We start from the raw sequence: 144,179 nt of genomic DNA, 5'->3' as shown, positions 1-144,179 counted from the left end.
CTATAGCCCATGTTTAAAAATGATGAAAAACGAGGTTTAAAAAAGATTCAAAATTTTAAAAAAACAATGGGCTATAACCCATGTTTTCTGAAATTTTGATTTTTTTTTAAATCCTCAAAAATTATGAAAAACGGCATGTTATAGTATGCCGTACGGTAGGGGCTATAGCCCATGTTTAAAAATGATGAAAAACGAGGTTTAAAAAAAAATCAAAATTTCAAAAAAACGATGGGCTATAACCCATGTTTTTTGAAATTTAGATTTTTTTTTCAAATCCTCAAAAATGATGAAAAACAGCGTGTTATCGTATGCCGTACGGTAGGGGCTATAGCCCATGTTTAAAAATGATGAAAAACGAGGTTTAATTTTTTTTCAAAATTTCAAAAGAAACGATGGGCTATAACCCATGTTTTTTTAATTTTTTAATTTTTTTCAAATCCTCAAAAATGATGAAAAACGGCGTGTTATAGTATGCCGTACGGTAGGGGCTATAGCCCATGTTTAAAAATGATGAAAAACGAGGTTTAAAAAAACATTTAAAAAAAACGATGGGCTATAACCCATGTTTTTTGAAAATTTGAATTTTTTTCAAATCCTCAAAAATGATGAAAAACGGCATGTTATAGTATGCCGTACGGTAGGGGCTAAAGCCCATGTTTAAAAATCATGAAAAACGAAGTTTAATTTTTTTTCAAAATTTCAAAAAAACGATGGGCTATAACCCATGTTTTTTGAAATTTTGAATTTTTTTCAAATCCTCAAAAATGATGAAAAACGGCGTGTAATAGTATGCCGTACGGTAGGGGCTATAGCCCATGTTTAAAAATGATGAAAAACGAGGTTTAAAAAAAATTCAAAATTTCTAAAAAACGATGGGCTATAACCCATGTTTTTTGAAAATTTGAAAATTTTTTAAATCCTCAAAAATGATGAAAAACAGCGTGTTATAGTAGGCCGTACGGTAGGGGCTATAGCCCATGTTTAAAAATGATGAAAAACGAGGTTTAAAAAAAAATCTAAATTTATAAAAAACGATGGGCTATAACCCATGTTTTTTGAAATTTAGATTTTTTTTTTAAATCCTCAAAAATGATGAAAAACAGCATGTTATAGTATGCCGTACGGTAGGGGCTATAGCCCATGTTTAAAAATGATGAAAAACGAGGTTTAATTTTTTTTCAAAATTTAAAAAAAACGATGGGCTATAACCCATGTTTTTTTAAATTTTGATTTTTTTTTAAATCCTCGAAAATGATGAAAAACGGCGTGTAATAGTATGCCGTACGGTAGGGGCTATAGCCCATGTTTAAAAATGATGAAAAACAAGGTTTAAAAAAAAATCTAAATTAAAAAAAAACAATGGGCTATAACCCATGTTTTTTGAAATTTTGAATTTTTTTCAAATCCTCAAAAATGATGAAAAACGGCGTGTTATAGTATGCCGTACGGTAGGGGCTATAGCCCATGTTTAAAAATGATGAAAAACGAGGTTTGATTTTTTTTTCTAAATTAAAAAAAAACGATGGGCTATAACCCATGTTTTTTTAAATTTTGAATTTTTTTAAAATCCTCAAAAATGATGAAAAACAGCGTGTTATAGTATGCCGTACGGTAGGGGCTATAGCCCATGTTTAAAAATGATGAAAAACGAGGTTTAAAAAGAATTTCAAATTTTCAAAAAAACGATGGGCTATAACCCATGTTTTTTGAAATTTTGAATTTTTTTTAAATCCTCAAAAATGATGAAAAACAGCATGTTATAGTATGCAGTACGGTAGGGGCTATAGCCCATGTTTAAAAATGATGAAAAACAAGGTTTTAAAAAAAATTAAATTTCAAAAAAACGATGGGCTATAACCCATGTTTTTTGAAATTTTGAATTGTTTTTCAAATCCTCAAAAATGATGAAAAACGGCGTGTAATAGTATGCCGTACGGTAGGGGCTATAGCCCATGTTTAAAAATGATGAAAAACGAGGTTTAAAAAAAAATCAAAATTTCAAAAAAACTATGGGCTATAACCCATGTTTTTTGAAATTTAGATTTTTTTTTAAATCCTCAAAAATGATGAAAAACAGCGTGTTATAGTATGCCGTACGGTAGGGGCTATAGCCCATGTTTAAAAATGATGAAAAACGAGGTTTAATTTTTTTTCAAAAAAAAAAAAAAACGATGGGCTATAACCCATGTTTTTTGATTTTTTTTTTTTTTTTTTTAATCCTCAAAAATGATGAAAAACAGCGTGTTATAGTATGCCGTACGGTAGGGGCTATAGCCCATGTTTAAAAATGATGAAAAACGAGGTTTAAAAAAAATCAACATTTTTAAATTTTTAAATTTAGATTTTTTTTTAAATCCTCAAAAATGATGAAAAACAGCGTGTTATAGTATGCCGTACGGTAGGGGCTATAGCCCATGTTTAAAAATGATGAAAAACGAGGTTTAATTTTTTTTCAAAATTAAAAAAAAACGATGGGCTATAACCCATGTTTTTTGAAATTTTGATTTTTTTTAAAATCCTCGAAAATGATGAAAAACGGCGTGTAATAGTATGCCGTACGGTAGGGGCTATAGCCCATGTTTAAAAATGATGAAAAACGAGGTTTAAAAAAAAATCTAAATTAAAAAAAAACAATGGGCTATAACCCATGTTTTTTGAAATTTTGAATTTTTTTCAAATCCTCAAAAATGATGAAAAACGGCGTGTTATAGTATGCCATACGGTAGGGGCTATAGCCCATGTTTAAAAATGATGAAAAACGAGGTTTGATTTTTTTTTCTAAATTAAAAAAAAACGATGGGCTATAACCCATGTTTTTTGAAATTTTGAATTTTTTTAAAATCCTCAAAAATGATGAAAAACAGCGTGTTATAGTATGCCGTACGGTAGGGGCTATAGCCCATGTTTAAAAATGATGAAAAACGAGGTTTAAAAAGAATTTCAAATTTTCAAAAAAACGATGGGCTATAACCCATGTTTTTTTTAATTTTGAATTTTTTTTAAATCCTCAAAAATGATGAAAAACAGCATGTTATAGTATGCAGTACGGTAGGGGCTATAGCCCATGTTTAAAAATGATGAAAAACGAGGTTTTAAAAAAATTCAAATTTCAAAAAAACGATGGGCTATAACCCATGTTTTTTGAAATTTTGAATTGTTTTTCAAATCCTCAAAAATGATGAAAAACGGCGTGTTATAGTATGCCGTACGGTAGGGGCTATAGCCCATGTTTAAAAATGATGAAAAACGAGGTTTAAAAAGAATTTCAAAATTTCAAAAAAATGATGGGCTATAACCCATGTTTTTTGAAATTTTGAATTTTTTTTAAATCCTCAAAAATGATGAAAAACAGCATGTTATAGTATGCAGTACGGTAGGGGCTAAAGCCCATGTTTAAAAATCATGAAAAACGAGGTTTAATTTTTTTTCAAAATTAAAAAAAACGATGGGTTATAACCCATGTTTTTTTAAATTTTGAAATTTTTTTAAATCCTCAAAAATGATGAAAAACAGCATGTTATAGTATGCAGTACGGTAGGGGCTATAGCCCATGTTTAAAAATGATGAAAACGAGGTTAACATTTTTTTCAAAATTAAAAAAAAACGATGGGCTATAACCCATGTTTTAGATTTTTTTTTTTTTTTTTTATCCTCAAAAATGATGAAAAACAGCGTGTTATAGTATGCCGTACGGTAGGGGCTATAGCCCATGTTTAAAAATGATGAAAAACGAGGTTTAAAAAAAAATCAAATTTCAAAAAAACGATGGGCTATAACCCATGTTTTTTGAAATTTTGAATTGTTTTTCAAATCCTCAAAAATGATGAAAAACGGCGTGTAATAGTATGCCGTACGGTAGGGGCTATAGCCCATGTTTAAAAATGATGAAAAACGAGGTTTAAAATTTTTTCAAAATTTCTAAAAAACGATGGGCTATAACCCATGTTTTTTGAAAATTTGAATTTTTTTAAATCCTCAAAAATGATGAAAAACAGCGTGTTATAGTAGGCCGTACGGTAGGGGCTATAGCCCATGTTTAAAAATTATGAAAAACGAGGTTTAAAAAAAATTCAAAATTTCTAAAAAACGATGGGTTATAACCCATGTTTTTTGAAATTTTGAATTTTTTTCAAATCCTCAAAAATGATGAAAAACAGCATGTTATAGTATGCCGTACGGTAGGGGCTATAACCCATGTTTAAAAATGATGAAAAACGAGGTTTAAAATCTTTTCAAAATTTCAAAAAAACGATGGGCTATAACCCATGTTTTTTGAATTTTTGAAAATCCTCAAAAATGATGAAAAACAGCGTGTTACAGTATGCCGTACGGTAGGGGCTATAGCCCATGTTTAAAAATGATGAAAAACGAGGTTTAAAAAAAATCTAATTAAAAAAAAAAACGATGGGCTATAACCCATGTTTTTGAAATTTTGAATTTTTTTAAAATCCTCAAAAATGATGAAAAACAGCGTGTTATAGTATGCCGTACGGTAGGGGCTATAGCCCATGTTTAAAAATGATGAAAAACGAGGTTTAAAAATAATTTAAAAATTTAAAAAAAACGATGGGCTATAACCCATGTTTTTTGAAATTTTGAATTTTTTTCAAATCCTCAAAAATGATGAAAAACAGCATGTTATAGTATGCCGTACGGTAGGGGCTATAGCCCATGTTTAAAAATGATGAAAAACGAGGTTTAAAAAAATTTCAAAATAAAAAAAAACGATGGGCTATAACCCATGTTTTAGATTTTTTTTTTTTTTTTTAATCCTCAAAAATGATGAAAAACAGCGTGTTATAGTATGCCGTACGGTAGGGGCTATAGCCCATGTTTAAAAATGATGAAAAACGAGGTTTAATTTTTTTTCTAAATTTCTAAAAAACGATGGGCTATAACCCATGTTTTTTGAAATTTTGAAATTTTTCTAAATCCTCAAAAATGATGAAAAACAGCATGTTATAGTATGCCGTACGGTAGGGGCTATAGCCCATGTTTAAAAATGATGAAAAACGAGGTTTAACATTTTTTCAAAATTACAAAAAAACGATGGGCTATAACCCATGTTTTTTGAAATTTTGAATTTTTTTCAAATCCTCAAAAATGATGAAAAACAGCATGTTATAGTATGCCTTACGGTAGGGGCTATAACCCATGTTTAAAAATGATGAAAAACGAGGTTAACATTTTTTTCAATATTTCAAAAAAACGATGGGCTATAACCCATGTTTTTTGAAATTTGATTTTTTTTTTAAATCCTCAAAAATGATGAAAAACAGCTTGTTATAGTATGCCGTACGGTAGGGGCTATAGCCCATGTTTAAAAATGATGAAAAACAAGGTTTAAAAAAAATTAAAAATTTCAAAAAAACGATGGGCTATAACCCATGTTTTTTTAAATTTTGATATTTTTTTTTAATCCTCAAAAATGATGAAAAACAGCGTGTTATAGTATGCCGTACGGTAGGGGCTATAGCCCATGTTTAAAAATGATGAAAAACGAGGTTTAAAACATTTTCAAAATTTCAAAAAAACGATGGGCTATAACCCATGTTTTTTGAAATTTAGATTTTTTTTTAAATCCTCAAAAATGATGAAAAACGGCATGTTATAGTATGCCGTACGGTAGGGGCTATAGCCCATGTTTAAAAATGATGAAAAAAGAGGTTTAAAAAAAATTCAAAATTTCTAAAAAATGATGGGCTATAACCCATGTTTTTTGAAAATTTGAATTTTTTTAAATCCTCAAAAATGATGAAAAACAGCGTGTTATAGTAGGCCGTACGGTAGGGGCTATAGCCCATGTTTAAAAATTATGAAAAACGAGGTTTAAAAAAAATTCAAAATTTCTAAAAAAACGATGGGTTATAACCCATGTTTTTTGAAATTTTGAATTTTTTTAAAATCCTCAAAAATGATGAAAAACAGCATGTTATAGTATGCCGTACGGTAGGGGCTATAACCCATGTTTAAAAATGATGAAAAACGAGGTTTAAAATCTTTTCAAAATTTCAAAAAAACGATGGGCTATAACCCATGTTTTTTGAATTTTTGAAAATCCTCAAAAATGATGAAAAACAGCGTGTTACAGTATGCCGTACGGTAGGGGCTATAGCCCATGTTTAAAAATGATGAAAAACGAGGTTTAATTTTTTTTCTAAATTTCTAAAAAACGATGGGCTATAACCCATGTTTTTTGAAATTTTGAAATTTTTCTAAATCCTCAAAAATGATGAAAAACAGCATGTTATAGTATGCCGTACGGTAGGGGCTATAGCCCATGTTTAAAAATGATGAAAAACGAGGTTTAACATTTTTTCAAAAAAAAAAAAAAACGATGGGCTATAACCCATGTTTTTTGAAATTTTGAATTTTTTTCAAATCCTCAAAAATGATGAAAAACAGCATGTTATAGTATGCCTTACGGTAGGGGCTATAACCCATGTTTAAAAATGATGAAAAACGAGGTTAACATTTTTTTCAAAATTTCAAAAAAACGATGGGCTATAACCCATGTTTTTTGAAATTTGATTTTTTTTTTAAATCCTCAAAAATGATGAAAAACAGCTTGTTATAGTATGCCGTACGGTAGGGGCTATAGCCCATGTTTAAAAATGATGAAAAACGAGGTTTAAAAAAAATTCAAAATTTCAAAAAAACGATGGGCTATAACCCATGTTTTTTTAAATTTTGATATTTTTTTTAATCCTCAAAAATGATGAAAAACAGCGTGTTATAGTATGCCGTACGGTAGGGGCTATAGCCCATGTTTAAAAATGATGAAAAACGAGGTTTAAAACATTTTCAAAATTTCAAAAAAACGATGGGCTATAACCCATGTTTTTTGAAATTTAGATTTTTTTTTAAATCCTCAAAAATGATGAAAAACGGCATGTTATAGTATGCCGTACGGTAGGGGCTATAGCCCATGTTTAAAAATGATGAAAAAAGAGGTTTAAAAAAAAATCTAAATTAAAAAAAACAATGGGCTATAACCCATGTTTTTTGAAATTTTGAATTTTTTTCAAATCCTCAAAAATGATGAAAAACAGCGTGTTATCGTATGCCGTACGGTAGGGGCTATAGCCCATGTTTAAAAATGATGAAAAACGAGGTTTAAAAAAATTTCAAATTTCAAAAAAACGATGGGCTATAACCCATGTTTTTTGAAATTTAGATTTTTTTTAAAAATCCTCAAAAATGATGAAAAACGGCGTGTTATAGTATGCCGTACGGTAGGGGATATAGCCCATGTTTAAAAATGATGAAAAACGAGGTTTACAAATTTTTCAAAATTTCAAAAAAACAATGTTTTTTGAAATTTTGAATTTTTTTAAAATCCTCAAAAATGATGAAAAACGGCATGTTATAGTATGCCGTACGGTAGGGGCTATAGCCCATGTTTAAAAATGATGAAAAACGAGGTTAACATTTTTTTCAAAATTTAAAAAAAACGATGGGCTATAACCCATGTTTTTTGAAATTTGATTTTTTTTTAAATCCTCAAAAATGATGAAAAACAGCGTGTTATAGTATGCCGTACGGTAGGGGCTATAGCCCATGTTTAAAAATGATGAAAAACGAGGTTTAAAAAAAATTCAAAATTTAAAAAAAACAATGGGCTATAACCCATGTTTTTTGAAATTTTGAATTTTTTTTAAATCCTCAAAAATGATGAAAAACAGCGTGTTATAGTATGCCGTACGGTAGGGGCTATAGCCCATGTTTAAAAATGATAAAAAACGAGGTTTACATTTTTTTCAAAATTTAAAAAAAACGATGGGCTATAACCCATGTTTTTGAAATTTTGACATTTTTTCAAATCCTCAAAAATGTAGAAAAACAGCGTGTTATCGTATGCCGTACGGTAGGGGCTATAGCCCATGTTTAAAAATGATGAAAAACGAGGTTTAAAAAAAATTCAAAATTTCAAAAAAACGATGGGCTATAACCCATGTTTTTTGAAATTTGAATTTTTTTTCAAATCCTCGAAAATGATGAAAAACGGCGTGTAATAGTATGCCGTACGGTAGGGGCTATAGCCCATGTTTAAAAATGATGAAAAACGAGGTTAACATTTTTTTCAAAATTTCAAAAAAACGATGGGCTATAACCCATGTTTTTTTAAATTTTGATTTTTTTTTTAATCCTCAAAAATGATGAAAAACAGCGTGTTATAGTATGCCGTACGGTAGGGGCTATAGCCCATGTTTAAAAATGATGAAAAACGAGGTTTAAAATTTTTTCAAAATTTCAAAAAAACGATGGGCTATAACCCATGTTTTTTTTTATTTTTATTTATTTTTTAATCCTCAAAAATGATGAAAAACAGCGTGTTATAGTATGCCGTACGGTAGGGGCTATAGCCCATGTTTAAAAATGATGAAAAACGAGGTTAACATTTTTTTCAAAATTTCAAAAAAACGATGGGCTATAACCCATGTTTTTTGAAATTTGATTTATTTTTTTTAATCCTCAAAAATGATGAAAAACAGCGTGTTATAGTATGCCGTACGGTAGGGGCTATAGCCCATGTTTAAAAATGATGAAAAACGAGGTTTAAAAAAAAATCAAAATTCAAAAAAACGATGGGCTATAACCCATGTTTTTTGAAATTTTGATTTTTTTTTTAAATCCTCAAAAATGATGAAAAACGGCGTGTTATAGTATGCCGTACGGTAGGGGATATAGCCCATGTTTAAAAATGATGAAAAACGAGGTTTAAAAAAAATTCAAAATTTCAAAAAAACAATGGGCTATAACCCATGTTTTTTGAAATTTTGAATTTTTTAAAAATCCTCAAAAATGATGAAAAACAGCGTGTTATAGTATGCCGTACGGTAGGGGCTATAGCCCATGTTTAAAAATGATGAAAAACGAGGTTTAAATTTTTTTCAAAAAAAAAAAAAAACAATGGGCTATAACCCATGTTTTTTGAAATTTTGATTTTTTTTTTAATCCTCAAAAATGATGAAAAACAGCGTGTTATAGTAGGCCGTACGATAGGGGCTATAGCCCATGTTTAAAAATGATGAAAAACGAGGTTTAAAAAAAATTCAAAATTTCTAAAAAACGATGGGCTATAACCCATGTTTTTTGAAATTTTGTATTTTTTTCAAATCCTCAAAAATGATGAAAAACAGCATGTTATAGTATGCCGTACGGTAGGGGCTATAACCCATGTTTAAAAATGATGAAAAACGAGGTTAACATTTTTTTCAAAATTTCTAAAAAACGATGGGCTATAACCCATGTTTTTTGAAATTTGAAAAAAAAAATTAATCCTCAAAAATGATGAAAAACAGCGTGTTATAGTATGCCGTACGGTAGGGGCTATAGCCCATGTTTAAAAATGATGAAAAACGAGGTTAACATTTTTTTCAAAATTTCTAAAAAACGATGGGCTATAACCCATGTTTTTTGAAATTTGAAAAAAAAAATTAATCCTCAAAAATGATGAAAAACAGCGTGTTATAGTATGCCGTACGGTAGGGGCTATAGCCCATGTTTAAAAATGATGAAAAACGAGGTTTAAAAAAAATTCAAAATTTAAAAAAAACAATGGGCTATAACCCATGTTTTTTGAAATTTTGAATTTTTTTAAAATCCTCAAAAATGATGAAAAACAGCGTGTTATAGTATGCCGTACGGTAGGGGCTATAGCCCATGTTTAAAAATGATGAAAAACGAGGTTTAAAAAAAATTCAAATTTTCTAAAAAACGATGGGCTATAACCCATGTTTTTTGAAATTTTGAAATTTTTTTAAATCCTCAAAAATGATGAAAAACAGCATGTTATAGTATGCCGTACGGTAGGGGCTATAGCCCATGTTTAAAAATGATGAAAAACGAGGTTTAACATTTTTTCAAAATTTCAAAAAAACGATGGGCTATAACCCATGTTTTTTGAAATTTTGTATTTTTTTCAAATCCTCAAAAATGATGAAAAACAGCATGTTATAGTATGCCGTACGGTAGGGGCTATAACCCATGTTTAAAAATGATGAAAAACGAGGTTAACATTTTTTTCAAAATTTAAAAAAAACGATGGGCTATAACCCATGTTTTTTTAAATTTGATTTATTTTTTTTAATCCTCAAAAATGATGAAAAACAGCGTGTTATAGTATGCCGTACGGTAGGGGCTATAGCCCATGTTTAAAAATGATGAAAAACGAGGTTAAAATAAAAATCAAAATTCAAAAAAACGATGGGCTATAACCCATGTTTTTTGAAATTTTGATTTTTTTTTTAAATCCTCAAAAATGATGAAAAACGGCGTGTTATAGTATGCCGTACGGTAGGGGATATAGCCCATGTTTAAAAATGATGAAAAACGAGGTTTAAAAAAAATTCAAAAATTAAAAAAAACAATGGGCTATAACCCATGTTTTTTGAAATTTTGAATTTTTTTAAAATCCTCAAAAATGATGAAAAACAGCGTGTTATAGTATGCCGTACGGTAGGGGCTATAGCCCATGTTTAAAAATGATGAAAAACGAGGTTTAAATTTTTTTCAAAAAAAAAAAAAAACGATGGGCTATAACCCATGTTTTTTGAAATTTTGAATTTTTTTCAAATCCTCAAAAATGATGAAAAACAGCATGTTATAGTATGCCGTACGGTAGGGGCTATAGCCCATGTTTAAAAATGATGAAAAACGAGGTTAACATTTTTTTCAAAATTTCAAAAAAACGATGGGCTATAACCCATGTTTTTTGATTTTTTTTTTTTTTTTTTAATCCTCAAAAATGATGAAAAACAGCGTGTTATAGTATGCCGTACGGTAGGGGCTATAGCCCATGTTTAAAAATGATGAAAAACGAGGTTTAAAGAAAATTCAAATTTCAAAAAAACGATGGGCTATAACCCATGTTTTTTGAAATTTTGATTTTTTTAAAAATCCTCAAAAATGATGAAAAACGGCATGTTATAGTATGCCTTACGGTAGGGGCTATAGCCCATGTTTAAAAATGATGAAAAACGAGGTTAACATTTTTTTCAAAATTTCTAAAAAACGATGGGCTATAACCCACGTTTTTTGATTTTTTTTTTTTTTTTTAATCCTCAAAAATGATGAAAAACAGCGTGTTATAGTAGGCCGTACGATAGGGGCTATAGCCCATGTTTAAAAATGATGAAAAACGAGGTTTAAAAAAAATTCAAAATTTCTAAAAAACGATGGGCTATAACCCATGTTTTTTGAAATTTTGTATTTTTTTCAAATCCTCAAAAATGATGAAAAACAGCATGTTATAGTATGCCGTACGGTAGGGGCTATAACCCATGTTTAAAAATGATGAAAAACGAGGTTTAACATTTTTTCAAAATTTCAAAAAAACGATGGGCTATAACCCATGTTTTTTGAAATTTTGTACTTTTTTCAAATCCTCAAAAATGATGAAAAACAGCATGTTATAGTATGCCGTACGGTAGGGGCTATAACCCATGTTTAAAAATGATGAAAAACGAGGTTAACATTTTTTTCAAAATTTCAAAAAAACGATGGGCTATAACCCATGTTTTTTGAAATTTGAAAAAAAAAATTAATCCTCAAAAATGATGAAAAACAGCGTGTTATAGTATGCCGTACGGTAGGGGCTATAGCCCATGTTTAAAAATGATGAAAAACGAGGTTTAAAAAAAATTCAAAATTAAAAAAAAACAATGGGCTATAACCCATGTTTTTTGAAATTTTGAATTTTTTTAAAATCCTCAAAAATGATGAAAAACAGCGTGTTATAGTATGCCGTACGGTAGGGGCTATAGCCCATGTTTAAAAATGATAAAAAACGAGGTTTACAAAAATTTCAAAATTTCAAAAAAACGATGGGCTATAACCCATGTTTTTTGAAATTTGAATTTTTTTTCAAATCCTCGAAAATGATGAAAAACGGCGTGTAATAGTATGCCGTACGGTAGGGGCTATAGCCCATGTTTAAAAATGATGAAAAACGAGGTTTAAAAAAAATTCAAATTTTCTAAAAAACGATGGGCTATAACCCATGTTTTTTGAAATTTTGAAATTTTTTTAAATCCTCAAAAATGATGAAAAACAGCATGTTATAGTATGCCGTACGGTAGGGGCTATAGCCCATGTTTAAAAATGATGAAAAACGAGGTTTAACATTTTTTCAAAATTTAAAAAAAACGATGGGCTATAACCCATGTTTTTTGAAATTTTGTATTTTTTTCAAATCCTCAAAAATGATGAAAAACAGCATGTTATAGTATGCCGTACGGTAGGGGCTATAACCCATGTTTAAAAATGATGAAAAACGAGGTTAACATTTTTTTCAAAATTTCAAAAAAACGATGGGCTATAACCCATGTTTTTTTAAATTTGATTTATTTTTTTTAATCCTCAAAAATGATGAAAAACAGCGTGTTATAGTATGCCGTACGGTAGGGGCTATAGCCCATGTTTAAAAATGATGAAAAACGAGGTTTAAAAAAAAATCAAAATTCAAAAAAACGATGGGCTATAACCCATGTTTTTTGAAATTTTGATTTTTTTTTTAATCCTCAAAAATGATGAAAAACGGCGTGTTATAGTATGCCGTACGGTAGGGGATATAGCCCATGTTTAAAAATGATGAAAAACGAGGTTTAAAAAAAATTCTAAATTTCAAAAAAACAATGGGCTATAACCCATGTTTTTTGAAATTTTGAATTTTTTACAAATCCTCAAAAATGATGAAAAACAGCGTGTTATAGTATGCCGTACGGTAGGGGCTATAGCCCATGTTTAAAAATTATGAAAAACGAGGTTTAAATTTTTTTCAAAAAAAAAAAAAAACGATGGGCTATAACCCATGTTTTTTGAAATTTTGAATTTTTTTCAAATCCTCAAAAATGATGAAAAACAGCATGTTATAGTATGCCGTACGGTAGGGGCTATAGCCCATGTTTAAAAATGATGAAAAACGAGGTTAACATTTTTTTCAAAATTTCAAAAAAACGATGGGCTATAACCCATGTTTTTTGATTTTTTTTTTTTTTTTTTAATCCTCAAAAATTTTGAAAAACAGCGTGTTATAGTATGCCGTACGGTAGGGGCTATAGCCCATGTTTAAAAATGATGAAAAACGAGGTTTAAAAAAAATTCAAATTTCAAAAAAACGATGGGCTATAACCCATGTTTTTTGAAATTTTGATTTTTTTTTTAATCCTCAAAAATGATGAAAAACGGCGTGTTATAGTATGCCGTACGGTAGGGGATATAGCCCATGTTTAAAAATTATGACAAACGAGGTTTAAAAAATTTTCAAAATTTCAAAAAAACGATGGGCTATAACCCATGTTTTTTGAAAATTTGAATTTTTTTTAAATCCTCAAAAATGATGAAAAACGGCATGTTATAGTATGCCGTACGGTAGGGGCTATAGCCCATGTTTAAAAATGATGAAAAACGAGGTTTAAATTTTTTTCAAAAAAAAAAAAAAACGATGGGCTATAACCCATGTTTTTGGAATTTTTTTAAAATCCTCAAAAATGATGAAAAACGGCGTGTTATAGTATGCCGTACGGTAGGGGCTATAGCCCATGTTTAAAAATGATGAAAAACGAGGTTTACATTTTTTTCAAAATTTCAAAAAAACAATGGGCTATAACCCATGTTTTTTTTTATTTTGAATTTTTTTCAAATCCTCAAAAATGATGAAAAACGGCATGTTATAGTATGCCGTACGGTAGGGGCTATAGCCCATGTTTAAAAATGATGAAAAACGAGGTTAACATTTTTTTCAAAATTTCAAAAAAACGATGGGCTATAACCCATGTTTTTTGAAAATTTAAAAAAAAATTAAATCCTCAAAAATGATGAAAAACAGCGTGTTATAGTATGCCGTACGGTAGGGGCTATAGCCCATGTTTAAAAATGATGAAAAACGAGGTTTAAAAAAAAATCTAATTTCAAAAAACCGATGGGCTATAACCCATGTTTTTTGAAATTTTGAATTTTTTTAAAATCCTCAAAAATGATGAAAAACGGCGTGTTATAGTATGCCGTACGGTAGGGGATATAGCCCATGTTTAAAAATGATGACAAACGAGGTTTAAAAAAAAATCAAAATTTCAAAAAAACAATGGGCTATAACCCATGTTTTTTTGAAATTTTGATTTTTTTTTAAATCCTCAAAAATGATGAAAAACGGCATGTTATAGTATGCCTTACGGTAGGGGCTATAGCCCATGTTTAAAAATGATGAAAAACGAGGTTAACATTTTTTTCAAAATTTCAAAAAAATGATGGGCTATAACCCATGTTTTTTGATTTTTTGTTTTTTGTTTTAATCCTCAAAAATGATGAAAAACAGCGTGTTATAGTATGCCGTACGGTAGGGGCTATAGCCCATGTTTAAAAATGATGAAAAACGAGGTTTAAAAAAAATTCAAATTTCAAAAAAACGATGGGCTATAACCCATGTTTTTTGAAATTTTGATTTTTTTTTTAATCCTCAAAAATGATGAAAAACGGCGTGTTATAGTATGCCGTACGGTAGGGGATATAGCCCATGTTTAAAAATTATGACAAACGAGGTTTAAAAAAATTTCAAAATTTCAAAAAAACGATGGGCTATAACCCATGTTTTTTGAAAATTTGAATTTTTTTTAAATCCTCAAAAATGATGAAAAACGGCATGTTATAGTATGCCGTACGGTAGGGGCTATAGCCCATGTTTAAAAATGATGAAAAACGAGGTTTAAATTTTTTTCAAAATAAAAAAAAAACGATGGGCTATAACCCATGTTTTTGGAATTTTTTTTAAATCCTCAAAAATGATGAAAAACGGCGTGTTATAGTATGCCGTACGGTAGGGGCTATAGCCCATGTTTAAAAATGATGAAAAACGAGGTTTACATTTTTTTCAAAATTTCAAAAAAACAATGGGCTATAACCCATGTTTTTTTTTATTTTGAATTTTTTTCAAATCCTCAAAAATGATGAAAAACGGCATGTTATAGTATGCCGTACGGTAGGGGCTATAGCCCATGTTTAAAAATGATGAAAAACGAGGTTAACATTTTTTTCAAAATTTCAAAAAAACGATGGGCTATAACCCATGTTTTTTGAAAATTAAAAAAAAAATTAAATCCTCAAAAATGATGAAAAACAGCGTGTTATAGTATGCCGTACGGTAGGGGCTATAGCCCATGTTTAAAAATGATGAAAAACGAGGTTTAAAAAAAAATCTAATTTCAAAAAACCGATGGGCTATAACCCATGTTTTTTGAATTTTTGATTTTTTTTTAAATCCTCAAAAATGATGAAAAACGGCGTGTTATAGTATGCCGTACGGTAGGGGATATAGCCCATGTTTAAAAATGATGACAAACGAGGTTTAAAAAAAATTCAAAATTTCAAAAAAACAATGGGCTATAACCCATGTTTTTTGAATTTTTTTTTTTTTTTTAAATCCTCAAAAATGATGAAAAACGGCGTGTTATAGTATGCCGTACGGTAGGGGATATAGCCCATGTTTAAAAATTATGACAAACGAGGTTTAAAAAAATTTCAAAATTTCAAAAAAACGATGGGCTATAACCCATGTTTTTTGGAATTTTTTTAAAATCCTCAAAAATGATGAAAAACGGCGTGTTATAGTATGCCGTACGGTAGGGGCTATAGCCCATGTTTAAAAATGATGAAAAACGAGGTTTACATTTTTTTCAAAATTTCAAAAAAACAATGGGCTATAACCCATGTTTTTTTTTATTTTGAATTTTTTTGAAAAAAAAAAAATCCTCAAAAATGATGAAAAACAGCGTGTTATAGTATGCCGTACGGTAGGGGCTATAGCCCATGTTTAAAAATGATGAAAAACGAGGTTTAAAAAAAAATCTAATTTCAAAAAACCGATGGGCTATAACCCATGTTTTTTGAATTTTTGAATTTTTTTAAAATCCTCAAAAATGATGAAAAACGGCGTGTTATAGTATGCCGTACGGTAGGGGATATAGCCCATGTTTAAAAATGATGACAAACGAGGTTTAAAAAAAATTCAAAATTTCAAAAAAAACAATGGGCTATAACCCATGTTTTTTGAAATTTTGAATTTTTTTTAAATCCTCAAAAATGATGAAAAACGGCATGTTATAGTATGCCGTACGGTAGGGGCTATAGCCCATGTTTAAAAATGATGAAAAACGAGGTTTAAATTTTTTTCAAAATTAAAAAAAAAACGATGGGTTATAACCCATGTTTTTTGGAATTTTTTTAAAATCCTCAAAAATGATGAAAAACGGCGTGTTATAGTATGCCGTACGGTAGGGGCTATAGCCCATGTTTAAAAATGATGAAAAACGAGGTTTACATTTTTTTCAAAATTAAAAAAAAACAATGGGCTATAACCCATGTTTTTTTGTTTTTTTTTTTTTTTTTCAAATCCTCAAAAATGATGAAAAACGGCATGTTATAGTATGCCGTACGGTAGGGGCTATAGCCCATGTTTAAAAATGATGAAAAACGAGGTTAACATTTTTTTCAAAATTTCAAAAAAACGATGGGCTATAACCCATGTTTTTTGAAAATTTAAAAAAAAATTAAATCCTCAAAAATGATGAAAAACAGCGTGTTATAGTATGCCGTACGGTAGGGGCTATAGCCCATGTTTAAAAATGATGAAAAACGAGGTTTAAAAAAAAATCTAATTTAAAAAAACCGATGGGCTATAACCCATGTTTTTTGAAATTTTGAATTTTTTAAAAATCCTCAAAAATGATGAAAAACGGCGTGTTATAGTATGCCGTACGGTAGGGGATATAGCCCATGTTTAAAAATGATGACAAACGAGGTTTAAAAAAATTTCAAAATTTCAAAAAAACAATGGGCTATAACCCATGTTTTTTGAAATTTTGAAAAAAAATTTAATCCTCAAAAATGATGAAAAACGGCATGTTATAGTATGCCTTACGGTAGGGGCTATAGCCCATGTTTAAAAATGATGAAAAACGAGGTTAACATTTTTTTCAAGATTTCAAAAAAATGATGGGCTATAACCCATGTTTTTTGATTTTTTTTTTTTTTTTTTAATCCTCAAAAATGATGAAAAACAGCGTGTTATAGTATGCCGTACGGTAGGGGCTATAGCCCATGTTTAAAAATGATGAAAAACGAGGTTTAAAAAAAATTCAAATTTCAAAAAAACGATGGGCTATAACCCATGTTTTTTGAAATTTTGAATTTTTTTTAAATCCTCAAAAATGATGAAAAACGGCGTGTTATAGTATGCCGTACGGTAGGGGATATAGCCCATGTTTAAAAATTATGACAAACGAGGTTTAAAAAAAATTCAAAATTTAAAAAAAAACAATGGGCTATAACCCATGTTTTTTGAAAATTTGAATTTTTTTTAAATCCTCAAAAATGATGAAAAACGGCATGTTATAGTATGCCGTACGGTAGGGCCTATAGCCCATGTTTAAAAATGATGAAAAACGAGGTTTAAATTTTTTTCAAAATAAAAAAAAAACGATGGGCTATAACCCATGTTTTTTGGATTATTTTTTAAATCCTCAAAAATGATGAAAAACGGCGTGTTATAGTATGCCGTACGGTAGGGGCTATAGCCCATGTTTAAAAATGATGAAAAACGAGGTTTACATTTTTTTCAAAATTTCAAAAAAACAATGGGCTATAACCCATGTTTTTTTTTATTTTGAATTTTTTTCAAATCCTCAAAAATGATGAAAAACGGCATGTTATAGTATGCCGTACGGTAGGGGCTATAGCCCATGTTTAAAAATGATGAAAAACGAGGTTTAAATTTTTTTCAAATTTTCAAAAAAACGATGGGCTATAACCCATGTTTTTTGAAATTTTGATTTTTTTTTTAAATCCTCAAAAATGATGAAAAACGGCGTGTTATAGTATGCCGTACGGTAGGGGCTATAGCCCATGTTTAAAAATGATGAAAAACGAGGTTTAAAAAAAATTCAAAATTAAAAAAAAACAATGGGCTATAACCCATGTTTTCTGAAATTTAGATTTTTTTTTAAATCCTCAAAAATTATGAAAAACGGCATGTTATAGTATGCCGTACGGTAGGGGCTATAGCCCATGTTTAAAAATGATGAAAAACGAGGTTTAAAAAAATTTCAAAAATTTCAAAAAAACGATGGGCTATAACCCATGTTTTTTGAATTTTTGAATTTTTTTCAAATCCTCAAAAATGATGAAAAACAGCGTGTTATCGTATGCCGTACGGTAGGGGCTATAGCCCATGTTTAAAAATGATGAAAAAGGAGGTTTAAAAAAAAATCAAAATTTCAAAAAAACGATGGGCTATAACCCATGTTTTTTGAAATTTTGAATTTTTTTCAAATCCTCAAAAATGATGAAAAACGGTGTGTAATAGTATGCCGTACGGTAGGGGCTATAGCCCATGTTTAAAAATGATGAAAAACGAGGTTTAAAAAAAATTCTAAATTTCTAAGAAAAGATGGGCTATAACCCATGTTTTTTGAATTTTTTTTTTTTTTTTTAATCCTCAAAAATTATGAAAAACAGTGTGTTATAGTATGCCGTACGGTAGGGGCTATAGCCCATGTTTAAAAATGATGAAAAACGAGGTTTACATTTTTTTCAACATTTCAAAAAACAATGGGCTATAACCCATGTTTTAATTTTTTTTTTTTTTTTTTTAATCCTCAAAAATGATGAAAAACGGCATGTTATAGTATGCCGTACGGTAGGGGCTATACCCCATGTTTAAAAATGATGAAAAACGAGGTTTAATTTTTTTTCTAAATTTCAAAAAAACGATGGGCTATAACCCATGTTTTTTGAAATTTTAAATTTTTTTCTAATCCTCAAAAATGATGAAAAACGGCGTGTTATAGTATGCCGTACGGTAGGGGCTATAGCCCATGTTTAAAAATGATGAAAATCGAGGTTTAATTTTTTTTCAAAATTTCAAAAAAACGATGGGCTATAACCCATGTTTTTTGAAATTTTTAATTTTTTTCTAATCCTCAAAAATGATGAAAAACGGCGTGTTATAGTATGCCGTACGGTAGGGGCTATAGCCAATGTTCAAAAATGATGAAAAACGAGGTTTAATTTTTTTTCAAAATTTCAAAAAAATGATGGGCTATAACCCATGTTTTTTGAAAATTTTAATTTTTTTCTAATCCTCAAACATGATGAAAAACGGCGTGTTATAGTATGCCGTACGGTAGGGGCTATAGCCCATGTTCAAAAATTCAAAATTTCAAATTTCAAAATTTCAAAAAAATGATGGGCCTATAACCCATGTTTTTTGATATTTTGATTTTTTTTTCAAATCCTCAAAAATGTAGAAAAACGGTGTGCTATAGTATGCTGTAGGGTAGGGGCTATAGCCCTTGTTCAAAAATGATGAAAAACAAGTTGTTTTTTCTTTTTTCTTTTTAATTCAAAAAACGATGGGCTATAACCCATGTTTTTTGAATTTTTGATTTTTTTTCAAATCCTCAAAAATGTAGAAAAACGGTGTGCTACGACATACTATAGTATGCCCTCCGACACCATGGACTAAAGCCTTTCGCTTTTCCTTGATTTTCACCTTTTTTTCAAATTCTAGAAAATGATGAAGAATCGTGCACTATAGCGCACCGCTCAATGACCTCTGAGACCATGGACCAATGAACCATGTAAATACAACACATTGAGCAGGGCACTGCAGGGAGTTGAACCCCGTTCCGGTAAACCAGAAGTACGACACCAGTGCCTTTGTTTTTGTGTTGTCATTTACAGGTCCTTTCGTTTAAGTAAAGTAAAGTAAAGTTTTAGACGTCTATTTTTAGAGGTTTTTTATCCCATTTTTGACCATGGGCTATAGCCCATACTGTACGGAATACTATAGCAAGCCGTTTTTCATCATTTTTCAAAATCAAAAAACGATGGGCTATAACCCATCGTTTTTTTTTTTTTTCATTTTCTTTCAAATCCTCAAAAATGATGAAAAACGGCGTACTATAGTATGCCGTACAGTATGGGCTATTAGACGAGCGTCTAAAAATGGGATAAAAACGTCTAAAAATAGTCGTCTAAAAATAGACGTGTTTTAGACATCTATTTTTAGACGTTTTTTATCCCATTTTTGACCATGGGCTATAGCCCATACTGTACGGAATACTATAGCAAGCCGTTTTTCATTATTTAAGGATTTGAAAAAAATCTAAAAACGATGGGCTATAACCCATGTTTTTTTTTTTTTTTTTTTTTTTTTTTTAAATCCTCAAAAATGATGAAAAACGGCGTGCTATAGTATGCCGTACAGTATGGGCTATTAGACGAGCGTCTAAAAATGGGATAAAAACGTCAAAATACACGTCTAAAACACGTCTAAAAATAGACGTGTTTTAGACGTCTATTTTTAGACGTTTTTTATCCCATTTTTGACCATGGGCTATAGCCCATACTATACGGAATACTATAGCAAGCCGTTTTTCATTATTTAAGGATTTGAAAAAAATCTAAAAACGATGGGCTATAACCCATGGTTTTTTTTTTTTTTCAAATCCTCAAAAATTATGAAAAACGGCGTGCTATAGTATGCCGTACAGTATGGGCTATTAGACGAGCGTCTAAAAATGGGATAAAAACGTCAAAAATACACGTCTAAAACACGTCTAAAAATAGACGTGTTTTAGACGTCTATTTTTAGACGTTTTTTATCCCATTTTTTAGACGAAAAAGCGAGACGAAAAAGCGAGACGAAAAAGCGAGACGAAAAAGCGTGATGAAAAAGCGAGACGAAAAAGCGAGACGAAAAAGCGTGATGAAAAAGCGAGACGAAAAAGCGAGACGAAAAAGCGTGATGAAAAAGCGAGATGAAAAAGCGAGACGAAAAAGCAAGATGAAAAAGCAAGATGAAAAAGCAAGATGAAAAAGCGAGACGAAAAAGCGAGACGAAAAAGCGAGACGAAAAAGCGTGACGAAAAAGCGTGACGAAAAAGCGAGACGAAAAAGCGAGACGAAAAAGCGAGACGAAAAAGCGAGACGAAAAAGCGAGACGAAAAAGCGAGACGAAAAAGCGAAGCGAGATGAAAAAGCGAGACGAAAAAGCGAGACGAAAAAGCGAGACGAAAAATCATTTTTGAGGATTTGAAAAAAATGAAAAAAAAAAAAAAAACGATGGGTTATAGCACACCGTTTTTTGAATTTTAGATATTTTTTCAAATCCTCAAAAATGATGAAAAACGGCGTGCTATAGTATGCCGTACGGTATGGGCTATTTATTGCCCATGGTCAAAAATAGGATAAAAAACGTCTAAAAATAGATGTCTAAAACACGTCTAAAAATAGACGTGTTTTAGACGTCTATTTTTAGACGTTTTATCCCATTTTTAGACGCTCGTCTAATAGCCCATACTGTACGGCATACTATAGCACGCCGTTTTTCATCATTTTTGAGGATTTGAAAAAAAAATAATAATAATAATAAAACGATGGGTTATAGCCCATAGTTTTTAGATTTTTTTTATTTTTTTCAAATCCTCAAAAATGATGAAAAACGGCTTGCTATAGTATGCCCATGGTCAAAAATGGGATAAAAAACGTCTAAAAATAGACGTCTAAAACACGTCTATTTTTAGACGTGTTTTAGACGTCTATTTTTAGACGTTTTTATCCCATTTTTAGACGCTCGTCTAATAGCCCATACTGTACGGCATACTATAGCACGCCGTTTTTCATCATTTTTGAGGATTTGAAAAAAATGAAGAAAAAAAAATACGATGGGTTATAGCCCATCGTTTTTTGAATTTTTAAACATGGTCAAAAATGATGAAAAACGAGGATAAAAAAAAATCAAAATTAAAAAAACTATGGGCTATAACCCATGTTTTTTTTTTGTTTTTTTTTTCAAATCCTCAAAAATGATGAAAAACGGCGTGCTATAGTATGCCCTACGATATGGGCTATTAGACGAGCGTCTAAAAATGGGATAAAAAACGTCTAAAAATAGACGTCTAAATCACGTGTTTTAGACGTCTATTTTTAGACGTTTTTTATCCCATTTTTAGACGCACGTCCAATAGCCGGCTATTGCTCAGTGGGATGGTCAAAAATGATGAAAAACGAGGATAAAAAAAAAATGGTGAAAAACGGCGTGCTATAGTATGCCGTACCGTATGGGCTATAGCCCATGTTCAAAAATGATGAAAAACGAGGTTTAAAAAAAAAAAATAATAATCAAAATTCAAAAAACGATGGGCTATAACCCATGTTTTTTTTTTCAAAACCTCAAAAATAATGAAAAACGGCGTGCTATAGTATGCCGTACGATATGGGCTATTAGACGAGCGTCTAAAAATGGGATAAAAAACCATCCCTGTAGCCCATGTTCAAAAATGATGAAAAACGAGTTAATTATTTTTTTAAAAATTTCAAAAAACGATGGGCTATAACCCATGTTTTGTTTTTTTTTTCATTTTTTTCAAATCCTCAAAAATGATGAAAAACGGCGTGCTATAGTATGCCGTACGGTATGGGCTATAGCCCATGTTCAAAAATGAAGAAAAACAAGGTTATTTTTTTTCTTCAAAACCTCAAAAATTATGAAAAACGGCGTGTTATAGTATGCCGTACGGTATGGGCTATAGCCCATGTTCAAAAATGATGAAAAACGGCGTGCTATAGTATGCCGTACGGTATGGGCTATAGCCCATGGTCAAAAATGATGAAAAACGAGGTTAATTCTTTTTTCAAAATTTTCAAAAAAGATGGGCTGTAACCCATGTTTGTTTTTTTTTTCCTTTTTTTCAAAACTTAAAAAATGATGAAAAACGGCGTGTTATAGTATGCCGTACGGTATGGGCTATAGCCCATGTTCAAAAATGAAGAAAAACAAGGTTATTTTTTTTCTTCAAAACCTCAAAAATTATGAAAAACGGCGTGTTATAGTATGCCGTACGGTATGGGCTATAGCCCATGTTCAAAAATGATGAAAAACGGCGTGCTATAGTATGCCGTACGGTATGGGCTATAGCCCATGGTCAAAAATGATGAAAAACGAGGTTAATTATTTTTTCAAAATTTTCAAAAAACGATGGGCTATAACCCATGTTTTTGTTTTTTTTTCATTTTTTTCAAATCCTCAAAAATGATGAAAAACGGCGTGCTATAGTATGCTGTACGGTATGGGCTATAGCCCATGTTCAAAAATGATGAAAAACGAGGTAATTCTTTTTCAAATTAAAAAAAAACGATGGGCTATAACCCATGTTTTGTTTATTTTTCATTTTTTTTCAAAACCTCAAAAATGATGAAAAACGGCGTGCTATAGTATGCCGTACGGTATGGGCTATAGCCCATGTTCAAAAATGATGAAAGAAAAAAAAATCTAAAATTCTCTTTATCCTCGTTTTTCATCATTTTAGACCATGGGCTGTAGCCCATATTGTACGGCATATAGCACGCTGTTTTTCATCATTTTTGAGGATTCGAAAAAAATGAAAAAAACGATGGTTTATTGCCCATCGTTTTTACCATGCCCCATATCGTACGGCCATTTTTCATCATTTTTGAGGATTTGGAAAAAATCCTCAACAATCCTCAACAATCCTCAACAATGAGTGGCACACTATAGTGCGCCACTCAATGACCTTGACCAATATCAATGACCTTGATGCGGTCTGTGACCATGGCCTTTCGCTTTTATGAGATTTTCACCTTTTTCTCAAATCCTCCGAAATCGTAAAAACGATGGACTATAGCCTTTCGCTTTTCCGTGATTTTCACCTTTTTTTCAAATCCTCATTAATCGTGAAAAACGACATGGACTATAGCCTTTACCTTTTCCTTGATTTTCACCTTTTTTCAAATCCTCAACAATGATGAAGAATCGCGCACTATAGCGTGCCGCTCAAAGACCTTGACCAATATCAATGACCTTGAGCAGTATGCAGTCTGTGACCATGGACTATAGCCTTTCGCTTTTCTGCGACTTTCACCTTTTTTTTAAATCGTCCGAAATCGTAAAAAACAACATACTCTAGTCTGCCCTCCGACACCAAATTCAAATCCTCAACAATGAGAATCGTGCACTATAGCGTGCCGCTCAATGACCTTGACCAATATTAATGACCTTGAGCAGTATAAATGACCTACATAAGACTAGCAAATGACCTTGACCAGTATAAATTACCTTGACAAGTATAAATTAACTTGACCAGTATAAATGACCTTCACCAGTATAAATAACCTTGACCGGTATAAATGACCTTGACCAGTATGCGATCCGTGACCATGGACTATAGCCTTTCGCTTTTCCGCGATTTTCACCTTTTTTCAAATCGTCCGAAATCGTAAAAAACAACATACTGTAACTATAGTATGCCCTCCGACACCATGGACTATAGCCTTTTGCTTTTCCTTGAGTTTCCACTTATTTAAAATCCTCAACAATGATGAAGAATCGCACACTATAGCGTGCCGCTCAATGACCTCTGAGACCATGGACCAATGAACCATGTAAATACAACACATTGAGCAGGGCACTGCAGGGAGTTGAACCCCGTTCCGGTAAACCAGAAGTACGACACCAGTGCCTTAGTTTTTGTGTTGTCATTTACAGGTCCTTTCGTTGAAATGTAAATTTTACATTTCAACAGTAAAGTAATATATAAAGAAGAGAAACACAAAAGCACAAAAATAACATTTTCGAATTACCGGTATTTGCTTTGATTTTTTAAACTTTCTCTTGCCGACCTCCCACATTTCATTCGATGATTAACAAAAAACAGTGTTGGATCTGTAAGGATCCATTTGGTGTGTGTGTGTGTGTGTGTGTGTGTGTGTGTGTGTGTGTGTGTGTGTGTGTGTGTGTGTGTGTGTGTGTGTGTGTGTGTGTGTGTGTGTGTGCACGCTTCGCTAACCAGTGTTGGACCTGTAAGGGTCCATTTGGTTACATGTGTTACACTCTCAGACTTACAGACATTGACCAAATGGTCCATTTGGTTACACTAGACCTGTACGTGCCCGTCGGCCACTATATACTCTCAGAATTACAGACCTGTAAGGGTCCATTTGGTTACATGTGTGTTACACTCTCAGAGTTACAGACCTGTAAGTGTCCATTTGGTTACATGTGTTACACTCTCAGAGTTTCATTTCGTTAGTGTGTGCATGCGCATGTGTGCCTGTGCGTGTGTAGGTGCATGTGTGCGTGTGTGTGTGCACGCTTCAATGGCCACTGTTGGACCCCATGGGGATCAGGGACCTCAGGGAGCCACCCATAATTCACAACGGTCACAGCAAACTCTGTTGCATCACAACTGGTGGCCAACAGTCGTAAACCAACACCGCCGCCGCTGACAGAGCTCAACCTCACCCAACACATTGAGGATGGGTTTGAGGGAAAACAAATAACTGGAGCAGCATTCAGAGATCTCTCTGCTGCTCAAATGTTGCACACAAACATCATTAGCATTACAAAGTTATTGTCAGTGTTGGGTAAATTACTTTATATTTGGAATATATTACTTATTACTTATTACCTTCATTTTAAAGTAATATATTGTATTACATATTACTGTCTGAGCAAGAGTAATATATTAATATTACTATTACATATTACTTTTTTTTAAATGCTCAAATCGAACAATTAAATATTTAGTATAATTTTAAATTATATATTGCGTAGACCAGTGGCATATCTACAGTAAGGCGAGGCCAAACAGCCAACTAGCCAAATCCATTTGAAAACACGACCCTCAATCACCCATTGGAATGAGAATGCATGCCTTTCAGCCTTTGTAGAGTACTCATCTGGCAGGCGGGACGACACATCTTGCCTGCCCAAAATGTAATTCCTGAAAACGCTACTGGCGTAGACCTACCCCATCCTACTCAGCTATGGACAATTAACACAGGAGCTAAATGTATTCCTTGAATTCATGGAAGCCAATAAATAATTTGATGACAAATTATAGAAAATACTTAATTCTTTAACTTCTGCAGTTGTCACATGTCACAAGACAGAGCCACGGACAACGAGACAGACAGACAGAAAGTAATACAGAAAATAATGCAGTAGGAGATTTGTAATAATACTAGAATTTCGCGGCCTCTCATCCCAGAGTTACTTTGCCACGCACTATGGGAAGAAGGAAATTGCGGGAGTTGACTCCACATGTAGTAACGGATGGGTTATTAGTTATTATTATGTGTCCTTATTAGTGTAGTGTAGTGTAGTCAACACGTTATGGCTCATACACACTGCCCGGTATTTGCTCCGATTATGCTGTCGGGGAGCATTTTTGGTGCTGGCCGAGATCGTGATCTACCGCTTAACTCCACCTTTTTTGTCCCAGGGCACACTTTTCATAGCCTAAAAATCTGGGGGCACACCTAGATATACGGTTTGTGTACACTGTATATATACCGGTGTGTATATATAGTAAATATATATAGTAAATATATATATTATATATAATATATATAATATATATATATATATATATATATATATATATATATATATATATATAGAATATTAGTGGTCCATGACATGAAAATGTTTGAGAACCACTGCTCTAAAACAACATTGGACAATGATGTTTGACAGTTTATGACTTGATCTGGCCTGTTAACATTTTCATAGACCTGGTTGCTTGTTTCCCTCTCAGTCAATGTGGCAACCCTGGTCAGAGCCGTGTTGACTGTTGTGGTTCTGTATGATGTGATTTAGCTTAGCACACAACAGCTAGGAGGATGCAGCAGGCTGATGCCGTCATGTTTAACAGTATTTTGCGCAATTTATGTCCCCAAATTTATGGATATGGACTTATGGCTCCATCGCTGCCTCTTTCTTTAGTAGAAGTAGAAATTTAACGTGTTGCTGACTGTTTATCGTCCCTCTCACACGCGCGCGCGCGCACACACACACACACACACACAGCTGACGTCTTCTCCCACCGACGTCAGCTGTTCATACACGCTTTGAGCTGAGAGAAGCTATAAAGCGCCTTTTAAATATGACAATGCTGTATGGTTTGACAGCTTAAATCTGCGCGGCAGTGTTGTGTGTATGTGGGACACGGGGTAGTGTGTTTGTGTGTGTGTGTGTGTGTGCGTGCAATCAGAAGTACTGGCAGTAGCGAAATAACAAACGCGATCTGTCTAATCGTAGTAGTTAGGAACAAACCAAGTAGTTTATAAGCACAATGTTAATGTTACTAAGACATTCGCTGAGCGACCTATATTTTAAATGCAGAGATTTAGAAGGAATAAGCGAAATGGTGAGGCGACTATCCGTGAGGTAAGGTTTCTCTGCGGAGACGGAGGGAGATCCATAGGGGAGATCATATTACAGCAGCCAAAGAGGAGGGGGGTGGGGAGTTGCGAACAGTTTTCATGCGCACATCTTTTCATTGGCTAGTTCGCAAAGCGCACATCTTTTGCCACGTGACAACTTCTCTCTTGTTAATATAGATAATATATATAAATAACAGATGTTTGAACAACAAAAGCAGCGTTAAGTATTCAATAACATTAATTGTTTACCTTGCAGACGACGAGCTCGAGGTATGACGTGGCATTCCAAACAAACTGTGAGCAAACCCGCCTCAACGCGCTTGCGCCGTATTTGAGGGGAGCGTAACTTCCTTCCGGTGTGTCCCACATTTTCAGGATTTTTCAAAAATAGCAGACCTACAAGTTCTAACTGTGCCGCGCTATGAGTTTGTAGATCTGCTATTTTTCAATAGCTAAAGTAATAACACAATGCTTTAAAACACCAAAAAGGGTTCCCGCCCAAAATGGGTTTAACACAGACTCAACTCCATTGGATCCGTTGGAACACATTTCCATTTCCTGAAAAGTAAAGGTTTTGGACATACAAGATAACCACCGTGACAATATATCAGATGACCATCATTTGTGTTTAACTTTAAATCTAGACGCTCACTGCAAGACATTTGATGACCAGCCCAGAGGTCATGTGATGTCATCGCTTGCTGTCAACCAATCAGAAGAAGCAGTGGACTGAGGGTCGGGAGACACAGCTTGACAACACATTGTGCTTAGATAATTAACCCATTAAGACCCGAGGCCCGTACTACAAATGACCTTTTCACAAAATAGCAGATATACAAGCCCATAGGGCGGCACTCTGTGTTGTGCTATATGAGCTTGTAGATCTGCTATTGAAAAATAGCAGATCTTTGCAAATACAATAAATACATGTAATTTAACCAAGTGAACCCAACGTTACGATTCTGGGCAAACATTTGGTGACAATAGTGAACATTCAAGCCTTGTGAGCTTGTAGGCCAGCTATGTTTCTTGGTGGTGGTGTAGAGGGAAAATGGAGGGGGCCTAGTACAGACCTTGTGGAACATAGTCCACAAAGTAGAGTTTAAATGGTTATTAAAACACATTATATGCCGGGGACGTTTTCAGACTAAAGGCGCAAGAAGTACCAATCAGATGAGGGAGATTTTACTCTGAAAAGCCAGCAAAATTTCCCCCCAAAACTATTTTCGGGCCTGTTGAGAACTGTAGTTTTTGCCACCTGCCCGCCGCGGTAGCACTAATAACTAACTTTGGGGCCCATCTAGAGGTTGAATGGACAGGTATCAGTCAAAAGGGAGACATAGTTAAAGTGGTGAAGTGGTCTTTTGAGTTTCTACAAGCTCAGTTGAGTGCTATAGCGCCACCCTTGTTGGTTGTGGGCTCCGCGTCCTCACCGTTTGGCATTGCCCTCTAGAGGTTGTCCCATCAGATGGGGTCAAATCAGGGCCAATAGTCATCTTCAAATAATTGGAATCGGGAGCCAAAAAAAAGCCAAGTTTCGCGAAGGAAAAAAAAAATCGTTGCACTATGAAACAGCGTTCACGTATGAAACAGCGTTCACGTGTCATCATGCACGTGAGCAATGATAGTCAACGGACCAGCTTTGGCCCCAAAGCTGCAATAACAAATTCCAACAAATGTCCATTTCACCTCAGGGTTTCCTCTGGTTGCCGTCTCTATTAATATATACTATACAGTACAATCAGTAAAGAACCTGGGGGTTATCATCTATGAAAAAGCAAAACACAATGAGCAGAAAATGAACCATGTAACAACAAATTGAGCAGGGCACCGCAGAGAGTTGAACCCAGTTCTGGTAAACCAGAAGTAGGCCTACCACAACCAGTGCCTTAGTTTTTGTTTTATAATTTACAGGTCCAAATCACAGTTGCCTGTGTGTCTTGCCGACGTCCCACGGCAAGATCATTTGATGATAAATTAAAAAAAAAGAAAAGTCCTTAATAGCCTACACATTCAATTTGAATCATGACTATAAATTATAGCCATGATTATGTCTTTATTCAATTGAAAACCGGAAGATTCACTCCACAAATACCTTAATGAAAACTCCTCAGACATAAACTAAGAAAATTGCTTTCGTGCTGTTAAAGTGCTGGAAAGTGCTAAGTGAACTGGGAAGCGATGCAGTTGTGGGAGATGTTCCTTTCTTTCGGTGTATAAAAATGAACACAAGAAATATCCTATACTGTCATACTATAATAGTATGTATAGGATATTCTTTGTGTTCATTTTTATATCTGCCTGTCAATGTCTGTGACCTTAAACGGTCAGAACATCACTTTCAGACAAAAGCAGGTGTTACAAAAAGGTCAATAGCTCCAGAATGGAAGATGGTAAAATACCTTTTTAAAATTGGAGTAGGATAAGATAAGCTTTCTTTTGAGGTATGCGGTGTGATTCTCACTATAAGAGAACATTTGGTGTGGACCTCGGAAAAGGTCCTTCCTTCAATGCTATCCTCCTCCTCCTGTTCGATGCTGTGAGACATGAACTGGGAGCGATACAGTGGTGGGAGATGTTCCATGCTGTGAGACAGGGGTGGGCAACGTTGACGATAGAGAGGGCCACTATATTTCCACACTCACTCCAGAGGGCCACTATATTTCCACACTCACTCCAGAGGGCCACTATAGTTCCACACTCACTCCAGAGGGCCACTATATTTCCACACTCACACCAGAGGTCCACTATATTCAGGGCTGCACATAAGCGGTGCGCCAGTGCGCATGCGTCGTCAAAATTCAAAATGCGCTGTCAATCAAGCGCCGGGAAGCGCTTCTGCGTACCAACAGCTGGGCAGCTGGGGCCGCCCAGAATTATAATTATGGCCAGAATACCCACTAGTAAATTCTGTGGCGAGAGCATTTGCCACCGACTGCCACTCAAAGTGGCTACTGGCCAATCACAGTGGCTACTGGCCAATCACAGCACGTCTTGCGAGAGTGCACTGGCCATTGTGGCCAATCACAGCACGTCCTTACTCAAACGAGGGAGGGTTCCAAATCCATGCATGCTGTGCTTGCTACTGGGAGGAGGACAGGAGTTTACTACGGACTCGGAGAAAAAGTTACCCGACACATTATTCTTAGGCCCTTTCCCAATTACCCCCTTCGCCTTGGCCCTTAGCCCTTCCCCTTGGTGATGCGCGTTCACGTGAGGAGGAAGTGTTATCTCATTTCTCTTTGGAGCGAGGGTTAGGGCCGAGGGTTAGGGCTAGAATCCCCTTCAGACGAAGTGACATCGCGATGGGACTTAAAACGTATTATAATAACCAATATTATTTGAATGTATTAACAATCTGCATCGCCAAAATATCGCAATCTCTAGCAAAGGTTAACGTTACCTCACGTGAACTAACGATATGATACGGCGTTGCATTCATACAATGTTACCCATTCATTTGGCGCCGCTTCGGCGCTTTATTCTTTTTGAGTGGTGCAACCACTCCTATAACCAGGAATGTCCACATGTATCATGTATCTTGTATCTTGTATCTTGTATCAGTCATCATGAGCATGAGTGGTGTGCGCATGCGTGAAACCAGCAATGGCCAGCAATATCCGTGCGTGTGTGTACAATGCGCGCCTCACATCTTGTGCTAAATAAATAGCGTCAATGCTAGCGAGCTAAAATATAGCCATCCTTGCTCTAGAAAGCACCAATGTTTCCATCTAGACCACCGGATAATCAGCAAAGACCTCAGAACATCGCGCTAATTGACCAAACCATGGAGAGATCCGTAGATTAGGAGTTATTGAAGCTTTTAGTCTGCCTGTATAATGGGAGGTGGACGGCAGCTCGCATGCGCGATCCGGTCTAGGAGGTATGCTAAAGAAGGAAAGGCCGACCCCCGTGGACGGCAGCTCGCATGCGCGATCCGGTCTAGGAGGTATGTTAAAGAAGGAAAGGCCGACCCAAAATAATAATGAAAAAATAGTTGTCAGCGACGCGGATTGATATCCATAATAGAGAGAGAGAGAGAGAGAGAGAGAGAGAGAAGGGGGAGAGAGGGGAGTTGCACCACTCGGTTCACACAGGTGTGATTTTTATTTATCGCCGGTGCCCCGGTGATACAACTCGGATGCAAGCTAGCTTATTAGCAGGCATCAGTCCGACCCCCCAGACCACGATATGTCAACATTCTGCAGTTTTGGAGCTCTTAAAAGCCGTGAAATAGCCTACTGTACCTACATAACGCTGACGCTGCATAACGTTGGCTACTCGCTGCAGTGATAGCTATGGTTTTATCATGACCAATGTTAAGCTAATCCCCACAAATTGCAAAACTTACATAACTAATTAGCAATGGTGTTGTTTTTTTCCCCAGACAAACCAGCTATGGAACAGATTGCAAGCTGCTGTACAGACTGTACATTGGATGGAGATGAATCACGATGGCATTTTCATTGATAGAAAATTACTCTGTTCTTAATGATATTAAAAACAATGAACACAGTGACCACAGCCCCTTCTTTCTATACTGTAAATTGTTTTTCATTTTTCTAACCCTGTATATATATATCTGTACCCATGCTATACAAACTGTTAATACAATAATCAATGAATCAGGTACAACTGTTGAGCAGGTGTCAGAATGAGCTATATCTAGCTGAATTACATTCTGCATGGTGGGCTACCAACATGAGACAAAATTACAACATATTTATTTCATCATAACCACAGCAATGTTATATTTACGTTCCATCTCTACAGTTTATGGGAAGTAGTTTCTAAAGTGGGTTATGGGCTAAATGATGGTTTGTAGACTCTCAGAGTTAATTAACATTGATTTTACAATATAAATTGGGGGTCCCAGAGACAAATGCCATCAAATGGGGGTCTGCGGGCTAATTAGTGTCAATTTGGGGTCCTTGACATAAAAGGTTTGGGGACCACTGGCCTATAGTGAGCTTGCAGATCAGCTATTTTCTGAGAACAGGTTGTATATCAATATATTATATCACATATCGATATCTACAAGGGACGTTCAATATTTAGGGACGTTCCAATTCCTAGGGGGATGATTTATGTAGGGCTAGGGGTAGGGTTAAAAAAGGAATTGGGAAAGGGCCTTACAGTATTACAGCCAAACTCTCGTCAAAATGTCCAAGAAGCAAGCGCCATTAAGTAACTATTTTGGTGTTCCAGCACCATCACCTCGGAAGAGACGCCAAACGGAACCACCACCTAAATCGCACAGAAAACGTGTGTTTGCGGAAAAGTGGTTGGATGATGTCGGCTGGCTCCAAACTAATGCTGAGCGTAGCGAGATCATCCGAGATGTGGTGCAAAATATGTCGTGAGCATCCCAATCTGGCCGATAAAAACTGCACCTTTTATACAGGGACAAAGAATTTCAGTCACCCAGCTTTTATCGTAAAGTCGGGTAGTGTACATTATTTATTTTGCACCAGCCATGTGTGTCTGACTGTCTGACTGTGTTGACTGTGTACATCGCCAAGGCTAAAAACAAAAGGGAAGCCTGACGTATGCTTCGCCGTACGACGTGTCGTATGTTATCGTATTAATAGCTGATCTGCAAGCTCACAACGTGTCGCCTCCGCAACACGTTGTGAGCTAGTAGATTGGCTATTTAAATAAAAAAATTAAAGAATATCTAAATATTGCTTTGATGCTCATATTATCCTTAGGAAGTATTAAGAAGTTTGTATTAGAATATGCATATAGGGCTGGAAGGAATACACATGGACCTATAGCTGTAATTTGCAACTCTAGATGTTTTTTATAATGGGATGAATCTAGAGTTGCAATACTCTCCATTGACTCCCCAGTCCCCACTTATCCAATAAATATTGTTTTGCTATAAGTTATTCATGCATCCCTCTTTTATCCATCCGGCGAGACGGGTCACCGCATTTTAGGAGCACAAAGTAACTCCTCCAGGTGCTCCTCTGAGTACTAGACCAAAAAAGTTGTGTGCAGCCCTGACTATATTATATTTCCACACTCACTCCAGAGGGCCACTATATTTCCACACTCACACCAGAGGTCCACTATATTATATTTTCACACTCACTCCAGAGGGCCACTATATTATATTTCCACACTCACTCCAGAGGGCCACTATATTTCCACACTCACTCCAGAGGGCCACTATATTATATTTCCACACTCACTCCAGAGGGCCACTATATTATATTTCCACACTCACTCCAGAGGGCCATATTGCATGTATTACTGTCATAGCAAAAAAGACGATCTTGTAGATCAGCTATTTTTGCTATATTTGAATTGAAATCTTGAAACAAATTGGCAATGTTTTCTTTATTGGAATCCTGAAAAATATCATCTATGAAAAGGCAACACAATGAGCAGAAAATGAACCATGTAACAACAAATTGAGCAGGGCACCGCAGAGAGTTGAACCCCGTTCTGGTAAACCAGAAGTACCACAACCAGTGCCTTAGTTTTTGTTTTATAATTTACAGGTCCAAATCACAGTGTGTCTTGCCTACAATTTCCAGATTGAAAATACTTGAGACAAAATATTCTATTGTCCATGAACCCATTTTGGGCGGGAACCCTTTTGGTGATTTAAGCATTATGTTATGAAAAATAGCAGATCTACAAGCTCATAGCGCGGCACCGAGTGCCGTGCTACGAGCTTGTGGGTCTGCTATTTTTGAAAAATCTTGAAAATGTGGCGCAAATCTTTGAATATAATATTCCAGGATGAACGTTTTTAACTCAAATCTTCCCTGGAACAACATCTTTTTAGGGTCGGCGGGCAATTGCATATCTTTTTGGGGGTCCTTGACATGAAAATGTTTGAGAATGACTGACATAGAAACATAGGCCCTCATTTATCAACCGTGCGTACGCCAAAATATGGCCGCACGCCGGAATTACCGACATTTTCGGCATTTAACATTTCCGGCAAAGCTTGAAATTGAACTTGAGTAGGCTAGGACAAATAGTCACGTCTGGTCGGGAGCTGCCGTACGCTTTTTTTCTGTCTTACACAAGCGGAGCAGCCTTGTCTGAACTGCTGAGAGGCTGTCACAGGCATCTAAACATATATGTATTCACTCCTAAAATGTTTATATAAAATGTATGTATAATGTATATGGGCTACATGTAAAAAATAAATAAATAAAAATGTTAAGGAATACATGTGTCATGAAATTAGTAGGAGATAAAATCGCGCAATTAAAAACAATGTTGCAAGACATGCTTAAGCCATTTAAACAGTGTTTTGCATGAGCGCATACATGCGAGGATTTGGGCTGTCTGTGCTGAAATATTTCCATGACGGGACGTTGGAGAGTATAGTGCAGCAGTGCTGCAGCTCAGCTGCGGAGAGTCCCAACGTGCAGGTATAGCCTACTGTAGCCTAATCTACAGCATGAAGGCCGATGTCTTTCTTACGGTATGTGCAATATAATAAACCCGACGCGTCGCTCGAATGCCAAATGTACCGTGCCAGGCTCCCAGCGCAAGTGGGAACTGCATCGGAGATATAGGTATATTACCCAGCCAGCCCACGCTGCCCACCACCAGCCACATGAGGCTATATATAGGCTACTGTTTTGGCTGCACATTCATATAATGACAGTTGACAGCCCGGCCACTGCAGTGACTAACGACTGCGAGGCAATCTAAATAGACTGTCGAACGTCGGAACGTGCATGGTCAGTTGGTCACGGACGGACCACTGTGATAGAGAGAGACAGACAGACAGGACAGGAGGAGCACCTGCAAAACAGCAGCGTGTGTGTGCCTATTTGTTATTTATTTATGGTTCACAGGTTCAGGTTTTCGTTCACGAATATATCTTGTTGTATATTAAATTAAAAATACTTTAATAATTTAATATACAACTAACAACACACAGTGAAAGTTGCAAATAGCGATATGTGCGTGCGTGCGTGCGGGGGGTGAGGCGGGCAGCAAGGGAAGCGAAGCGAGAGGAGAAACAGACAGCTTTATTTTAATGTGTCATGTAGGTGCGTGTGTGCGTGCATGACAGCAAGGCAAGCGAGGTGAGAGTGAAACAGACAGGGTAGACCTACAACTTTATTTAATTAATGCAGGTGTTCGTTCTTTATTTGTTTAACAACACACCAGTTAGTTGGGCTTGCAAGTTGCGTGTGCGTGCTGTGCGTGTGTATGAGAGAGGGGGGTGAGGCGGGCACGGGAGAAACCTATTTTTTCATGTAACCATGGTTTCAGGAAACGTATTGCCGTTGTTCATGTCGCAAAAACGAGGGCGAGGCTTGATTTCTTAGGGCGTGCCAGATCAAATTCAGCCGTGACATTTATTAACGTGAGAACAAAATTAAGGAAGGATCAGCTGTTTGGGTTGTTTAGGGTTTTTCAGAAAACGGTCAGGATTTAGAAGACATTTATAGAATCGTCCTCAGGTCTAAATGGGTTAAAAAACTATTTTGTTTAATACTCCCATTGGTGAAGAGAGAAGCTTTTCTATAAATGCTTGTCTTCAGTTATGTTCCTCTATTTTTGGCCAGCATGCTATTTTCAACGGACCCCAACTAGCCTAATTAGACCCGACCGATTCTAAAAAGACCCCCATCTGAAAATGTTGTTCCAGGGACACCCCACCAGAAGCAAAGATTTGAGTTAAAAACATTCTGAAAGAATATATACCTGTATATTACCAAATAGTAACGCGGGCTGTTATTTATTTTTGCGCCAGCACAGGGCCATTATTTGGTTACAGTTACTGTCGAGCATGTTTTTAAGTGCAAATTTAAAAGGTATATGATAAACATACATAGCAGGCAAAGTCTGTCTTTTTGATTTAATATTGAGAATAGGTGAGCTTATAGGCAGCTCCTGAGCTTAATTGATTTGACCCGGATTCCAATATACATTTTAATAGGCTGTCATATAGCCTACTCTTTATATATTTTTTCAAAGGTTCTTTCAAGGTTTGGCCTTATAGATTAAAAATAAAAAAATACATGTGCTGTGACAGGGCTTGGGCTTTCCCCCAACCATCTCTCTATATGTTTGATTATAACAATGGGTTGAGGATTGCCTGAGTATGGAACGAGTTAAATCTCAACGTTTTGCTTTGCGCTGAGGACTTTGTGGTGGCGGTGTGTTACATGGTGAGGACTTTGTGGTGGCGGTGTGTTACATGGTGAGGTCTTTGTGGTGGCGGTGTGTTACATGGTGAGGACTTTGTGGTGGCGGTGTGTTACATGGTGAGGACTTTGTGGTGGCGGTGTGTTACATGGTGAGGACTTTGTGGTGGCGGTGTGTTACATGGTGAGGACTTTGTGGTGGCGGTGTGTTACATGGTGAGGACTTTGTGGTGGCGGTGTGTTACATGGTGAGGACTTTGTGGTGGCGGTGTGTTACATGGTGAGGACTTTGTGGTGGCGGTGTGTTACATGGTGAGGACTTTGTGGTGGCGGTGTGTTACATGGTGAGGACTTTGTGGTGGCGGTGTGTTACATGGTGAGGACTTTGTGGTGGCGGTGTGTTACATGGTGAGGACTTTGTGGTGGCGGTGTGTTACATGGTGAGTACTTTGTGGTGGCGGTGTGTTACATGGTGAGGACGTTGTGGTGGCAGTGTGTTACATGGTGAGGACTTTGTGGTGGCGGTGTGTTACATGGTGAGGACTTTGTGGTGGTGGTGTGTTACATGGTGAGGACTTTGTGGTGGCGGTGTGTTACATGGTGAGGACTTTGTGGTGGCGGTGTGTTACATGGTGAGGACTTTGTGGTGGCGGTGTGTTACATGGTGAGGACTTTGTCGTGGCGGTGTGTTACATGGTGAGGACTTTGTGGTGGCGGCGTGTTACATGGTGAGGACTTTGTGGTGGCGGTGTGTTACATGGTGAGGACTTTGTGGTGGCGGCGTGTTACATGGTGAGGACTTTGTGGTGGCGGTGTGTTACATGGTGAGGACGTTGTGGTGGCGGTGTGTTACATGGTGAGGACTTTGTGGTGGCAGTGTGTTACATGGTGAGGACTTTGTGGTGGCGGTGTGTTACATGGTGAGGACTTTGTGGTGGCGGTGTGTTACATGGTGAGGACTTTGTGGTGGCGGTGTGTTACATGGTGAGGACTTTGTGGTGGCGGTGTGTTACATGGTGAGGACTTTGTGGTGGCGGTGTGTTACATGGTGAGGACCACGCACCAAACATGGAAGATCTGCAAGCTCATAACACACTTGGAGCTTGTACACGCATGACAAACATTTCACAGAATATACACCACTTTGAATGAAAACAAATGGTTGTGCATAGGCTGAGTATATATGGCACTTATGAATCTATAGCCCATTTATTTTGGGGATGTGGAGGATGAGGACTTTGTTGTTGCGCTATTGTGAGGCCACGAGGAGATCTGCAAACTCAGCACGCTGTATACACATACATACATTCACATTTACATATATATGTATAAATGAGGCTGACTAAGTTTGCAAATATGGGCCCATGGGCGGTTATATGGACAAGGGCAGTTATTTGGACGAGGCGGTTATTATGCAAAATGGTGTCAGAACCTGGGCTGTTATTTGGAAATATACGGTATTCAAAGATTTGCGCCACACAAATTTCATAAAAATCCAATCCCTCAGTAAAATTTGGCCATATTTATTCATTCAGTAAATGAGTTAATGGGTAAAAATGGCCTGTCTTGGTTTAAAGCCCACTCACCACGACAAGGTGCAGGCCGAGAGTGGGGACAGACACCCCACCCCCCACCCAAACAGGGGGAGGGGAGGGGTTGGGGGGGTAGCAGAACACATCACAGAACAGCACTGATCGACAGTAAGTTTCATGAAACACAGGAAATGATGTTGTAATCCAAAGTGCAGTGGACTCTGCATAGCAGGGGCGTCCTCCTCCCTGAGCCAAGCTTGCGCCTGAACGCATACCTGTTGTGTAGGATTGATGTTGGTAATCGAAGCACCGATGAGAGACACTGTGGGTTTTCAGATGAGCGGTGACATCGTTTGGGTCATCAGGTGGGCAGGCCCTCCTTCTTGGGTGTTTCGCTGACTGGCCCACGACACCTCCAGAGGGTTCAGCAGTGAATCCCAGCGTCCCAGGTTCACTCCCTACTAGATGTCACAGCCTCATCTGAAGGCCCATGTGGGGTCCTTTTTCTTCATCCACAGCCACTGACTCCGCTTTTCAGCAGCCCTGGAGAGGTCCTTGACCGCCTGCCGGTGGGCCTTCCCTCGTACTCCCATCTCCCTGAGTAGCCTAGATGTTGAGGTAGCTACGAACCCTCTGCAACCTACTTCCACTGGGCAGACCTTCGCTTTCCAGCCTTGTTGTTGAGCATCTGCTGCAAGATCGGCGTACCTCAGCATCTTCCGCTCGTAGGCCTCCTCCACTGCACCCTCCCAGGGCACAGTGAGTTCGATGATGAAGACGAGCTTGAGCGAGGCTGACCACAGAACCAGGTCTGGTCGCAGGTTGGTGGATGCGATCTCAGCTGGGAAGCAGAGTTTTGTGTCCAGGTCTGCCAGCATCTTCCAGTCCCGTGCTCTGCCAAGCTGCCCGGTGTCTGGTTTTGCGGTGGTGCTGCTTGCTTTACCCTTGCCCTCCCGAACAAATGGTGTTGGCTGCCAACGGGATGACGGGGGAGGAAGGGAGTTCACGCTTGTCCGGCGACTTTCCAGCACTGCTGCAAGACACTTTAGCACCTGGTTGTGCCGCCAGGTGTAACGACCTTGGGTGAGGCTGGTCTTGCATCCCACTAAGATGTGCTTCAGTGTTGCTAGACTTGGACATAGAGGGCACGTGGGGTCTTCACCATACCACTGGCTTAGGTTGGCAGGAGAAGGTAAGACGTCGTAGGCAGCCCTGATGGTGAAGCTCGCCCTGAATGCCTCCATCTCCCACAGATCTTTCCAGGAGATCTTCCTCTTCTCCACTCCTTCCCATGCCATCCACTGCCCTTGCTTTACCTGCGCAACAGCCTTTGCGCGCCTTCCTGCTTCCTCTTCCTGACGTACCTCCTGGACCACCAGCTTACGTCTCTGAGATGGGTTGGCCTTGCTCCAGGCCGGTGTACTGGCCCCAAGGCCGAGACCACTCCTCCCCTCTTGTACTCGGCCCACAATGTCCCTGTGTCTGAGTGCTGCCTTTGCCTGCTCAGTTGCGACCAATGGGGTCCACTTCCTCCCAGTGGCCAGGGTGGGGGCAGCTTGGGCTACAAATGGATCATTTGAATCCAGGAGCATCATCTCCAGTCTTACTTTCGCGCACTTGTACTCCTCTGCCAGACTGGAAATGGGTAGGTGTAACATCCCTTTTCCATAGAGCCCAATGCTGCTGAGGCACCTGGGAAGGCCGAGCCACTTCCTTACATATGAGTTGACCAGTCTCTCCAGCTTTACCACCTTTGAGAGCGGGACTTCATAGAGTGTTAGTGGCCACAGGAGACGAGGAAGTAGACCGTACTGCATGCACCAGAGTTTCAGCTTGCCAGGAAGCAGGGTTTTATCTATGTTTTCCAGGCCAATGACTACCTCCTTCCTGAGCTGCTCTACTTGCTCTTTGTCTTTGAGGGAGGCGTCATACCAGCGACCTAGGCTTTTCACAGGCTTCTCGGTGACCGTTGGAATGGGTTCCTCGCCAATGTGGAAGCGGTGGTCTACCAGCTTCCCCTTGACTATGGAGATGCTTCTGGACTTGGACGGCTTGATCTTCATGCGGGCCAGCTCAATGTTTTCCTGGAGCTTTCCCAGTAGCCGTACAGTGCAAGCCTTGGTCATGGTGAGTGTTGTGAGGTTGTCCATGTAGGCTCTAATCGGCGGCAGCCTCAGGCCAGGTTTTATTCGCTGTCCTCCAACCACCCATCGAGAGGCCCTGATGATGACCTCCATGGCCAGGGTGAAGGCTAGTGGGGAGATGGTGCAGCCGGCCATGATTCCCACTTCCAGATGGTGCCATGTGTAGTAAACTCTGTTGTTGTCACACAGAGCTGGACATCCTGGAAGTAGGCCTTGACAAGTGATGTGAGAGCTGGTGGGACCCTGAAGTACTTGAAGGCTGTCCACAGGAGGTTGTGAGGAACTGAGCCAAAAGCATTGGCTTGGTCCAGAAACACCACGTGGAGGTCTGTTTTCTCCCTCTTGGCGACCTGGATCTGATGCCAGATCACACTGGCGTGTTCCACACACCCTGAGAAGCCCGAGATACCTGCTTTCTGGAATGACGTGTCAATCAGGTTGTTTCTCTGTAGGTATCCTGCCAGTCTGTGCGCGACCACACTGAAGAAGATTTTTCCCTCGACATTTAGAAGGCTGATCTGGCGGAACTGGCCGATTTCTGAGGAGTACTTTTCCTTGGGGATCAGGATCCCTCCGGCTCTCCGCCAGGATGTTGGTATCTCCTTCTGCCACACGACTTTCATCAGCTTCCAGAGGAATCGCAGGACATCCGGTGCATTTTTGTAGAGCCTGTATGGAACTCCGTTGGGACCTGGAGCTGATGCGGCCCTTGCTCTGTGCACGGTTTTGTCTACTTCGCTCCATCTGGGTGGACTAACATCTAGCTTATGCTCTGGTGGATTAACTGGTGGCATGTCAGATGGGAGTGAAACCTCTTCCTGGTGTCGGTCATCTGTGCAGGACTTTTTCAGATGTTCTTCCAGAGTGGCCTTTGACACAGAGACTTCCGCTCTTCTCCTTTGTGAAGAGACTCTTCACAAATTTGAAAGGATCTTTGTAGAAGCGTGTTCTTGTGTGCTCCTTCCTTCTGCGCTTCTTCAGGAAATTTTCAGCCCTCCTCAGTGTTGCAATCCTGCTCTGAATCTCTTCCTGCAGCACGTTTATTCCTTCCTTCTCCTCCTCTGTGGCCTTCCTCCATTGCTTCTTCAGCTGCCTTCTCTCCTTGACAAGTCGGTCTATTTCTGTCTGCCTTCTGGACTTGGTGGGAATTGACGGAGTAGATTGTTTGCTTTCGTTCACTCCGAACCGCTCCGCTCCATAGTCATAGATTAGGTTGCCCCTTCTCTCCAACTTCTTCATGGTGGACCCTTTGATCCCTTCTAGGATGTTGCAGAGATCAGTGTTAACCTCCTTCCACAGCGTCTTGTCGCAGGACTTTGGCCACTTTACTAATGGCCTTCGCCCCTGGATCTTCTCCTCTGCCGGTGGTCGTGATGTGTTGGATTCAGGTTGTTCTCCTGTGCCTTCCTCCTCCTCCTCTGGGGCAGGGGTGTTGATGTCCTGCAGACTGTGGTGTGTATCCTGCTGCTGAACTTCAGTCGACTGACTCGACCTGCTTCTCAAAAAGTAGCTGTCGATGCGATTTCCCTGTTGACCCTTCTTTAGGCACCCTTTCTTGCCCTGGTGTATCTTCAGGCCATGGGTGGAGGTAACCCTTGTCCAGCCACATAGTTCTGGAGCGTGTGTCCTGCTTTAGCTGTTGGAGCCTCGGGTATACTGGTCATCAATCTCGTAGTATTTTCCGTTCCTGTGTTCGTTACCGGGTTGTCTGCCGATGAGCCATCTTCCGCCCCCGCTCTCGCAGGCTCAAGGGGCTCAGTAAAAGGAGACGGGTGGTGATCATGTGATCGACAGGAACAGTAAAAGGAGACAGGTGGTGATAATGTGATCGACAGTAAAAGGAGACAGGTGGTGATAATGTGATTGACAGCAAAATGAGACAGGTGGTGATTATGTGATCAACAGTAAAAGGAGACAGGTGGTGATCATGTGATCGACAGTAACAGTAAAAGGAGACAGGTGGTGATTATGTGATTAACAGTAAAAGGAGACAGGTGGTGATTATGTGCTCGACAGTAACTGTAGAAAAGAGTCATCCTAGCTATCAAGAGCAACCCTCCCCCTGGCCTACTCATGGATTGGATCCACCCACTTCCTGCTGTCACTCCCTCTCAATCAGCAATCTCACCTGCTCCCCCTCACACTTCAATCAGTGGCCAGCTATATATACTGCCTGAGTTCCTGCCCATGTAGTCAGTGTTTGTCAGCAGCAGCAGCAGCAACAACTCCACCACCTGAGAGCCCTGTCCTGGAGCCTCAGGCCTTTGTTATGCGTCATTGAAGTGAGTTCAGTTTGTTGTTTGCTCATTTGTATATTGCATTTTATCTTTATCTGTTTTCCTGAAACTCTAGAGAGTGTGTGCACTGCGCATTACACACACTCTCTATAGAGTTTCAGGAAAACAGATAAAGATAAAAACTCTAGAGAGTGTGTGCACTGCGCATTACACACACACTCTAGAGTTTCAACTCTCTAGAGTTTTTATCTTTATCCGTTTTCCTGAAACTCTAGAGAGTGTGTGCACTGCGCATTACACACACTCTCTAGAGTTTCAGGAAAACAGATAAAGATAAAATGCAATATACAAATGAGCACAAACTGAACTCACTTCAATGACGCATAACAAAGGCCTGAGGCTCCAGGACAGAGGGCTCTCAGGTGGTGGAGTTGTTGCTGCTGCTGCTGACAAACACTGACTACATGGACAGGCACTCAGGCAGTATATATAGCTGGCCACTGATTGAAGTGTGAGGGGGAGCAGGTGAGATTGCTGATTGAGAGGGCGTGACAGCAGGAAGTGGGTGGATCCAATCCATGAGTAGGCCAGGGGGAGGGTTGCTGTTGATAGCTAGGATGACTCTTTTCTACAGTAACAGTAAAAGGAGACAGGTGGTGAACATGTGATTAACAGTAAAAGGAGGCAGGTGGTGATTATGTGATCGACAGTAACAGTAATAGAAGACAGGTGGTGATTATGTGATCGACAGTAATAGTAAAAGGAGACAGGTGGTGATCATGTGATCGACAGTAAAAGGAGACAGGTGGTGATTGTGTGATCGACAGTAAAAGGAGACAGGTGGTGATTGTGTGATTGACAGTAAAAGGAGACAGGTGGTGATCATGTGATCGACAGTAAAAGGAGACAGGTGGTGATCATGTGATCGACAGTAAAAGGAGACAGGTGGTGATTGTGTGATCGACAGTAAAAGGAGAAAGTTAAGGACCGTCCATGAAGTGCCTTCCAACATTAGGTCTAGCTTAGGTCTTCTTTGGCCTCCCTCTCTTCCTCTTTCCACCTTCTGGCATCCAGTCCATTGCCACACTTGCTGGTCTCTCTCTTTGCAGTCTCTTGTGCCCGGCCATTCTCCTTCTCCTTTCAGCGACGATGTCAGACAGTGGTGCTACACCTGCCTTCTCATCACCTCCTCTTTGGGGATGTGGTCTCTCCATGAGATCCTCAGGATAGATCCGAGGCAACGTCGGTGGAAGGCATCCAACTTGTTGGTGATGCTGGCTGTCTTCATCCACGTCTCACAGGCGTAGGTCGCTGTTGGGATGACAACTGACCTACAGTATAGCTTGGTAGCAGTGAAGGCTTTAGACAACCAAATGTTGCAGAGCCGTTGGAACACTCCTGCAGCTTTGCCGATTCTGATGTTGACGTCTTTCTCCACGTCTCCTGTACTTGAGATGTTACTTCCAAGATAGGTGAAGTTGTCAATGTACACTATGTCGTGTTGGCCTAGGGTGAGTGTCCGTAAAGCAACCTTTTTTCCATGCTCATGTAGATTGTTGGTCATCTCTTGGAGTGCATGCTGGAAATGACTTCTTTCACGTAACGTCAGAGGTCCAACTCTGTCGTGGAGCCATGCCCGCATCTCTGGTCCCAGGTCAGAGGCTGGCTTCCGAGGGTGGTCTGTATAAGGGGCAGGTGTTGATATGGTCGCCGGTCTGCTCAGGGACACCGCACTGGCATGCCGCACTGTCCGCCAATCCCCACTTCTGCATTGATGTGCCCAACCTCAGTTCGTAAGCGGTTCAGTGTAGTCATTGCTGGCGAGATAGGTCATCTCCTCCTACAGCGCCATCTCCTGGTTCCCAGATGTAGACTTCCACACTGGAGATGTCCTCAGAGGTGGAGTTGAGCATCTCTTGCGCTGCCTTGTAATAGAGGTGGTGGGACTTGAGTCTGCTTGGAGGCACTGGAGGAGTTGTGGTGTTGTGCAGGATGTGCCAGTCGTGCTTTTGAGCTTTCCTGGCCAGGACGAGGGTGGCAGCCTCCCGTCGGAGGCCGGTCGGTGATATTCCCTCAAGGACTGGCAAGAGGAACACAAGAGGGGGGGGGCCTCAGGCATCCCGTTACGATTTGGAGCGCGTTGTTTATTTGCTACGTCGACCTTTCTCGCATGAGGGCTTCTGCTCCAGACTGGGGTGCAGTATTCCACTGCAGAGAAGACCAGGGCTTGGGTGGAAACACGCACCATCTTAGCGGAGTATGACTTATCAGAGGCTGGGTCAAGTCTGGGTGGCCATCGGGGGAATGCCATTCAGCCCAGCATTTTTGCCCTCTCTTACTGTGGATTCCGTCCTGGCCAAGCTCACTGGCTAGTTGATGTGCAGGTTCTGGAGGGATGCTGGTATATTTTCCTCATATATCAATCTTCTTTTATGAGCAGTCCAAGTAGCATGACTGTACGGTTCTTCATTAGCAATAGTGGTTAGGAGTCAAGATATGTAGTATGTGTTCTGGCACTTAATATATAGCTTCAACCCTATAGGCTCTGTAACCTTGACAGAAAGAAAGAGAAAGATGCTCATTATTAGCTAGTTGTTCTCGCTTACTGTAAATCTTTCTGGATTAAGGGCATCTGCTAAATGTCTAAATTGTACATTGTTGATAAAATAAAATAAATATATACACACACCTTGCTGTGTGTGTATATATTTAATATTATTTAATCAACAATGTACAATTTAGACATTTAGCAGATGCCCTTAATCCAAATAGTATAGGTAATATAGTTACCTTGCCATGATGGGACTCCAAGGAATGATGGGAAATTAAATGAAATTCGTAGATTGTCTTGAAGAAATTAAATTTGTCAATCGTTTCATTGAATGAAACCCATGCACACACGCACGCATACACGCACGCACGCATGCATTAACATCCACACCACCACAACGTCCTAATAGCTATGTAGGGTTATACGGTACGGAGCTGCACTAATTAATATTTGTTCATTTATGTCACTAGAAGAGTGACACAAATTCTACATTTGCCACCTGAAAAGTACTACGAAAAGAGGTTAATCAAACAGAAAATACAACATTTGGCCAACCTGGCGGGAAGGAAACAACAAGTTAGGGAAAACTCACACAGCTTCAACACACACACGGCACACACATGTGCGCTCGCTCACACACACGGGGGGGCACTGAAGTCCTTCAGCGCCCCCCTGCGCTCGCTCACATACACACATACACACACACCCTTAGGCCCATCACAATTACTACATAAGTATTTGCGATAATCGCAATACTTTTGGGATAATAGTCATAATCATTCCCATGTTAGAAAGTAGTGGAAGAAGCAGATCTAGGAGCTCAAAACTGTTTTGATCGTAGATCTGATACTATTTTATATTGTAATTTGAATAATTTATTAATACTTGTGACGGGCCTAATGTACCTCAATGTACCAGCTTGAGCGGTACATTTGCATGGGGATTCCAGACAACATAGCGCGCCCACTATCGTTGACCGGGCGGGGAGACCCCCCAGGCATCTCGACCCTATCCCCGGTGTTCGGAGGTGACTCCCCTGGCGTTCCCAAGGAGCATTCCAGACATCAAGGGCAGCCGGCATAATTTTCCTTAATAAATAATGCCTATAAAAAAAACAAAGAAAAGTGTTAGAAATGACTACACCTGTACGTGAACATCGGCCACCGGCCTACTTGAGAACGATGCAACTAGGGAACCTAATAATACACGTTGTCAACTTGTCATAGCACCCGTTTTAACGGGTCCCTTTTGTGCCCATACTGTATATGGAGGTCTGTATCTGTCTGTCTGTGCCTGAAGAGTGCAAACTGACTGTGACAAGTGGACTGGTTAAGTAATCAATTAACAGGTGTGGGGTTGCCGTGGCAATCAATTGGCTGAGGCAGAGACTGGAAATTGCACAGGAGAGGGATTTGGGCTCATTAGGTCCACTGGCAGAGCCTGACCTGAGGGTTTTGTGGTGTTTCTGGACAATGGTGTTTGCCACCGGCCCAGGCCGTAGCGTAACGGTCTGGGCACCGGACTGGTGATCCAGTCGCGGTGTGCCGCGGGTTCGACTCCCGGACCCGACACGGCCTTTACCGCATGTCATCCCCCCATCTCTCTCCCGTTTCCTGTCAGCCTACTTTCTATCCCTTAAAAAATCAATAAAAGGCGTAAGCCGCAAAAAAAAAAAAAAAAAGGTGTTTGCCACCGACTCAAGGCTGGCCACTGCACTCCCTGTGGGGGTGTGGAACGCTTGTCAAGTTTGAAGTCGGTGGGGTTCTTGAGTTACATGCAAAGAATACAATATTTCTAACAGCAATGATGAATCCTATGAAAAAGTATAAGCAGTGTTGGAATTATCTCATTTCTGACAACTTTAGTTTTTTTCAACCAAGGTTCATGTTTTAGGTTGTTATTAGAGAAAGCAAAAGATGTGTTTATTGGTTTATTTTCATTTGCTGCTTTAATTCGAACATGGGGCTAAATACATATATATATATATATATATATATATATATTTACCGTTATGGCAATTTCTTTAATATTATTTACTATAGTCCTACTAGACCCCAGGAAATTACATCTGGCCACAGAAGATCACGGGATCAACTGAATGTGAAGGACGATACTGGGGGGGATGTCAGTTTGTCACCTCACCGTTCACATTCAACAGAACCCGTGATCTTTTGTGGCCAGATGTAATTACCTGGGGTCTAGTAGGACTATAGTAAAAAATTAAAATAAATAAATCGCTATAACATTTTGTAAATGTTGGAATGCCCCCGCCCCCTGTCAAAAACGCTAAAACAAAAGAAAGCAGCAAATTAAAGAAAATGTGCTCATCTTTTACTTTCTCTAATAACCTGAAACATGAACCTTGGTCAAAAGACATCTAACGTTTAAGTAAAAGTATCAATAGTGCTGTATAGAAATACTGTTTCTGTAAAAGCCCAGAATTTAAAATGTACTTCCGCAAAAGTACAAAAGTATTGGTTTAAAAAAATGTACATAAAGTACCAAAAGTAGAAAGTAGTCATTCTGCTAAATGTCCCTTAACAAGTTTTCAAATGCGAGCTTGTAGATCTGCTATTTTTGAAAAATCCTGAAAATGTGGCGCAAACTGTCAGGATTGGGCTCAGGTAAGTTTTGTAACAAATATTAAAAAAGATCTGCAAAGTAACTAGTAACTAATGTTTTCAAATAAATGCAGTGGAGGTAAAAGTATAATATCTGGATCCGAGATAGTGGTATAGTATAAGTGTAAGTATAAATATTGGGGAAAAACTAGTCCAAAGGCCCAGGCCGTAGAGTAACGGTCTGGGCACCGGACTGGTAATCCAGTCGCAGTGTGCCGCGGGTTCGACTCCCGGACCCGACACGGCCTTTACTGCATGTCATCCCCCCCATCTCTCTCCTGTTTCCTGTCAGCCTACTGTCTGTCCCTTCAAAAATCAATAAAAGGCGTAAGCCGCAAAAAAATATCTTAAAAAAAAAAAAAAAAAAACTAGTCCAAATGCCTTAACATTTTAACGAATGACCAACCTACTCAAATTCCCTCGAAAACGTTTTTTAACATTGTAACATTGTAACATTTTAACAACATTGTAGTAACCTTGCGATAACAGTGTAACGCTAATGACATTGTAATATTGTACTATCATTGTAACACTAATAAATTACAACTCACCGGTCTGCCGGATCCACAGGCCGGGGAGAGGCAGGGAGCCAAATCTGTACCTCTCCCCCACGCCGTTCTGAGGAGGGTCTGGGAGAGGCAGGGAGCCAAATCTGTACCTCTCCCCCACGCCGTTCTGAGGAGGGTCTGGGAGAGGCAGGGAGCCAAATCTGTACCTCTCCCCCACGCCGTTCTGAGGAGGGTCTGGGAGAGGCAGGGAGCCAAATCTGTACCTCTCCCCCACGCCGTTCTGAGGAGGGTCTGGGAGAGGCAGGGAGCCAAATCTGTACCTCTCCCCCACGCCGTTCTGAGGAGGGTCTGGGAGAGGCAGGGAGCCAAATCTGTACCTCTCCCCCACGCCGTTCTGAGGAGGGTCTGGGAGAAGCAGGGAGCCAAATCTGTACCTCTCCCCCACGCCGTTCTGAGGAGGGTCTGGGAGAGGCAGGGAGCCAAATCTGTACCTCACCCCACGCCGTTCTGAGGAGGGTCTGGGAGAAGCAGGGAGCCAAATCTGTACCTCTCCCCCACGCCGTTCTGAGGAGGGTCTGGGAGAGGCAGGGAGCCAAATCTGTACCTCTCCCCCACGCCGTTCTGAGGAGGGTCTGGGAGAGGCAGGGAGCCAAATCTGTACCTCTCCCCCACGCCGTTCTGAGGAGAGTCTGGGAGAGGCAGGGAGCCAAATCTGTACCTCTCCCCCACGCTGTTCTGAGGAAGGTTCCAGACAAGAGCACCAGGCATCATTCTCCTTAAAAAATAAACAAACAAAAAAACATCAGAACCGTCTGAAGTGAGTGGTGCTGTACTGTACTGTACTGTACTGTACTGTACCTAAGTTCTCCTTTCATTGTCAATATATTGCAAATATTGAGACGTGTGGGGACAAAAGCTGTATGAATAAAAATCATACTCGTGTGAAGTGAGCGGTGCTCTTGTCTTGTCATCGTACATAATCATGACGTAACGTATGTCGATTTGCTCAGACACACATGACGTAAATTCTCCATTCATTGTCAATTGGAACTGGAAAAATAATCCAAACAAGAACTTTTTTTTTATAAATAATTTCGTACCAAAATTGGGCATAGCTTCCACGTTCCAGCAAAAAGTGACATTACTCCTTCTGGCACGATAGTTACACAAACGGTTGGACGTGGTTTATAGGAAAAAACACAACAGTACAACAGTAAAAAAAAAAGAAATTGTATTTTACTTTGAGTATTTCAATTTCCACTACCACTACATCTCAGAGGCAAATAGTCTACTTTTACTCCACTATATTAATTTGAAAAATGTCGTTACTGTATGTTAGTTTGTACATTTAGATCAGTGGTTTTCAACCCTCTTCATATCAAGGCCCATTATCTATTGGGCATTTGACCCAAGGAACCACCATATGATGACATTTCGCCTCTCAGACCCATTTGAGCCACGGAACCACCATTTGATGACATTGAGCCTCTCAGACCCATTTGAGCAACGGAACCACCGTTTGAAGACATTTAGCCTCATTGACAATTATTTTACATCTAATTGTGATACATTATTAAACAATACTTTTACTGTTGACGGGTCCATTTGGTTTCATTCTATCTCAAGAGTTAAAGATCTAATAAGGGTCCATATGGTTAAACTCATATCTGCATGCGGACCACCTGGAACCACCCAAGAACCACTGGTGGACTGGCTTATTTTAGCTGCTTAATTAACATTAAAGGAGTTGATGGAATTAGTTAGTTAGTTAGATCACTGGTTCCCAAAACGTTGTCATGTCACGGACCCCCAAATTGACACTAATTAGCCCGCGGACCCCCATTTGAAAAGATATGCCAGGGACCCCCATAAAAGAAGATTTTTACTGCTCAAGCAGTGATTCTCAACCCGTTTATAATTTCAAGGACCCCCAGTTTGACATGCATTAGTCTACGTACGGACCCCCATTTAATGGCATTTCTATCTCTGAGACCCCCAATTTATATTGTAAAATCAATGTTTATTTAATTCTGAGAGTATAAATGGATCCATTAGGGTCCATTTGGTTCCAAACGTTAATTTGCGTTTGTGATCTACTTGTATTAAACAACGTTAAACTCACCAACATTGCAACTCTAGGCCAAGCTTTAATTATCCTCTTTCAATCTGCCGAGCTTTTGTTTCATAAAAATCCACCGTAGACATGTTATGAGCTACTTTCTGTCAAGACATTCTGTGCAGGTGATTCTTTTTCTAAGTGCTGGAGTTTGGAAGCACTCGTCAAAGTCACTGAAAGGCCCTGCGTACCACCCGTTTCGAATTTGCACATAATGCAGGAGGCAGCAGCGCGACCAGTTAATAAAAAGGAGTGCTTCCAAACTCCAACACTCCACCAAAAAGAATCACCTGCACAGAATTTCATGACAGAAAGTAGCTCATAACAACATGTCTACGGTGGATTTTTATGAAACAAAAGCCTGACAGATTGAAAGATGATAATTCAACCTTGGCCTAGAGCTGCTATGTTGGTGAGTTTAACGTTGTTTAATACAAGCGGATCACAAATGCAAATTGGATGAATGGGGAGTCAATGGAGGGTATTGAAACTCTAGATTCATCCCATTATAAAATAATCTAGAGTTGCAAATTGCGGCTAGATTCACCCCATTATGAAAAAATAAATCTAGAGTTGCAAATTGCGGCTAGTTTGTCACCTCCCCCTTCACATTCAGTAGATCATGTGATCATTTGTGGCCAGATGTAATTGTATGGGGTCTAGTAGGACTATAGTAAATAAATTAACTAAATAGCTATGACATTTTGTTAAAAGAAAAATCATATTTAGCCCCATGTTCCAATGCCCCACCCACCTGTAAAAGAAATAGCTAAAAAAGCTAAAACGAAAGAAACAAAAACCATTCATCTTTTACCATCTAATAACCTAATTCTGAAAAAAACTAAAGTTGTCCTTTAATACAAGCAGATCATAAATGTAATTTGGATCAATGGGATGTCAATGGAGGGTAGATTGCAACTCTAGATTCATCACATTATGCAGCTACTGTAAATGACTCTTAATCATAAATTCATTTCCAAAGTGATTCCACTATATTTCAAAAGGCCCAATAATACATTCAGAAATTAATTATAAAAATCACACCCTACTGTACTGTACTGGCTCTCCTCCCTGGCCTCTCTATGTTAGGCTGCACAACAGTGACACTGTGGTGACAATATGCTATTTACACACACACACACACACACACACACAGGAGTGGTTGCACCACTCAAAAAGACCAAACGCCATACAGATATGAAGTATGAACATGAACACGCCCTCCTCTACAGTGCTTTGGCACCTTCTCAACCCATTCTGACCTGAGATCAGATTCTAAAAATGTCAGTCGTTCTTCGATTTTTCAAAAATAGCAGACCTAAAAGCTCGTAGTGCGCCACTCGGTGGCGCGCTATGAGCTTGTAGATCTGCTATTTTTCAATAGCTAAAGCATAACATGATGCTAACACCAAAATGGGTTCCTGTTCAGAATGGGCTAATGAACAGGATTACCAACAACACTGCAGATCAGACAGGCCGGTGACCCACACATCATCTAGCTTCAACACTGCAGATCCGACAGGCCAGTGACCCACACATCATCTAGCTTCAACACTGCAGATCAGACAGGCCAGTGACCCACACATCATTTAGCTTCACTGCAGATCAGACAGGCCGGTGACCCACACATCATCTAGCTTCACTGCAGATCAGACAGGCCAGTGACCCACACATCTAGCTTCACTGCAGATCAGACAGGCCAGTGACCCACAAATCATCTAGCTTCACTGCAGATCAGACAGGCCAGTGACCCACACATCATTTAGCTTCACTGCAGATCAGACAGGCCAGTGACCCACACATCATTTAGCTTCACTGCAGATCAGACAGGCCAGTGACCCACACATCATTTAGCTTCACTGCAGATCAGACAGGCCAGTGACACACACATCATTTAGCTTCACTGCAGATCAGACAGGCCAGTGACCCACACATCATTTAGCTTCACTGCAGATCAGACAGGCCAGTGACCCACACATCATTTAGCTTCACTGCAGATCAGACAGGCCAGTGACCCACACATCATTTAGCTTCACTGCAGATCAGACAGGCCAGTGACCCACACATCATTTAGCTTCACTGCAGATCAGACAGGCCAGTGACCCACACATCATTTAGCTTCACTGCAGATCAGACAGGCCAGTGACCCACACATCATTTAGCTTCACTGCAGATCAGACAGGCCGGTGACCCACACATCATTTAGCTTCACTGCAGATCAGACAGGCCGGTGACCCACACATCATCTAGCTTCCGCACATAGTGTCAATAAATTAACACATTTAAAACCCTTTTAGTTCTCAGGTGTGTTGTTTGTTATACTTAAACATGGTCTATATGTTGTACACCAGGAAATATATGCAACACCACACACGTTAACAGTCACTTCCAATCCAGCTGGTGATGTCAATTAGTCATTTGACTCAGGTGTGTGTGTGTGTGTGTGTGTGTGTGTGTGTGTGTGTGTGTGTGTGTGGTAGTAATCCAAATCACAATGTTGCACAATAAGCAATACCAACTGTGGACCCAGGGTGAAGTTTTGTATGAAATGTATGTATACAAATATCAGATCTACAAGTTCACGTGTCCAAATAGCCAGCCCACCCCCCAAACACACACACACAGTCACACACACACACACACACAGTAGGCTATGTCAAATTGGAAATAGTCCAGCAAATAAAAGCTTCATATCGCATCACACAAAACAACAATGCTTCCAACTAACTAGTTGCTGCTTTATCAATGCTTCTAAGTTATAGAAGCACTTCCATCAATCCCTTTAATGACAAGTAAGACGCGCAAACGCGGGAAGCGAACGCAGCTCGTGTGTGTGTGGTTTTGTGTGTGTGTGTGTGTGTGTGTGTGTGTGTGTGTGTGTGTGTGTGTGTGTGTGTGTGTGTGTGTGTGTGTGTGTGTGTGTGTGTGCGCTACAGCTGCGCCCTGTGTGTGTGTGTGTGTGTGTTACAGCTGCGCCCTCTGGTGGCGGGCGGGTGGTGTAACAGCGGGACAGACAGACAGACAGACACACAGACATTCAGCCCTCGCTGTCATAGTAAGTGGCTCACTGCGTTCGCAATCACTGCGTTCGCAATAAGCAGTTGATTAGCTAAGCTAGTGCACCATTGGTCCTTCCAGGTGGTCCCCATAACCAAATGGACCCTTATTAGATCTTTAACTCTTGAGATAGTAGAATTAAACCAAATGGACACGTCAGAGTAACATTATTGTTGAATATCTGCATTAGGCTTAATAAATAATTGTCATTTTGAACAACGTTTGCCTGTTATCTCTCCTAATGGTACCAACATCAATACAGCATGGAATTGTGGACAAAATCTTGTGTATTTGTTGTCTTTAAATGTTCTGATGAATTGAACAGGGTGGACCCTGATGTAAAGAAGTGTAATGCTTTATATCATGGTGTCGTGTCCACAGTAACAGTCTTTGTATCGAGTTGTGCTTTCATGTGAAATATTATGTAGCCATTCTGCAAACTGTTGATAAATACTTCAATCAATCTTATCCAAGGAAAACAAAATATTCTAATAGTTCTTGGGTCTGAGAGACTATAATTCTCCGTGGCTCAAATGCCGAATAAATAGGCTGATGGATGTGAAAAGGGTTGAAAACCACTGAGCTAAATAAGCGAACACCTGGCTGCAAAGTGCAAACGCTCACCTGAGATTGATAGGCTGCAGAGTGAAGACTTCTGTTTCCACAGCTTCTTATTGTAGAAATTTGTTTTGTTTTACCAGCCTGGTAAAAACACTGACGACTCTACTCGAAGTCCATGTCAATTAAATGTTACATTACGAGTTATTTATGAAAACAAACGGCCGGGCCTGTAACAAACACTAAAGCAGCGTGTTGGGTGTTTGTTGGCGTGTTGCCCAAAGCTGGCGCCGGGCGTCCTGATGACTTAAATACATGCACATGCGCGTATTGATCCTAGCCTGGTAAAACACCTCCCCCTGCTGGACAACATTGGGGGTACCCAGGCTATATGGATCCCACCTCCTATGATCCCACCACAGCTCAAGGAAACCACAGCCACAGCCCCCCGCTGCTCAGAACACCAGACAGCTCCCAGTACGCACTATACACCCCCCCCCCCCCCCACACACACACACACACACACACACACTTTATTTATTTATTCATTCATTTCATGACAGTAAGATTGACTGACGTAACAGTATCTGGCTGCATTGAAGTGTATGATTCAACTTTGCATGGTTTATATTAAATTGTTTTGAAATATTAGATATCATTTAAATTTAAGTAACTTGGTGGCAAAATCGCAATATTTCTTCTTCCTGTGAAGCACTTTACAATTTACAATTTAGGCATTTAGACACTCTTAATGAATCGATTAATCGAGCGATTTACAGTAAGCAAGAACAAAAAACATGGTACATCATATACATAAAGAGTCATCATGAATTATACATATTAAAGCTATAAGAAGAATATCTATAATGAAACATATACTATATAGTGCTATATGTCTACATACAATGTTATCTAAATTAGATACTACTTTGAACTATAATTGTCTGAATTGTGCTATATATAAAAATCACACCTGTGTGAACTGAGCGTTGCTCAGATTGCTCAGATGAATCTGTGTGTGAATGGGTGAATGTATTATGCACAATCTCTGTAAAGCGCTTTTGATAAAAAAGCGTTACATAAATGCACCATTTAGGCAAACCTATGAGCTAAAAAAAAGCTGGATTGTTCATGATGTACAGCCACTAGATCAGACATTTTGTATTTTGGAGATGAAAAGCAAAGCTTTTAACCGTGTCATTACTTGCGCTTCCACTCACATCATTTACATGCTGCGCTGTCCTTGTGGTCTAGCCTATGTGGGCAAAACCACTAGGAAACTGAAGATAAGGATAAGCGAGCACAAAAGCTCTATTAGAAGAAATGATAGAGACTACCCAGTGGCAGTACATTTCAATGATCACAAGCATGACTTCTTTACGTTTCTGCGGCATTGAACAAGTTGATCCGCCACACAGAGGTGGCGATCATGATTTGCTGTTAAAAAGAGGTGAAGCATTCTGGATCTTCACACTCCAAACATTGGCACCTAGAGGCCTTAATGATGAACTTTTATTAATTGTCATGCTGTGATCTTTGTTTTTATCCTTCAGTTTGCTCCATATAGTTTATTGTATTGTTGATGATTTGATTTTGTACCTGGTTTTAACCTCTTGTAAACTGTTCCCGTTTCTCTTTCACAGGGAAAGTTTCAACCTGCAATATGTTTCTTGATCATGATTTTTGTATACTTTATTTAATAATATTACCATTTGTATACTGTCATGATTAATATGGATTATTATGATTTGTTCTTATTACTTTGCACGGGTGTATTGAGTTGTTTATATGACTTTTTCTTTGGTCATGTTTGTCATTTAACCACATATGAGTACCTGTCACCTTAAGTTGAGTGATGTCATGTCATTTCGTTTGTTCTGATAGGCTTACCTTTAGGCCAGACAGCCTACAAAAAGGATGCTTTCTCATTTGTGTTCATAAAGATAGCATGATGAAGGCTGCATAGGCCGAAACGTTGCTATTTCCCTGTAAATAAAAGTTGGTCACTGCATTTGAAGACAGTGTGCGGTTGTTTTCCAATTGTTCGTATTTTGGAGATAACATAATAAAAGTGTGAGTGTCCAGGAATTATGAAATAGCATAATATTACATTAGTTGCCCTAATAAGCCAAGTCATTTTACAGCATGATCATTCACAGCGCTTCTTGAGAATGCCTCCCTCATCATAGATGAGTTGTGACTAGAATAATAATTAAAATACTTCAACTAATTAGTGCTATGATTGTTATATAAAGCATTAGGAGTAGCCTCTCCTTACCGTTTATGAACCCTTATAGCATCACTATTCTGAGCATGCCATGTCAAAAAGCAGGGAGCCGACATCTGGGGTAGCCCAATTTATGGAAGCATAGGGTTTAACCCATTCTGACCTGAGATCAGATTCATACGAGGTTTCCACTGGACACACACTGGTCTGATTAACCCATTCTGACCTGAGATCAGATTCTAAAAATGTCAGTCGTTCTTCGATTTTTCAAAAATAGCAGACCTACAAGCTCGTAGCGCCACTCGGTGGCGCGCTATGAGCTTGTAGATCTGCTATTTTTGTTCAGAATAAAACAAAATGTGTAATGTTGTATGAATGGAAGTGTTGAACTCTGCTGTCAGATGACAAGTCAACATTGGACTTTACATCATTTATAGACCAATAACAACTTTCACTTCAACTTCTAAAAAAACACCAATAACAATAGTCAACATAATGCAGTTACATATAGTATACCTTTTCTTAACATCGGGCACAGGGACCACCGGGGCCCGGGCGTGTATAAATGGAACCAAATGGACCCTTGGGCCCTGCATCAGGTGATTCAGTTCTCCATCTTGTCTCTTTCTGTCATAGTGACATGGGTCTCCATCTTGTCTCTCTCTGTCATAGTGACATGGGTCTCCATCTTGTCTCTCTCTGTCATAGTGACATTTTCTGTTTTTACCCTTACGGGTCCATTTTGTTCCATTCTTGCACTCTCAGTTAAATGAACACAGTGCAAACTGTGGTCCTTGAAATAAAATAAAAAGGTTGAGACATAGTATATATATTTATTGTTACATTTTGGATGATTTTTGATGTCTAATAGTATTTTCTTATTACCATGTTTTATGTACTATCATAAATACATCTATTCTATACTATGCATACTATAAGGTTCACTTCTCATAACAAGCTTGTTTAAAGACAAAAAAAAACTATATCACACTGATGCAGCTTTTAAATATAGACTGTAATGGCCAAAAACATATCTGGTCTTATCTGTCTGTTTCTCGTCATCATCATGATGATGATGACACATGAAGAGTAACTAGGGGACCTGATGTGACCCTCGCATAGAGACTATCTCTGCTCACACAGAAACACTGAGGAGCCACTCCCCCACAAACCCAGCACATAGCGATTCAGTGGACGTGATCTGGAAGGTGTACAGGTGGGTCAGAGTGTCCTCTGAGGACACGTCATAGAAGGACAAAGTCCCAGCGGGACGGTCCACGTACACTGCTACTCTGTAGACCCCGTTGGAGCGTCTAGAGGGACGGACAGGGAGGTCAGTCCTCTTCCCATTGTGTATGACAGAGTAACAGTTACCAACACACTCCAGAATCCAATACATGACATTGTCTCCAAGCCCACAATCAAGACCATCTCCTTTCCTGCTGATTGTTCTGTCAGTCCCTGCTATATAGACCGTTCCACTGCACTCTACCTCAGAGTAGCAGTGTTCGCTCACACTCTCTGCACTCAGAACCTGAGGCCACAGTCCATCAAACCTCTCAGGATGATCAGGATACTGATGATCCTGTCCCTCCTCCACCCGTGTGACCTTCCTGTTGTCCTCAGACAGAGTGAGGACACAGCATGCTGTGTTTGTGTCCAGTGTGAGACGCTGGAAATCTGATGAGAAAACAACACAGTAAACATTAAAAACATTATTCACTGACTAAAACACACACACACACACACGAAGATGTGCACGGGCACACGTACGCGCACGCACACACACACACAAACACACACACACACACACACACACACACACGCACGCCTTAACCCTTCATCGACCGGTGTCTCTCAGGGCTCTGTACCACTGGTTCTCAACCTGTGGATTGGGACCCCAATATTATTGTGGGGAGTCCCTAGTTCAGTTATGATTATTGTGGGGGGTCCCTAGTTCTGATATGATTATTGTGGGGGGTCCCTAGTTCAGTTATGATTATTGTGGGGGGTCCCCAGTTCAGATTTGATTATTGTGGGGGGTCCCTAGTTCAGATTTGATTATTGTGGGGGGTCCCTAGTTCAGATTTGATTATTGTGGGGGGTCCCTAGTTCTGATATGATTATTGTGGGGGGTCCCCAGTTCAGAGACTCGTAGCGCAGAGACTCCTCAGACTCCTCACTAATAATCATGAAAAAATGGCGCAATTCTTTTTCTACTCGGTCTGTGTCTCATAGGAGGGCTGTGGGCAGTTCAGATTCAGAAACCGTCTTCCAGTGACATCATCGATGGGGAATACAAGCTAATAGAAACTGCAGGCTTTCTAAGTCCTGAAAAGTTGCAATGCGAAAATGGAAGCCATCATTCTCATGATAATGAAAATCTAAACATTTTTGTAAAAAAAAAGCTTGTTTAAAATAAATCTGCCTAATGATGTCACTGGAAGACGGTTTCTAAACTGCCCACAGCCCTCTTATGAGACACAGACTGAGTAGAAACAAATCGTGCCATTTTATCATGATTATTAGTGAGGACCTATTATATGAGGTTGAAAAGTGAAGTGGTCCTTTAATGATATCTGAGGTGGGCGGGTCTTTCATTACCTTAATGATGTCTGAGGTGGGCTTACTTACGTTCTGGACTACATGTTGTCTCAGGCCCAATCCCAATTGCCTCCCTCAAGCCCTGAGCCCTGGACCCTCATTGACTTTAGTGACGTCAGCTGTAAGTGCTTGAGGGTGAGAGGCTGCAAGGGCTCCAAACTGTTGTGAAAGAAATGGGACAGCACTTTGAAGATGAGTCCGCCATTCATGACACTTTGCATCACTTTAAAAAAGCTGTCCTTATTCACAGCCAGTGCCTACATGCCTATATGTCTATCATGTCTATTTTAGTATTTAAGCTGATTTATTATTAGTTTCGTAAATACACTTTCCTGTGTGATAGGGGTTGTAATATTCATATATAATAATATTCATTATACATTTCATTTCCATATTATTTTACTTTGCTCATTAGTCATTTCTCATCATGTTTCCCTTCCATTCCGTCTCCCTTTGAGAACAGTGAGAAAGCACTATTGTGTTTGTTGACATTCTAACCGCGATACATAACGAATTTGCATACTTAAATGATTGACGTTCAGATGGATCCCCCTCATTCCCCTGGTAACGCTATGAACTATGGGTAATTTCTTTGCCGAAGTCAGCATCGATGCTGACTTTGGCAAAGGGCACATAAAGGGGAGGGACTGAGCCCTCACTGACTTACCGATTTCAAATGGGACATCCCTCAAGCCCTCGCAGACTTCACATGAACGCGCAGCTAAATCAGTGAGGGCTCATTGAGTCAGCAAGGGAGCGGATTGGGATTGGACCTCAGTAAGACAGCACTCCCCCTATCCACAAGGAGGAGCAGTGCACCAAAACATTATGGGAATTGTAGTCCAGGAAGGAAGTAAGCCCAGTATTCATGACATCAGAGACACTGGGCTCACTGCTAAAATTTAAAATATCTAGTAAAAACACATAAAGACCCCCAGGAAAGTGTTCTAAATCTTCTAAATGTCATTAACATTATATATTTTAGCAAAAAGGGTGAAGTGTCCCTTTAATGGGACAAACTGGAAGTGAATGGTGGTTGGATTCGGTTGAAACCTTGCCCAAATATGGAGTCATACTGTACATCATAGATATCTGATGTCATAGACAAGTCACATGAAGTCCGAAATCTATATGGAAGACAATTTAGTTCAGGCTTCAAGGAAGCATTTCTTGCATTGCAGCCAAGTTCCTTGTTGCTAGCGGGGCGATGAAGGTTTTCTGTGGACGAGCAAACCCAATCTCGGGTGCTTTGGATTGGGTGGAGGAGAGTGAGGAGTACGACTATCACCAAGAGATTGCCAGGTCCTGCTATGCGGACATGTTGCACGATCGTGATAGGAATGTGAAGTATTACCAGGGAATACGTGCTGCGGTCGCCAGGGTCAAGGCTCGTGGCGAGAGAGTCATTGTTCTAGACATTGGGACAGGAACAGGTCTCCTGTCCATGATGGCTCTCACGGCCGGGGCTGACTTCTGCTACGCCGTGGAAGTGTTCAAACCCATGGCCGACGCAGCCCAGCGCATCGTGGAGAGGAATGGATTCTCCGACAAGATCAAGATTATCAACAAACACTCCACCAGAGTCACCGTGGGGCCAGACGGAGACATGCAAACGAGGGCCAATGTCCTGGTCACAGAACTGTTTGATACAGAGCTGATAGGGGAAGGAGCGCTGCCCACGTATGAACACGCTCACCGGAATCTGGTTCAAGAGGGCTGTGAGGCCGTGCCCCACCGGGCTACCGTCTACGCCCAGCTGGTGGAGTCGGAGCTGCTGTGGAGCTGGGCTCAACTGCAGCCCATGGAGGTGGAGAGCCGAAGGTTGGTGCCCCCGTCCAGTATGGGCCGCTGCGCTGGAGCCCATTCTGTGTGCGAAATCCAGCTGAGTCGGGTGACCCCAGACAGCTTCACCCCCCTGGGTCCTCTCTGCACCATGTTCACGGTGGACTTCAGTAAGCCAGTGAGCAGCGCTCCTCGGTCCTACTCCTCCCGGTTCTCGGCTCCGTCCAACGGACGGGGCCAGATGGTCCTATCCTGGTGGGACATTCACATGGACCCTGGCGGAACCATCGTCTGCTCCATGGCTCCCAGCTGGACCTACCCAGAAGCTCAGACCGCTCCGTGGCGGGACCACTGGATGCAGAGTGTTTACTTCCTGCCGATAGAGAAGAGGGTAACAGAGGGGGAAGAGGTGGCTCTGACTGTCTGCCATGATGACTACAGCCTGTGGTACAGCCTCCAGTCAAGCAGCCAACAGAACACAAACACAGAGGCACCTCCATGTCGACCCCGTTGTACCTGCCAGGCCCACTTGGTTTGGACACGGCCGCGGTTCGGGGAGCTGAACGACCACCATCGCACGGAGAGCTATATCAGTGCACTACGCAGCGTGTTAAAGACAGACAGCGTATGTCTAGGAGTCAGTGATGGGAGCCTCCTCCCCGTCTTTGCCCACATCCTCGGAGCTAAGAAGGTTTTCAGTTTGGAGCATTCTAAAATGTCCAAACAGGTGATTCAACAGGTGCTAGAAGCCAGCTCCATGACAGGAGGCGTTCAGCTGCTGGAGATCAGACCAGAGCAGCTGACCAGCAAGGACTTGGGAGGAGAACAGATCTCGGTGCTGCTTGGTGAACCCTACTTCAGCACCTGCCTCTTGCCATGGCACTCCTTGTTCTTCTGGTACTGCCGGACCGCCCTTGTGGGCATTCTACGGCCCGACGCCACCATCCTGCCCCGCGCCGCTACCCTCCACATGGTGGTGGTGGAGTTCCGGGATCTGTGGAAGATCAGAGCGCCGTGTGGGACGTGCGAGGGCTTCGACGTCAAGCCCATGGACGAGATGGTCCAGCGATCCCTGGACTTCCGCGAGTCCCACGAGTCAGAGCCCCACCACCTGTGGGAGTACCCCTGTCACGCACTGACCCAGACCAGAGCCGCCATGACCTTCGACTTCACGCGGTGTGTCCCTCGACAACCAATCAGCAGCCAGGGGTCGCTCCCGCTCATAAGGAGCGGACGCTGTCACGGGGTTGCGCTGTGGATGGAGTACCAGCTGACCGTTGACATCGCTGTCAGTGCGGGGCTGACGGGACCAGTCGGTGAACAGGGTGTCTGTGAGTGGAGCCGGCACAGGAAACAGGGCGTGTACTTCTTCAGGTCACCGTGGGACAGCTTAGAGGAAGGCAGGGCTGCGGTGTCTTACAGCTTGACATTTGAACCCAGTTTAGGAGATATCAAAATGGAGTTCACTGTAGAGCAGTGATTCTCAACCGTTCAAAGTTTGATCATTTGTTTCTCGTTGTCGGGCAGAAACTGTGTATGTCCCAAACTGTTAACTGCTCAGGGAATGGAAGAAGAAAAGATAACCTGTGTTCCAATTGATCGCTTTTTTGTGCGACCCTTTTGTATGATAAACTACAGGGCATTAATTTATGAAAGAAACATAAAACATTTAAACATGGGCTCAATAGACTCAGTATTGTCAGATTGGGAAATGGAAATGTGCCTGATAAGACTTTTAAAAAATGCCCTTTTATAACATACATGGTGCGATTCCATAGAGTGGTGTGTTGATACAGTATGTAACATCAGTCTACAGTAGCCTATGTATAGCCTCTATTATACTTCATGCGTGTTTTCAGACCCTACTGTCTATTTAGGGTGCTGTCACACTGAGTGATTGAACTATGATTTTGCCTATGCTTTTCAATGCGAGTGGTTTGTTGCCATTCGAGTCTTTGCAAAAAATAATTATAATGATAATAATAAATCTCAATTCTCATTGAAAAGCAATGGCAGAATCTGGACACAGATGCTTGTTGCACACTAGGCCATAAATGGCCTACTAGTGCGCAAGCAGAGCGCGCAAGTAGGCTACTTTTCGACTGCTACAAACGGTCAAATCTCAGTTTCTCTGTGAAGGAACCTTTGAAATGTTGAATTATTAGGTTTAACTATTTGCTACCTACCTACTTTATGCATGTAACGTAATGACTACTTGTGCCTGATACGGCAGTGGTGCCAGATTACATACATGTATGCATACGCATCAAAATTGGCGGGACGGTGCATATGCATTGAACGGCTGGGACGGTGCATACGAGTCCCGGGCGAAACTAGTACTTGCGCGCTCTGCTTGCGCAAGTAATAAGGCCTAAGAATATGGCATAAGGCAGCAGAAATGTACATGGCCTATGATGACACACACACACACACACACACACACACACACACACACACACACACACACACACACACACACACACACACACACACTGTGTTCTCAAGCAGTGTATGGGACTGTCAATTAACACCAAGCTAAACCACAGCCAATGAAGACAGAATCAAGGTTGGAATTGACCGTTTACTTGCATACTTCTTTGATGACTTGATGGTAAAAACTGTAAAATAATAAAATACAAACATTCAGTGTTTGTTCTAAATTGACAGCATTGCACACCCAGGCAATTAGCAAAATCACACTGTGGCTAAACCACATACACGCTGCAGTGTAATTAGCAAGATGACATACACCTGCACTGCTCTGCAGACAGCAGCAAACACTGTTTAGAATTACAAACTTCCAAATAAACATTCACAAAACATATCACAGAAAGATACAATTACTGGATTCACCAGCATAACTTACGACATTGCCTTAAAGGCAAGACACACACCATTTTGCCTCTTACTCCCTGTATATATATAAGGCTTTCATATTCTACATCAAAAGCTTATTTTTTGCAACATTGTTGTCATTGTCTCATAAGAGCTCATTTGGTTCAAGGCTGCTGTTCCCCATTGTTGTTTGCTGCCCTCTGCTGGTCGAAAGGAAATGGCACTATTGCACGCACACAAACACACACACACACACACACACACACACACACACACACACACACACACTACACGCACACCCCCCCCCCCCCCCCCCAACTGGGCACATATGTGGGCACCAGGAAGACAGGGCATTGGGACATGTGGCCACCTGTATGTGTGGGCACTTTGACAACTGGTCACCCGGACGAGTGACCACCTGTGTGTGTGTGTGTGTGTGTGTGTGTGTGTGTGTGTGTGTGTGTGTGTGTGTGTGTGTGTGTGTGTGTGTGTGTGTGTGTGAGAACGTTCTTGGTCACAAGAGCGGGAAGTGCTGACCAGCTGGAACTCCTTGGCGAAGTTAGGTCTTGGCGATATCTTCATCTTTATGGACAAGTTAAGAAAGCTTAAGTTGTCAGGCTTAGGTTTAGATTCTCATACAGACTTGATTGAAGATTTGAAGATTTATGATCAGACAGAGAACAATTCTGGCAAGATGCCTTATATAAGGAGGGGATGACGTCACAACTAGGTAGGCGTGACGTCAACCCTGACAGTACCCCCCCCCCCCCCCCCCCCTCGAGGAACGCGTCCACGCGTAACCAAAGTGCTCGTCGTGCGCCTGGCGTTGTCGAACTCGTCGAGTAAGGAGCGTGGGACCTCACGACGGGGCAGCCAGAGCTCAACTGGAGGAACGCCATCAGGCTTAAGCAAAAGATGCACAAGACAATCCAGTGATCTGCGTTTACGGCACAAAGCCAGCAACTTACGGATTAGACAGAGTGGACTTTGAGCGGGGGGTGCAGCGGGAGTGGTGGAGGTAGGCTGAGGCGCTGCGGTGGAGGAGGAGGTAGGCTGTTGGTAGAGGGGGATGGCTGGAGTAGCCTGGGGGGGTTGAAGGCTGAAGTAGCCTGGGGGGTTGAAGGCTGAAGTAGCCTGGGGGGGTTGGAGGCTGAAGTAGCCTGGGGGGGTTGATGGCTGGAGTTGCCCGGGCAGGCTGGGCGGCGGAGAGCCGGGCAGGCTGGGCAGCGGAGAGCTGGGCAGGCTGGGCAGCGGAAGTAGCCCAGGAAGGCTGAAGTAGCCCAGGGTGGGTAGAAGGATTCGGGGCCAGGGTCGTTAGGCGGTTTTCGTACATTGCAGCAGCCTACCTGGGGGCACGATATCCTTCAGCGTGCGGTTCAATTTTAACCTTGCCCAGGGGAGGGCGGGGCAAGTCATCTTTGGCCCTTCCCGGAGGCAAAGTGCCACCGGTTTGGGAAAATCCAACTTTGGGCGAATCTGAAGTCATGGTCATCCGCTGCGACCAAATCTTGGTCGGATACTGTAAGGGTGAGAACGTTCTTTGTCACAAGAGCGGGAAGTTCTGACCAGCTGGAACTCCTTGGCGAAGTTAGGTCTTGGTGATATCTTCATCTTTATGGACAAGTTAAGAAAGCTTAAGTTGTCAGGCTTAGGTTTAGATTCTCATACAGACTTGATTGAAGATTTGAAGATTTATGATCCGACAGAGAACACAACTAGGTAGGCGTGACGTCAACCCTGACAGTGTGTGTGTGTGTGTGTGTGTGTGTGTGTGTGTGTGTGTGTGTGTGTGTGTGTGTGTGTGTGCGTGCGTGCGTGCATTTTAAACCCTACACTTAGTTGACTGGATTCCCAAGGGCTCTGTGGGCCCCAACCTGTTTTCGCTCGACACTGAATATCTTTGACGAAAATAGCTGAAAGTAAAAGTATCAAGAGTTACCACTCTCTATTATACTTGTATAATGGGATTTAATTAAAATAATAAAGGATTTTGAATCGTGAATGCTGGTGTTACAAATAATATAGATTTTACAGGTCATGTCAATAATACAAACCAATTGGTTAAACAGCCTGCGCTTGCTTTTTAGATCCCCCTCCACACAGTAAACTGCTCAGTGTTAATTCATCTATGTGTAACTCTCTCAGAGTTAAATCAGCACTGAGGATTTCACGGTGTGCTCTCTCTCTCTCCATTTAGCCAGATGGCTCTGTGTTGCAATCCCCTCTCACAATCAAGATTAAGATTACACTGCGTGCACACAGTCGCACACACACACACACATACACAGGCAACAAATCGCACACCCACGCACTCTTGCACATATACGTCTTGGTGCACAACATTCAACACACAAGTGCCCCACACACGTGGTGGTAACACACTGTGTGGTAACACTGCGTTTATCCTGAGTTGACTTTTAATTCCGCGTACTGTGCTGATCCACACAGAGAAACTGCACAGTATAACCCTTACTGATCACTTTATCTCTTTGGTACAAGATGACAAGCTTGTGAGCTTGTGGATCAGAAACGAGATTTGGGGTGAGGGCGCTCACTGGCCTAGCGGTCCAGGGGCATACCACGAGGCACCAATGCAGCCTGACAACACACCGCAGGTTCGGATCCCCCTGTCTACTATATTGATAAAGGCAGAAAAGGCAGATCTAAAAGAGAGATTTGGGGGTATAAAAGAAACCCTATATTTGATCAAGGGTATCAAGTATCAACAGTTAGTTCTTCCATTTGTATACTCGTCAGAGTTACAGACGTGTCCAGAGGAAATAAGGCAAATAACTCAGAAGACACATGAGGGTCCATTTTGTTTCATTTGTATAATGATGATATAACACTGACACTTAATAGTCCGTAGAGTAGCAGCAAGGCTTTGCAAAGGGACAGATCTCTCACCACCGCAGACCCCCACCCCCCAGGCTTAAGTTATTAAACGGAGCCATAGATTGCGGAAATTCAAGGTTGGAAGAAGGAGCAGTGTGCTGGATTAAAGTATTTTTACCACAAAGCCATGTATCCACGCTCGCTTATCTGAGTGCTGAGGGAGAGAGAGAGAGAGAGAGAGAGAGAGAGAGAGAGAGAGAGAGAGAGAGTGACAGATTGAAGAGGATAGACGTAGAGCCCTGCTGTCGCTCGACTGTCCAGTCTGGCGTTTCTCTGTCTCTCCACTCAATCTCTCTATCTCTCAATCACTCAATGTTTCTGTTTCGCAATCTCTCTACCTCTTCATCTCTGTACTTTATCTCTATCTAACTTCTGGCCTCCTCCCGCCTCTCGTTCTCCCCTCAAGGACCCCCGGAGGGTGGGCCTCGACGCAGCATGAGGCAGGCGCCATGGGCTTTCTGGCGAACTTCCAGGTAAGCATGGGACGACAATCGTTTATTTAAAAAGAAATGTAATTTAGTTATTATTATTTATAAAGAAGATTAAAAAGTGGAGATTAAATTTTTTATCGTGACATTGTCCTCCAATATAATATAATGGAGGACAATGTTATATGTAGGATCAATTCGCTTTTGCCGAGCTGCATATCCGGTACCCTCTTAAACCCTCTATACTTAGTAAAAACAACTCTGCACCAAATCTCTTCGCCAAAAATAGCCGCTGTTGTAGGTTGGCCATTTTTGGGGCGAACGTTCCTCTCAGAATATGGATGCTGGGGAGTCAAGTGCTTGGTTAACAAAAAGTGCTATTTGAACAGTTTTAAGCATATTTTTGATCATCGCGGTAATATCGTTAATCGCAAGTGTTTTTGGGGGCCACAATAACCCGTCCCCTTAACCTACCAGGAGATCGACCCGGTCACGTTGAACCTGTGCATCCTCATCGCCAGCTACGTCATCCTGCTCCTGGTCTTCCTCATATCGTGCATCATGTATGACTGCCGGGGCAAGGACCCCACCAAGGAGTACGCCCCGGACCCCCAGCCCGACGACGCGCCGCCCGGCGCCCAGCAGTCCCCCATCCGGCTGGTGGTCATGCAGAGCGCCCCCGCCCCGGCGCGCTGGGACGCCACCGCCAACATGATCACCACCTACCACGAGCCGGCCCGCGCCGACTTCAACGAGAAGAAGAGCACGATGGTCTGAGCGCGGGACAGGCACAAACCAAAAGGGGTCAGGACTCTTGATAAGGACTCTCTCTGGCTGTTGGATAAAGCATAAACTTGATAAGGACTCTCTCTGGCTGTTGGATAAAGCATAAACTTGATAAGGACTCTCTCTGGCTGTTGGATAAAGCATAAACTTTGTATATATTGGACTTTTTTTGTATATCTTTATGAATATCTTTTTTTATTTTGGACCTTTTTTACGTTTTTTGCTCCCTTGCTTTCGGGACAATGCTTGGGTTTGATCTACACAGGACCAGATTTGGACGGTAAGGGGAGTGTGTGTGTGTGATATTTAAATGCTGTGCATCCCCTCTGGGTCTAGAACTGTCATATAGCAGAGAAATGGCAACACTATAGAAATGTCTTACTCTTGAGAGTGTACAGTTAGATTTGTACACTCTCTGAGTTAGACGTGACTCAGGGAAATAATGGTTGCATTTGTCAGAGTTACAAATGTATAAATGAACACCTAGGATTTCACTGGGAAAGAATAAGAGGGGTTTTATAGTTTTATTCTTATTGTTGGCAACCGTTACTCTTTTCTTTTCTTTTTTTGTAAAGCTGGATTATTGCCTTTTGACATCTGAGAAAATATATTTGTCCCACATTGAGGTCACTGAACTTTGCACCTGAATCAAAGTGTACACTTTGTACTGCATGAGGTTGAACTACTCCTTTAAGTAGGCTACAGTACTTAAGTACAAGCCTGTTGTACTATAGAGACATATATTTCCTATTTATCCACATATATGCACATATATGAACCTGGATATGGCATATATATATGCAGCATAGGCTATATTCTGCATATACTTGCCATATATTGGCATAACATGTTAATATATTTAAAATAAAATCATAGCACCACCATTAGCCTTATCATGTCGCGCACCCCCTAGAAGGTGCCCGCGCACCACAGTTTCGGAATCACTGGGCTACATGGACTATATACACAACCAGAGGTTGGTGGTGATTTGTTATGTACTTATGTTTACACAGTTACTTCAGTAGTGCTGTCGCCTCAAAGCTAGAAGGTCCTGGGTTCGATTCCCGCTCGGGACGCTGTGGGCGGCGTGTTTCCTCCTCCGCGTCATCAGTGCCCATACCCGAAGGTGGGGCTGGCGAAAGGGCCTTTCTGTGTGGAGTTTGCATGTTCTCCCCGTGTCCCCTAGGGTAGGTACCCTCACAAAAAACATGGTCACTAAACTGCCTCCCCCTGGCCAGCCGGGGCGCCTGATGGAGGGGAAAGGAACTGGTTGGAATAATGTGTTCCTTCCACGCGCTACGTCCAACCAGGGAAACTCCCCCCTGTCAGGTGTAAAGGAGCAACTTGGACACTCAAGCATGAAGGAAGCATGAGTTCAAGTCTGTTGCTCTCCCCTTGTCCCCCGTATATGGGGACTAGGTTGGTGGAGGGTGTGTAGAGCCCAGGATCACATTAGATGATTGACACAGGGGTGAAAAATGGGTTACAAAATCGTGGGATAAAAAAATATATATAAAAAAAAACAGTTACTTCAGTAACGTTTTGAATAAACTGTACAGCGCATCTTTTCCAGGACTTATCAATTCAATCCAAAGGAGCTTTATTGGCATGAGAGAACAAATGTTTACATTGCCTCTGATTGGCCGGTAACGTCCCCTTCTGACACACGCGGAAGGCGGAAGCTTGGCAAGAATCACAAGGACTTACTACAAAATAAAATAGAGCAAGAAATAAATAAATGTGCAAAACAGAGAAACACAGTGACACATTCTGATGATTCAAAGAATAAATAAGCTTTTGTGAAGTTACTACTGTACATACTTGAGTAGTCTTTTCACCAGATTATTTGACTCTTATTTGTAATACCACTTTTACTTCTACTTGAGTCATTATTTTAAAGTAACAATAATTCTACTTGAGTATAGCCTAGTAGTTGTTTGGGTATACTCCACCCACCTGTGCATATAGACACCCTGGGGGTGGCCATAACTGTGGTGTACCATTAAGCACAGCTTTACACCGCAGCACTGAGTAGCTACAACTGGACTACAGGGCACTGCTCCATGGATTTGTCTATAGACACAAGAAAGCAAATACTCGAGTCCCAAGGTACAAAAGGTAAATATGATCTGTTAAGGATGTGATAACATGATACAGGCTTATGTTAACAAAATGGGGCCAGGCCAAAGTCAAGTGTAGTTATCATACACACACCAGCCACATGCAGATAATGAAGTATGCAAACAAAGTGTGGAGAGACCTAAACTGTAATCTATGACAATAAATACATGATAGCTCTGTTTGTTGTGTTGAGCATTATAGCATTCTCAAGGATACAGCAGGTTGGAATATAGTATCTATCTATAAACGCACCACATATGTCTGTCTGTACTCATGCGTGTACTGCTGTAACGCACGTAACTCGAGAACCGTTCGCCCCACGACTTCAAATTCGACACACGCGTTCCACACCCCCACAAGAAGTGCAGTGCCCGGTGTGGAGTCGGTCGGACCCACGGTTGTCCAGAACCGCCACAAAAAGGCCTCTGGACAGGCCCTCTGGAGCTGGCCTGTTCTGACATCACAACACTCATAACTCACAACATATTTGGGCTTGCCTGACACAGAACTCCATAGGAATAAAGGGACACAGTAGATACAGAAATCTCCATATATGGGCATAAAAGGGACACAGACAGATGGTTGGAACGGGTACTCTGACACGGGTACTGCATACCCAGGTGGGGCATGGGGTACTCTGACACGGGTACTGCATACCCAGGTGGGGCATGGGGTACTCTGACACGGGTACTGCATACCCAGGTGGGGCATGGATCTCCAACTTCCATCGTTACAGACTCAGTGCTCTACAGCTGGGCACCGGTCTAGTAGATTGATACATTGACTTTGCTTTTAAAGGGAGTCATTGGGGAAGTGTGTGTGTATTCAAAAGTGAGTGCGTGCGTGTGTGCATGCTCTCCTACTTGGTGTAACTGAAATGTATTTAGTGGTTGCCAGACCAGAACCCCCTGTGATCTGTGCAGGTCCGCTGTCACTGCAAAACCCTCCAGCCCTGCGATTTGAACGTTAGATTATTTTTTAGCAATGTGAAAATGACCAATCTTCAAGTTAGACAGTTTAATATCTAATGGATAGATTTATGCTACTAGCAAAGCATAACCATGCCATGAGATAAACAGGGCAGAGATGGGTGGGGAAGACACACAGTAAAGTTTGTCAGGATCGGGACACACTGTCATGCTGGATTACCAGCCAAGGTGCCGGCACAAGGCCACAAGAGACATCTTTAAATTAGTTATTCTTTTCAGAATCAGAAAGGCTTTATTGTCACACCTTAAAAATAATTAACAGTACAAGAAGGGTGAAATTAATTTGCCAGGGCTCCTCAGACTTTAAGTTCATTAATAAAATAAATAAACAGAATATGGCTCTATGACATCACTATATAAAAAACATCAACACAATAAAAAACTATGGTGCTAAAAAGAAAGTATGCTTTTCTAAACAATAAATACAAATATAATTAAACACGAGTGATGGACTTTGCAGCAGCAGCCAATCTCTGGTCTAGATATAAGCTCGGAGTGTGCCAGTTTTTCTGGTCCGCGGCCCGCTTGCTGATGATGTCAAATCTCAAGTCCACCAAACTTCCGTGTTGTTTCCTATGGAACATGAACTTGAATAGTTCACATCCGGCTGTGATGATGTCCTCCTTGTTGGCTTGGACGTCCATAAACTTGTCCATAGCCCTCTCCACTTTGTCAAAATCCAAATACATAATTCAATTGGATTTATCCTAACACATGCTAAAAAAAACCCCATCCTACTCCAAAGTACTTGGCACATTCCCAATTCTCAGTAGGATTGCCTTGCCAGCACTGCAGATTAGAGACAGTGCTGTTACCTAATAATGTTGGCAGATGTACACATGCAAAGAAAACGTGCAACAAAACACGACTTATATCACTCTCACTCACACACACACACACACACACACACACACACACACACACACACACACACACACACGCACACACATCCCAGCCGGCTTGATGGTGATTGACCAAAGGCCTGCGGGAAGTACTTTACACTAGGGGGGGGGGGGGGGGGATGAGCGTTTAGTAGGGGTGCGCGTGGTTTAAGAATACTATTTATTTTATCCTCCAACCAGTCCACTTTTTATTTATATAAATAATAACGTGACATTTCTATTTTATTTTTTTCCCTCCTGTCCGAGGGGGGGCTGTGCCTGGGGGGAGGGGGTGCTTCAGCCCCTCCAGGACCCCTACTTCCCTCAGCCATTTGACCACCAGGAGCAGCTGTGGGTGCAGCCAAATATTCCTCATTACTGAATGGAGCTGCCCTGGACAGGTCCAATTAGATTTCCCGCTCAAATTCAGGTGGGACATGACTGCAGATCACAACAGCAGATCAAACCATGCCAGTGTATACCAGAGTGACAGTACACATACATATAACATAGTGTATATACCCCCAATAATAGTGTATCCCATGTGGCAATTATATCTTACTATACTGTTCTGGATAACCTGTCCGTACACTGGGCGTCACCAAGTCAATTGGTTGGACAGTTCTCAAGACGGACTCACAGACCCATGTATTGTAGTAGGCCTATGTACAACCATTTGAGCAATGCACACACGCACACACACACACACACACACACACACACACACACACACACACACACACACACACACACACACACACACACACACACACACACACACACACACACACACACACACAGGTCTCCACTAGGCCAGGTCAGGTTGTGGCCTCCTGGTGGCGCTATAATAGGCCAATGTGAAAAGGGTGCCATTTGTTCTTACGCCTTTGATGGCAAGGCGATGATTTGAGGCATTTTGTTCAAAAAAGTCCACCTGTTGGTGGCGTTATAGCAGGCCAATGTTAAAAGGGTGGGATATATTCCTCAGCCTAGTAGGAAAGTGCGTAAAAGATTTCACGTAAATTGCACGCTGCGTGATTTCAGGCTTTTTGTTTAAAATGGGGCAATCCTGTAAAGCTGTGCAAAACAGCCTTCGGCCTGGTGGAGACAAAAAGGAAAGGAAGGAAAAACAGCTATACTGTATCACTGTTATTACTCTATTATAACACTTCTTCTAATTGAACGTGTACAAAGGGAACCAAATGGGCCAGTGAGGGTTTCACATTGTAGCAACCTGCGTGGCTGCCATGCACACTAATCCCGCACCAAAAGTAGCAATGTGCTTTGTACAGAAACACGTTATGTACAGCATGCTAGCAAGGAGAGAAGTTAACCCCTTCTGTGAGACTGAGAGAGCAGCGCACTTCACTGCTTGCAGTTTGAGAGCAGCTATAGGCCATACCTGTAAGCTTTTTGTTAAGTCATAGTGCATGCAAATATAGAAAGATTGAATAGGTTTGAGTGTGGGGATGTTCATTCTATCTCTCTCTCTCTCTCTCTCTTCCACACAGGCGGGCGGGCGGGCGGGCAGGCAGGCAGGCAGGCAGGCAATACGGTTACTGCTCTTGTTTAGTGTATAGCGATTACCACCACTATTCCATTTCGGGTTCATGAACCGGTCGGGAGCGGATGATATCGCTACGTCATGTTGTAGTATTGTTTTGTAGTCAGCAGTCTTCCAGAACTTCCTTTTCCCTCAAACCGATTTGTCTCAATAAAAGCTACAGGCTACGAGAGCTTTTATTGTTACTCTTCCGGTTTGAAGGAAAAGGAAGTTCCGTTTGATTGTTTCTGCCTGATGACTACAAAACAATACATGACGTAACGATATCATCCGCTCCCGACCGGATCATACGGCACTTTTGGAACAGAGACCAGGCTTTCCCCCGAGGTGGAAAGCCTGGTGAGGCGAGGTTACTCAATGTGTAGTTACCAGAAGGCTATAAAACAAAATATCAAGCTGACTTAGGTGGATATGTGCTTTTCCTTCTCAGACAGTAGTCGTAGCAATAACATTTTACCATGTGCTGAATAGAATGCATGGCCATGCATGGTATCACAGTGTACTGTACTGTGCTGTACTTTGTCTTGTCTCTGTTTCTGTCTCTCTGTCTCTCTCTCTCTCTGTCTCTCTGTCTCTGTTTCTGTCTCTGTCTCTGTCTCTGTCTCTGTCTCTGTCTCTCTCTCTCTCTCTCTGTCTCTGTCTCTGTCTCTGTCTCCTGTCTCTGTTAGTCTCTGTCTCATCCTCCTCTCTCTCTCTCTCTCTCTGTCTCTGTCTCCTTCCGTCCATCCTACAGGAGCAGTGTGCAAGTTGTTATATTACACACACACACACACACACACACACACACACACACACACACACACACACACACACACACACACACACACACACACACACACACACACACACACACACACACACACACACACACACACACACACACACACACACACACACACACACACACACACACACACACACACACTTCTTTTCTGGGAGGTCCCTGGAACCAACTCGGTCCTTGGTGGTTTTGAGCACCACTAATATAGAAACATACCTTTTCAGGAAACTGTTCTGATTTAGAAGACACTTTGTAGAATCGGCCTCAGGTGTTAAGGGGTTCACCTATAATTTAACCTAGTGACTAGGCATGTCCTTATAGGTGAACATTGTTCACAAATAGTTGATGTTGATGCAGAAGCTCACAACGAGTTGCAATGAATGTGCTGTGTCGTGAGTTAATTTGTAATAGCTTCTAGGTTTGATACACACACCTTCACTCAGGAGAGGGAGGAGCTGACCACCAAACTCCTGTGTAATGCAGCGACTGACACCAACCTAGAGCTGGACAGCTGGAGAAGCCCAAGTCCTTTGTCAGGATGGTATTTGTGGACTTCTCGAGTGCATTTAACACAGTGCAGCCTCACCTGATGGGACAGAAACTCCTCCGGATGAATGTCAACTCCCACCTCATACTGCTCATGCTGTCTTTCCTCACAGACAGACACCAGACCGTCAGATTCAATGGCAACTACAGCTCTAACCGGGGCACCACAAGGATCTGTCATCTCACCAGTCCTGTTCACCCTGTACACAGATGAGTGCAGCAGCCCAGACCCTGACATGCCATTCATCAAATATTCAGATGACACGGTTATTGTCGATACCACCAACACCAATAACCGCATCATTGGGGTAATGGACTATTTTGCTGAGTGGTGCAATAACAACTTCCTGGACCTAAACCCCAGCAAAACTAAGGAGCTGCTGGTGGACTTTAGGCAGGGCCCGCCCACTCCACCTCCGGCCCTAGAGATAAATGGCCAGGCAATAGAACGTGTCGAAGAGTACAAATACCTCGGCACCACCATCGACCATAAGCTCACATTCAACGCGGAGAACATTCACTCCAAGTGTCAACAAAGGCTGTTCTTCCTCAGGAAGATGAGGAAGCTTCAGGTCCGACCATCGATCCTGCAGGCCTTCTACAAGTCCTTTGTAGAATCCATAATGACCTTCAACATCACAGCATGGTTTGGTGTGATGCGTGCCATCAACCGGAACCCTCTCGACAGGGTGGTTAGGATCAGCGGCAAGATCATTGGGAGGAACCAGGAGTCACTCAGCAGCATCCATAAAAAAAGGACAATAAAGAAGGCCTCTGAAATAGTTGAGGACAACACACACACCCTCCATAACCACTACGAACTAATGCCCTCAGGCCGGCGATACAGAGCATCAAAACTCACTAAAAGGGGCTCAGCTAGCTTTGTGCCCACCTCCATCAGACTCTTGAACACCTAGGCTGAACAAACAACCCCCCGCCCCCCTTTCCACCTGATGGACTATATAGTGAATGCATAGGTTGCATACAGTAAATATTTAGATTTTAATCATTAGTACTATTATTATGCTTTTAAGTTTTTATGATCTTTTATATAGTAACTGTGTTTGTGTGTACTGTGATCTCTGTTGTCTTTTCCACTGCACAAAAGAAGTTTCCGAAAGGAAAAATAAAGTTCTTTGAAGTGAAGTTCAAGTAATAAACCCTCACATGTGGCCCCCATGGCATTCTTCTGTTGACAGTGCTAATGTCTCTTTTAAAAGCCAGAAACAAAACCCCTCTTTCTCACACTGTGTGTGAATCGACACTATTCTTTAGCCCACGGACAATAGACGTGTGTGTGTGTGTGTGTGTGTGAGTGTGTGTGTGTGTGTGCACGTGTGCATGCGTGAGTGTCAGACCAGATATACAGTAGCATAGTTTGTATAGGCTTGCTGTTGGATGCTTTTATTGCGTTCACAATACATAGACTAGGATCTACTGTTGTGAGGCCTTTGGTGTGCAGCCTTTTGAAAGCAACGAGAAAGACACATACTGTACAGTTCTAAACTGTACAGTTATTATACACTGTGCATAACGTCAGTCTTACCCAATACCCAATCTTTCTGTTTTATGAACACAAGGCTGCTGTACTTTATACCTCATACTTTAAATGCTTAGTATGAGGTATAAAATACAGCAGCAATTGTGTTCATAAAACACTGAAAGATTGGGTATTGGGTAAGACTGACGTTATGTATCTTTCAGGACCTTTCACTGCTTCGTCTCAACCATTACTCAATGGCTCTGGTCTCAGCCACCGCGGTGGATATTTTGACATTCCATTTATTTATTTTTTAATGTTGCCACTACTGTTGGAGCAGCCATAAACTACACAGGTTCATCCCGATGTTCTGGGCATCTTTGTAATGTTAGTGTTTAGTAAAAAGCAGGTAAAAGAGTAACGTTTGAGGCAGACTAACATCAGTTACTCTGCCGTTCACTATAGTAGAAGAGGTGCGCCTGGTGAGGGTTTAAACCCTGCAGCTATGTCGAGTCCGCCTACAGGAAATACGTAAGCTGCGACCATGATTCGTCTATACTGTGTAGGCTAAAAGCTCTGTATTATTCTACAGCACCTCATGTTCTATTCACCATGAAGCTCCATTACCTATTTATTACAGTGGTTCTCAGACTTTTAATAAGCGTTGTCTTTTACAGCTGGCAGCACCGTTCTGACACACATTACTATGGTGAAGACGACCTGCTGGTGCTCTCCTTTTCCCAGGGCCTGAGCATTGTGTTTAATCATTATTGCGCATAGGCCTATAGGAAATATTAGGTGAACTAAATCATGACAGATTCACGATAGATGAATGGTTTTTTTAGAATATGAAGTTTATTAAATTTGTCTTTTTAAAGTGTATTGTAGGATACCGGCATCTGCAGTCTTGTATAGGATGTATGTTCATTCTGTCTGTTACGGCCTTTTGTCTAGGGGTATGAAGGCCGTAACATAACTAAAAGGACAAAGAATTTAAAACTGTCAAATGTTAACTTCCTGTTGATTTTGCCATTTTTATTAGGAAGAAAACCTGGACTGGGTCTGTGGATCCTAGTCCAGATCTTCAAATGGGCCTAGTAAAATCAACAGGAAGTTAAACTTTTTATAAAATAAAAAAAACTGTACAAGTTTTGGTTATGTTCTATATTGTCTGAATCAACTTTGTGCTTGTTCACATGAGGCATATTTTTTATTATCAATTTTTAATCCCTGGAGCAATTATTATTGATTTCTTGTCCACATTTGGAGTTACATCATGGCAAGGTAACTACTCAACCCAAACCTCAACCAAAGTGGTCTTGCACTTTAAAGGAGCATTCAGTGATTTGGAAAACCCCCCAGTCTGCCCCGGTAACAAGATGTGCACATGCACGCACTACAGTGGGGAGACACGCAAGTGACGCACCAGGCCAACAGCACGCACACCAAGGCCCGCCCCCACTCGATCATGATTGGCAGAAGGCCCCCCTCTATCCTGATTGGATGAAGGCTGGGCCACCTAGCCAAAAACAAAACCCTGGACCCCAGGGGTTAACTGGGGACAGGGACTTACTTACTTACGCCTGACACCCTTTCCAGGGTATAGGCCGTCGACAAGGGACCTCCAGAGTTCTCGGTCACTGGCGTTCTTTTCTATCTGCGACCAGGTGCCTCCCAGCCTCTTGGTGTCTGCCTGGAGATCCCTCCGCCAGGTGTTTTTGGGCCGACCTCTGTTTCTCTTCCCCTGGGGGTTCCATGTCAGAGCCTGTCTGGTCGTGTTTGACACTGGCTTACGTAGTGTGTGCCCGATCCATCTCCATCTTCTTCGTCCGATTTCATCTGCTGCTGGGAGTTGTTTGGTCTTCGTCCATAGGTCTATATTGCTGATCTTGTCTGGCCAGTGTATTTTCAGGATTCTTCTGAGACATTTATTGATGAAGGTTTGCACTTTATTTGTTGTGGTCTTTGTTGTTCTCCATGTCTCTGCCCCATAAAGCAGGACTGATTTTACATTAGAGTTAAATATTCTTATTTTTGTTTGTTGTTGTATCTCTCTAGAGCTCCAGATGTTTTTGAGAAGTAGGAATGCTGTTCTTGCCTTGCCTATCCTGGCTTTCACATCTGCATCAGTACCACCCTGGTTGCTGATGATACTCCCCAAGTAGGTGAAGGACTCTACTTCTTCCAACGCGTTGTCCCCTAGAAGGATTGGCTCTGTGTTGGTGTTATTTATCTTAATGAGTTGTGTTTTTCCCTTGTGGATGGAGAGTCCTAATTGTGAGGAAGTCTCTGCCAGTATTTTGGTTTTTTCTTGCATTTGGTGGTGTCTGTGTGAGAGTAGTGCCAGGTCGTCGGCAAAGTCCAAGTCGTCTAGCTGTGTCCATAACGTCCACTGAATTCCGTTCTTTCTTTCTTCTGTTGTTTTTCTCATTGTCCAGTCAATGGCAAGTAGAAACAGGAATGGGGATAGTAGACAACCCTGTCTGACCCCAGTCTTGATCTCAAACAGGTTTGTGAGCTCCCCATCGTGTATCACTCTACAAGTCATTCCAGAATAGCTGTTTTTGATTATGTTGACTAGCTTAGTGGGCACTCCATGGTGTCTTAGTAACTTCCAGGTGGTCTCCCTATGTACACTATCGAAAGCTTTTTCGTAATCTACGAAGTTGACGTAGAGTGGTGAATTCCACTCTAGTGACTGCTCTATAATAATGCGGAGCGTGGCAATCTGATCTATACATGACCTGTTCTTTCGGAATCCTGCTTGCTGGTCTCTAAGTTGGTGGTCAACTGCATCCTTCATTCTGTCTAGGATTACTCTATTTAGCACTTTCCCTGGCACTGAGAGTAGGGTGATCCCTCTATAGTTGTTACAGTTACAGAGGTCTCCTTTCTTTGGGAGCTTGTTGATAAGGCCCTCTTTCCAGTCTGCTGGTATCTGTTCCTCTTCCCAGATCTTTTTGAAGAGTGGATAAAGCAGCCTCACAGTGGTATCGACATCTGTCTTTAAGGCTTCTGCCGGGATGTTATCTGGCCCTGTTGCTTTTCCGTTCTTCAGCTGTTGTACTGCTTTCCTGATCTCCTCTCTGCTTGGTATATCACAGCTGATGGGGAGGTCGGTCTGTGCTGGTTGTATCTCTGGGGGGTTTGTTGGTGGGGGTCTATTGAGCAGTTCTTCAAAGTATTCGGCCCATCTATTTAGTTGGCCGTCCTTTGTATTAATGATGTTTCCCTCTCTCTCCCTGACCGGTCTTTGTGGCCTGCTATATCTACCTGACAACTTTTTGGTGGTGTCATACAGCTGCTTCATGTTTCCATGCCTTGCTGCGTCCTCTGCTTCTTCTGCTAGGTTGTTGATGTATTTCAACTTGTCTGCTCTAATGCTCCTCTTTACTGTTCTGTTGACATCAGTATATTCTGCTTGCGCCTTTGCTTTTGATGCTCTTGTGCGGCTCTTTGTCACTACTTCTTTCTTTTCTTTCCTTTCTTGTATCTTCTGTTGTGTTTCTGTAGTTATCCACTCCTTTTGGTGGAATTTCCTGTAGCCAACCACTTCTTGGCATGTCGAAGTTAGTGTGTCTTTAATTTGTTGCCACTGCCTCTCAATGCTGGTCTCGCCTTCAAGTAGGTCCTGTAGAACTTCAAATTTATTGGAGAGTTTCAATTTGAATTCTTCTTGTTTTTCTGCCCCTCTCAGTAGGCTCACGTTGTATTTCTGTCTGTTAGTTGTTGTCTCTGTCTTGTTTTTCTTTAGCTTGAGCTTCAGTCTAGCAGTTAGCAAGTGGTGGTCTGATGCTACATCTGCTCCTCTTTTAACTCTTACGTCTTGTAGTGATCTTCTGAATTTCTTACTTATGCAGATGTGGTCAATTTGGTTCTCTGTAGTATGGTCTGGTGATACCCATGTTGCTTTATGTATCTTCTTATGGGGGAAGATGCTGCCTCCTATCACCAGCTTGTTCAGTGCACAGATGTCTATGAACTTCTCTCCGTTGTCACTCATCTCTCCGAGTCCGTGTGTTCCCATCACCTCTTCGTATCCCGTGTTTACTTCTCCTACCTTTGCGTTGAAGTCTCCGATGAGGATGGTGGTATCCTTCTCTGGGTATTTGTCCAGGATGTTCTGAAGTCTGTCATAGAACTCTTCTTTTTCTTCTTCTTCACTGTCGTTTGTTGGTGCATAGCATTGGATAATGTTCATCTTTATTTTCTCTTTTGTTGTTCTGAATGATGCTGTGATAATCCTTGGTCCATGGGCCTCCCATTCTATCAATGCTCTCTGTGCAGGTCTTGATAGCATGAGAGCTACCCCTTGTGTGTGTGGGGCACCTTCATCTTCATGGCCTGAATAAAGCAGCAGCTCTCCACTCATCAATCTTTTTTGTCCAGATTGCGTCCATCTTGCCTCGCTGATTCCCAGTAGTACGAGATCGTAGTTTCTCATCTCTTGCGCTATTTGGAAGGTTTTCCCTGCTTGGTACATTGTTCTTACGTTCCATGTTCCAATGGCAATGCTTTTCCTGGTTGAGAGAAGGGTGGTCGGTCCTGCGGCTTCCAGGGGATCCTGGCTTTCACCACCTAACGTCATACGTCCTCGAGCTGAAGAACTTCTCTCTTCCAGTGCCGAATTCTCTTTCTGTATCCTTGTCGTCGTTTCTGTAACGGAAAGTGTTTTACGGGGTGGGGTTGTTGGCCCCACGCCCAACCCCCAAACCTGGAGGACCGGGTGCTGCTTTTTGTCTGACCTCTACTCTAAAACCTGCCCGGCATGGTTAAACCTGCTGAGGGTATGAGCCCCCTCCGGTATAGCTTTCAGAGTCACGGAGGTACGCAAGCCTCCCCACCACGACAAGGTAGCAGCACGGGGAGGTGGGGACAGGGAGGAACTCCTTATATGGTCAGCAGTGCACACTCAGTGAAATCTAGAGAAAGAAATACACCTTTAACTAATAAAAACCAATCAGAATCAGCATTGAATGGGCACAACAAGGTGGCTACAAAGCCCAGCAGACCAGAGGCTTGGTTTGGTCGGGTGGAGTGAGAGGACAGAGGAAGCGATTCTCTGCTGTCGAAGCTCAGGCTGACATGCAGTCCATGAGCCATTAGCCAAATTCCAATAACTACAATCATGTGCTTGCTCACTCACACTCGGTCACTACACTAGCATGGCGGTGTTATGGTGAAATTAGTGACCTGCCGACATATGTGACCATAATAAATAATAATAAAACTTTATTTATATAGCACCTTTCAAATTGCATTACAAAGTGCTTTACAACAACAACAAACCTGGTCTCCTTTGGACTTTAGCCGGCAAATTTGAGGGTTGAGAAAGTCTTTGGATGAGGATCTCAGGGAGCGGGTTGGGACATAGGGGGAGATAAGATCGGCGATGTAGGGTGGAGCGAGACCGGACCTGGCTTTGAATATGGTGAGAAGGAGTTTTAAGTTGATTCTGAAGGAGATTGGGAGCCAGTGCAGGGACGCTAGAACGGGGGTGATATGATCAAATTTCCTGGAGCCAGTTAGGAGGCGAGCAGGGGATCATGCCTATGTTCCCTCAGCCCTATGTTCCCTCAGCCCTATGTTCTCCCATTCCAAAACAGACCCTATGTTCCCTCAGCCCTATGTTCCCCCATTCCAAAACAGACCCTATGTTCCCTCAGCCCTGTTCCCTCAATCCGATAAGTGCAAGTGTAATAAATGTAATAGTGTAATAAGTATAATAGTGTAATAGTGTAATAAGTATAATAGTGTATAGTGTAATACAGACAGCATTCTTTTCCCAATGAAATTGGCTGACAGCTTGTCTCGTCTCGTCATAATAATAGGTTCATAATAATTACTCAAATTAATTAACTTATAATTATATCGGTCGGCCTCATGGTGGCGCTATAACAGCCCACTTTACGTTTTGGCTTATAACTCTTGAACCATATACCCTTTTGGGTGTTATTTTGTCCATAAAGTGATGCTATTCTTGTGTGATCCTCAACACAGGATTTGATATATCCAGACTAAAATTATTAATATAACCATGATAATAATAATAATAATAATAATAATAATAATAATAATAATAATAATAATAATGATAACCACCAATAACCATGATAATACAGCAGCTATCTGCACCCGGGGAAATCACTTTTCCAGCTTGTGAATGTGATGGACATTTCCATTAATATTTTATTTTTGCCACGGACATGCAAAACAAGTGATCAATGATATTACCAGAACACAAATGTATAGCCTATAGTACTAATTGACTCTTGACGTGTCATAGTGTCTACTCTATTCCACTGCGCTACACATTTTAAAATAAGTCATTTATCAAAACTTATTTTTGGGGAAAAGCCGACCTACAAGCTCACAACACATTACGGCATGTTGTGACCTTGTAGATCAGCAATTGTCCTTTCTTCTTAGCCTATAATTACATGCCCAAAATTGGGATTTCAGGGTTAAAGTAGCTACTGTATATAGTTACCCAACTTACCCAGAAAGACTGGGAAGTTATCCACTGTATACTGGTGGCCGTCCTGAGACAGGCATTATATGTGGCATAATACATGGTCCAAGTATATCCCATGTTTGGGATTTCAATAAATGGGTCTTATACAGTAAGTAGGCTACAGTTGCAGTCCGAGAAAGGGACACTTAGCTGCAAAGGTGAATGGGTGCGAAGTATACTTAATATTAGGTTATTGCAGATGGCCTTTCAGAGGACAGTGTTACTTGGGGACATGAGGAGACAGGAAGTTCTACAGGCTAAACTAGTTTTGTTTGTCAACGTAGCTTAAATAGTTGGTGTCAGTTCATTAAAGTGTGTACTCTAGGTTGATGAGACAACTATGCAATGGAAACATACCTGAGATTCAAAACAGATAATTAAGTACATGATGAGTGATTCAGGAAGAAATGTCAGGATTTAAAGGAATGTTTCACTGCTCACTGTTTCACTGTGTTGTTGTGGAGCATTTGCTATAACAAAGTAGATAGACTAGACCCCATGCAGTAGTGTCATTGCTGTAACTTGGTATCTGTAATGTGTTCTGTTGCTGCAGGGTGAACTACTGTATGGCTAGCATTATAGTATAATTGATGCCTTACAGCCCCCCCCCCGCCCCCCCCCCCTGTCTGTTTTGGAATGAGGGAACATAGGGCTGAGGGAACATATAGGGCTGAGGGAACATAGGCCTGAGGGAACATAGGGCTGAGGGAACTTGGGTACGGTCCCGCGAGCAGCAGCATTCTGTACTAGTTGGAGACAATGAATAGATTTTTTAGTGAGGCAGGTATACAGAGAGTTACAATATACTAAGCGTGAGAATATGAATGCATGAATTACTTTTATCAAGTCGGAGGTGGATAGAAATTATTTTATTTTGGCAATGTTTTCTTGTGGACCGTGGTTGAACTCTGATGATAAACAAAACACAATGACACCGCTATGCTGGAGTGAACAAATGTGAGTGAACGAGTGGCAATGGTTAAACTTTTGGAATGGAACGTTGCTCTTTTGATCTTCCTAGCCGTGTCTGACAACCTGGCCGTTGAATAGTTATCACAACAATGAGGAGAAGGCCATGCTTGCCACTGTTTTCAGCTTTTTGTCAACGCAGATGTCAAGGCAGGATTTTAGAGCACAGCACAGCAACGGCAGGTTTGAGCGATGTGCATGTCAATAAACACTGAGTGCACTGACATGATTATCCAAAGTGCTCTCATAGAACACTCTCTGTAGACATAGCGCCTCTTAGGCCACGGGACCCCCATAACTCAGGCACGTGCACACAGAGACATCAAAGAGGGCTTCAGCACCCAGCCCATTTAACCGTCTGTAAACAATTGCCCTCTCCAGACCATGAATGCAGCATTTACCATTTACTATGGTGAAAGAAATGTAAATGTGGATGCCCTGGAACCCCCTCAAGGACCCCTGGGGGTTTCCGGACCCTCGTTGAGACTATAAGTTGTAGATGAGCTATTTGTGTCTTTTGTGTCTTATTTGTCATACAACAAAGTACATACGTAAGGCTTTAACAAAAAGAGAACCGGTTACATTCCCTGAAACCGGTTCACTTTTGCTGACTTGTAATGTCTCCATTATGAATTGAGCAGTAGGTAGCATTCTAGAATCATGCATTCATACATTGATTGATTGATTGATTGATTGATTGATTGATTGACTGACTGGTGTTCCACCCTCCAGAGAGAAAGGAATCTATCCCTCCATTACTAATAATTAGTATATAAAGTGTCATATTGTCATAAGGTCCAGATACCATGGCATAGGCCTATGCCAGAGAGAAGGTTGCACTGTGCCATATGCCAGAGCGGGAGGGTTGCACTCAGATTTGTCTCTATTTCTGGGTCACAGTGACACACAGGGAGAAAAATCTTGCTCTTGTTTAATTAAACTACATTTCTGGCAGTAAATCTACAGGTTTTCCTTCACGAGAGGGCTCTAGTCTGAACTATCACTGCAAGCCTGTCACGTAGAGTATGTTTTGGTCTCAAAAGGCAGATCTTACTTCCTCCCACACATTTAACAGCATTTCATAAGTTTAACAATAGAGCTGTAGCCTATATATATTAGCTTATTGTACAGTTCTATCATCTGAGAATGAGCCATGATGAATTCCTGTTCTGTTCTTTAACTATATAGAAGTGTCTATTTGTACGTCTCTAAATGTTTTGATGAATTGAACATGGTGGACCCTGTTGTAAACAAGTGTAATGCTTAATTGGGTCGTCCACTCACAGTTAACAGTCTTTGTATTGAGTTTGTGCTTGAAATGTACTGTAATTCTGCAAACTGTTAATAAATATTTCAATCAATCAATCAATGAACAATGTTCAAATATTTTTACTTGAACGATGAATTATTCCACATTTTGGTGGCATAGGAGCGACATCAGACAGACAGACAGACATGGGCCGCTTAGGCTATTTTTTATTTTAAATAGATTTAGCAAAATTAGCAATAGGCTATACTTATGCTGCATGCACTAAAGGTTTTTCATTCGTTTTGCAATATTTCACATGGCTGCTTTGGTAGAATCCTACTCTTAATACTTACCGTAAGTAAAGAATAATAAGTCGTGTTCTGACTTCCACCTGTGTGACATTCAAACATTACACACACTATTGTTTTTAGACCAAAATGTGCAATACATTTTCCGGTCGTCACCGCCCACATCGATCCCTGATTGGCTTCTATGACTGTTTCGTCATTCACGTTTAACACACTCATTGGTTGAATGGTTGCCCGTCACGAACAGCACGGCATTTCTCCAGAAATGGATCTATGTTGCCATATCTGCTTATTATAAGCGACTATGTAGTTGTTTTCCTGCAGTTTTCTTTCTTTGTAAACGAATCCCTCAAGACAGATTTAGCAGCCAGAGCCAACAGAGTCGAGATATTCGTTTTTCTGTAAAGCCGTTTGTTAATAATTGCTAGTTGTGGTTTGCGGTTTTTTTGAGGGTTGTTTTGTGAAGTGTAGCATAGTTGCTCGTTTGTGCCCAATGTTCATTAAACCAGTGGTGCTGCCTCAAACATTTCCATGTCAGACCTCCAAATTAACATAGTATTTGTCCACGGACCCTCATCATAAAATATGTGTGTACTTAAACATTTTCAGAAATATTCCCCCCCGCCCCCTCAAGATTAGGTATTTAAAAACATTAGCCTACATAGCTGGGTTTGTTTTTGTAGACCGGTCTGCTTCGTCTCTCACAAAACCTGGCGACACTGAAAAACTTGATAAATGATGCGTGTGTCGTTCTGGTGTGCTGTGGATCATTCTTATCGAGCACGAGCAGCAGGGGGACCAACCTGAGCGACAAGGCCGGCGGTAGTGCGCTCCTCCTCGGCTTGCGAGGCGGGTATCGGATCGGTGTTTTGGTGGAAGCGGCCGGTGGTTGCCGTTACGTCCTCATGGATGTTGTGAACCGTATAATGTGGATTTAATAGAGATACTCGCGTCGCAGAAAGATGGTGTTTAGGAAGAGACTCAAAGCATTGTGCGCTGCTGTTGGCCGCTGCTAGGATTGTGTGCGCGCGTGCGTGTGTGCGCGCGATCTGTGTGTGGTGTGGGGTGTTTCAGACACTAGAGTGAAAGTGAAGCTGCTTTTTGTTGTTGCTGCTGCACCACCACCAGGCCTTTTATTCACCGATCTGATCCTCTTCTGATCAGCTGTTGCTTTTCGATATTTTTTGTTTTGTTTATTTATTTTAATATTATTATTTTCCAAACACGTTTTGAAAGATGAAGAGTGTTAACATCCGCTCCCAGAGGTGGGTGTTATTAGTTTAATTTAAAAGAAAGAAAACATTTACCTTCTGTCAGGTCATGATTATTATTGTAACTTCGACAGACAGTGTATAGATATCCATTTAGTTTAATACATTATAGCCTACAATCTAACTTAGTAATGGATAGGCATTGCATGAACACACGTTGCTCTGTCTATGGGAAATGAATGTTGTGTGATAAGGCTGTTTTAAAACTTTAAACTTTAAAAACCATTATCTGGTGTTTAATAGATTTTAGTGAATTCAACTGCATCAGAGCTGTTTGCACTGCAGTGCTAAATCCTATACTACTACTACACTACTAGGCCTACTTTAATTAATGCTAAGTTTAGTGTATAAATAATACCAAACCTCTAATGTTGTTAAATTCATCTTAAGAACTGTAGTAGCCGACTAGCCGTGCACATTTTGACCAAACGTTTATGAGAAATCTACAGTGGCATGCATGGTTGTCATGTAACCCCCCCCCCCCCCCTCAAACTACAGGAGTTTGTAGAATTATTAACTTTGTCATATTTATTGCATGTACAGTGCAGGTAATTGTTTTATGATATAGATATTTGGCAATAAATTATATTGAACTAATCAATTATTTAAACAATATTTTAATGGTTATCAGTCAATCAATCCCAATTTTGTGGTTATTAGTGAAAAGTTTCAACATAAAAAAACAATAGTGAAATAGCCAATCTAACACTCACTCACTCACTCACTCTCACACACACACTATAATGGAAAAAAATAATCAATGGAGTACATCACTGCTTTGTCATGGAAGTACCGTACTAACTACTAACCCTTGTGTCATACAAGAACCAAAAATAAACAAATCAGTCCCACGATTCTGTCAGGTATGTGTGTATCATTTATATGACATAGATTTACATTTGATAAACGTCTGTGTTTGGAGAAAATGTGTTTATTCTGTTACTCTTTGGATAAATGAATAATTTTTCACTGTCGGGTGATGCTTCATATCCATATATGAGTAAACTTGCGGAGCTGATTTCTTTATTTTTTTGGAACAAATATGACAAGATCTAAGATGGAATAGAAAAAACGGATAAGCGACATAGTGTACATCAGACTTGTATGTCAGGTTCTAGACATTACTCACTTTGCTGAAGTTTGCAGGCTCAACATGTTTGACATAACTAGAATGATGCAATTAGCAGTTGCAAGTGTAGTTGCCTCTTGCAAGTGGAGATGCTGATGGCATGCATCATAATAATGGAAAACCCCATAGATTATTATGGCATCAGCATGATGACATAATGTAAAACCCCATAGATCCACATGACTTCAGAACTCAGAAGTTACTCTAGAAACAGACAATAACAATGGTGCAGTTGCTCGGCCCACAACGACATTAATAGATTACAGCTTTCTTTCTTTAAGTTGGACAATTATGTGTTGTTTTTCATGTCTTTGCAGGTTTATGAACAGGCCTGCCTCTGCCAACTGCCGCTACCAGCCCACCTGCTATGAGCATGCTGCAAACTGCTACACTCACGCGGTTAGCAAACAATATATTACTGTCTGTCTATGAACTAATATAATACTAGGATCTCAACCTTGTCTGGAGGATCGGGCCTGCTTGAAGACCTCAAAAGCGTTGGCGGGCTGAGCTCGGCTGACCACTTCAGTCACTTTGCTCTGTGTTTACATAACAAAACAATGCAGTATATAATGTTGTGCCCATTCTTTTCCCTCTATACCAGCAGTCATCAGTCACTGGAGTAGTGTGGTGGTGTTTACCTGCAGAAACATACTTGCTTTCTGGCTGTATTTAGGTATTAGTTTGTTTTAGTAAACCGGGTCGTTTTTGGGCAGCCAAAACAAAAGGTGAAAATGCAAGAGGACAAAGTGTTTCTGCAGCTAAAGGGCACCACACTCTGTTTGAGTACCACAGACGAAAAACAGTCCAAATTGCATTCTGACCCCTCCACAAAAAGGCCTCGTTGTCCTGAACCCTTATCTATCATTTATACATTATGGATCAATAGTGTGGACTTAGACTGTTTTTCGTCTGTGGCATTGGCCAGTGGTTCCCAAATGTTTTCATGTCAAGGACCCCCAAATTGACACTAATCAGCCCGCGGACCCCCATTTGAAGAGATATGCCTGGGACCCCCATAAGAGAAGATTTTTGCGGCTCTAGCAGCCAGTGATTCTCCACCCGTTTAATTTCAGGGACCCCCAGTTTGACATGAATTAGGCTACGGACCCCCATGTAATGGCATTTCTCTCTCTGAGACCCCAATTTATATTTTAAAATCAATGTTAATTTAACTCTGAGGTTATTATTAAAGATACTCTCTTGTACCGAGCAAATGTATGCGGGTGTATTCCTTCCAACTCAGAGTGTACAAATGGAACAAAATTGTCCCATTAGGTTCCATTTGTACACGCATGAGTTACAGACCCATAAGGGTCCATTTACTCCATTTGGTTCAAAACTATCATTTAGCTGGGGAGCCCCTGGAACTCCCTCAAGGAGTGTCCCTGGACCCCACTTTGAGAACCACTGCTGTAAGCGACACAACTGCAGCTATTAAAATTAACGATGGGTGTTGTTAGATTTAGGTGTTGTGCGCGGGCATGGACCAGTGACACACCCATGGCTCTGGACACGCAACGCCTACATCTAAGTAACACCACACATTATTAAATTAATTATCTGTTGTGTTGCATACTAGCTAGCCTGCCATGTTTTTTGTTTTTTTTTCAACCCATTAAGACCTGATGCCTGATGCTCAAACCTTTTTTTTTCTTTTTAATGTTAAGGACACCCAAAATATTATGTATTTGGCTGTCTGAAAATGTTTTGTGCTAGCAACCCCCCACAGAAGAGACAGGTTGCATTACAAATTTCGAAGCATATTGAAATATTGAAGTGCTGCCACAGCGCAAATGTAAACACAACCTATCGAGACTACAACTCGAAATTATTATGGAGATATCAAATGTTTGTCTCGCTGCTTCCGGGTTCATCGTTTCTGCTTGAGAGATCCCAGATCCAGGCAGGAGGAGGGAACTGGTGAACTCAATACTGCCGCAATCTGGCAAAGTCAGGTTAGCCAATAGTTGCTCCGGGGATGAATTGAATCTTGACCATCAGATGAGACATGACCTTTGACAACGTGTGTTTTTGTGCATCATGCACGTAGGTCCTCATCGCGCCGGCCATCGTGGGGATGTCACTGCTCCACCGACTGTCTGACGACGCCTGGGAGAGGATGACGGCGTGGGTGTACGGCACAGGCCTGTGTGCCCTCTTCATTGTATCCACCGTGTTCCATGTGGTCACCTGGAAGAAGAGCCACATGAGGTGCGTGCGAGGATGCAGTTATTTTGAGATGACTGCCAAAAATGTGCTGTGAGCTTGTAGATAGGCTATTTCCACTACATATATATATTATATATATATATATATCACCCATTCTTGAGATAAGGGACAAAACTTTTTTCAAACTAGATCTTTTTTTTTTTTAAGATACATTCAAATCAAATAGATGTATTTGTAGACACAGGTCTCAACTACCAATCTTGAGAAGGAACAGGTTTTTCGCATAACATTTCTTTCTAAAATGGGACATTTATGCACTTAATACCTGATTCTTGTCAACTCCGTCAGACACACTAAAATCCCTTTTAATTGAATTTGATAATTTCAACAATGATATAAAGTCCTCAGTTATCTTATAATGGCTTTCAGTAATCAAGTTAAGTAATACAATTCTTTTAATATTGTTTTGTTCCAATATCACACTATTATGAAATATCCAATTTCTCAAATCCGTCATTTCAACCTTTATTTTCAATATTATAACATGAAAACCATGTAAAAAAACAAAAAAAACATCATTACGTATCATTTCAGTTGGTGTTTCAATACATAAGCACAAAAGATTTAACATCGAATTTTCTATTTCTTTGGAAATTAACAAAAACATCACGGGACGAACGTCTGACGGAGTTGACGAACATCTGACGGAGTTGACAAGTTTAACTGATTTAGGTTCTAGACCACCTAGGATCTTGATTCTGGTGACTAATCCCACATTTTCAAGGATGAGGAATACAGTGGTACTATTTATATTGGCCCTGTGACCATGGCAGCCATTTTCAAAATGGCCGCCACCTGCTGTTATTTTACAATAACTCAAGTTCTACACCACCTAGGATCTTGATTCTGGTGACTAATCATACATTTTCAAGGATGTGGGATACATTGGTACTATTTAGATTTGTCCTGTGACCATGGTAGACATTTTTCAAAATGGCCGCCAACTTTCTGTTATTTCCCAATAACTCAAGTTCTACACCACCTAGGATCTTGATTCTGGTGACTAATCCTACATTTTCAAGGAGGAGGAATACAGTTGTACTATTTAGATTTATCCTGTGACAATGGCAGCCATTTTCAAAAATGGTGGACCTGCTATTATTTTACCAATTTAGTCAGGGAATATTATCAGAATAATGTTAAATCTGTGAATACATTTCTTACCAAGAATTTTTTCACCAATGTGTTTGTAAAGGTGTCTACTAACATATCCCACATTGGTTTCTATTGAACATTTTTGACAGCTGCTGAAAGTTGGGTACCATACCAAGTGGCTATGGCCAAACTAGGGAGTCTATGGTCAAACTAGGGGTCAAACCCCTTGGGCTAAATTCAGCCATATATCCACTTGCCCAAATGTGCTGACCTCATTTTGTGATGACGGCTATGGCCGTTTTCAGCCCAAGGAGTGTTCTTCGTGCATAGCTAATGTTTGGAATGCATTCAGAATCATGAAAACTCCCTAGTTTGACATGTCACATGCTACTTAAAGCATAATGAACATTTTGCCGTATATAGGTTGTTGATGGTACCCCAACTTTCAGCAGCTGTCAAAAGTTCCTCTAGGGTGGTTGAATATAAAGCAATGTGGGATATGTTAGTAGACACCCTTCCAAACACATTGGTGAAGAAAATTCTTGATAAGGAATGTATTACCAGATTGTATTAATATCCCCTGACTAACTCATCTTCTAGACCACCTAGACCCGACTTCACCAACAGAGACCCGATTGACAACTAAACAACAAGTTTGGACAGCCCCACCAATTAGTGTTACGGAAAATAGCAAGTGTCTACCCTAGGCCCAGAGGGAGACACAGAACTTAGATACGGCTCACATGTTGCACGACTCCTCAACAAGCTGCCACCAGAGATGAGAGCTGAATTCTGCCGCACAATGCTCTGCGGCCCAGGAGCAACCAACACCATGTTGGAGTTCTCTGAGTGGTTGAAGCACGAGTCCTAGCCATATAGCCTGTGCAAAGGCAAACACCTTGAAGACCTGCTTGAGGTGAGCAGTGAACAGTGAGCGAAAGACTGAAGACAGAAGATCTGCCTTCAGGACTATCAGGCAGGATGTGCAGACACTGAAGGCATCAGTGTCGTTCTGTGTCCCCAGCATATCAACCAAAGCAATGTTACCAAATCAAAGGAGCCTTCACCTCAAGTCACCTGGGGCTGGGTGAGAAATCGTATCCTGTATCTAGCCTCACAACTAAATACAGACACTTGGCCAGACTGCCATTTGAAAGGGTTAAACCCTTCATCCTGATTGGGGAAGACCACCCCACCTAATCACACCAACCGAACAAGTGAGGTTGGGGCCTCCAGGTGGGCCAGCAGCCATCTGCACAAGACTGGGCTGGACCCTGCAGGAAAGCAATCTCCAGCCAAGACAATGTAAGTTGACTATAACAGAGCCCCAGAACACAGAGGTCATGAGAAGGATGGAGAAACACTGGCAGGAGGCCACCAAGATCAACGCCACACTGCAGTGGCCAGTGAAGTCAAACTGTGCCTCTGTACCTGAAAGGGACAAGTCAAAGGCCAGAAAGCCCACCTCATTTTAATGTCCTGTCAGTAACAACTCAACCTGCACCTGAAATAAGCCCTGACCCCTCCCAGAGAAAGTTCATCCTTGAAAATGTAATGATTAGTCACCAGAATCAAGATCCTTGGTGGTCTAAAACTTGAGTTATTGGTAAAATAACAGCAGGTTGGTGGTCATTTTGAAAAACAATGGCTGCCATGGTCACAGGACAAATCTAAATAGTACCACTGTATTCCTCATCTTTTAAAATGTATTATTAGTCGCCAGAATCAAGATCCTAGGTGGTCTAAAACTTGAGTTATTGTAAAATAACAGCAGGTGGCGGCCATTTTGAAAAACAATGGCTGCCATAGTCACAGGACAAATCTAAATAGTACCAATGTATCCCACATCCTTGAAAATGTATGAATAGTCACCAGAATCAAGATCCTAGATGGTGTAGAACTTGAGTTATTGTAAAATAACAGCAGGTGGCGGCCATTTTGAAATATGGCTGCCATGGTCACAGGGAAAATCTAAATTGTACCACTGTATCCCTCATCCTTGAAAATGTAGTCTTAGTCACCAGAATCAAGATCCTAGGTGGTGTAGAACTTGAGTTATTGTAAAATAACATCAGGTGGCGGCAATTTTGGAAAATGGCTGCCATGGTCACCACGAGACAAATCTGTGATGGCCCTATAGCCAAAAATGTTCCTTAAGGCATGCTCTAACTGTGTGCCAAATTAGAATACGTCCCATTATTCAAAAACTATAACTTTATTGTTTTAGGAACACTTTTGTCAACTCCGTCAGATACATGTCAACTCCGTCAGACACAAAACCTGACGGAGTTGACGTCTGACGGAGTTGACAAAATGTCATTTGTTTTCCTCTTAACCCTCTGTAGTACAATGTAGCCATTTTGTTTTTGCTTCATTTGTTAGCTAAACCTAACCCTAAACTTTTATAATAAACATTATTTTGGAATTCTTAACAAAGATCATAATAATGTCCTGACGGAGTTGACATGTAAAAGCTGTGACCACCCTGATATCAACATTGTTTGTTTAAAATATCAAACAATTGAATGCTTGTCAGACCAGGTGCTCCACTGTTGCAACAAATACAAACAGGACTTGGAAAAGGAGTCTTCAGGCTAAATCTGTCGACAATATTTTCTGATTAATTTAAGACTTTTAAAAAACCTGACGGAGTTGACGGGAGACGTGGGACACACATTTGATATGAGATATTTAATGGAAAATATAAATTAAAATTATTGTGTATATTGTTTGCTATGTTGTTGACAATCTACTTTAATTTAGTATGTATATTTATGTGATTGTGACAGTATTAGACACTTTTTTAGCAGTTTGAAATTATGACCACTTGCTGGGGACAGGCTAAATACAGGCGTTTTTGGGTACAGTGCCTGCTTTTAACTAATTCAGATGGCATATGAAAACAATTATAATGAAATGAATGGCATAATAATACACAACTGTATTATATTTAACTTTGCAAGTGCTTTTATTTTTATTAAATTAATTTATTTTTAACAATAATAAGGCTCTTATGTGTGGGACATGTTTTTTCCACTTTTGTCCCTCATCTCAAGAATGAGTGATATATATTATTATTATATTAAAGAATATTTTTTCCAATCTGCCCAGTACAATTGCTGTTGACGAACCCTAAAATAAATGTATTTTTATATACATGTCCCAATGTGGCAATACCACAGCCCATTCAGGCTTGAGGCCGATTCTACGAATGCCTTCTAAATAAAATCAGTAGTTCTCTTTTATTGCCAAGGACCCCCAAATTGATAGATTTTTCCAGGGAACACCGATAGCAGATATACGAGCTCTGATCTGCTGTCACTATTATTTCTTATTTTGTATTGATCGTTGATCAATACAATCAATCGTTGATCGTCATGGAAAATGTCATGATCACAAAACAAATCATTAAAAAAGCAGGCGGACCTTTACTGTACACGATTACATCACCAGTTCATTGAAATTGCATTTCAGCCACGCCACTGTTGCACGAGGTTCCTTATTTCCCTTATTGCTCATGTCTGTTAGGCGGCAAACCATGCAATTGGAACAGCAATGTCCGTGTTAACCTATGTGAGAGAGAGAGAGAGAGAGAGAATGAACAATGAGAACAATGCCATGCGTTACACAGAATGCACAGTGTCTGTGTGTCTTTTCAACAGGGTGAGAGGAAACGATTTCACTAAAATAATCTCTCCAATCTCTTTTGCTTCCCGTTGGACCAGTTGTCCAATCTGATCAGGCATGGAGCCAGTTGACAAAGTCATTTTGTCCCAGGCCATTAGTGTTTGAACATAATCCCATATGACTGACCGAAAATCATTTTTGGATAGTCAGTTCTCAACCACTTAAACCCTCTATTCTTAGTCAAATGGACCTGCTTTGCAACTGTACTTGGACCAGCAGTTATTTTTGTCTATACCAAAGCTCTTCAACAAAAATAGACTATCTACAAGCTCACAGCGAGTTGCAACATGACCCGTTGTTGATTTGTAATACATTTTATAACCTTTTAAATGTATACATGAAATTCTTTTGAAAAACTTAAAATTTCTGGGTTTTGTCATTTTGAAAACCTAAAAAAATGAGGGGGAAAAATGGAACAAACAAAAAAATTGGCAGTTACTCGTGACCCATAAAAATGGGCCCAGCGACCCCAAGAATGGGTCCCGACCCACTGTTTGGGAACAGTGCTTTAAATTGATGGCATCACAGCAGACACTGGCTGACTTGTTAGTGTGGGTCTTGTGACGGGGACAGTGTCACTCTGCATATCGGTGACATCAAGTGAATTCTATTTCAGGAAGGGGTGTGTGTGTGTTTTGCAGGTCTGTAGAGCACTGCTGCCACATGTGTGACAGAGTGGTCATCTATATCTTCATCGCTGCCTCCTACACGCCATGGTAAGACCCCCAGAGCCAGAATTCCTAAACGTATTATGTGTGTACCGTAACAGTGCTCACCACATGCCCCCATAGGGTTTAAGTGATTTTAAAGCAGACATTTTAATGTCAAGGACCCCCAAAATGTATATCAAAAGGGCCTGTGTGATGCCAACGTGGTGGGCATCACTGATCCTGGTGGGTTGGTCCCTTAGAGTATATATTAATAGAGACGGCACCCGAGTTCTCCTCCCATCCACTTGCATTAAGTTGCTCAAAAGCGCATGAGGCAATTAAACTCCTCCTCCCGGGTAGGAACAGAGTGCATTCTGGGATGGATTGGGCCCAAACACATGAACGTGCTGCCGTTGACTATCATTGCACGCGTTCACGTATGAAACGGCGTTCACGTGTCATCATGAACGTGCGCAATGATAGTCAACGGACCAGCGTGTTCATGTGTTTGGGCCAGTGCTGCAATACCAAATTCGGCCACTGTCCATTTCACCTCAGGGTTTCCTCCGGGTGCCGTCTCTATTAATATATACTCTAAGCTTGGTCCCCAAGACAAAGAAACAGACCTGAGGTGTACATGGCTTTCTCAGTTGCAGCCCCACTCCCTTTGAAACTCACTCCCAGCTCACAGCAAAGCTGCGGCTGCCCCCACCCTTTGCCTCATTCAGAATCGCCCCCAGAACCCACCTCTTCTTCAGACTTTCATCCCCCCACCTTGCACTTGTAGATCAGCTCTTTTTGGCTAGGATAATAGTGCTGATGTTTTGGTGTTTGTTTCTCAGGCTGAATCTACGTGAGCTGGGTCCTCTGGCTTCCAACATGCGCTGGTTTGTGTGGCTGATGGCTGCTGCCGGCACCCTTTACGTTTTCAACTATCATGAAAAGTGAGTGAAGCATGACACAACCTCCACTGTGTGGTATATAGCAGGGGTCTTCAACAGGGGGTCCGAGACTGCTAGGGGTCCTCAAGTGTTACCACAGGGGGGCTGCCAAATCAACAACATGAATTCACACAACACTGATGACAGTGCTATCATACGAAGCTATCTATGAAACATATGACACAAGTTTCTGTGCCGGGGGCAGGGTTCATTAATTCAAAATGAATAAATCAATAAAGGGTTGAAATCTTATTTGAAATGACCAAACCTGCCTACCGATGATAACAGTTCACAGCCCTCCTCTGAGGTACAGGCCAAATGGAGAGAAACGGTGCCATCGTATAATGAGCATTAGTGTGTGTACCGATTATATGAAGATGTGGTCCTTTAATGTCAGCGGTTCTGCCTTTAGCATCACGACTGTCAACAACATATGGCGTGTTGTGCAGTACAGCACCAATCATAGAGATTACCACATGTCCTTCAGGCATGCTTATTCAGTTGGCAACGAGCAGCATTTAGAGAAACGCATGGATTAAATGACTCCGTATCGCCAATATGACGCATTTGAGTCATTTGGATTCTGCCAACGCTGCTGCTCTGCGCACTGAAGTCGAGCCCTACACTAATAGTGGATATTTTATCTGGTCAAACTAACAACAAGAACACATTCAGAAGCATCTCCCATGAACCCTAGAAGATATTTGTTCAAAGCAAAAAGTTAGTCTCAATCTGTTATTTCTTCAACTGGTTGGCTCTGTGTAGAACAGTGAGAAAATAGGTTTAGAACAATAATATCAAAACATAAACATGTATTGTGCTAATAGGTTCTTGTTCCACAAATCGCAGATCGGGGCTTGGCCTAACAAAATATGTTCAGTCATGAGATTATTTTGCTGTTGCTGTAGTCCCTGTAAACGTCTATTGCTTAGTGGTCCGTGCAGATTAAATCGAAGTGCCTGAAGGACATTTCTGTGAGTGTTGCTAATCCCTACGTATGACCGCCAAGGAACTGTTTAGCCCGTACACCCGCTAAGGAACTACTAAACTATTACAAGTTGGAGGTTTTGCTTGCATTATCTTGTAATCTTGGAGTAAAATACCAAACATTTTTAATAATACATTTGATGATTAACGGGGTGACCAAGTGCACACACCACATGGGTGCAAAAAGTCCCCCGTTTATTTTACCTGCCGGCCGGCCGGCCCTTATATTCTGCAGTATACTCTCTTTATAATGGTCTTATTATACTCTCTATCCACAAGTAAAGGCTTAAAATAATTCCCCCAAATTAATGTCAAAGTCCTCATTTTATATAATTGGTAATACGTGGTCTGATGGGTGGACTGAAAGTGTTTATTTTTTATAGATATATATTGTTTTCACATACACGTATACTTGTTCATATCAATGTTATATTGTCATTAAAATCTTATTGTTTTGCCAATTAAACGGGCCCACTTCATAACATCACAGCCCACAGGTTGAGAATCGCTGCTTTACTAGTTAAAACGTGTGAAAGTCCAGCAAGTTCACTAAATCCTCCACCTGCTCCCTCAGTTTGCACCGTAAGCAGCAGTGCTAATCTCAGTTATCACACACGCTAACTTGTGACCTTTGCCACCCAGCAAAATCCTCTGTCAATTCATCCATTTGAACACCTGAGTCTACCAATGCAACCACATTGGTTCCATTTGTATACTTTCTGATATATATTCAATTACAACCGTTAAGCGTTAATTGGTTCTATTCTTCCATACTAATCATTGCTATACATTTATGTTCAATAATTGGTCTTGATTGATTGAATAGTTTATTGAACATAAATGTAAAAACGGCAACAGAGTACAGCACCATAATAAAGTCCTTGCAGTCTTGTACACTGAATCACTGCTCCCAGGAAACTTTTATTGAAGTGGTACAACGTTTCGACCCTTACGGGTCTTCGTCAGGTATGAGTACAAAACACAAGTAGGCGTGTTATCTACAACAGCATATGGGCAGGTCAACAAGGAACAAGCCGTTTTGCAATGAAGGAGATTAAGATGATACACCCACCGAATCTGTAAGGATAGGGCTGCAGGCATATAAGAGCATGACAAGCAGAGGACTCAATTATAGTGGCACTAAGGCCAAGTCTTTAAAACCCAATTTAGAATTGGAAGTAGAGGCCTGGGCCGTGGCTCAGCGGTCCAGGCACCTTGGCCGGTAGTCAGAGTCTGGCAGTGTGCCACGGGTTCGACTCACGATCCCGACGGCTTTTACTGCATGTCACTCCCCCATCTCCTGTCAGCCTACTGTCTGTCCCTCTATAAGAAATATGAAATAAAGGCGAAAGCCACAAAAACAAACATTTGAAGGAAAGTAGAGGGTGAGGTGGTACAGGGCTTATCCAACATACCATAGGACCGACATGCGGAAACAACGATCGGATTAAAGTTGGCGAACATGCGTTAAGGTTGGCGACCGGATTATGGTTGGCCAACATGCGTTAAGGTTGGCAAACATGCGTTAAGGTTGGCGACCAGATTATGGTTGGCCAACATGCGTTAAGGTTGGCGACCGGATTATGGTTGGCCAACATGCGTTAAGGTTGGCAAACATGCGTTAAGGTTGGCGACCAGATTATGGTTGGCCAACATGCGTTAAGGTTGGCAAACATGCGTTAAGGTTGGCGACCAGATTATGGTTGGCCAACATGCGTTAAGGTTGGCAAACATGCGTTAAGGTTGGCGACCAGATTATGGTTGGCAAACATGCGTTAAGGTTGGCGACCGGATTATGGTTGGCAAACATGTGTTAAGGTTGGCAAACATGCGTTAAGGTTGGCGACCGGATTATGGTTGGCCAACATGCGTTAAGGTTGGCAAACATGCGTTGAGGTTGGCGACCAGATTATGGTTGGCGAACATGCGTTAAGGTTGTCGAACATGAGCTGCTCCAAGCTTGCGGTTAAGGTTAGGTTAGGGTTTTTTGATCACCTTTGTTGCAATGCTTTCACCTGTCAGCTTGTTGTCGAGAATACAGCCCAAATATGTAATCTCTTCTTTGCTGTCATCAACTTTAACCTTGAAGTAATTTACTTTGACCTTACTGAGGGAATGTTTGGAACCGAAAAGAATATTGTTTTACCGAGATGTAGAGTGAGTTTGTTATCGGTTAGCCAAGTACGGATTTTGGTGAGTTCGGAAGTGAGAGCCTCCTTGACTTGCATTTTGTTCTCGCCCGAGATCAGGAGTGCTGATTTGTCCGCAAGCAAGAACAATTTGCAGTCATAGGCAGCATTAATGTTGTTAATGTAAAGGAGAAACAGTAATGGCCCAAGTATACTTTCTTGGGGAACCCCACAGTTCACGAGGACATGGTTCCATTGATGTCAACCACTTTTTCTCTTACCTCCAGGTAGGATTTCATCCAGTTTATTGATGTGTTATCAAAACCGATCGCTTCTGCTCTTGAGTGAAGCAGAAAAGATATGTTGAGTTTGTTGATACAACTTTATCCAATCAAGAGAGGGAACTCATACAGGATACAGGATGAACAAGGGGAAGTGATGAAACAAAGACATGAGCAGACATTGAAACTGGAACAGAACAGAATGTATTTTCTGTTGTTTATTAGGTGGCACTCATTGTGTTGAGGTGCGCATGTCTGGTTTGAGACCATCTTGGATGCTAAAGAGCTGGAGAGACGGGAGCAAACACCATTATATAGAGCTTTAACTATTTTGTATCTGTGAAAATAGTATGTGTGCAAAACTACTGGAAAAGGTGAACTATGAAATGTGTTTGAATGTGACAATTGCCCTTTCCCCCCTCCCAGGTATAAACTTGTTGAACTGGCCTTCTACTTGGCAATGGGGTTTCTCCCTGCATCGGTAGTGACATCGATGGTAATGTTTAATTTTTTTACCCTAGCAGCCACAGTTAGGACATGACATGTAAACACCTGTTGCTTCCCCTTCTCTTGGATTCCGGTTGGAATTTAACCCATTTAGACCTGAGGCCCATTCTACAAATGCCTTCTAAGCCAGAAGTTCTCAAACCCAGAATGATATGTATTTGTTTTGTAAATTGTTTTGTGCCAGGGACCCCCAGAAGAAAAGAGTTACGTTAAACAATTCAAAATTATTCGAAAAGTTTCAAACACTGTCAAGAGTCAAAGATGCTTTCCTGGTTTAATGGGTAAAAATAATAATAATTAAAAAGTGGCAATATCACAATGTAGACATACTACAATGTTCAAGTATCTCTGCTTCCACCTTGTGGATTTCCCATGAATGGCAGACCCTTATATTAAATTCTTATTGTGTCTTTACTGCATTATATAACACACTTCTAACTTAAGGCAATATACTCTTGAAAATCTCTCCTTGTGCTAAATTTGGCCACATTTGTGATGACGGCTATGGCAGTTTTTAGCCAAACGGCAAAACTAATGCTTGCAATGGATTCCCCTCGTTTGACCCGTCACATGCTACTTAAAGCATAATGAAACTTTTAAGATTTTGCCATATATTGGTTGTTAATGGTACCCCATCTTATTATGCTAATTATGAAAATTCCCCAACATATGCAAGTTGGCATCCCGCAGTCTAAATGCTGGGGACCCATACTCAACATTTCTAACATAAAGCTTTAGGGTACTCGATGTCTGGGTTTACAATGGGGCTCCTTAGGCTGGCAAGTAGACTATGACCTAACGCTCATGTTTCGTTGTGCAGAGCAACACGGAGGGCTTCCTGGAGCTGGCGTGTGGCGGACTTATCTACTGCCTTGGCGTTCTGTTCTTCAAGTCGGACGGTGTCATCCCCTTCGCCCACGCCATATGGCACGTGTTCGTGGCGCTGGCGGCAGCCGTGCATTACTACGCCATCTGGAAATACCTCTACAGGAACCCTGGCGTTGGCAACGACATCCCCGTGGACTCCTGACCCGCCCCCGGTGCCCGCCCACCCTACACTCCAGTGGTTCTCTAAAAATGCTGTCGATAGACACATTGGTGACTACAAATTCACGCCCACAAATGAGACAGCCCCCCTCCGCCCCCGCGCACACACTTCTGGTCCGTTAGAACAGTGTACTGCAGCTATCAATGCAATCCCTATGAGAGGTATCATAAAATACCGTAATTTCACTGGTTTATTTACTGAAGCTGTAGCGCATAATTCTTTTGTTCTAATAAAGTCTCCCATTTGTTTGATTTGTCCCTGCCATCTCAATATACAATCCACAATGTGCAAAAATATACTCCGCAAGTGTGTCAAATGTGCGACCATCGGAAATCTAAAGTTAAAGTGGCCGCATGGGATATACGTCAGTCACATTCCTTGAGGTTTTCAATACCCAGATACAAATTTGTGTTTAGTTTTATAGGCAAACGGCATCTTGCAAGACTAATTATCAATACGAACCTGGAGAATTCACTGGGTTGTTGAAAATGTCGGGATATGTCACTCCTCCATTTGGTTGGATTATTTCCAACTACATAAAGCCAAGTTAATACAAAGGTAAACACGCACGTTTTAATTTATCATGTACCGTCGAAGCGGTATGTAGAACATTTTTATATAAGCCTCATAACATGACATGTTCAAATAGACATGAACAAAGTCAGTCGGGAGCGGAATGTATTGAGAATTGCCCTCTTCAAAGTGGGCGCTCATAAAGACAGTGTACTGTCTGTCTCCCGTCTGCTCTGTTAATATTATGGGTAACCCATTCAATTGGTAAATTAAATGTGAAACATCCTCTATTGAGAAAACAAGAAGATATGTTGACAAAGACACTTCATACATTTGGAAACATTTTTATTCAAATTGATATAGTCTTCAGTTAATTTTGTATTTTAAAAGTATAGGCTTAACTCTAGTGGAATTTCAATGGGCTTCTATGGGCTGGCCTGCAGTACACCGTTCTAACGGACCAGAAGAGATGGCGCTGTCTCAATTGTGGGTGTGAGTGAACAAATGGAATCAAATGGACCCTTAAAAGTCTGTAACTCTGAGTGTACAAATGGAACCAAAATGGACCTTTACAGGTCTGTAACGAGTGTACAAATGGTCCATTTGGTTCGATTTGTACACTCAATTATGGGGTTTCAGCGGCCTAAGGTGCCGTGTCCACAGAAAAGCATTTCACGAATGGAGCAGCATGTTGGATATCACGTCCGTAGTGCTCACATCAACGAACGATCCATAGTGAGTTTGTAAAGGACTGAGTCGGACACAGCCTGAGCCTTTTATTTTTCTTCAAAATGTATTTTTCTTCTTTTTTTGTTTGTTTGAAGCACAGACTTTATTCTTTTTGGATTCTCACCTCAGCCCACCTGGCATTTAGTGTGTGGATTTGTGTAATTCTTTGTGTGTTATTTTTTGTTTGTTTGTTTGAAGCGCCCCCCAAAACGATGCTGGGAAGCGGAGCACACCCATAGACTAAGCACACCAAGCGTGTCTTTACCATAGACATGCATGACAAGAGACAGGCAAAAATAAAAATAATTCGTTTTCTGTGGACATGGCCCTCAGTACATACCTAACCTCCTTTTTAATTAAAGGGTCCCTAAACAAATAAAAAGTTTGAAAACCACTGATCTACTTGGCAGCCCCCCCACTGCCCAACACTTCGAACACCTTTGAATGTTTACGGGGAAAAAAGACTACACATTGTTTACCTTTTCTTTTTTAAACGTGACGGGCGTCAGGCGTCTTTCTTTCTGACCACCTCCTCCTCGATGAACCCCCAATCTGCATGAAAAAATAGGAAAGATAACTTTCAAAGCTCTTTTGTATACAAACGTTTATTTCTTCCCAATCTGAACCAAAAGGAAGAAAAAACTCCTTTAAAAAAATGTACCTATAACCACATTATTGTTGTTTGTATCCTCTGCACGGAGTGCACGCTGATCATGGACATTTTGTGCAGTGTTTGATATTGGTATTTCTTTTTTTATATTGGTCGAGGTCACATTCCACTTTTATGTACATTTGTGGTGATTTGTTTTTGTCTTTCACCCTCTTCTTCGGTCACAGCTGCATCCCTTCTCTTTATTCTTACCGGTATGTGTATAAAATTAATGGTCTGAACAATGGGGTTGTCAGATGCTACAGTAGACTTTCAGTTGGATGTAGGGCTGGGCGATATGGACAAAATCAAATATATTTTTGGACCAAATACCTACATTGATGTTGTGCAATATCAACTTCCCTTTTAATGTGTCAAAAATGCTGAAGAATGGCAAAAATCTACAAGCTCACAACATGTCACATCTATGCTATTTTCACAATTTGACCATTTTTGAGATGATAATAAAGTGATTAACGCCAGGAAAAGACAACACTTTTGCCACAATATTACGATATACACAATGCCAGATGATATCTAGACTCTTATCACCATTTTGATGTCATTGTCATATCAATAATATTGCCGAGGTGTAGTTGGACACTGGCAAAAATCATTTTTCTTGTGAGCATAACTTTTCCCTTTGGGCTAGTGAGGTAGTTTTTGTACAATGGGATGTTAATGTCATACTGTGTACCTTTCAAATAAACTAAAGAGTTACTTGCTATAATCTTTCACTGGTAGATTTTTTACAATAAACTATTCCACATAAATATGACAACTTATCTAAACACCTCAGACATTAGCGCTGGAAATGTATTTCTCTTTTTTAGTTTGTTAATACTTACTGTTTCTGAAAATGCTAGACACCCTTGGTGCCCAGGACCCCACAGAATTCCAAACTGGATTCTGGGAATTGCGGTTCTTAACAGTCGACAGAGCTACAGTACCATGTTGTCAAATAATAATAATAAAAATAAAACTTATTTGTATAGCACCTTTCATGACATGGAATGCAGCTCAAAGTGCTTTACAGAGCAATGGAGAAAAGAAGAAAAAGTAAAGCAATGCATAAAACATTAAAACTAGAAAAAGTGCCCTTCTGGGCACAGGTCTCCACCAGGTTATCCACAGATCCGTGCAGTTAGAGGTAAAAACACTTTTCGGCCAGTTATAGCGCCACCTTGAGGCTGAGTTGAAATTGTTCATGTGGCATTTCGTCCTCGGCCTAGTGGGAATGTGGGTGCACAATTTCACGGAAATCACGCGATGTGTTCATGATTTGTAGCATTTTGTTTGAAACTGAGCACTCCTGTGAAATTTGGAAGCCAATCTTAACCAATCAGGATGGAGTCTGATAAATCTGAAAGACCCGTTTCGTTGAATGGCTCTAGAGAGACTGTGTACCAATTTGCGTGATGTTTGGACAAAATCTGTAGGTGTACTGTGCAAAAACTTGTTTTGCACAAAGCGGCCTCCTGGTGGCGCTATAACAGGCCGTTCTGGAAAGTTTGGGGCAGAGGTTCATCGTTGGCATCCAGGGAGTGTGTGTGCAAAATTTGGCATCGACCGGGTTGTTTTGCACAAAGCGGCCTCCTGGTGGCGCTATAACAGGCCGTTCTGGAAAGTTTGGGGCAGAGGTTCATCGTTGGCATCCAGGGAGTGTGTGTGCAAAATTTGGCATCGACCGGGTTGTTTTGCACAAAGCGGCCTCCTGGTGGCGCTATAACAGGCCGTTCTGGAAAGTTTGGGGCAGAGGTTCATCGTTGGCATCCAGGGAGTGTGTGTGCAAAATATGGCATCGACCGGGTTAACGGTGGCCGAGATTAGCTGTTCACGGACACACGGACGGACACACGGACGGACACACAAACGGACGGACGGAGTGCAAAACATACTCTCCCCACATGCCTTCGGCCTGGTGGAGACAATAATAGCAGTAATGCAATACAGTGAGGACATGAATAACAAGGAATTTAAAAGATCAATTAAAAGCAAGAGTGTAGAAGTAGGTCTTTAGCTGTGCTGTAAAAATGTCTGTCGAAGGTACAGTGGGAGTTTGTTCCACGCCGTTGGCTTGTAGAAGCAGAAAGCTGCTAAACTGTGTTTTTTTAGTTGACATTTTTTAAGCACAGCGAGCAAGCCAGCAGTGGAAGGCCTGAGGCAGCGGTTTGGGACATATTTAGGCAGGAAGGAAGGTGCCGGTGCGAGACCATTGAGAGCTTTATCAACAAGTAAAATAAATGTTAAATCAATCCTAAAAACAACTGGAAGCCAATGCAGTGAAGCTAAAACTGGAGTAATATGTTCTCTCATCTTAGTTTTAGTTAAAACTCTGGCTGCATTAAGTGTCACCAAATAGACTATTCAAATGGCTGTTACACAGTATGACTTTAATGCTTGATCAACATGCACAATACATTTTTGTTCAGAGTATAGCTGGCTAGCTAAGAACACCAAAACATCAGTCCTCCTTTCTGTAAATACTTTAGCACATTCTGTTTGTGTATTTAATATATAGTCTGATTATGAGAGTATGAGCTGGTATAGCATGGGATGTTGGTATTTTAAGCTGGGGAGAAAAACTAAATGTCATCATACAAGTATAAATGATTGAGGAGGTCTTTGTAGACAAGATAATATTGCCTCCATTTGGAGAGTGACATTGTGACAGAGCTTCAATTTGTGTGTGTGTGTGTGTGTGTGTGTGTGTGTGTGTGTGTGTGTGTGTGTGCGCGCGCGTGCGTGCGTGTGGTCAGAACAGCGAAGCACACAGCAGTTGGTTTCATATAGTTATTTTCTTTAATTGTTTATCGTATGCTGAATGGATAGTATGGTATGGTATGTGTACCTTGTAGGCTGTCCAAAACTATCCTTTTTTATTATCATTTTAACTGATTTTTAAAATGTTCACTACTTTTGTGAAACACTCTTGGCTAATAAGACAAATGTGTCTTAAAACACGATAGGCCTACTTGCCCTCTATAACTAAAATGACAATAAAAACACCATCAATATTTTATTTATTTTGTAAATAGAGAATATTTCATTCAATAGGAACTGCTCCTGTCACAAGTTGATGAAGTCATACTGTATGTCCATGTGTGGTCCAGCCCTTTGGAATCTATGGAATGCATGTGCTAATAAAAAACAACTTAATACTTCCTAAAGTTAATATGAGCATCAAATATCAATATTTTAAATACTTTTTTATTAGCATGTGCATTCCATACATTCCATCGGGCTGGACCACACATGGACATATGACATCATCAACTTGCGACAGGAGCAGTTCCTATTGAGTGAAAGATTCTCTATTTCTGAAAGAAATAAAATATTTAAGATGTTTTTATTTTTACATTATAGAGGGCAAGTATAATGTTTTAAGGCATATTTGTCTTATTAGCCAGGGATCCTTTTAACAAAAAAAGAAACTGCCATGTCATGGTTTTACCTAATCTATAATCTTGAGTAGAATCAGATAAGGGACTGTGAGACAAGCAGCCTCTTAAAGAGGGGGGATAACTGCCATAAATGACGAGATAGGGGAACCTACATCTTGCCTACCATGCTGCCATGTGGTCAGCATGCTTCCTGGGCCAACTCAATTCGCACAGCCAATGACTAAGGTTTAACTGTAAACAACTCCAGTATACCCATAGCAACCAATGAGTGGTAATCACAGTTGCCACTATCTAACCACTCCTTTAAGGAGGATCCTAAAGGCAGAGGTTTTACTAATATAAATCCAAGAACTACTGTAATGCCCCCGTGCTGGAACCAGCATGGGCGACGAGAACCCAGATGGTGAATGGTAGGTGTACTGATTATGCTCTGTCTGCTAATTTAATTCATGTTAATGGAATGTATTATATGGGAGAGTACTAACAATTATATGCTCTCTGTTTTCAAAGTTCTATACAATATTCATTGCAATATTTTGTGAAGATATCTGCTTAGGGCCTGCCTGCACTAATGTCACCATTTCTTACTTTGCCATGTAGTATTGTGTAGATCAGGGTGTGTAGAGAGGGTAAGTTACCCTGGGTAACTTCCCACTCTTTACTTGCTCTGGTCCAAAGCTCTAATGCAAAATGCAACAGCATTAGAGCTATGGACCAGAGCTAACTCTTCGAGCTAACTCTTTACTAACCCTTAGAGATAAGTGTTAGGGTTAGAGTTCAGAATTACATTTATCACACTGTATCAGAAATGCATTAATCAGATCGTAATTCTGTCAGAAAGGCAGTTACCAGACTAGACTACCAGTGGTAATTCTGTGTTCACTGAAAAAGGTGGACCCTAGCTGTTGTAAACAAGTGTAGACCTAATGCTTTATCAGTGTGTCGTCCACATAGTCTTTTTTTTTAAATATATTTTTATCCCACGATTTTGTAACCCATTTTTCACCCCTGTGTCAATCATCTAATGTGATCCTGGGCTCTACACACCCTCCGCCAACCTGGGGAGAGCAACAGACTTAACTCATGCTTCCTTCATGCTTGAGTGTCCAAGTTGCTCCTTTACACCTGACAGGGGGGAGTTTCCCTGGTTGGACGTAGCGCATGGAAGGAACACGTTATTCCAACCAGTTCCTTTCCCCTCCATCAGGCGCCCCGGCTGGCCAGGGGGAGGCAGTTTAGAGACCAGGATTACTGCATGTTTTTGTGAGGGTACCTACCCTAGGGGACACGGGGAGAACATGCAAACTCCACACAGAAAGGCCCTTTCACCAGCCCCACCTTCGGGTATGGGCACTGATGACGCGGAGGAGGAAACACGCCGCCAGCACCCACAGCGCCCCGAGCGGGAATCGAACCCAGGACCTTCTAGCTGTGAGGCGACAGCACTACCAACTGTGCCACCGTGCCCCCCGTCCACATAGTCTTTGTATTGAGTTGTGCTTTCATATGAAATGTACCCATTCTGCAAACTGTTAATAAATACTTCAATCAACGTTTTTACATTTGAAAATGGTGGACCATGTCTGTTGTAAACAAGTGTAATGCTTTATCAGTGTGTCGTCCACAGTAACAGTCTCTGTATTAAGTTGTGCTTTCATGTGTAATGTATTATGTAATGTACCCATTCTGCAAACTGTTAATACTTCAATCAATCAATCCAATGTGTTTTGCAGCACGGTTTGCGGCTGTGGTTTCAAGAGTAAACAAAACAATGCGTGACACTTTGCAGCAGTGCTGCTGAACATGGCGTCGCGCTTCAGCAGTGTGTTGCAACTGACCGACCTGGATTATTTCATCACCCCCTCTCAGGTCACAGCAAATTAATTTGAATCTTTATTACATTTAATCATCATGTTTATTAACACATCAGTCTTCTTCAGAGACAACTGCCATCTTAATTCATCCCCGTTTCAGTGACGACTGTGACGTTACAGTACATCACATGATAGATAACTTCTCTTTGTAGCCATCATGCAGCTGAACGTTGAGTAACTTAAATTTGCGGTTATATATTATTGCTTAATATTTTTTCAAAAATGTTCACAAATTGCATGTACAAGCTCGCATTGTGTGTTGCTTGTATATCTGCTATTTTTGAATAACCGACGCAAAAACCTGAAATGACACAGATGCTTTCCCGGTTTTAATGGCTTAAAGTGATCACATCACTACCTATAATATACATACCACTCTCAGTTTGTTTGCTTTTCTGAGGAATAAACTTGTCATTCTTTAATAATATTCTGGATCTTGTGTGCCTTAAAATACATAAGTCAGTTTATGTAGTATAGGAAAAATACTGTACAAAAAAAAAAGAACAATCATAGAATAGCTTTATATAAACATATCTCTTGTTATAACCAATATATCATATCTCTGTTGTGGTGAACGGTTTGGTCTGCAGTAAACAAATTGATTGGGTTAACCACAGTACTGGACAACAACACCACCTAAAAACCCACCCACCCCGATTATAGCATATTTTACATTCATTCAGCCATCTTAAAAGTAGGCAGACATAACATACAACAGAAATAATAAAACGCAATGATGGACAGCAGTTAACGGTACTCGATTAAAAAAACCAGCCATGTTAATCATGTTAAGAGAATGAAAAGAACAGAACAAAACTAACACAAAATGAGGACCAATCAACTTGGGAGAGACTAAAAGGAGGATGGTAAATGATTTAAAAAAAAATACAATGAGATTAGTTTTCATTAACAATTAAAATGATCAAATACTTAATAATAAAATACACATGTCCACGTATAGGTAGATTTGATGAGGTCAGATTGTGGGACAACAGTTGTAGCACAGAGACGGTGAGGGTGCTTTGAATGTGGTTCAGCAAATTTCCATAGTTTTTTGAATAAAACTAGTTGACTAAATATTACAAGGTTTTAGTCAACATGTTCTTTAGGCATGCCTTGATGGCCTGATTTATACTTGCATGACACCCACTTGCAGCCAAGCATATAATAACTAATGACTGGAAGTCTTCTCCACTTGTCCCTCCTTAACATTTACATCTAGTTTGTATGTGTTGACGAAATTATCAGTGTATTTAGTCATCGTTGGGAGTCATCATAGCTTAGTTTTTATTTAGTTTCGGTCAGCGAAAGGTTTCCATCAGTTTTAGTCTATGAAACTAACACTGATTCCGATTTTTGTGAGGGTGAAACTTGCAGAGAAATTGTTGTTTTTGGCAAGGAACACAATGCTGTACAATGGTACTATGTCTATGACATATAAATTAACGTTCAGAGAGAAAAGCTCAAGTTTTGTTTTGTTGAACCCAGACACCATCAAGCACACACTTTACGCTGGGAGATCGCGCAACAACACAACTGTGTTTTATCGACGGCCGCCAGCCAACGGGCTGAAACAACGCGTTGAACGTGGAGAAGAGGACCATTTTGCCCTTTTGACAGCAGATAAAACGGGCAAGAAAAATAAAATTCCGCACACACACCCTCTGCTAGTGAAAAGAGGTGAAGTAAAATGGCAAAACAGAGGGCAGATCTCAACGAGAACACAGAGGGGTCAGGTCACAGCATGATTTTTTTGTTTTGATTAGTTAAAAAAAAAAAGTACAGCTGTGATTGGAGTGAGGAAAAGTTCTCGCTCCGGGACGTATGTAAGGAAAAGAAAAACAGGTATATGAAACAGAACCACAGACAGCATGGCATCATTTTCAACATGAGGTTCATCAACTCCTCAGAAAGACCCAAGGAGTAAACTATGTATACAATATACAATTTTATATGTGTGTGTGTGAGTGTGTGAGTGTGTGAGAGAGAGAGAGAGAGAGACTATTAATTTGAATGTGTAGTCTACACGACAATAACGAAGAGGATCGAGACAAACACACAAGAAAGCTTATGTATGACAGAATTCAAAACAATTCAAAATGGCAATTATTAATACCAAAAACATATAGAATTGTTTCTGGGGGGCATTGTCCTTCAAGCTTGAGGGGAAGTGGTCAAAGGTGGTGTAAGTCATGTTTTTGTGGTTCATTGGAAAATTAAAGTAATCTATATATTAATAGTAATCATTGCTGTAGACTGTAGACTGTTCAGCAGCAGGGATCTGGAGAGACCCCTATCTCTCCAGCTCTGAAAATACATTACAATACATTGCATACAAGTCGGGATAGCAATTGTATCCAATCAGGAGTGAACCCCATGCACCAGCTTCCATTTGATGGTGTTCCAGTTCTAAATGTGTCGGCTCATTCATTCGTGTCATTACTTCCAATTGCTCCTATCCTGTATGTCTTGAGTTTTTTTCTCCCGACTCTCTCTAGATTAAATTGGCCTCCCAACGTGAAAATGTATATTATTGTTTACTGAAGAGCTGGAGAGGCAGGGAGTTAAATGAACACTGGATATTTTACAGTTTATACTGCAGATTCCCCATGAATAAAAATGATTGTATCAAATGCATATCAAATGGAGGGTCCTTGAGAGACTGGAGACTTGCTGCTCTATAGCAATGATTGCTATCAGAGTATAGATCTAGGTATTTAAAAGATCACTTACAGCACCTTTAAGAGAGGTTGTGTGATTGTTTGGGGGGGTCCAGAGACAGGGTGGGGTCTGTTGGGGCGCAACAAGGCCCTCACAGGGGCCTGTGGCGCAGCAAGGCCCTCACAGGGGCCCGTGGCGCACCTCGTACTTTGCTAAAACGTTCTTGCATCGGCCCAGCTCTTTGCGCAGGTCGGCCACCTCCATGCGCAGCGCCCCGTTCTCCTTCTCCAGGAAGCTGGCGCGGATGGCAATCTGGTTCTCCTTGAGGCGCCGGGCGTCCCGCGACCGCTTGGCCGCCACATTGTTCTTCCTGCGACGGCTCCAGTACCTGTCGTCCTGCGCCCAGAAGCACAGTGTTAGGACCAGGGAGGAAACCTATGATGTTTAGAGCAGGTGTGTAAAGCCCTACACACACCGTCTGCGAACACCGCGCGTCAAAACAGCCGCCTCCGTTATTTTCAATGAACCTATCCCACACCGGCGGCGTCAGACGCGCGTTAACGCCTCGCCTGGCGCTCCGATACGCCACCGTTCTATTTCCCAGGCGTTGCCGCGCGGCAACGCCTGGGAAATAGAACGGTGGCGTCACTGTGCACCCGGTGTGTGCTGGGCTTTAGTCACAAGGCAGTAGACGTTAAAGAGGGAGACCCGCCACACCCGGCTCTGTTTAGAGCAGGTGTGTTAGCCACAAGGCAGTAGACGTTATGGAGGGAGACCAGCCACAAGGCAGTAATGTTAAGGAGGGAGACCAGCCACAAGGCAGTAACGTTATGGAGGGAGACCAGCCACAAGGCAGTAGACGTTATGGAGGGAGACCAGCCACAAGGCAGTAACGTTAAGGAGGGAGACCAGCCACAAGGCAGTAACGTTATGGAGGGAGACCAGCCACAAGGCAGTAACGTTAAGGAGGGAGACCAGCCACAAGGCAGTAACGTTAAGGAGGGAGACCAGCCACAAGGCAGTAAGGTTAAGGAGGGAGACCAGCCACAAGGCAGTAACGTTAAGGAGGGAGACCAGCCACAAGGCAGTAACGTTATGGAGGGAGACCAGCCACAAGGCAGTAACGTTAAGGAGGGAGACCAGCCACAAGGCAGTAACGTTATGGAGGGAGACCAGCCACAAGGCAGTAACGTTATGGAGGGAGACCAGCCACAAGGCAGTAACGTTATGGAGGGAGACCAGCCACAAGGCAGTAACGTTATGGAGGGAGACCAGCCACAAGGCAGTAACGTTAAGGAGGGAGACCAGCCACAAGGCAGTAGACGTTAAGGAGGGAGACCAGCCACAAGGCAGTAGACGTTATGGAGGGAGACCAGCCACAAGGCAGTAACGTTATGGAGGGAGACCAGCCACAAGGCAGTAACGTTAAGGAGGGAGACCAGTCACAAGGCAGTAGACGTTATGGAGGGAGACCAGCCACAAGGCAGTAACGTTATGGAGGGAGACCAGTCACAAGGCAGTAACGTTAAGGAGGGAGACCAGCCACAAGGCAGTAACGTTATGGAGGGAGACCAGCCACAAGGCAGTAACGTTAAGGAGGGAGACCAGCCACAAGGCAGTAACGTTAAGGAGGGAGACCAGCCACAAGGCAGTAGACGTTAAGGAGGGAGACCAGCCACAAGGCAGTAACGTTAAGGAGGGAGACCAGTCACAAGGCAGTGACGTTAAGGAGGGAGACCAGCCACAAGGCAGTAACGTTATGGAGGGAGACCAGCCACAAGGCAGTAACGTTAAGGAGGGAGACCAGCCACAAGGCAGTAACGTTATGGAGGGAGACCAGCCACAAGGCAGTAACGTTAAGGAGGGAGACCAGCCACAAGGCAGTAGACGTTAAGGAGGGAGACCAGCCACAAGGCAGTAACGTTATGGAGGGAGACCAGCCACAAGGCAGTAACGTTAAGGAGGGAGACCAGTCACAAGGCAGTAACGTTAAGGAGGGAGACCAGTCACAAGGCAGTGACGTTAAGGAGGGAGACCAGCCACAAGGCAGTAAGGTTAAGGAGGGAGACCAGCCACAAGGCAGTAACGTTAAGGAGGGAGACCAGCCACAAGGCAGTAGACGTTAAGGAGGGAGACCAGCCACAAGGCAGTAACGTTAAGGAGGGAGACCAGCCACAAGGCAGTAACGTTATGGAGGGAGACCAGCCACAAGGCAGTAGACGTTAAGGAGGGAGACCAGCCACAAGGCAGTAACGTTAAGGAGGGAGACCAGCCACAAGGCAGTAACGTTAAGGAGGGAGACCAGCCACAAGGCAGTAACGTTAAGGAGGGAGACCAGCCACAAGGCAGTAGACGTTAAGGAGGGAGACCAGCCACAAGGCAGTAACGTTAAGGAGGGAGACCAGCCACAAGGCAGTAAGGTTAAGGAGGGAGACCAGCCACAAGGCAGTAACGTTATGGAGGGAGACCAGCCACAAGGCAGTAACGTTAAGGAGGGAGACCAGCCACAAGGCAGTAACGTTAAGGAGGGAGACCAGCCACAAGGCAGTAACGTTAAGGAGGGAGACCAGCCACAAGGCAGTAACGTTAAGGAGGGAGACCAGCCACAAGGCAGTAGACGTTAAGGAGGGAGACCAGCCACAAGGCAGTAACGTTAAGGAGGGAGACCAGCCACAAGGCAGTAACGTTATGGAGGGAGACCAGCCACAAGGCAGTAACGTTAAGGAGGGAGACCAGCCACAAGGCAGTAACGTTAAGGAGGGAGACCAGCCACAAGGCAGTAAGGTTAAGGAGGGAGACCAGCCACAAGGCAGTAACGTTAAGGAGGGAGACCAGCCACAAGGCAGTAAGGTTAAGGAGGGAGACCAGCCACAAGGCAGTAACGTTAAGGAGGGAGACCAGCCACAAGGCAGTAACGTTAAGGAGGGAGACCAGCCACAAGGCAGTAGACGTTAAGGAGGGAGACCAGCCACAAGGCAGTAACGTTAAGGAGGGAGACCAGCCACAAGGCAGTAACGTTAAGGAGGGAGACCAGCCACAAGGCAGTAACGTTATGGAGGGAGACCAGCCACAAGGCAGTAACGTTATGGAGGGAGACCAGCCACAAGGCAGTAACGTTAAGGAGGGAGACCAGCCACAAGGCAGTAACGTTAAGGAGGGAGACCAGCCACAAGGCAGTAACGTTAAGGAGGGAGACCAGCCACAAGGCAGTAACGTTAAGGAGGGAGACCAGCCACAAGGCAGTAGACGTTAAGGAGGGAGACCAGCCACAAGGCAGTAACGTTAAGGAGGGAGACCAGCCACAAGGCAGTAACGTTAAGGAGGGAGACCAGCCACAAGGCAGTAACGTTAAGGAGGGAGACCAGCCACAAGGCAGTAGACGTTAAGGAGGGAGACCAGCCACAAGGCAGTAACGTTAAGGAGGGAGACCAGCCACAAGGCAGTAACGTTAAGGAGGGAGACCAGCCACAAGGCAGTAACGTTAAGGAGGGAGACCAGCCACAAGGCAGTAGACGTTAAGGAGGGAGACCAGCAAACTATCACGAGAGTTTTTATTAAATAAATAGCAACGTTTCGGGCCTGTGACCTTCCTACAGGCCAATTTGGTATTGAAAATGTCTTAAAGGTAACTAAATTATAAAAAATGTGCCGATACCCTGTAGCCTGTATACATTTATTACTGTATGTTGTTGATTTTCTTTATTATTTTTTTTGTTACTGTTTTTCTTTGTTACCTGGGGAATCCCCACGAAATACCATTGAACCACGGGAACCATTGCCCTACTTTACCTTGAGGCCCTCAGGGATGAAGATCTTGCGTGCTTTTTTGATCATGGGCTGAGGTTTGAGCTCCTCGGCGGAGAACTTGCGCTTCCTGGGGTCGTACATCTCCTGGCCCGGCACGCTGGACAGGGCCAGGTCGGCAGGGTCCGGCTCGTAGCCCGACGACACCTGGATGGACTCTGGGTCGATGGGACTGGGGGAGTCGCAGGCCGATGGCATCGCTGCTGGACATGAAGGGACAAAGGAGACGTGCATTATATACGACTTGTTAAAACAACACACACCCATTATGTATGGTTTTGCTGTATGTCCTGCAAGTGCAACATTTGGGGGTTCCCAGGGGATGGTAGCTTTGGCATTTGACCCATTAAAACCGGGAAAACACCCGTGTCATTTTGACACAGATGTTGGCTATACGTCGGCTATTCAAAAATAGCAGATATAGAGTTTGTGCCGATCTGCTATTTTTGAAGCTTTTTGTAAAATCCTGAAAGTGAGAGTACTGATTTAAAAGGGTTAACCTGGTGTAAGGGTGAAATGCGGTGCGGTGGTGGCTCAGGGGTAGAGTGCCTGGATGGTAACCGTAAGGTTGCCAGTTCGAACCCGGGCTCCCCCAGAGTTACTGTCGAAGTGTCCTTGAGCAAGACACTGAACCCCTAATTGCTCCCGATGTGCTAGTTGGTGCCTTGCATGGTTTCCGCTGCCATCGGTGTATGAATGTGTGTGTGAATGGTTGAATGTAATGCACAATCTCTGTAAAGCGCCTTGGATAAAGGCGCTATATAAATGCACCATTTTTGTTTGTGTACGGTGACGGTCCTGGTCCATCTTTTTCTCTCTCTCTCTCTCTCTCTCTCTCTCTCTCTTTTTATAGAAAGTGAGGGAGAAAAAGAGAGCGGCCTCTCTTGGCACAAAATGTTTTGAGGTGGGGGTCCATGGCATATACATTTCGGGGTCCTTGACAGAAAGAAGTCTGAAGAACCAATCCTTTCCTGAAATCATGGCATGTTGCAGTTGCACAAGACAACCACCGGGTGGTACTAACACACAGGCATTGAAACCAGTGCAGGTTCAGTGGTTGATTTAAAAACAAATGCAGTGATTCTTAACCTTTTCCTCGATGTTAATGTAACTCTGACAGTACAAATGGAACCAAATGGACCCATAGGGGTCAGAGTCATAGTTACAGACCCGTAGAGGGTCCATGGTCCCCAGGGGGTCCCCGGACCAAACGTTGGGAAACGGTGATCTGGACTCAAGGCAGTTTGTGTCATCAGTTGATCTCACCAGTCAGTGCTGTCTTTACATTGATTTTAAGCATGGTTCAGGAGGTTTCTGTCAAGCATGGTTCAGGAGGTTTCTGTCAAGCATGGTTCAGGAGGTTTCTGTCAAGCATGGTTCAGGAGGTTTCTGTCAAGCATGGTTTAGGAGGTTTCTGTTAAGCATGGTTTAGGAGGTTTCTGTTAAGCATGGTTTAGGAGGTTTCTGTTAAGCATGGTTTAGGAGGTTTCTGTCAAGCATGGTTTAGGAGGTTTCTGTTAAGCATGGTTTAGGAGGTTTCTGTCAAGCATGGTTTAGGAGGTTTCTGTTAAGCATGGTTTAGGAGGTTTCTGTTAAGCATGGTTCAGGAGGTTTCTGTTAAGCATGGTTTAGGTCTTTAGGAGGTTTCTGTTAAGCATGGTTTAGGAGGTTTCTGTTAAGCATGGTTTAGGTCTTTAGGAGGTTTCTGTTAAGCATGGTTCAGGGGTGTAGTGGAAACGTACTTCCTTCACCACTGATCAAATCCAACTCCGGTCATGTGACACCAACCTCCATGGCCCCGCAGTCACCCCGGCAACGCTACAACTGCCATGGAGTGGCATCCGGCTCCTCGGAAATCATGTATGCTTTGGTGAAAAAGGGTTGGGTGGGGCACCCCTTTTCAACGAAGCATAACATGAGGCTTTAGACGCATTAGGTAGCTCCTGGAAGCAGCGTGTCCTGACGTATGGCTCTTTTTGTGACTTCCAAGAAGCTAAGAGAACCGTGGCGTACCGTGAAATACATTTCACAGGCGTTTGTTTCCTCCAGATCTACAAGCTCACAAGTTTGTAGATCTGCCATTTTATTGGTGATTATTTCTAAGGCAGTTCAGTTTAATATAATATTTAATACCGTATAATAATAATTAATAATATAATATTTTTTTTCATCTAAAGCGCGTTAAAGCCACAGTAGCAGTCCGGTAATATAAGGCTGCTTCACGACAGAGCTCAAATGAATGAAGTCGGAAATCCCCATTCAGGGGTGGTTCTGGTTATAACTTATAACGGAAATAAAAACGATTGCAGAACAGAGTCTGTTTTCTATCTGCGCCAAACACAAGAAGATGCATCATTACTCAAAGCAAAGAAAGCGCTTCAGAAAAAAAAGTTAAGATTGTTAATTCGCTATCAGACTGTCAGACTAAAAGAAAGGTCTAATTTCACTTAAATTAATATAATTTAACCACTTAAGCCCTATATACTTTGTTGTACGACAACGCGTTGCATCACAACATGATGAGAGATTGTAGATAAACTATTTTCATTATTGTCTCCACCAGGCCGAAGGCATGGGGAGAGAGTATGTTTTGCACTCCGTCCGTCCGTCCGTCCGTCCGTCCGTGTGTGTGTGTGTGTGTGTGTGTGTGTGTGTGTGTCCGTTAGCAGCTAATCTCGGCCACCGTTAACCCGGTCGATGCCAAATTTTGCACACACACTCCCTGGATGCCAACGATGAACCTCTGCCCCAAACCTTCCAGAACGGCCTGTTATAGCGCCACCAGGAGGCCGCTTTGTGCAAAACAAGTTTTTGCACAGCACACCTACAGATTTTGTCCAAACATCACGTAAATTGGTACACAGTCTCTCTAGAGCCATTCAACCAAACCGGTCTTTCAGATTTCTCACACTCCATCCTGATTGGTTAAGATTGGCTTCCAAAGTTCACAGGAGTGCTCAGTTTCAAACAAAATGCTGCAAATCATGAACACATCGCGTGATTTCCGTGAAATTGTGCACCCACATTCCCACTAGGCCGAGGACAAAATGCCACATGAACAATTTCAACTCAACCTCAAGGTGGCGCTATAACTGGCCGAAAAATGTTTTTACCTCTAACTGCACGGATCTGTGGATAACCTGGTGGAGACCTGTGCCCAGAAGGGCACTTTTTCTAGTTTAATTTGTCTTTCTTTTTTATATGTTTTGGACAAGGTTTCCACCCGACAGCAATGAAATGCAGGATTTCTACTTGGTAACAGAGGACATTTCTACATTGTGATGAAAATCACACTTGCCCTAAACAAACATTAAAGTCAATAGACTTCATTTGGCTGGTGACGGGGAATTAATCATTAGGCTCTAAACAAACATTAAAAGTCCATAGATTTGGCTGGCCTATTTTTTCGGAAAGCCATGCATTGGAGGAGCTTTCTCCAGGACATACAGTAAGTAACGTAACACAGCACTTATGAATCACGAAGCCATTTATTTAAACAGTAGCGTAAGGCACACACATAGACAGAAAGCTTCTTACAGGGTTCAATTAAGACACACAGTGGATCACCTTACACCTGAACAGAGACCTTATAACCTCTACAAATTGCACGCTAGCATAATCATAGTGTTCACCTTGAACTCCTGATCACTAATAGCTGATCCTGCTCTAATGTCTAGTTTGAGGTAACTTTGTGCCTCGGTGGACCTTTTCATGTCAAGCACCCCCAAAATTATATGCATTTGGTCCCCCATCTGAAAATGTTTTGTTCTTTGGCCAGGGACCTCCAGGAGCCAAGATTTGAGTTGGCTCAAAGATACCAAGGACACCTGGGGGTCCCCGGCCCCCACTTTGAGAACCAATGGTCTATTGTATTTACTTGAAGTGTGTAGTGAGGTGTTGTGTACTGTACAGACCGTATGTTTTTAATCCATTATTATTTAAATTAGTGTAATTACTGTGGACAGTGTGTTGTGTTTTGTTCCGTTCTGTCCATATTATCATTTACTGGTTGACTTGTGTCTGTTTGCTAAGTATTTCCGGGGCTTGGGTTCAGTGAGAGAGAAGCCTTTCTTACCGACATACTGTACTACCACTGGCTATTTTAAGAGCCGGATTATGTCGGACTGCAGCCAGCCTCGTCCATATAGATTTAACACCTGAGACAGAAGCTGGGGATTAAGTTAATAATGCTTAATTTACACAACAGTGTGTCACTCGCTGGAAATGGCCTACAAGCTGACTGGCCAACAATGTCAACAAGCTCACCGAGCTTGTAGATCGGCTATCGACTGGTGATTTCGGTTTGACTTTTTTTGGAAAAAAAAGAAAGAAAAAAAAGAAATATACTGAAATGGGTTAGAAATGGATAAATGACTGACAATGCTAATAATCAAAATAAATGATATGGCCAAACATATCGTCGCTGTCGGGCAGAAACATCTCATCTCCATATTCTGATGACTTTTTGTGTTTTGTAAATTGATGGCTTACTTGATCACACTAAGCATTGAAAGTTGTAGCACACCGTCACCGTGCCGCATCTGGAGTTTGTACTTTTGCTATTTTTTTATTTATTAGAATCCTGAACAGAAACCATTTTGGACATGTTTCCACCTGATCATTGTATTATGTTCAAAAGAAAAAAAAATAACAACCTGACACAACACTTTGTGAGGCCTGTGGAGCTACACAAAGAAGATTGCCAGGTTTACACCGTGGCTTACTGTTATGTAATAAGTGTGACACAGTGATAGGCCTGGCCTGGACACACACACACACACCCTGGTATGGCGATGTAAGAATGAGGCTGAAGCAGTGGCGTGCAGCCAGCCATATCCTGGCTGGGCCGAGGGAAATGTATGGAACTCTGCCCTGGGTGTGACCCAAGCAGCAGCAACAAACAAGCCTGTTCTTTCTCTTTATACTGGCCAGCCGAAGGGGAAAGCAAGACAAAGGCGGTTCTCTCTAACAAGCTTTAAATAGCCTTTTCTCTCTCTCTCTCTCAGAAAGAGACAGAACACACAGGTTTGGGGCTGTGTTTGGTGTATGTTCCACTGTGATTCATGATAGGAGCTAGTCACAAAGTTCACCACCACCTCACCCTGATACCCTGATGACACATCTATCAGCAGATGGGACTTTTTTTCTTTTCTTTTCTTCTCAGACGGTTCACAGCCTGCGGTAGAGGACAACGTGCTTGACCTCCACTTCTTGAGTGAAAGTATAAGAAAAAAAGGGGGAATTCCAGGGTTCCTCGGCCAGGTTAGGGCAGGTCCAGTTTGTCACAGAATGATGCGGGACACCGCGGCAACGCCAAGCAAACGTGAGGAAGACACCAGAGGAGCTCGGACCAACGTTAAGCCCTGTATAGGCTCCATCACGGGAGTTAGAAATGATAGTAATGAAGGCCCGTTTCCATTCTGGTCAAACAGAGTCAGGGTGCTGATACTGTGCATGTCGGCTCACTGGAAACACTCTGGTTAGCCTGCTACACCAGTGGGTCTCAAAGCGTGGTCCAGATACCCTCGTGTAACTCTGAGAGCGTACACGTGGAACCAAATGGACCTGTGACCTGAGTTTTGGGAGTCCTTGAAATTACAATGTTTGATAACCACCAAATGGAACCACACTAACTGGAACAGAGCCTTCATTAGTATCTCTGGTAACACCTGTGAAGGAAGAAAGGAAGAGGCCCAATTTCTTAGACTAGAATAGACTACCGAGGTCATGACGTCAATCCCCTGGTTTGCAGAAGTAATTTCTCCATGGAGAATACCATTGGGTCATCTTAAAAAGTATTGTGGTCCAAAAATAAACAAACTATCTCTGCGATATTGTCAGGGTGGTGTCTCGTGTATCGTTTATGACAGTGAGTCACTCATATTTGACACAGTCAATGTGTAACTAATTCAGCGGCAGTCAAGTCAATTCTTCATATCCATAATGAGTGAAACCGCTGGGACCATTTGTTTATTTTTGGATCACAGTTATTATTTGACGCGATTCCCCCAAAAAGTCGGAATTCAGAATGTGGGGAAAAAAACACAAAGCAGGTAGGATGTGAAATGACGTCAGACCTGGGCGCTCTAGGGCTGCCTTGCGTGCACAGAGCTTATTTAAGCCCCTGTTGAAAGGTGCTACAAAACAACCAAAACAACCACGTGACGGGCTCTAGACAGCCCCACAAAAGCTTGCCTGTGCAACAACACAAGACAGTACAGCAATCTGTCGCAAGCAGGTAAAGATTTACTCCCTATCCTCTCTGTCCGGGAATGACAAGCATCCCTGCTTGTTTTGCAGGTCACCGCCCCGGGGCTGACGTGTTGTTGGACCAAATATTTCGACATCTGTGACGAGGGCCGGGTCACCGAGGTCTGGAAATACTTGAAGAAGCTAAACTTATTACCTACCTGACAAATTGTACGTGTTTTGTAACCCTAAAACAGCTCTTTGTTGCGACCGCAGGTCTCAGTTGACTATTGATGTCATCAATATTGGCCAGCAACTCTCCTGTTCTGACATTCCATATGTTGATCCTTCCCCATCCATCCTTCCTCTTCGATGTATCCCTTTTGACTGATACCCGTCCTTTTAAACTCTAGACAGGCCTGCCCCAAAGTTATTAGTGCAGCCGTACCCAGCAGCCGGCGAAAATTATTGCCCGGCCCTCATCAAACCCTGTACACTCAAGACACTGCCCCCGCTGCCTTAGATCTCCATATATGGAGCTGACCTGTTCTGACATTCCATATGTTGAACTGACAACATCAAACCCTGTACACATTTGATGCATGTGTTTACCTTGCTTACTGTAAGTCGCTCTGGATAAAGAGTGTCTGCTAAATGCCTACATTGTAAATGATCTATGTTCCCTCAAAACTAAAACTATCCCGAACCCCAACCCAACCCTAACCCCATGAAAGCCTAATCCTAAACTGAGGGAACATATAGGGCTGAGCGAACATAGGCATGACCGCCATGTTGTGTTTGCGGTGGCCTAATAATCTCCCTCACTTTTATGTTTGTGAGCCCCCCAGCTCCATTTGCAACACATACAGTTAGTTGCTAGTGAGATCAGCACATTTCCTTTGGCCTGTCGCAACAAATCACGCAGCACGTCTGTGATTTTCCAATATGCGCCATTAGGGTCCGATTCAGCAGCTCAGTGTCTGAAAGGACACTTTTATTTTGCTTGCTCAACAGCTCCTTTGAATTGAAAAATAGTAAATTAGTGAATAAGTTTGTTTATTTTGGCTTGGGTGGTGGGGCAAACATAGTTGTGATTAAGTAGGATATTTATTGGAAAATAGACCTTGTGCAGACCGCGGCCAACTAGCCGCAATTTGCCATTGACAGTCCATACTGTACATACATTCAAACAGAAAAGTCCTATCTGAATCTGATTGTATTAAACGATGTCAAACACACAGACATTGCAGCTGTACGAAAAACATGAATTATCCTCTTTCTATCTGCAAAGTGGAAGCACTAGCAAGCAAAGAAAGTCCTGCTGCCTCCTGCATTATGTGCAAATTCAGAACAGGTAGTACGCAGGGCAGTTGAGTGATATCCAAGGAGCACTTCCAAACTCCAACACTTTACAAATTATCTCCTGCAAGGAATTTCTTGACAGACCGTAGCTCCTAACATATCTACAGTGGATTTTTATGAAACAAACACTTTGCAGATAGAAAGAGGATAATTCAAGCTTTTCATACAGCTGCAATGTTGGTGAGTTTGACATTGAATAATACAATCAGACTGGATGTATGGGCTGTCAATGGCAAATTGTGGCTAGTCGCCACCCTGCCATTAACTTAATGGTCTATGATGGGCAATGTTTCAGGTACGTTTTAGGTCCTTTTATAGAAAGACAGAGAAAGAGGCTGCATGCTGTCTACGGAACGCAATCACAACACGACCTTTAACATCTCCACTGCGGTCCACTACACAACAGTGTACCAATGATGACGACCACGTCAGCCAAGCAACACAGCCACCTGTGCCAGTGTATGCTTGAAAGCTGCAAAGCAAAGAGTATGAGGTAGTGATGTGGGAAGGGAATGGGATAGTTGTGTGTGTGTGTGTGTGTGTGTGTGTGTGTGTGTGTGTGTGTGTGTGTGTGTGTGTGTGTGTGTGTGTGTGTGTGTGTGTGTGTGTGTGTGTGTGTGTGTGCGTGCGCAAGTGTAGCTTTTGCCCTGGCCTTGACGTCCTTGCATATGCAAAGGCTAAAATATGTAATAGCATGTTGTGTAGACAGATGCCAGGTTTTGACCTGGCATTCTATAGTGTGTGCAGTTTCAATGAGCCGATATTCTACTGACGGATGATTAGTTTACTTATGATCCTAGATGATTATTTCTAAGCATTTGATGTATTACCTTGTGTTATTCTTGCTTATTTTAAGTCACTCTGCATTAAGAGGGTCTGCTAAATGCCAAAATTGTAAATTGTATTGGGGGACCGAATACTCAACCTCAATACTTGAGTCAAAAGTATAGATGCTAAATGCTACTGCGACTCAACTTACGTGCGAATAGAAGATTGGATATTTTACACTATATTTGTACTTTCTCTCTTCCCAGAAATGTAGTGGAGTCTTAATTTCTGCCCTGTAAGAGCCAGCGGTCCATCCCTGTGGTGTACAGTAATTTGTACATTTACTTGAGCACTGTAAAACAATATTGTGGCTGCCCGCATGTGACCGGAGCACAGCCAGAGCCATGTGATGTGTACACACACACACACACACAGAGTGCCTCTCAGCTGAGAGAGAGAGAGGGGGGGGGGCTCCCATGCTAGGTATGCTTTGAGCTCACTCTGGCAAGCTACAGGGAGAAGCGGAGAGGAAGAGAGAGGGAGGGGGAGATGGAGAGAGAGAGGGGGGGGGGGGTGGATTGAGAGAGAGAACAGTGTAATAACAGTGTTATAACTATCCTGCTACCCTAATAGACACTAGCACATGGCCGTGTATCCGCGGTCTATCTCCGACCGAGCCACACTATTAGCACACATCTCTCCATGCCAAAAAAAATCTGCACGCTCCCACAATCCAGCTAGGCTACTTTTTACCGAAGGAAGTGTCATATTTACTGTACAAATATTGTTTTTACATCACCACACGATCCCACGGGCAAAGATGCTGTGACGTCATAATCGTCACACTTCTCCACCAGCACAGAGGCCAGCCATCCGAAGGACCCTCCCCCTTTCACTGCTCCTGTGTGTGATGTGACCTGTGGACTACTCTGCACTGTCTGTAGACTCGCCCACTCCACCAACAACAAACAAGTTAACAACAACGACTCTTGCTTGCCACCGCGGCGCCAACAACAACTGGACTGGAATACTCTGCCATCACCCCCCAAAAAAACGCATCATGCCAAAAAGCAAACGCACCGCACTTTCTGAACGCACGCGTGACGCCAAACATTCGCGAGCCAGTCACACAAACGAAACCGAAGCAGGTAAGCAGCTGCATATCTGAACACATTTAATCATTGCTTCTTCATGTGCTTGCGTGCGCATTTCCCAACTCTGTGATTTATCCATACATCGTGGTGTGTGTGTGTGTGTGTGTGTGTGTTGCGTCGCTCTCCAGCTGCAATTGCGAGTGTGCGCTGAACCCATCCCATGCACATTATTAGTCGCCTATATTTACTACAGTATGCCTACACGCTGGGCCCAGTGTTTGTGTGTGTGTGTGTGTGCGCCCTCCCTCCCCCATGGCACTGGTGGCGTGGAATGTTCATCTAAAAGGGAACAGTACTCTTTGAACCTCACGACGGCCATTTACACAAAGCACGACCGTTCAGTTACTCAATTAAGATCTGTTAAAAACGTTTTTTAATTGTTCCAGCCTACACAGATCTATTCAGGCCCATTCAATTAATCTATCTCTACATTAGTTGCCTCAATTAAGACATCTGTTCAAAACGTTTTTTAATTGTTGCAGCCTACACAGATCTATTCAGGCCCATTCAATTAATCTATCTCTACATTAGTTGCCTGTTCAAAACTATTTTAACATTCACCTCAACTATGCTCTTTGAAATCATTGTCGCAGCCTACACAGATCTATTCAGGCCCATTCAATTAATCTATCTCTACATTAGTTGCCTGTTCAAAACTATTTTAACATTCACCTCAACTACGCTCTATGAAATCATTGTCGCAGCCTACACAGATCTATTCAGGCCCATTTCAATTAATCTATCACTACATTAGTCATGATTAGTTGCCAATCACTCTGCAACTCCATAACCACTAATCAATTAATTGGAGCAGCCTTAGCACATAAACACAGATTACATGGACATTCAGAATTTCTACAGAACAGACATTTGATGGGGATGCCATTGTTGCACCTTCAGCTTTGTCAATGTATGCTTTCTCATTCCTATACAGCCCATTGCATTGCTTGGTGTGTGCGTGTGACACACAGAGAGTGACACCTCCCCCCTGCTCACTGTGTGTGTGTGTGTGTGTGTGTGTGTGTGTGTGTGTGTGTGTGTGTGTGTGTGTGTGTGTGTGTGTGTGTGTGTGTGTGCGCACGCGCAGCAATGGCGGCACGGTGGAAACGCCGGTGGACGCCAACTTTGCTTGTTCTTTAACATCTAACAACCGCACCCGTTCTAACTACGATCGTTAATGTAGTGGGTACAGCTTTTGGAACTTTTGCAACTCCTGTGGCGGTGGCTGTGTGTCAGGATATCACGTCAAGATGTACCCAGCGACGTAGTCTACTACCGGCGACCTGCGTGCATGCGCAAACACACATCTATGTTAAATTATGTATGCACTACTGATATTCTGCTGTCATAGTAACACACACAGCAAAACAATACATACACACACACCAACCACACAACCCAGACCACTAACACAGCTTTCTCACTTCTCAGCTGTGCAGAGCCGCCATGCCCAAGATGGCCAGAGACACAGTCACAGCAGCTCCATGGAGCAGCCTCTGGCCACAGGTACCTACAGTATGCATGTTATCTGATCATCACCCCTACAGCATTGTGTCCATGACACAGACTGTACTTCCATGCCTCAATACAAATACCACTTTGCCACACAAACAACTACCCACACTGCATACACATTTTACACCACTATCTGCACACAATAAAACGCCTACCATAAACCTAAATCACACCAATCTCCACTTCTCAGCTGCGCGCCTGGAGGACATGCAGCACAGAATGAGAATAACCCGGTCTGACAATGCTCACTTCTCCAGCCACATGTAACTACTCTTCTTCTACCAGTCATATTGTATGTTATAATTAAATGTACTACAATTACATTTAATTGCACATAATTTCTGTACCAACAGCAATAACACATTAACTTTGGACCACATATGCAACAACTGGATGCATTACTGACATACAGTTTATCATTACTTCTCAACCCAATATCTACATTTTTCCTCTGCCATCTCAGCACAGCAGCATGACGACAGGCACCGAACACGGACACATACCTGTTCATTGGTAACGCCTCTGGCCACAGGTAACTACACACTAATATCATTACCCAAATGGTAGTACCAACTTCACAAATATTTAAATTGACTGCATTAATGCAACAGCAGCATTATTACATAACTATTGCACCACAGATGTTAACATTAGCTCTCATAACAACATACAATTTACGTTTCTCCCCTACCATCTCAGCTCCCAGCCATGAGGACAGGACAACTACCACATCACCCCCAGAAACACACATCAGACCATCAAAGAAAACGCACATCACTTTCAGCAGATACACGCGACGCCACACAGAAGCGTTCCACTCACTTGCACTTTAATGCAACAACACCATCATTAAATAACACTTCTTCCATTGATGACCTACACTTGCAGTTTATCATTACTTCTAACTACACAATATTCACATTTCACCACTACCTTCACAGCTCAGCACCATGAGGCCAGCCACCACACAAGGACACACACCCGCTCATTGGAAACGCCTCTGGCCACAGGTAACTAACTACTCATCTTCTCCCATTACCCCTGTACTGCACTTTTGCTGACCACACACACATGTCCTAACATGCATACATTTCACAACTCCCATCATTTCTAATAACTCATTAATGCTCTCCTATCTACCTTCACAGAACCACAATCACGCATGACCAGACAAAAGACAACACACTTCAGAAAACAACTTACACACAGCAATCCATTACAGACACCTAGGATGGACTCGGTCTGCATTTCATGCCATGCTCTCATGTTCCCCTGGGAGAAGTCAAAAGGTCCTGTTGGAAAGAAAACATTCAGTGCCTGTTGCCGTTATGGCCAAATTCAACTCAAACCATTCATGGACCCACCTCCTGCACTAGCATCTCTGTTTGCCAGAACGTCACCACAGTCAAGGGACTTCTTTGACAACATTAGACATTACAATGGCTTGGTTTCTATGGCTTCTAAGTCTGTGTCTGGCACAAAAATGAACTTCAGAGGACGTGGCCCACAACCATTCAAGATGAGTGGCCAGATGTACCACCTCATTCCCTCAGCAGTCTTTCCTGACAACACACAAAAACCCAAATACTCACAAATCTTTGTCTATGACCAAGACAATGAAATTAAGAACCGCCTTCATCACGCAAGGGGAGATGGAGTTATTAGGGAAGACACTTTGACCGTGATTCAGGATGCCCTGAAAACAGTTAATCCTTTAGTCAGGTCCTTTAAGAGCGGAGCGGAAATGTTCAACCTCAACCCAAGTGAGGACTTCACCATTGTGTTCAAGGCCAAAAGCTCACAGGGAGCACACAAACGTCATCTTAATCCAGATGTGACTAATGTGGTTATTCTGGCACCCGGGGAACAAACACAGCCGAGGGATGTTGTACTCTACAGAACTTCAGCTAATGCACCTCATCAGAGACAAACGACACATAGCACTCCATCCTATGTATGATCCAACCGCCTATCCCATAATCTTGCCACATGGAGATGCCGGCTACAGCATTGATAATCGCATTATGAAAGTTCATGCATCTTGTCTTCAACCACACAAAAAGTCAGCCTTCAAGAATTCTTCCGATTCCACATACATCCCAGAACTACCTCCTTCAACACTCTACTGAGGTCGGGGAGACTTGGCCAAGAGTACTTTTGCGATCAGTACAGCAAGATAGAAATCTGCCGGATGATCTTCTACAGGAGGAAGGAACTGCAAGACAAATACAGGGTACAAGAAGAAATTGTACAGCTGCTTAGTCCTCTACTGAATGTGGAACAGATGGCACTCTGCCAGGCGGTTTATCAGGCAGTGAATGCACCAAAAGAGGACACCATCACAAGACAATTCATTCTCAACTCCCCAGCAGGCTATGGCAAAACCTTTACATTTAAGGTCATTGCAGCCAACATTAGAGCACAGAATGGCATTGTGCTGTGTGTTGGCAGCACAGGCTTAGCTGCTCAGAACCTTGAGGGTGGCAGGACAGCTCATTCAAGATTTAAAATACCAATCCCTATCTTTGAAGACTCCGTCTGTGCCATAAAAGCTGAGTCCTCCCTGGCTAAGCTAATCAAAGAAAGCAGCATAATCATTTGAGACGAGATCTTCAGTGTTAACCGCTTCAATGTAGAGTGCGTGGAAAGAACACTGAGGGACCTGATGCACTCTGACCAACCTTGGGGTGGCAAAACTGTCCTGTTAGGTGGAGACCCTAGGCAGACACTCCCCGTTATCAAGAGAGCAAGCAGAGCCCAAATTGTTAGAGCTTGCATCCAAATGTCTCCACTCTATCCTCTCATGAAAGAACACAAACTACACTTCAACATGAGGACTGACATAGCTGAGAGGGAGTACAGTACAGCACTCGCATCGCCCTCCCACTATTGCCTTCTTCCCATTTGCGACACATCGCATGGCGCTAGGATGAGCGGGCCGAAGGCCCGCGAAGTTCTAGTTACTATAATCCATCTCTGAGAATGTACAGAGAGAGAGAGAGAGAGAGAGAGAGAGAGAGAGAGACTTTACACTGGTAACGTTTGTAAACACTGGAGTACCAGTACCGGTACTCCAGACCTATTATTATTATTATTGTTGTTAATGTAGTTTAGCTTTGGCCTCCTACTTATTTCAATTCATCAAACATTGGAATATTGGAAACTACATTTCCATGAATTCAATTCAGGTGGTGGGTATTTGATAGTAATACCAATACGTAATTTTTACAGTGTGTGTGTGCGTGTGCGCACGTGCACAGGGATACGATGTACCTAGGCTATTACACCTGCACCGACAGACGTGCGGCTTCATTCATCCACCGCCGTGTAGTATTACTGGCGATTTATAGTTTGGCGGTGACGAAAATAGCTGATCTATTAAGCTGCGACGTGTTGCGAGCTTATATATCAGCTATTTTTGTTTACCCGCCGGAGGACAGATGGCTTGCAGAGTCTGGGGATTTACGTCAAATTGAACGGTGAAGGTGGAGTGGAGGTGTGTGTGTGTGTGTGTGTGTGTGTGTGTGTGTGTGTGTGTGTGTGTGTGTGAGGGCGTGCATTTTTGTGGATGCAAGCACTGCTTGTACTTGAGAGCGATTTACTCAGGCCCACTGCAAACCTAAACAGCTCTGATAGGGTGGCCATTGAAACCTAAACAGCTCTGATAGGGTGGCCATTGAAACCTAAACAGCTCTGATAGGGTGGCCATTGAAACCTAAACAGCTCTGATAGGGTGGCCATTGAAACCTAAACAGCTCTGATAGGGTGGCCATTGAAACCTAAACAGCTCTGATAGGGTGGCCATTGAAAAGACAGTTGAACTTTATGTTGTTTTTTATCCGGTCACATGTTGGACAGAACAAACACCAGGTGAGAGCTAAAAAGAAATATGTAAAATAATAACCAATCTAAAAGCTCATGTCGGCTCGTAGATTGCCTTATATTCGATATGTAGCACAACAAAAGCAGGCTTAATTCCCAAACTTCCAGATTCATAACATCACCTAAGGTGGGTTCCAAAAACCCTAAATTACTGTACTGGGCTAAAGCGAACTTTAACACAGTACAGCATATACCCCTGTAACGCCAAAGTCCAGGGCTACAGTACAGAACACCAACGGCACAAACTATCTGCGTATACATACATCCAAGGCCAACAACTGCTCTGCAAGGCTCAGCTGTGGTGGTCTACACAGGGTCACGCTTGTCAGCCAAGGCAAATGGAAAAAAACAGCCCCTGGAAATAGTTTTGGGTGAAGGTCAGGGAGTACTCAGGGAGAGATAACATCTTAGGGGACAGAGATTAAGGGTGCAAGGCAAACAGCAACAACTTGTTCCCTCCCCTTTGCTCACGGAGTTGACAATCACATATTTGCGGAAGGCGATTCTGGCGGTTCTGCTGCTTGCTCCATTATGAGCAAACAGAGGCGTAAGGCCTCTCTGCCCTAAACATCACACCAATAAACGTTTTAATAGGGATGTTAACAATTAATCTAAAATCGATAAAACTATAGTAGACATTATTCGATTAAATAAACAATTATAATTAATTGAAAAAAATGTATATTTTATGTTCTTTTTCTTTCTTTTTGGGGGGGCCTTGATTGAATGATTGAATAGTTATAAATGTGCAAACAGCAACAGAGTACAGTCAAACACTTAGTCAAAGGGATGGCACCAAAACAAGTCCTTGCAGTCTTGTTTTCATTCAGGCCCTACGCAATCGTCATCTTGGAAACACAGTCCTGACGCGATCTAAAGATTTCCCTACAGTATTTTCAATACAACAGAAATATCGTTCCGTGTCCCATGCAGCGGGGTAGCGGGAGTGACGTCAGTGACTTCGGTACTCTTTATTATTTATTTTTTTATTTTATTTTTATTTATTTATTTTTTGCGGCTTACGCCTTTTATTGATTTTTGAAGGGACAGACAGTAGGCTGACAGGAAACGGGAGAGAGATGGGGGGATGACATGCAGTAAAGGCCGTGTCGGGTCCGGGAGTCGAACCCGCGGCACACTGCGACTGGATTACCAGTCCGGTGCCCAGACCGTTACGCTACGGCCTGGGCCTCTTTATTATTTATAACGAGCATTTGTGAGGTCCAATTACATGAAGATTGAAAATGAGCGAAGTGCTCATTTAAGTGCAGTACTCAAGTAGATGTACTTGGTTACTGTGCACTACAGACTATAATCAGCCACATAATGTTATTCAGCTGTCTCCTCTCCACCGCCCACGCATCATCTCGCCATCACCACGGCAACAACCAGTGTCACCAGCTCCTCGGGCAAGGTACAGTACAGCAGCGGTGCTCAAAGTGAAGCACCGCTATAGAATGACTTATATAGCATTATCTACAGTATGTAGCATCATTTTAGCCAGTTTATCAATATTTGTAACTTGGGCTATTAAAAACAATAGCAGGTCTATAAGCTCACAGTGTGTCACAATTTTTGAAAATGTAATGTTGATGACACATGATGTTTTTAAGACTTAAAAACAATACAGCTGCAATGTTGGCGAGTTTGACGTTATTTAATGAATGGGCTGCCAATGGGAAGTTGCACCTAGATAGCACCTTGCTGGCAAGATGGCAGCCGTGTGCAAATCATTGATTGATTGAATGATTGATTGATTGATTGATTGATTGAAATATTTATTAACAGTTTGCAGAATTACAGTACATTTCAAGCACAACTCAATACAAAGACTGTTAACTGTGAGTGGACGACCCAATAAAGAATTACACTTGTTTGCAAGAGGGTCCACCTTGTTCAATTCATCAAAACATTTAGAGACGTACAAATAGACACTTCTATACAGCCAAAGAACAGAACAGGAATTCATCATAAAGGAGGTAAAAAAAGAAAAGAAACATATACAGTGAGGGGAAAAAGGGGTGGGGGATTCCGATTTTACGGGGGCCAGTTTCGAATTGCAGCCGTGCCCTTTGAGAGCGGTTTTGAAGGAGTCAAGGGATTCGCATGTCTTAATGACTGTTGGTCATCAATGAGGAAATCGATTATTAAAATTAATAATCGATAATCGCTGTATATATTAAAAAATCTTTTATATATATATATTTTTTTTTTTAATGAAAATCTGTTGGAAAGGCAATATTGTCTCTTAAACAGGACAGGGCTATAGGCCTAACAAAGTGTGCCTGGGATGTGTCTGTGTAGCTGCATGAGGAGTGTGAGTGGAGATTGATTCCAATCAAGATACAGGTTTGGAGGATTTAGCAGGTTTTGGGAATTTACCTAATCAGGCCTAGGCTGGGGTTGCTCAACACTGGTCCAGGGACCACCAGTGGTCCTTGAGGGGGTTCCAGGTGGTCCTCATCCAAAAGATGGAGTTAGTAACCACTACCACTACTTTAACTAAAAGTAACTAAAAGTATTTTTTTTATACAAGTATTGGGTTTCTACGTGTGGTGGGTGGCTCAGAGTGCTTCCACTAAGGAAAGTAGGCTTTCTAATGACACAACCCGCCTTTGTTTTGTTGAGTAGCAAAAACTAAAGACGAGAGGCTGGTCTGCATTCATGCGAGCGGCGGAAGTTGAGAGTAACATAGCTCTAAATGCAACGCATTAGAGCTATGGACCAGAGCGACTCTGGGGGGGAAGATTATTTATATTTGTAGGGTCCCCCCCTCCCCCCAAAGATGAATCGGTTAATATTGAATTATACAAATCGATTTTCATTTTGGACACATTTACACATCCCTAGTCATCAATTACTGTACCAAAAGTAATCAACAGACTAGTAACCTGGTCCAATATTAGCCAATATAATGAAGGTACAGTATGCTGAATATATGGGAGAAGGATGCTTGCAGTTGTTTCTATGCATGCTTTAGCCTGTGGACCCTGCAAGAGACTCATCTAATTAGGCTAATTGCATATTAGCTAGTAATAGATACACTGCATTGTAGGCTAGACCGGCGAATCTCTTTTTTTCCCAAGGTCGGACCCTCACTTTGATATGCATTAGGACAGTGTCTGAGACTCCCGGTCTACACTATCAAATCCTCAGTGTTAATGTAATTGTGTATGTGCAAATGGAACCAAATTGTCCAAATCTCAAAGATCTCTCACCTGTATTCAATCTGTGCAAAATAGCCCCTATAATACCAGTGATCACTAATGGCATATATATACATACATATACATGTATATATAAATTAGTCTATCACTCTGTATAGTTGTATATGGTAAAATTAAGGCACACCTGGACACTATTTGGGAGCCACTGGGCTAGACAATGTCATACAATGACTACTATGAGCAGCTGATCAGCTTTTAACTCTGAATGGCAAAGACGCAATTTCTCCTCTTTTTCTTCCAAGGGCCAGAGTGCCAAAGACAGAAAGATGGGATTTGGTGTTTTCAGTGTTTCCCACTAGAGGGCGCTTGTCGCCACCATCTGAATGATCCTCAGTTGCTAGGACACACATACTGTACTACAGGCAGGAACCGGAAGTCGGGGCTCCACAAGGAGCCCACCTGTAGCTTTGTATATATCCTGGACACATTCACCACATCGCGCCTGCAGTGGCTCTTCAAAAAAAGGTAAAAACTCTGAAAACACTGGCACTGTGTGTGTGTGTGCGTGCGTGCGTGTGTCCGAATATGCTTTGACTGATGATCGCACGACATGGTGATGACCAATTCTCCCAGCCCTCATGATAAATGGCCATAAATGCGTAATAAGAACATCATTTTACCCGCTCTGCTGGGGCTGTGCTGCTGGCAGTTGGGGGCGCCGCCGGCATGAGCGGAGACGGTGGCTCGACTGCTGCTGAGGTCCACCACGGACGGGCTGGTGACGGCGGCGGGCGAAACGGGCGCCACCTGTTGCAGAGGAGGGGGCCGCTGCTGCTGTGGGGAGGGGGCCTGGGGGTGGAGCCGGGGGGCGGTGTCTCTCCGGGACGATGGGTTGGCGGGGATGCCGTTCTCCGACAGGAACTCCTCCAGGTCCATGTACTCTAGCTGGAAGTTGTCCCCGTCGTACGGCAGGGTCTTGTCCCACAGCGTGGGCCCCAGGAAGGCCGACTGCGGGTGGCTCTCATCGTCCAGCTTCTTGATCTCCTTCTCCTTCTCTTTCACCAAACCTGGTGGAAAAAAAATACAAAGTGTTGAGAATATGATTTAGATAGCATGCTATTTAGACAGATGCTAGAATCATTGTTTACCTGGCCTCCTATAGTTTCAAAATGTACAGAATGTTGTTTAGATAGCATATTGTTTAACGTGAGGCCGATGTTATAAAAAGGCTTCTAAATCAGACAGTTTTCTGAAATAATCTAATATATCAGTGGTTCTCAAACTATTTCATGTCAAGGACCCGGCACTCGGTGCCGCGCTACGAGCTTGGAAATCTGCTATTTTTCAATAGCTAAAGTATAAAAGAATGCTTAAAACACCAAAAGGGGTTCCCGTCCTGAATGATGCTAGGATCATTGTTTACCTGGCCTCCTATAGTTTCAAAATGTACAGATTGTTGTTTAGATAGCATGTTGTTTAAACAGATGCTAGCATCATTGTTTACCTGGCCTCCTATAGTTTCTTTGAGGCACTACGTTGCCCTCTCTGTACTCTTATTATTGTTATTATCTACCTTGTTTATTGACTAGGGTTCACGTTTACATGAACCCTTACATCAGCATCCAGCCTCTAGATCAGTAGCCTCGGAAACCCAGACGTTTTTATTTCCATGGAGAAAAAAGTCTGGGTCCGAGTCCACTTCAATACGGCATAGAGTAGCGCAAACGTCGATCACTCTCTGCTGATTTCTGATCGTCTGCACCTTTGTTAAATTGACGCACACATGCACACACTCACACTCCTCTCTCTCTCTCTGTCGCTCTAATTAATTAGTCTCATGTCCAGCAGCTGGCACCGTTTCTGCTGGCGGATCCTGCCGGGAGCTGCCTATGCCATAGAAAGCATAGGTGAGTTCCAGGCTACTAGATCGGTGTTTCTTCACCTTTTCTATACACAGGTTTAATGTTTGTCTTTAGTTCAATGTTAATTTTGTAAACGCCATTGACATTGAAGGGAAAATTTACGTCATAATGTAACTCACTACGTCATATTGTCTCTTTATTGTTAATGGCGTTTAATGTTTGTTTTTCCATTACATCACCATTACCTAATTAACACGCCCCTCACTTCACACAGGTGTGATTTTTTTAAGCTCTTATCTGGACAACTGGCACATTTTATCAGTTGTGTATGATTTAAGACTTCAATGTCACTCAGAAACAGATTCAAGACCAATGCATTGTAACTGCAAAACTGTACCTACCAAAACACCCTCCCCCCAGACTTCTGACCTGCCCATTAACACTATTACATCAATCAATCAACACATGCACACTATCTGAACTTGTGAGCCATGGCTTGTTAAGAAGGGTTTTCCCTTGATATTGTGGCCTGCTATTATAGTATAATTGAAGTAATAGGATGCTGATCACTCTTTATTGGTGCTTAACAGTCAATATTTCGTTTCAATCTTTTCTCCTACACTACTAAGATTAGTTCAAACATTTAAGGTACAGTAAGAGATTTTACTTTGTTAAAATAAATGCTAAATTGTCCTAACACAAACATTAAATGCCATTGATAATAAATGGCTTCTTTTTTTTTTTTACTTCATAATGTAAACACAAACATTACAAGGAAATTATGATGTATGATGATAAGAGCGCCCCTCACTTCACACTGTGTGATTCTTTTCCCCCCTTTTTTACATGTTGTTTTAAACAAAAATATCACTTACACTACATTTAATTGTGATGTACTTATACATACATGTACATATTTGTATAACGATGTATGTGGTTGCTGTTTCTTTACATTTCCCCATGGACCGGCCTCTACTTATTTAGTAATTAAGTACCTGCTAATCAACTGTCATCAAAAAACAGCTGCCCAGTCTGATGTTTAACAGAAACGGCGACCTCTATGGACAGCTCCCAGAATGACAATACCCTTCAGAGACCCTGTATAAAACCTACTCACTGCCATTATAGTTTAAAGAAAAAAGAAAAAAAACACACATTATTATGAGACCCATATATGAATATTACTCCCAGTGACCCACCGCAATATGCCGTGGCTATATCGGTCTCATATCAAATATATAGACAACAGTCAGTCACGTCACGAACCCAGCTGAGCATAGCTGCGAGGTTTTTAAAAGCTTTTTTTTACTACTGTCACTCAACCACAGTAAATTCACTATGTTATCTGGCTGCTATGATTTTTACTAGATTCAAAACAAACAAACGAGGGGAAACGATCGGATTCATTAACAGCTGCTTCAAGTTAAACGCAGTTCTTCCCACTGCGGTTGTGTTGGACTATCTGATCTGTGAAAAACAGGCTGTACTTGTAGGCTACTGTTTACTGATAATTTTGATAAACAGAAATGAGTAACCCCGCTAGACTGACTGACACTTATAGTGTCACCATGTAGGCTATTTATTTAATTTATCCAGTTCAATTCAATTAGAAATTCTAATTGAATTAGATACGATTGATACGATTGATACGATTCTAATTTAGAATCGTATCAATCTTGCAATAACAGGGATATTATCCTACGTTGTGGGTTATTGATTGCCATGGCATGTACCATTATGCATTGCACGGTCAATCAATCCATATTCACTGAATTTCACTCATGTAAAATGCATGCAAATATACATTGTATTTGTAGCCTACTATAATTAGTGTACCTTCGTGGTGGTGGAAGGGCAGCTTCAGCGGGTTCTCCAGCAGAGACTTCAGCACGCCATGTGTCGGCGGCAGAAAAGTTGGGTTTATCGAGAGAGGTCTGGACATTTTCTCCATTACACTGTCTTATTATTATTATTATTTATTTTAAATGTTTTGTCCGGGGGCAGGGGGGCACAGGCAAGAAGCGCACAAGGGCCCCCGCAACAACAGAAAGGGAAAAAAAGGAAAATAAAAGTTATGTGTTGTCCAAAATCCTCCGGGGAAAAACAAATCTCCTTTTTCCTCTTCGGCTGGTCGGACGGACCCCGCGAGTGTTGAAAGCTCCGTTAAGTCAGTCAGTGCTGTGGTGGAGGAGGGCGTTTGTCCTGTGTTCCCTCTCTGTGCTTTGCTGTACTGTTCTGTTCTGTACTAGCCTTCTGTTCTGTTCTGTTCTGTTCTGTACATTAGGACTGTGTTTGTGTGGAGGAGCGCCTCTCTCCATGTGCGGACACTGTGGTCCTGACGTGGAAACCCCCCCCCCCTCTCCCTCTCCCCCTCCCGATGGATGGGACCGTCTCGTTGGCTTAGACGAGGGACGAGGCGTGGTCTCGCTGTGATTAGTTGAATGGACCAGTAAATGGTAAACAAACCATCAAACTCACTTTAATAAATAATATACACACTAGGCTACAATTAAAAATAATAACACTAATGTGATATAGGCCTACAACAAATACACTGTACAATATTCAAAATAAAATGCACAACAAGATGCAATTTACAATAATGCACTGACTATGACATCATTGAAACTCATGTGTTCAAACTGTATAGCCGCCCTACTTGATAGGGAGGTGTGTGTGTGTGTGTGTGTGTGTGTGTGTGTGTGTGTGTGTGTGTGTGTGTGTGTGTGTGTGTGTGTGTGTGTGTGTGTGTGTGTGTGTGGCTTTAAACATATTAATTAATTCAGTAAATAATATTGAATTAATGAAAAACAGAGTTAAAAGTCACACCTGCGTGGAAGAATCTTTGGGTTCACTGAATGCTGAATGCTTCACTGAAACCCTGCAGTGTTCATTTTGTTGACTGAGACTAAAGGACTAATATTTTGATATTTAGTCAAAAGTCTAAAGACTAAACAATTCCAGCTAACTGAATCGGACTAAAACTAAAAGGTGTGTTCAAAAGACTAAAAGACACTACATCAGAATTTGCTGTCAAAACCAACACTGCCCTAACCAATAGGCTACAGTGTAGCCTATTAGCCGCTACACAGTTCAAATCCTCAATGTTCATCTTAAACCCTGAGAGTGTGCAGATGGAACCAAAAGGGACCCGTGGCTTTGTACAGTTAAGCTCATGAATTAACACAGCTCATATGCATAGAATTGTGCATGTTGTATCAGAGACAATTTGCTTCCAAAAGTGCCAGCAATGTAATAAAAAAATAAAAAAAGTTAATCCCTATGAAGTCGTCACGGTTGTGTTCCATATTCGGACAGACTTTTTCCAGGGGAGCAGCACCCCTTTTCGGGCCCCTTAATCATTTGGAATTTACTGAGCCTCGAGATTGCAGAGAAGGCTATGCAATAAACCCAGTGGCTTCCACTATCCTCTTGATTCGCCGCCCGCCCGTCCGACCACTTCACGGCCTCCGTGAAGACGTCCCGACTTGTAACACCACCGCTGGGCCCCAGCCCACAGGTTGAAAACCATTGCAATAACGAGCATGATGAGTTAATCACTTGCACAGTAAAATCCTGTGTTAACTTAACTTAACTCAGACTATGTGTACGTAACATGTACAGTCTCAGAGTTACGAATGGATGAATTGCAACACATCATCAGACGCATCATACGCAGCATCCTCTCATCTTCTGTCTCTATTGCAAATCTTTAATCATGCACCCTGTTTTACTTACTGTAAGTAAAAGTAGCAATATCACAGTAAATAATTAAGGTAAAGTATTAGCATCAAACTATGCTCACAGTAACAAGGTAAATGTACTCAAATACCTCAACATGTGTCAAACCTTTTCACAAAAATACAAGCTCACGTTGTGATGCAACGAGTTGCGAGCTTGTAGATCGGACTGGTATTTGCAAATAGAAAGGTAGATTATAGCTTAATTGGTTAATGTGTGTTTTGCAATAAGAATTATAATGTAATTCTCCAAAGTAACTTAGTTACTAAAGTTGTCAAATAATCCTACTGTAGTGGAGTGAAATGTACAATATTTGCCTGAGATGTAGTGTAGTGGTAGAGCATTGAGCTCTACAGTAGGCTACATATAGCATTATATGTTCTACAGAGCATATAAAGCATTGACAAATTGAAATACTCAAGGTAAATGTTTGTCCAAATTGTACTTGAGTACACTACAGTAGCCTACTTAAAATATACTAGTTACTTCCCACCACCCCCTGAGTATATTGGACTTTGTATATTTGATGTGACTGCATGTGTCTTCCTCTTATTTCTGTTCCTTCTTCTGTTACTTTCTTCTTCTCTCTTTCCCTCTTAATTCCTGTAAATACATGCTGAGAGCTTGCACAAAAACTACTTTACACCTGTAATTGCTTGATGCGACAATACAGTAAATACATTTATAAATAATTGTTGTGGTAAAGCGTCCGTTTGATAACTTGACACTGAAGCCCCTAAATGCTCCCGGTGAGCAGGTGCCTTTCATCCATAAATGTTTATCCCATGATTTTGCAACCCATTATTTTTACAATAAACTTGATTCTGATTCCTTAATTGTTTACCAACACAGTCGGATAGGAAAAGGAATCAACTTGATTATTTCAGCATTCATTATCATGACCATTCAAACAATGGGGAAAAAAGGCCCAATGATGGCCTACAATTTATCACTGTCTACATGGGGGTCAATACATACAGTACCATGAACACGTTCATATCATGACGTATTATTAATGTGTAAAAAAAACGATGCTATGTTGATCAATTGAATAGATAGGACGTTATTGTGTTATCGTAGCCAATTCTTTTTACCCCTTTTTCATCCCTAATTTAGTCATTATGCCAATTAATTCACTCAATTAACTAGAAAATGATGTAGGACTGTAGGATTTGTTTTACTGGAATTAACTGGTAAAGGGACATTTCACACATGGGGTTATTTTTACTTCTACTCTGGCTTGTTTTGTTAATTTCCACTTAGCCTTTTCCTCTCTGCCTCTCTGGTTCAGCATAATGTGTTCCCAAGGCTTTCAGTATCTATTTTACTTGAGCTGAATCATACTGATATGGACAATCAGGGCATATAATTAAATAGTTGCAGAGTCAGTGAAGCAAGGCACACACTGAAGACATGGATATCACTTCTTGATTTCTGTCTTTCAGAATTGCTTTGCGATGGATTTATGAGCACTGTGATTCTAGCCTGAGGGGGTGCCAAACATTTACATGCCAAGGACCCAGGGACTACCAAGTCTTAACCCCTTTATGATTTATAAATTATTTTATTTTATTAGTTATAATTATTATTATTTTACTGAGAGACAAGGTGTAGCCGTAGTAGGGCAATACATTCTCTCTCTCTCTCTCCCTCTCTCACACTTTCTCATACGTGTGAGAGAGAGAGAGAGAGAGATAAAGAGAGAGAGAGAGAGAGAGAGAGAGAGAGAGAGAGAGAGAGAGAGAGAGAAAGAGAGAGAGAGAGAGACAAATGGAGGGAGAGGAGAGTGAATACATTTCAAGTCAAAATACAATTTGATTGGATGTTGATAGAAATCATAACTGGCACATGGAAATATCAATCAGACATTTTTCAGATTACAGTGACGTTTGAATGACAGAGATTCAGTATTGCGTGCAGAATCAGACCGGCGGGGACATGACACGAGGTTATCAGTGCACTGCAAATTGCAGATCTACAAGCTCATAGCACGTCACTAAGTACAGATCTGCTACTTTTACCCACAGGGCACAGTGCACTTGACATGCCATTTTTGAATAGCCAAAGTACAAAATTAATACTTGTTTGAGCAAATCTAAAATCTTCATTGGGTTAAAATAAACATGAACACCTGAACAATTACTGTAAAGTGGTCAGAAGGGCAGAAGGTTGGATCGTACACGCACGTGTGTGTGTGCACCCACACATTTGGCATCTGCATTTTGAGGACACGTGCAGCAGTAGCAATATTTATGCCATGGATATGCACCGTAATAAACGCAAAGTACCGCAATCACTATACTCTATAAAACACCCCATAAAAGGTCGGAAAATAATGTTGTATATAATATAGCCTACAGTCTTGGGGCCCTGCATGTATGCAGCATCAGAAGTTGCACACAACACCAGGGTGTGTGAGCTTCCTGTGAAAGTCTGTCTCCAGACTGGAGGAAAAAAAGAGAGCATGAAAGACATGGAGGTCAGCATGATCCTGACCCTGAATGCATGTCTGAACATAATCTTTTAAGACAGATTATGCCGTTAGCGCCACAGTGTTGTTGGTGGTGGGGAACCCAGCAAGCACAGTCAGGACCTGGCCAATTAGGGACGTCTCTATTGGGGCCAGAGTCAAACAAGACGTCTCTATTGGGGCCAGAGTCAAACAAGTCAAGTCTCTATTGGGGCCAGAGTCAAACAAGTCAAGTCTCTATTGGGGCCAGAGTCAAACAAGTCAAGTCTCTATTGGGGCCAGAGTCAAACAAGTCAAGTCTCTATTGGGGACAGAGTCAAACAAGTCAAGTCTCTATTGGGGCCAGAGTCAAACAAGACAAGTCTCTATTGGGGCCAGAGTCAAACAAGTCAAGTCTCTATTGGGGCCAGAGTCAAACAAGTCAGGTCTCTATTGGGGCCAGAGTCAAACAAGTCAAGTCTCTATTGGGGCCAGAGTCAAACAAGTCAAGTCTCTATTGGGGCCAGAGTCAAACAAGTCAAGTCTCTATTGGGGCCAGAGTCAAACAAGTCAAGTCTCTCTTGCGGCCAGAGTCAAACAAGTCAAGTCTCTATTGGGGCCAGAGTCAAACAAGTCAAGTCTCTATTGGGGCCAGAGTCAAACAAGTCAAGTCTCTATTGGGGCCAGAGTCAAACAAGTCAAGACTAGTCAGATCTATCTAATTAGTGACGTCTCTATTGCGGCCAGAGTCAAACAAGTCAAGTCTCTATTGGGGCCAGAGTCAAACAAGTCAAGTCTCTATTGGGGCCAGAGTCAAACAAGTCAAGTCTCTATTGGGGCCAGAGTCAAACAAGTCAAGTCTCTATTGCGGCCAGAGTCAAACAAGTCAAGTCTCTATTGCGGCCAGAGTCAAACAAGTCAAGTCTCTATTGGGGCCAGAGTCAAACAAGTCAAGTCTCTATTGGGACCAGAGTCAAACAAGTCAAGTCTCTATTGGGGCCAGAGTCAAACAAGTCAAGTCTCTATTGGGGCCAGAGTCAAACAAGTCAAGTCTCTATTGGTGCCAGAGTCAAACAAGTCAAGTCTCTATTGGGGCCAGAGTCAAACAAGTCAAGACTAGTCAGATCTATCTAATTAGTGACGTTTCTATTGGGGCCAGAGTCAAACAAGTCAAGACTAGTCACATCTGGCCCTGAATATCACCTGATTTCAACCAACATAAATTCTGCCCACAAACGGACGTCCTGGATGAATCAGAGAGAGTCCGATCGAGGCCAGATCAACTTAAATCATGACAGATCATAAATTATGAGTGCACAGCCCTTACCGCCGTGCACAGGCCTTACCGCCTGTTTCTTTCTGAGTTGTCCACAGCTCTCCTCTGAGATACAGACCGAGTAGACAGAAATGGTACCATATTATCATGACTTCATGAGTAATAGTAAGGACCAATTATATGAAGATCGGTTGAAAATGGGTTAAAGTCGTCCTTTATTGTGGAAACATACACCTGCATGGGGATTTTCTTTAGGAGCTCAACTGGTTATATACGTTAGCTCCATTGACCAGATAATTTAATTAATCATGATGGGTGGGTTGCAAACACTGTTGTTAAGATGTTTAAGTCTCGCAGGTAAACGCATGCACGCACGCACGCACACACACACTCACACACAGACAGACACACACACAAAGCAGTGACAGCACTTCAGAGAGAGAGAGAGAGAGAGAGAGAGACAGACAGACAGACAGAAGCGTGCCGTAAACAATACATTAACAGCATGTAATTACATTTGCAAGTGGTCTCTCTGGTAGTCTCTCTTGTGCCTCAAACCTCATCTCCCTCCATGGCTTGACAAAAGGACAGTGTCTGGTGCTCATGCTTATAGCCAGCACTCAGTTTTACCCAAGAAAAAGTATCAATACTGCAATATAGAAATAGTCTGTTATTATAATAATTATATATTCTTTTATTTATGTTAAGTAGGCCTACAAACGTATTGGTAGCAAAATATAGTAAAAAAGGAGAAAGTAGGCTCATTAGGAATGTATGAAATGTATAAAGATCTTTTGAAAATAGCAAATCTACAAGCTCACAATGTGCCACATCACCACGCATGTACAGTTAAGGTGTACATAATGGAGTATAGAAGTAAACATATTAGGAATTGGAAGTTGGAGTGTTGAGTGAGATGATTAGGACGGAGGTGCTGCATCCTCCCGGTGGGGGCTCCTCATTGGCAGGTGGCAACACAAAGACATGTGTGCGGGGAGGAATGAATTGGCATAATGTCTAAATTGGGGAGGACGGGGTGAAAATAATTAGCTAAAATAATTACAACACTGCACTGCAGAATTTACAGTGTCGAGTGCATGGGGTCACAGAGCAAAAATAAATAACAAAAATGAAACGGGACATTCGGCATAATGAGTACTTTATACTTCTGGTACTTAAAGTACATTTTGACACCAATACTTTTGTACTTTTACTCAAGTACATTTTGAATTTCAGACTTTTACATGACATAGAGTATTTCTACATTGCAGTACTGATACTTTTGTAAAAAAGAATACGAGTACTCTTTCAACCACTATTTAAAAAAAGAATGCAAGAGATGTTGAAGGCAGAGAGGTCAGCCTCACATCCCACACACTGCAGCAGCATAGAAGCACTCGGCAGGCCGCCTCAACACGCCTGTAGCTCACCCACACACCTCATCATCATCAGCAGTGTACAGGTGCACATGGGGGAACAAGTGGGATATGACATACAATGGCATGTGTATTTCTGGAATACCCTATAGCTGTTCCATGCAGCGCCACGACCACGAGGCATGCTTTTTGGGAGGTGTAGAAGGGAACACAGGATTGTATACAGTGTAGATTGGGGTCCCAGAGTAAAGAAATTAAGATAAAGGGTATTTAATGGGGGGTTGTGTATAGTTATTCATAGCATATCATTGAAATAGAAAAAAAAAAGGTTGAGAAACACTGTGGAATCACTGTCATCGCACACACACTCGTCGCACGCAAGCCTACACGCACGCACGCACGCACGCACACACAGTTCTCACCAATGCACACCCTGTGGGAAGCCTTGCTTCTGCCATAAGTACGTAACTACCAGAGGTGGGGACTTGGACTCGAGACTCGAGACTCGACTTGGACTCGAGTCCCGATTTTGATGACTTTAGACTTGCTTGATCAAATCAAAAATAGACTTGGACTTGCTTGGGACTTGAATGCCAAAGACTTGAGACTTGACTTGACTTGAACGCCAAGGACTTGAGACTTGACTTGACTTGAGCCCTCTTGACTTGAACATTTTCAAGTCACTTAATACCTTACAGCAGTGGTCCTCAACAGGCGGACCGCAGTCCACGACCGGACTGCGGCACACCTCTCTGCGCACCCTGGAGAAAAGGCCTGGGCCGTGGCTCAGTGGTCCAGGCACCTTGGCTGGTAATCCAGTCTGGCAGTGTGCCGCGGGTTCGACTCCCGATCCCGACAGGAAATGGGGAGAGAGATGGGGGAGTGACCCCCCATCTCTCTCCCCATTTCCTGTCAGCCTATACTGTCTATCCCTCCATAAAGAATATAAAATAAAGGCGAAAGCCACAACAAAACATAAAAAAAAACCAGAATAAAGAGAAGAAAAAAAGTCACCGCAACCGCGAGTTGAATTCTCCGTTGTATTCGATCAATGCCCAGAAACGCAATTACCACTCTTAATGTGTGTATTATGGGCCGGCATGTCATGATGACAATGTTGCGCTGACTGGCTCACATTCACACATTCAGTTGAATGAAACAAAATTGGATTTTTGGAGGTGTGAATAAG

At 41.7% G+C, this 144,179-nt stretch overlaps 4 protein-coding genes across 6 annotated transcripts; 3 read left to right on the top strand and 1 right to left on the bottom strand.

Annotated features, from left to right (window-relative positions):
- Positions 1 to 59,734: 59,734 nt before the first annotated feature.
- On the top strand, positions 59,735 to 61,792 carry LOC310868478 (protein arginine N-methyltransferase 7-like; the record flags this gene model as incomplete). The annotated part of the gene is made up of 1 exon (XM_083778935.1): positions 59,735 to 61,792. The coding sequence occupies exon 1, from the start codon at positions 59,738 to 59,740 to the stop codon at positions 61,790 to 61,792; it is 2,055 nt and encodes a 684-aa protein (XP_083635061.1). The 5' UTR covers positions 59,735 to 59,737.
- A 4,699-nt stretch (positions 61,793 to 66,491) lies between these two features.
- smim36 (small integral membrane protein 36) lies at positions 66,492 to 67,247 on the top strand (the record flags this gene model as incomplete). The annotated part of the gene is made up of 2 exons (XM_083779855.1): positions 66,492 to 66,515; positions 66,948 to 67,247. The coding sequence occupies 2 exons, from the start codon at positions 66,492 to 66,494 to the stop codon at positions 67,245 to 67,247; spliced, it is 324 nt and encodes a 107-aa protein (XP_083635981.1).
- Positions 67,248 to 85,447: 18,200 nt separating this feature from the next.
- mmd (monocyte to macrophage differentiation-associated) lies at positions 85,448 to 103,409 on the top strand. Of its 2 annotated transcripts, none has more exons than XM_083780293.1 (7): positions 85,448 to 85,923; positions 87,376 to 87,457; positions 89,112 to 89,272; positions 94,714 to 94,788; positions 95,565 to 95,666; positions 99,487 to 99,556; positions 100,388 to 103,408. In XM_083780293.1, exons 1-7 carry the CDS (start codon positions 85,895 to 85,897, stop codon positions 100,595 to 100,597), a joined length of 729 nt encoding a protein of 242 aa, XP_083636419.1. In that variant the 5' UTR covers positions 85,448 to 85,894; the 3' UTR covers positions 100,598 to 103,408. The 2 variants fall into 2 exon arrangements, with proteins under 2 accessions (XP_083636419.1, XP_083636420.1); XM_083780294.1 differs by lacking the exon at positions 85,448 to 85,923 and adding an exon at positions 85,968 to 86,792 and having other exon boundaries at positions 100,388 to 103,409.
- Positions 103,410 to 108,091: 4,682 nt separating this feature from the next.
- On the bottom strand, positions 108,092 to 136,457 carry hlfa (HLF transcription factor, PAR bZIP family member a). Of its 2 annotated transcripts, none has more exons than XM_083780295.1 (4): positions 135,985 to 136,457; positions 132,967 to 133,353; positions 114,235 to 114,452; positions 108,092 to 110,841 (listed from the first exon to the last, which is right to left on the bottom strand). In XM_083780295.1, the coding sequence occupies exons 1-4, from the start codon at positions 136,097 to 136,099 to the stop codon at positions 110,626 to 110,628; spliced, it is 936 nt and encodes a 311-aa protein (XP_083636421.1). In that variant the 5' UTR covers positions 136,100 to 136,457; the 3' UTR covers positions 108,092 to 110,625. The 2 variants fall into 2 exon arrangements, with proteins under 2 accessions (XP_083636421.1, XP_083636422.1); XM_083780296.1 differs by having other exon boundaries at positions 114,235 to 114,449.
- Positions 136,458 to 144,179: the final 7,722 nt, after the last annotated feature.

Source organism: Protomyctophum parallelum (assembly GCF_964188405.1).
Source record: "Protomyctophum parallelum genome assembly, chromosome: 13".
In the NCBI taxonomy this organism is placed as follows: Eukaryota; Metazoa; Chordata; class Actinopteri; order Myctophiformes; family Myctophidae; genus Protomyctophum; species Protomyctophum parallelum.
Note: the sequence above shows the minus strand (reverse complement) of the source record. Positions and strands in the feature narration are given on the sequence as shown.

What these genes read in the sequence shown, in the direction of transcription:
- mmd (XM_083780293.1), top strand. Translation starts at nt 85,895, where the DNA reads ATGAAGAGTGTTAACATCCGCTCCCAGAG. An exon ending in GTTAACATCCGCTCCCAGAG is followed by an intron (nt 85,924 to 87,375) that starts GTGGGTGTTATT and finishes ATGTCTTTGCAG; the next exon opens with GTTTATGAACAGGCCTGCCT. An exon ending in GCTGCCTCCTACACGCCATG is followed by an intron (nt 94,789 to 95,564) that starts GTAAGACCCCCA and finishes TTTGTTTCTCAG; the next exon opens with GCTGAATCTACGTGAGCTGG.
- hlfa (XM_083780295.1), bottom strand. Translation starts at nt 136,099, where the DNA reads ATGGAGAAAATGTCCAGACCTCTCTCGATAAACCCAACTTTTCTGCCG. An exon ending in GCCCTTCCACCACCACGAAG is followed by an intron (nt 133,354 to 135,984) that starts GTACACTAATTA and finishes TTTTTCCACCAG; the next exon opens with GTTTGGTGAAAGAGAAGGAG. An exon ending in TCATCCCTGAGGGCCTCAAG is followed by an intron (nt 110,842 to 114,234) that starts GTAAAGTAGGGC and finishes TTCTGGGCGCAG; the next exon opens with GACGACAGGTACTGGAGCCG.